Source organism: Leishmania martiniquensis, chromosome 4, assembly GCF_017916325.1.
Source record: "Leishmania martiniquensis isolate LSCM1 chromosome 4, whole genome shotgun sequence".
NCBI classification, from domain to species: Eukaryota; Euglenozoa; class Kinetoplastea; order Trypanosomatida; family Trypanosomatidae; genus Leishmania; species Leishmania martiniquensis.
In genome coordinates, this window is record NC_090139.1 from 1 (window position 1) to 132,898 (window position 132,898).

Sequence of the window (132,898 nt, forward strand, 5' to 3'; positions counted from 1 at the left end):
ACCCAACCCTAACCCTGTCCCAACCCAACCCAAACCCTAACCCAACCCTAACCTCTGTCCCTAACCCTAACCCTAACCCTAACTCTAACCCTCCTAACCCTAACTCCTAACCCTAACTCCTAACCCTAACTTTCTAACTTCTAACCCTAACCCTAACCCTAACCCTAACCCTAACCCTAACCCTAACCCCTAACCCTAACCCTAACCCTAACCCTAACTCACCCAACCCTTAACCTTAACCTTAATCCCTACTAATTCACCTACCCTAATTTAAATTTAATTTTAATTTAATTTAATTCTAACTTAACTCCTAACTCCTAACTCCTAACCCTAACCCTAACTCCTAACTCCTAACTCCTAACCCTAACTCCTAACCCTAACCTTGCAACTAACTCCTGACCCTAACTCCTTAACCCTAACCTAACTTAACCTTAACCTTAACTTTAACTCAAATTTTAATTTGACTTCAATTTTAATTTAATTTCAAATTTAATTCTAATTCTTAATTTCAATTTTAAATTTAATTTGACCTTAATTTCCAATTTCAATTTAACTTTAACTCTAAATTTTAATTCTTAATTTTAATTTTAAATTTAATTTCTAATTTTAGACTTGACTTTTAACTATTAATTTTAATTTAATTACTTGACTTTAATTTTAATTTTTAACTTCTAATTCTAACTTTAATCTTACCTACCTTAACTCCTAACTCCTAACCCTAACCCTAACCCTTAACCCTTAACCCTAACCCTAACCCTTAACCCTAACCCTAACCCTAACCCTAACCCTAACTCCTAACCCTAACCCTAACCCTAACCCTAACTCCTAACCCTAACCCTAACCCTAACCCTAACCCTAACCCTAACCCTAACCCTAACCCTAACCCTAACCCTAACCCTAACCCTAACCCTAACCCTAACCCTAACCCTTAACCCTAACCCTAACCCTAACCCTAACCCTAACCCTTAACCCTTAACCCTTAACCCTTAACCCTTAACCCTTAACCCTTAACCCTTAACCCTTAACCCTTAACCCTTAACCCTTAACCCTTAACCCTTAACCCTTAACCCTTAACCCTTAACCCTTAACCCTTAACCCTTAACCCTTAACCCTTAACCCTTAACCCTTAACCCTTAACCCTTAACCCTTAACCCTTAACCCTTAACCCTTAACCCTTAACCCTTAACCCTTAACCCTTAACCCTTAACCCTTAACCCTTAACCCTTAACCCTTAACCCTTAACCCTTAACCCTTAACCCTTAACCCTTAACCCTTAACCCTTAACCCTTAACCCTTAACCCTTAACCCTTAACCCTTAACCCTTAACCCTTAACCCTTAACCCTTAACCCTTAACCCTTAACCCTTAACCCTTAACCCTTAACCCTAACCCTAACCCTAAATGTCGCGCGACTGTGATGTGTGTGAGACGAGAAAGCGTGAGGGGAGGAGAAGAACGTGATGTAGGTGGCTGACGCTCCTGCTAGTCGCATGCGCTTGAACAGCCTCCCTCCACATTTGGGGAGCAAATCTCGCCGCGGCTTCGCTGCGCTCGCGGGTCTCATTTCTCCTGTAAGCAGACTTCTGGCCAGGACCAGCCCTCGTCCCCCGTAGCCGTGCTTGCCCATCGTGTGGAGTGTACTCCGTTCCGCGTTCTCTCCGCTGAGTGCGGCGTGTGCGTGCTGCGGAGGAGAATGGCCCCGTCACAGCTGCCCGTCACAACCCCCGCAGTCGCTTCTTCCTGGTGGACGCGCCGGTAGCCGCTGTCCTCTCCGCGGTAAGGGAACGCTGGCCGGGGAACAAACTCCCCATCAGGGGTGCTGGGGCCCCGTTGCGGGCGAACGTGAGGGGGAAGGGGGGACCATGCCGCCCCCATCCACCCGCCCCGTTGCGAGAATCGTGGGCGGCGATCCGCGCGCCTGCTCGCATAACGGGGAATACGTGTTTCGCAGAAAAGGCACCGCCAGGTTGTCGGCAGCGCGCCGCGTCACCCCCGTGTCGTACCGCCGTCGTCGGCGAAATTGCGTGATAGCTCATCCGCGGGGTTGACCTGGCCGGCGATGTAAAAGAACACCACCCGCACGCGCTCGGTAAAGTAGAGGGCTGTCGTGTACGCGTACAGGCGGTTCAGGCAGTACCCTCTGCCGATGCCGCCGAAGCCGTTGTGCTTCCGCTGCGCCCGCACAATCGCAAAGTGGTCCGTGACCACCGCCATGCGCATGATCGGGCCCCTTCTCGCGACCAGCCCGTGCGCCATCAGGTACTGCAGGCACAGCATCGCGGCCCGTGGCTCCGCGTGCGCCGAGTGCTTGGCGGTGAAGTATTCATCGTTCGGCAGCGGGTCCGGCACCCGCGTGCGTGGCGGGCCTTCGCCGACGCGACCTTTCGGGTGCAAGTCCGTGACCCACCTCTGCTGCAGGGCGTCGGTGGTGCCGTTCGCGTACCGCACCACCGCTCCCCACCCGTCGGCCGACGCGTCCGTGAAGCAGATGGCGTCGTACGTGCCATCCTCGTAGCTGGCCGCGGTCCTGTCCGCGATCGTCCACCACTCGTTCTCGACCAGGCGTCCGCCGACCGATTGGAGGCACGCGAGGACGTTCGACCCCACATAGGGCACCTCGTCGTCCCAATCCCGGCCGCGGTCCACGAGCCGAAACATGGCTCGGCACGCCTGCTGCAAGGGGAACGCCTCCGCCGGGTTCAGGCGCGTCGTGTGCATGGCGTACATGACCAGCGACGCCAGGGACGCGAAAGACCGGCATGAGAAGCGCGTCGCTCGGAGCGCCAGTTTCAACTTGGCCACCGTCTTGAGCGCGTTGCGTACCACCCGCTCGCTCCCGTTCCAATGGAAGTCCTCTCCCAGGAACGTGTTGTCGGCCCGTGCCAAGGATAGCAGCTCCTCGTCCGACATGGCCGCCACGGTCTCTCGATCCGGGGAGGTGAGGAGGTTCGCCGTCCGGATGCGGGCTAGGATGCGCCGCACCGCGGATAGAAACGCACGCTCCTGCCCCTCGCGCGCCGCGATGAGCATGTTGTCGATCATGGTGAAGACCGTCACTGGTGTGTCGATGTCCACGATCGTCCATGTCACCGCCTGCCCCACCGCTACGCTCCATCGTGCGCCGGTGGGCAGCGTGCAGCACCGGTAGAGGACATGGTCGCGTGCGCGGAACACAAACGTGTTCCGCATCTCCTCCGGCAAGGGGATGGCGTCGTAGAACGCCACAAAGTCGAGCTGGAACATGTACCGCGCGTAGCGGAGCTCCTGGCGCCGCCACTGGCGGGTCGGATGCTCCACCTTCGGCAGCTCCTGCTTCGAGACCAGGGCGTTGAGGTGCGGCTCGGTGATCAGCCGTCGTCGGCCTTTCATCTCTGGGACAGAGAACGTGTTCACCCCGCGCACGCCCTCCGGCAGCGGCCGGCGCGAGGCTGGGTGGCGAGGTTGCCAGTCGCAACGCTCGAACTTCCCCATCTCCACCGCTCTCAGAACGTCCGCGAGCGGCAGGGACGCCGTCTTCACCGTGCGTGAAGTGCGCAGGCCCACGAACCGCCTCGGGTTCATGTATTGGATGGCCTGCTCCAGGAACCGCTTCGTGCGGCTGTGCGCCGTGGGCATTTCCCGCACGGCCGCCAGGTCCAGCGGCGTGGTGCGCTTCAGGTGCAGGGGCCACTGCCGCGCGTCGGGCAGCGTCGCCACCGGTGGCAGCCCCTGCATGCGGCGCGTCTCCGCATACAGCTCCGCGTCCGACACCCCCAGGCTCTTCGCCGTCGGTGCCTCCCATCCTAGCTGGTCAATCCTAGGAGGACTTGCGCGGCGCTTTCCTGCGCGGCAACGGCCTCCTTCGTTGGCTGGAGGCCATAGCCCAGGTACCGCTTGAGCGTGTCCGCTCGCGTGTGGCCGGTGATCCGCATGAGGTCCGCCTCGGATACGCCGTTCGCTGCCAGGTGACGTGCGGCACCCTTCCGGATGGATGGGAGGGCCGCCGCAGGGTTCACGCGGCGCAGCGCTGCTCGCACCTGATCGCGGAGGCTCGTCACGTCCGCAAACAGGCGCTGCGTTGGGCCTCGGCTCCTCACCAGCTTCAGCAGCAGGGCCGCGTCCTCTCGCTGCAATCGCGTCCCTATCGCATAGGGCCCGCGGAACCTCGCACCCTTTCCATAGCGGATCGTGATACTCACTGAGGCCGTCGGCGAGCTCTCCGAGAGTGCGGAGATGTGCACGTCCTTTGTCAGGAGTGTCCCCAGGTCGCCCGCTCGTGCGGCGCAGTGCCACGCCAGCTTCAGGAAGAGCGCGGCGCGCGGGTGGGTGCGGCAGAGCTCCCTGTAGGCCCTCTGCATCTCCTCCACCCGCAGCGGGGCGGGTGGGTGCGTCTCCGACTCCCTCTCGAAGCGCCTCGCCGCGGTGGCCGCCGCCCGGAACTCCGGTGAGGTCGATAAATCGTATCCGTCCGCCTGGTTTGTGTACAGGGGGAGGTTCAGCAGCGCGCCCTTGACGGACGCCAGGGCCTTGGAGATGGTAGACCACTGCCAGTTCCGCGCCCGAGCCGCTCGCACGATCAGGTGGATGACCGCCTTTGCCAGGTCGCAGTCCAGCAGGTCGCTCGGCATCGACCGCAGTTCTCGCAGCCAGCGTATGTGGCCCGCGCGGACCTCCGGCGACACCGCGGCCCATGCCACCGCGCTGACGTGTGGGGGCCTGTCCGGGTAGATGTACCACCCTCGTGGGCAGGCGCGCCCCCCAGCTCGCCTGCCGTCCCCGTTTTTAGGGGAGCGCCGTCTCTCCGTAGAGCGCCGCGTGCTGCTCATGGAGAAGTTCTCCGGGCGCCGTGTCGGGCGGCGTGGCGCTCAGCCCGTCCTCCTCTGCTCGCCCCGCGTCCGCCAGGAAGGGGTCCTTCGCGTGGGTGCCCCTCGGGGCGCCAGCTTCCGCGGCCTGCCGGCCGACCGTTGGCGCTGCCAACGTGCGCGAGTCCTCTGCCTGCTCCGCTGCCTCGGCTGCCCGCGGAGGCGCCACCGTGTACACGCCGACCGTCGCCTCGCGCGGTTTCGCCGTCACCGCATAGTGGCCCTCATATGCTCCCTCGCGCGCCGACGCCGTTCCTGTGAACCGCGCCCCGAGTTGGAACACCCAGCCTCCTCTGAGGCACCGCGGCAGGCCAGCGTGCGCGACTCCCTGCACGATCAGGAAGTGCTTCGATGTGTCGGACAGCGCGGACTCGTCCAGCAGGCGGGCCTTCCCGTTGCGCGTCGGTTTTCCATACGGGTGCACAGAGAAGCCCATGCGCACCAGGGCGTCCGCCACGTCGGCGGGTTTGCCGGCATCGAATCCGTACGCTCTGGCGCGCCTGCACATCGCCTCCACGGCGAAGGACCAGTGTGCGCCGTCCGCGAAGTTCGCGAGCGCCGATGCCGTGAGCATGTAGCGCAGTTTGCGCCGCGCGGCGGCTGTGGCGGCCGCGTCGTGCGCCTCTATCAGCTCCTCGACACTCCACGCGTGGCCGCCCTCCAGCTCTGGCTCCTCCTGTCGGGGCGCCGTGGTGGATGGGGGGGCGGGTGATGGCCGCTGCTCCAGCTCCTTCCGCATGGCCGCCGTAAAGGTCTCGGCGGACATCCTCTCCTGCGTAGCGCGGATGAGGAAGCGGCGCAGTCGGCCCGGCAGGGTGGAGGCATCGCCGATGGGGCAGGCGTAGTGGTGGGAGAAGAACGACGCCACCATGTACAGCCCACAGTCCTCACTGCCGCGAGCCTGTCTCGCGCAGTATCCGTTGTGGATAGCAAGGCGTGGCCACATCGCCTGCAGACCCCGACGCAAGTCGCGTTGTACAGGGTCCGACGGGGCGGAATCAAAGACCGTGAGCGCGTAGGTGCGCTTACCCTCGGCCCGTGTCAGCACCCCCGCAATCCAGTGGTGCCGGATAAAGAGGGGAAAGTAAAGGACCCCGTGCTTCCGCACCGAGTCCTGAATGCGCGCGATGTGCTGCTGAGTTAGGTTAGGCAACGTGTCGCACGGTAGTACTTTCCCTGGTGGGAGGTAGCGCTGAAGAATCGCGTCCAGTTCCCTGTTGGGCGTCTTCCCCGCGCGCAAGTCCCCACCCCACAGTTCCTCTGTGGAGGGCCGGCCCTTCTTCGGGACGCTGTCTTCGTCCCGGAAAGGCCTTCTCAGTTTTTTGTACTTGGGTCGGCCTTGTCCCGTACCGCGCTGGCCGGCTCGTTGGGCTCCGCCCCACCGCCATGCCACATGATCTGCGGTGGCGGCTGGCGCGCCCCTCGGCTGCGGTACCCCCCGCTCTTCCGTGCGGGCTGCTGTGGCGGTTCACGTGGCTGGCTCAGGCTCTGCGAGTGCTTGGCGTACGCCTCCATCTGCTTCTGGAGCTGGTCCATCCGTTGCTCCAGCGCTGTGTAGTCGGCTGCCGCCATCCGCTGTCCGTCCGGACCGTAAATGGGTGCGTAGCCTCCTCCCAGGATGATCAGTGGCTTCGTTGCCCGGAGCAACTTCGCCGCTTCGCTGTCCATGTCCGACGGCTGGTCGCCCCCTCCTTGTAGCCCTGTCGCTGCACGCTCGAGCAGGTAATAGTTCTCCTGGTCCAGTTCCCTTGTCGGGAACAGCGGGTATTCCAGACGCAAGATGCGCTCGGCATACGTGTCGGCGAAGTCCCCGTAGAGGCGCTTTGCCAGGTGCCAGTTGTGGTAGACCGTTTGCTGGAAGGATGGGACATGTACCATCAGGTGGGTGAGTTCCAGTGTGGCCTTATCCCGGTCTCCCGAGAAGATGGTGTATGCTGCCAGCATCGTTTCCACCGGGGTCAGCGAACGGAATCGTGCCCGGACGATAAAGCTCTGTCGAATCCGCTCTTCCGTCTCGTCCTCGTCGATCTCCTTCAGTATCCTAGTCCGTGCGCGTTCCACCTGTCGCATGGGGACCTTCCAGGGATAGATTTTACACTCGGAGTCGAACTCGATGGTGCTCACAATACGTCCCTGGTCGCCCGCGCTCCCCTCGGTGACTGCTCTCTCCATCACCTCCATCAGCACACTCGCCCTGGCACGAAACGTTTCCTCGTCGACGGCCCCCATCTCCCTGAGGCGTCCCAGGTTCTCGATGCATTGCCGCACCTCTTCTGCCTTCGAATGTTTAATGTCCAAGGACATGGTTCACAGTGATGGTTGGATGTAGGGGTCAATACAGATCGTTTTTTTCCCCGAAACTATTGTGTGAAAGGTGATGGTGGCGTGGAGGGCGAGAGGGCTTCGCTGCTTCACCGGGTATCCACCGTTTGCGTGCAGAGCACTCATGCGTGTGCAGGAGAGACGGTGGGAAACGCAGGGGGAGAGGTAGAGTCACCATCCCGCACACAAGGTGGCGTCCACGCGTGTCCGGTGCCGTGCAGCCTGGTCGGCGAGCCGGGCCTCCGGTTCACCTCCGCCCCCATCTGGCGGGGCAAAAAACGCATCGAGCTCTGCTGTCCGATTGGCAAGCGCACCCTACATTACCCGACACGCTCTAACCTTGCACGGTTGAGCTCCTCCCCCGTAAGCAGACGTCTGGCCACGACAGCACACCTCACGTTCACCCGCAACGGCGGAAGTTGAAGCGCCGGGGGGGCACTTCTCGACAGCACAAACTCAATTATCTGTTGGTTGGAAAGAGCACACGCAGGCAGCTTCAGTGATCGCGAAATGGGCTTCGGACATGTTTCTGCGTCAACTTCAGTGCTTCAGGCTGGAGTGGTCGTGGCGCCTCTGTTTGCGCTTACGGGGCAAGTAGACGCATCCTGTTTCTCCGGCTATCATAGCTTATACTGCACTGAGATCAACTGCGACTACCCGGGGCTACTTCTCTTTAGGAAACTGGCTTGGTGAGCTGATTCTCACATCGGATGCGTTGTAGCCCTTGAGCTTACACCTTGTTGTTGCTGTCTGGGTCGTCCTTGAAGCAGAAGATCTTGTCTTTACTTGTGGCCCGGTATCGTTGCTCAGGCTGAAAAGAACGAAGCTTTAAGACTCATGTTGCTACGTTAGTTGCAAGTGCGCTGCTTCATTCGTCGAGAGGAGGTCATGTCTAGGAATCCTAATGAAGCAGCTAAGAATGATTGGTTCTTGTATCGTGGTGATCTATTAACTCTGGCCGGGGACTTCTCTGTAGGTTTTGAAGCCTTTGACAGAGAAGAACGACTATCACAAAGGTATAGTTCTTGGAATCGTTCCCAGAAATATCGTGAAACTCGATCTGTGCAACTTGTATTGTTGTGTTTCAGTTATAGTTAAGGAAGGCCGGTTTTTTTTTTCTCGCTTCTCTCATTGCTTTCACGTACCCTTAGTGGTCATAGCTGTGCATGGGAATCGATTTGTTCGCACCCTACTGCCCATGGGCTGGGTTGCTGCATTGAAAAAGAAAATAGAAGGCATCTGTGCATTTCGCCAGTGATATGATATGAAACTGAATGCTACTAGTAGAATGTTGCGATCCACACTTGCCCTGCCAAAGATTACATGAATTGGCTAGCAGAGATTGGGTAGGCTATGTGTCGAAAGGTGTCCTTACTGTCGTTGGGTTTTTTCTTTTCGCGATGGCTTTTTGAACGTTTTTTTTTGTTGGGCTTTGCTTTGGTGTACCTTATCTTAGCTGTATCGGTTCTTTGTTATACATTTTTCGCCGGCTGCTTCAAGAAGGCCGTTTGATTCAGGCGCTATATTATCTGTAAGCGGGTTCGTGGGCAGAGTGCCAGAAGGTCACTTGCTCTTGTCTAATAGGTTATTGGTGAATAGCATGTGCTGCCTGGAGGTGAGGGCATCTTCGAATAGCGTTGGATTAGCTCTTGAAGCCTGCTTCTATGGCAGAACTCGTGGGGCACCGGCACGCAAGATCGGTGGTGCTCTAACATGAATGATGGTGTAGAGAGCCGCTGACTTTGCTGCTTTTGGGCCACTTAGAGGTGCTTGGCTTAGATGGCTAGCGTAGGCAGCTCATTTGAGAGTAGCAAGAAAGGCATTTTGAACTCCGACAGTGATGGTTATATGCTTACGAATGGCTCTGTATCAGCGGGCTTGTGTGGGAAGGAGGGGGGATTGTTACCCTTTTTGTTATGTTTCTCGTTACCTGGGCGCTGGTGGTGTCCCTTCATGGCAGGGCTGGCAGTCTACTAACTGATCCGTTTTCGGATGGCATCTCGCATTGTGCATGCGAATCCTTGTCGATGAAGGGTTTTCCTATAGGTGAGATCCTAGCGATGCCTTATAATGGCTACGTCGACATTGAAGCAGAGCAGATGCGTATGGGGAAGATTTTCCTGAAACGCAAGAGTTTGAAAGTTCGATGAGGTGACCTTTTTGTTAACTGAGCATGAGATTTTTTCACGCTTACGTAGTGTTCTCTTATACTAGTGGGAGATGCTCTTTTATTGGCTGTGTCTTCCATTCCCATGTTCTCTTCAGCCCAAACGGATTGTTGGTAACTATGGCGCTGCCTTTCGGCATGGTGCATTGTGCCTAACTGAGAGGCAAGGGAGCTTAAACTGTGGCGCGGTGTCACAGCGGCGCATTGACGGTGCTTTAATTTTTTCCAGATTTTTTTTGTTGATTCACTTCTTCTGGTTGGTTCAAAGACCTCGCATGCCATGTATGAGAGGAATGAGGAGAAATCGCAATCTTTATAGGTTAGCTGGCAACTTGATTTTTGTGTGCTTTTCATATCCGATAATGTCGAACGGCCTTCTCGAAACATTTGAAGACTGGTGTGTAAGGGAATTTTCTTTCTAGTTGTGGTTGATGGTGATTTCATATAGTTGGCTCTGAGTGGAGGTCTGTCAGTCAATATTTAGCCCCTATTTCACTGAACCTCTTTTTCTCCTCATGCCCTCCAGCTCGCGTTGAATTTCTCTAGGAAGGCTTCAGCCTGTTGATTTTTACTCAGCGGAAGAGCTGAAAGGGGGAATATTTCTCGTATCGGAGAAGGTCTGGAAGCTAATGTATATTGCCTATAAGTCGCTTTTGTCGAGGAACACGTATCAATCGTTTCTGCTCAACGAGTAAGAAGCTCTGTTTGTTGAGCAATATATACAAATCAAAAAAATTTTGCGCGCATCTGCTCACTTTTCTGAAGGGTTGTTTTTTTTCTCCGTCCACCACTTGCCCTTAGGTAAGCGATTCCATGTGATTGTGTCCTTTTTCGTGCCGATAAAGATACTGCGATGATAAAGGGAAGAAAGAATTTGTCAAAAAAATCAATTGACGAGGAGGTATTCAAAGTCACTACTGCTCTTGCAGGAAGATGCCTAACTCAGGATGCTTTCTAGTGAGCATTTGCTGTGTGTGTACGTCATAGACGGGAGTCATTCTTAGCGTTTGATCATTTTCTCGCTTACCTCCTGATTTTTCGCTACGTACGGCTTGATTGGGTAAGAGAAAAATGGGAAGTTCAACGGCATCTGCGTGGGTCGAGCGACTGAATCTCGACTTTAAAGCGGCGAAATCTTCAGGAGCCGCTTTTTCTGCGCTGCAGGTAGTGGATATACTACGCGGGAATAGCAGGCTAGGGCCCTTTTCCACGCAAATCGTAAGGTTTTGAGTATAGAAGAGTTAGAAAGAGTTCGTGCATTATGGTCCGGTCGTATGCGGATGCTGCCCTTTTCACCTTCGCCTTTTTTATTCTTCGGCTGGATGCTATATTTTCCCCCGGCTTCATCGTTTTGTCGCCGCACCGGTTGTACCTAGTGCTCACAGTGAAAAATTGAAAGAGCTATTTCTAACAGCTTTTTTCGAAGGGGAAGGGAAAAAGAAAAGAAGAGGTGCGAAAATGAGCAAACTACTACTGCCGGATGAGCCGGCTTCGATGAACGGTAGCGAAGTTTGCGCACAACTTGAAGTCAAAGAAGCGTGTGGCCTTTCTCAGGATGAAGCTGAGAGGCGCCTTCACGAATTCGGCAAGAACAAGTTCCCAGAGGAGCCCTCAGTAGCTCTCTGGAAGCTAATTGCTGCCCAATTTGATGATACACTAGTACGCATATTACTTCTTGCCGCGTTTGTAAGCTTCTGTACGGCGGTGCTAGAAAACAACGTAATGGACCTTATTGAGCCGTTTATCATTTTACTGATTCTGACGCTCAATGCACTCGTAGGTGTATGGCAAGAAGACCGAGCGAGTAAGGCAATCGACGCCTTGAAAGATTTTGTTCCTGAGACGGCTGTTGCTGTTCGGAACGGCGTCACGCAGACGGTTCTCGCAGAAAATCTCGTTCCTGGTGATATTGTCGAGGTAGCTGTTGGAGATCGTGTTCCCGCAGACATTCGACTGCTAATGTTCGAAAGCACCACGCTCCGCGTGGATCAGTCAATTTTGAACGGTGAGTCAGTGGAAGCAATGAAGCAAGTCGAGTCAGTTCGTGGCAGGCGAGACCGGTTCCCGTCGAGCATGGTGTACCGCGGTACGGCTGTTGTGTATGGTAAGGCTCGCGGCGTTGTTGTGCGCACCGGCACATCGACTGAAGTGGGCCTAATTGAGCGTGGTGTGCGGGAGCAAGAAGAGAGAAAAACACCGCTGCAGCGGAAGCTGGACGAGTTCGGTGTTTTGTTGTCAACGACCATCGGTTACATATGTCTTCTTGTGTTTGCTGTTAACCTCCTGTACGGGCTCAAACACCGAAAGCCAGATGCAGAGGGTTCGTGGTTTGAGCACTATATTCAACCGACTGTGCATTCACTGAAGGTCGCCGTGGCTTTGGCCGTGGCTGCGATTCCTGAAGGTCTTCCTGCAGTGGTCACAACGTGTCTCGCGCTGGGTGCACGCAAGATGGCGCGGTGTAACGCTCTAGTGCGCGATCTACCGAGCGTCGAAACGCTTGGCCGGTGCACTGTAATCTGCTCTGATAAAACAGGAACACTAACAACAAACATGATGACTGTCTCAGAGATGGTCACGATGGAGCCGTCCGGTAAAGCGTGTGAGTATGGCATCCATGACTCGAAGCTCAACATTGTGACTTCCGCTGTTTCGCAGAATGGTTCTCTAGCCGGCGACGTACTTGGTAAGGACGCTGCATTAGACATGGTGACCACAATTGCGACTTTATGCAATGACGCAGCGCTAATCAGTGGCCCGCACTCGGCAGAGGTGGAAAGGGTTGGCGACGCTACCGAAGCGGCGCTTTTGGTTATGAGTGAAAAGCTGTACCACAGTGCGGCGCGAGATGGAGTTGCAGCTGCGTATTTGCCTGTCGATCAGTGTAAATCAGCGAAAAGGAAGCTGTGGCAGAAGAAGGCGACGCTGGAATTCACGCGCGCTCGCAAGTTGATGAGCGTGTGCTGCACGTCTACCGCCGACTCACGCGTTCACACTCTGTTTCTGAAAGGTGCACCGGAAGAGATTCTTAAGCGTTGCACTCGGATCATGTTTAAGGATGGCCACACTTCACCTCTGACGCCGAAATTGGTGAGCACCCTTACGGCAAAGATCGATCGCATGTCGAGTACGGAGGATGCCCTCCGATGCATCGCCTTTGCGTTTCGGCCTATCCCCGACCCGAAACAACTAGACCTGTCTGACCCCGCGAAGTTCGAAGCGATCGAGAGCGACCTCACCTTTGTGGGCGTCTGCGGAATGTTGGATCCACCTCGGAAGGAGGTGGCAGATGCAATCGCAAACTGTCGGACGGCGGGAATCCGTGTCATTGTCATAACTGGTGACAAAAAAGAGACGGCAGAGGCTGTGTGCCGCCGCATCGGGCTCATGTCAGATGGGCCGGCAAAGGGGTTGAGCTTTACTGGCTACGAACTAGATGAGATGACTCCGGCACAGAAACGGGCGGCGGTGCGGAATGCTGTGCTCTTCAGTCGTACCGACCCCTCCCATAAGATGCAGCTGGTGGATCTTTTGCAAGAAGAGAAGCTCATTTGTGCGATGACAGGGGACGGGGTGAACGACTCTCCGGCGCTGAAGAAGGCTGACATTGGTATTGCAATGGGCTCCGGGACAGAGGTTGCGAAGGCGGCAAGCAAGATGGTGCTGGCAGATGACAATTTCGCCACCGTTGTGGAAGCGGTGCGTGAGGGTCGCACTATTTTCAACAACACAAAGCAATTTATCCGCTATTTGATTAGCAGCAACATTGGCGAGGTAGCCTGCGTGCTGGCTACGGGACTGTTTGGCCTCCCAGAAGCACTCTCGCCAATTCAACTTCTGTGGGTGAATCTCGTCACGGATGGGCTTCCAGCGACCGCTCTGGGGTTCAACGCCGCCGACCCAGACATCATGGAACAGGCGCCACGGCGAGTGGATGAACCCATTGTCGACGGGTGGCTTTTCTTTCGCTACATGGCTGTTGGCGTCTATGTTGGCTTAGCGACCGTTGCCGGGTTTGTCTGGTGGTTTCTGACGAACGGGTTTACCTTGGCCGACCTCGCCTCATCCACCACCTGCAGGGACATGAGCAATGCCAAGTGTGCAGTTCTGGCGAACCCACAGACGGCACGCGCCATCGCGTTATCGATTCTGGTCCTTGTCGAGATGCTGAATGCGTTGAACGCGCTTAGTGAGAATCAATCGCTTGTCGTAAGCCGGCCTTCGACAAACAAATGGCTTATTGCAGCCATTTGCTCTTCCATAGCACTCCACCTCACGATTATGTACATTCCGTTCTTAGCGTCGCTGTTCGGCATCACCCCACTCGGCGTGGACGCTGACGTCGCCGCGAGCGCGAAACCCTGGGACGTATTGTTGCCCACGGACTTCACAGACTGGAAGACGGTATTCGTTCTAAGCATACCGGTTATTTTCATCGACGAACTGCTAAAGCTGTTTTCAAGGTACCGGAGTCATAACTGTGAGAACCGAGCCGCGGAGCCGTTTGTTGATGGGCCAAGACAGCTTTGGACTTAAGTGTCACCCTTTTTTCATCATTTGTATCACGCTGCGCATTCATGATGTCCGAAATAGCCATTAGAAGTACAAGGTATGCATGCATGTGCAAAAACATAGAGACAGCAACAGCATTTTGTAGGGAAGCCAAACAAGTTGCAAGCAAGGTGGTGCCCATCCGAATGCCACGTCACCTGGGCAAGCCCGTCTCAGCTCTGCATCCTGTCGACTCGCTGATGGCGTGCGTCGCCTCAGGGCGGCATCGTGGCCTAACACCCGAGTCTGTGCAGAAGTCAAGCAGCCCCCCCCCATACCAAGCTGCTTCTGACGGCGGCAGGCCCGAGTACCATACGGCGTGGGGGGGAGGAGGGGGTGGGGGCACAGCAATGTATCGCTACGGGTGTCGACGGCCGGGCCCTGGATGGCGTTGCGTCAGTGCAACCGGCGAGGCGGTTGGCGGGTAGCGTTCGAGGCAGGGACTGTGCGCAGGTGACTGGGTCAGCGCATTGCTCTACTGCGCGTCTCTGCCGCTGCTTGGCATCACTCTGTGGGCCCTATGGCACGCCGGGCAGAGCGCCGTCGAACGCACACTGTATAAGAGTAAACTTGGTAAAGAGAGGAAACTCGTGAGTTGAAAAAAACGCAACGGAGAGGAAGCTTCTCCGCTGTTCTTCAATCATCATCTGTTGTTGCCTCACGCGTCATTGCAATGGGCGGCACTGGGGATGTCTGGATCGGTTCTTCTGAAATGTTGGATTAAGGGCGGAGTGTAACACACTACTTACTCGTCATGCTCGCTCTCTTTACTCACCCTCTACTATCGTGTGCATTGTTTGACTAAACTGTATTTTCACCGTTCTGTTTACAGTCTGCGCACCACATGGCCGACTGACGCTACTTGCGCAATTGAATGGGATCATGCACTGAAAATACTGCCAACGGCAACTACGGCGCGCTTTTCGCCCAGGCTCGTTCGCAAGGGCGTGTGGCCAGACACGTCCGATTCGACGCTACCATGCCTTTCTAAGCTACCCTTTTTCGTCGCTTCTTTTCCACTCTTGGCTCAGCGGTGCAGCTGGTTGGGTAGATCTGTTCTCTCTCCGCGGAAAAAACGTTCTCACGAAGAGTCTCGCCAAAGCAGTCCCTTACAGCGCCACAGTAGGTGATGCTCACAAAAGAGTACGGCGTACAGCGGCATACTAGCGCGCGAGAGGGATCAACTCGATAGGCTTCTCGAAGCCGCTGGCGGGCATCAATGATTTCCTCTTTCTTGGCTGCACGAGGGGCTGAGATATGGCTTTTCTCTGGCTCGTTGATGCGGTCAGCGTTAACATCTACTGTGTCTTCGCATTCGAAATGTCGATTTCATCGCCGCAGGCAGGATCCTCAGCTCCCCTTTCGAAAGTGCGAACCTGAACACTTTGCTGAAGGTGTACCACAGTGGGTTCACTGAGCGCCACTCTCTGAGTGGCATATGTTTCATTGCGCTGATTTGGGCGTCGATGCTGGCTAGCCAGGTGGCCACACCCGCAATCTAAAAGCTGCTTTCGGAAGCAGGCTGGCCGGCGATGTGATTGGCATCCCTGTAGGCCTGCAGGCAGTTGTGATTATCCTGCAAATGTACAACTGGGGTGCCGAGAGGTAGGTAGTCAAGCGCTATGTGAAGCTGCCTGTTCCTGCCGAAGCGAGTTGCGGTGGCGAAGGGTGCCATCAGGGGTGACCACCAAAGAGAGCAAAGGTGAGCATGAAAATGTGCGGGAACACAACGGAATGAAGGAGCTTCCCATCCTGGAGGGAGCGGGCTAGCACAGCCTGCCTTCGCACACTTGCCGACGCAAGCGTGCCTCTGGGAATCCTCTGAAGTGCAAAAGGAGGCAATGCTTCACAAATCCATCGTCTACGGCGTCGCCCTGGCCTTTGTTGTGATCAAGCTCGTGGTACCCATCAATCGTAGCACCTTGCAGCTGCTGTTCGGCTTCTTCTACATCCCCATGACAATCATGAAGGCCAACTTCTTCGGATGGTGCCAGCTGGTCTCCTACAGCCTCATCTCCGGCGGGACGGACAACTTCTACATGTCGGATGCTGAGTGCCTACCGAACGGGCCACACTTCACGCAAACCTTCTACAATACCGTGGGCGCCGTCATCGGCAACGTCGCTGGCCTCTTTGGCGTGTACATGTTTGCGCGCGTCTTCTCGAAGCAGAGCTACCGCGTCACGCTCATCTGCACCATCCTTGTCCAAGTTCTCGCAAGCGTCTTCGACATCATCATCGTCGAGCGCTGGAACTTGTACATTGGCATCCCTGATCACGCCATGTACATCATGGGCGATGCTATCGTGTACGAGGTATGCTACATGCTCAACTACATGCCCCTGAACATGCTCATCTCACGCCTTTGCCCCAAGGGGTGCGAGAGCACGCTGTTCGCCCTCTTGGCAAGCTTCAGTAACATGGGTGCGTCGACCTCCTCGACAATCGGCGCGATTCTGATGGAGACGGTGTAGCCTATCTCCTCCAGCCCTCCGTGCGACTTCAGCAGCCTGCGCTGGCTGTTCATCGTCGGCCACCTCATCACGCCGCTCATCTCCATACCGCTTGTGTTTCTGTTCATCGACGGAACCCGCATCTTCGATACGATTGGCCCACAGGATGCCGAGGCGCTGCCCGCTTTTCACAGATGGCTACGTCTGACGAAAGAAAAGGTAACACCTCCAAAGGGTGAGTATTCTGTCGCTATACTGGGCCATACACTTTTAAGTGGAAAGAAGGAACGGGTCGATGAGTAGTACGAGCATACAGCAATGAAAACAGCGCGAGAAACCTCTGCCATCCTTTCTAAGGGGCCCAGACTCGGTCAGACAGCATGGCTAGCGCTATTAAGTAGGTGGGTAAACCCTGCCCGTCAATGACCTTAGCACAGTGACAATGTACTCACTTTCTTCAGCGTTCTCATTCTGTTATACAATGTGCGTTCGACGGCGCTCTGCCCGGCGTGCCATAGGGCCCACAGAGTGATGCCAAGCAGCGGCAGAGACGCGCAGTAGAGCAATGCGCTGACCCAGTCACCTGCGCACAGTCCCTGCCTCGAACGCTACCCGCCAACCGCCTCGCCGGTTGCACTGACGCAACGCCATCCAGGGCCCGGCCGTCGACACCCGTAGCGATACATTGCTGTGCCCCCACCCCCTCCTCCCCCCCACGCCGTATGGTACTCGGGCCTGCCGCCGTCAGAAGCAGCTTGGTATGGGGGGGGGCCGCTTGACTTCTGCACAGACTCGGGTGTTAGGCCACGATGCCGCCCTGAGGCGCCGCACGCCAAGAGAGAGGTGATGCAACTGGAGCAATCCTTTAGCCCGTATTAAGTAGTAAGCGCCCATCATTCGGATTTTCGGTGCCTCACGGTGTATCGTATTTTTCCCTCTTGCAGGCGCATCTTTCTGCCAAAGAAAAATGCAAAGACAGAGGCGCCTGATCGAAAGACTGACTGTATTCTTTTCGTGAGTGCTGTGATGGTGTTCGATGCCTGCATGGCGAGTCCTTTCATACGAGGCGAAGGCGCATGGCTGAAAAGTAGAGAAGCGGGTCGGAACGCAGGTTCTCGATGGTTGTCCAGATTACCGGCGAGTGGTAACTGGTGACACAAGGTTTTTTTCTCCATGTATGCCTATCATCGTCTGCGTGTCTCCTCTTCTAAAGTATCTGTCCACTGCTTTTCACTTCTGTTCTTGTTGCAAAGGGCTTTGTTGATCCTCTTTCTTGCTGCTTGTCGGTTTGGGCAACTGCTATCTCACCCTTCTGAACAGAGTCTTGCCTACAAGCTGCAGAATCACATTGTGAAAGGACTTACTGCACCTTAGTCCAATCTGAGAATGAAGGTGTTCCAGTGGTTGAGAGGTGGCCGTTCCTTTTTGCGGCTTTATTCTTTGAAAAATAAACAAGGTTTGCATAGTCAAGTGTGTGTTTTCGGCTCCATGAGAATTTTTTGTCCCTGTTCTGCTTCACAGTGTCGCCTCGCGATCGAATCGATCGATCGAAGATCAGCTCTGCCTTTCTACTCCGCAAAGCTAAGGCGTGCAGAAACGCTGCACCGAAGACCCTTCCGCACATTTCTCTACATCGACACTCAAATGCTCTCGTCTATCGTGAAGCCGCCATGGCAACGCAGCAGGGCAACCATGCATAGCATTCGGCAGGTTGTTGAGGCTGACGCCTTTTCAAGGAATGGAGGCCTGTGCAAGGACTGGAGCGAAAAGAAACATAAGCGAGATGAGCGGTGTCGGTGTGGAGATCTCTGTGAAAATGAGTCTTGGGCGGGGAATCGGGAAATTCCTGTTCTATTTGGAAGCCTTTGACGTGCTCTCTCGAGTTTTTTAGCTTCTTCTGCAGCCCATCCTTCGGGGGATTCCTATTGTCTTCTGTTTTCTCGGATGGCACAGGCATGCCTTTAGTCGTCAAGAATGTTTTGCATCGTATTCGTGGTTATTCTGCCGCAAATAAAGGCCTCAAATGTTCACCGCCACACACAGCTATGTGTTGATGTGCGTAATGTCGCAGCTGCCTTGAATACTTTCTTGTGAGAGGGAAGTGGCAGCGCACATCGACACAGGTCTTTGCGGTGTTATGCGTCCCGTCCTGTCAATACCTTGAAGCGCGCCCCCACTAACCCAGGCCCACATTTTGGCCTCGGAGTGGTGTAGGTGTACTACGGCGATGTTTTATGTCTCCGTCCTTCCCCACCCCTATGTGCTCTACTGCAGCATCATCATCCTTAACACCGTGCCTTTTCAGTGGTGTACATTCTCATCGTGCTGGGTCAAGCTGCAAGGGCTTCCTCCCTCTCTCTCGGCTCCTGTTTTTACGGACCCTTTCTAACTTTTTTTGGCCCCTATACCTGCTACCAAACTAGCTTCCATGTTGCCGCTACCTTCTGCGCACTCAAAATCGCCGCAGTATCCTGCGTCCTGTAGCCCTGATACGAAGATGCATGCTCTCGATGTTCTGGCGTCGGTGAAGGATGACCCGTCACTGTCGTCGGGGCTGCGGGAGAGGATTGGTGGTGCGCTCATGCGGTTACGTGAAACTAGTGGGATGGCGAACTTGTCGAGCGTGAAGCAGACGCCGCCGAGAAGCTGCGCGCACAACTATTTTGAGGAGATAATCAGCGGGCATGCACCGCTTCGGTTCTCTTGCCGCAGCAGTGAGTCGGCGCGTACGCGTGCCAAGCACTTCGACATCGCCTCCTCGCGACTTCCAGGGCCCACTATGATGTCTACTTGCGGCACCCTCATACAGCGCACCACACCTGCTCTCCAGTCTCCAAAGGAGGCGTTCGAGGAACTCAACGCCATCGCCCTCCAGACACTTCGTTATGTTGAGGAGGTGGAGCAGATGGAATTCGACGTCACAAACGTCCGTGAGCACGACGGTAGCATTATGGAGGACAAGGAGCGCCTGTTTCTCTCCGTCTGTTGCAGTGTGTTTTCTAACTTTTCCTTCTTCACGTCGCTGCGCATCGACGCTGGAAAGTTTTTGCGCTTTCTCGGCAAAATCTTCACTTGTTACCCGCTCGACAATAGCTACCACAATGCCACGCACGCGGCGGATGCACTGCAGATGATGTCGCTCTTTTTCCGAGAGCCCACCGTAAATTTCCTCTTCTCTGACGAAGAAATCGCAATTTGTTTCCTAGCTGTGCTGACCATCGATGTCGCGCATCCTGGCGCGTCCGATGCACTTCTAGTCGCCTTGGACCACCCCTTAGCGTCCGTGTTTGGCGACGTCGCGATCGCCGAACACGCATCTCTCTTGGTCTTTACAAGTGCGCTTCTACGAGAGGACAATTTTTTTTTCTCAGCGCCTGACGAGGCCGTCTCGGTGGACAGTGCTCATCTCGTAAAGGAGGCACTGTACGATGTCGTGTTGAATGCAGCGTCGCGTAGCCGGCCCTCACTGATGTCTGCTTTGCGCGAAATCGAGGCGAGCGGCCGCATAACCGATGAAGATGCCCCTAAATTGATGGCGGCTTTATTGGTGATGGCGTGCAACAGCTTTGCATTTCGTTCGCAGGTGCAATGTTGCCGAATAGGTGCTTGGTTTCTCTCGGAGCTCTACCGGGAAGAGTGCGAGATGGAGCGGCATGGCATTCCTCTCACTGTGCCGCACGTTGCGGGGGCCGACTGCGCCGCAGTGTTGTCAGACTACATACGAGTCGTCGTGAAGCCGATAACGGTGGCTACCCGCGCCCTCGTTCCCACCGATCTGCAGGACCGTTTGGAGAGCAACGCAGACCTTGTCAAAGCAGCAGCTGACGCTGAGGGTCCTGCTTGCACAGTTGTCGTGGAGACCTCCCTCTCGCCATGGACGGCGAGTTCACTGTCTGTGATGGAGATACTCAAGAAAGTAGCCACGCACGCTAACAGCGTGGACCGGAAAGCCTCTAAGTGTGCGATTCTTAACGCCTCTCCATCACGCTCCCAAGGAGCGGCTCCAAGCATCGTGTGGGCGGACTCGCTTAGCAGCAGCAGCTCCACATTGGGCTCTGTGAACGCCACAAAACGAGAAGACGCTGCGAGTCACTGTCCGCTGTCGTCGGGTGCAAGGCAGCTGCATGTCGCGGCTGGGATCGCGGCGGTGCGCCCTAGTAGGTCAGAGCACTACTTTTCCTTTTTGCGCCTCTACGACAAGTGCGAGCGCGCGGGGGAATCGGCAAAGGAATTTCTGGGGCAGCTTATCTTCCTAGCCTTACAGCTCGATCCAAGCTACATTGCTGCGTATGCGCGGAAAGCGTACGGGGATGATTGTTGTGGTGCTGAATGCGCTGAAATGGGGCTCTTGATCAGTGAAACAGAGGAAGCGCCCTCTACCGCCGAGGCGATCGCAAGCCGCCCTCCTGGCGGGTCTCACTCGAACCGTGTTGCGGGCGAGATCGATCATACGGACAGTTTTATTTTGTTCTTGATGGAAATGTACTGCTCCCGTGAGGCGGCGCTGGCGGAGATGGAGCCGGCGGATTGGATAGGCGAGAAGGCGATAACGCCACCGCCGAGCGAAGCCACAGCACTGGAGACCGCGCCACAGTATCAGCAGAACTCTCCAATTAGGATGCCGGTGAACACCGAGAGCAAAAGCACGGGCCTTCGGCCGAGTCTTGTGCCATAGCCACTTCGCACAACGTCTTGCTGCTTCCCTCCGCTCCCTTGCTTGATGTATCCTACTTGTTTTTTTTTCGAACTGATTTCTTTCTGCCCCTTCTTCTTCGGTCGAGATGCACTGCTTTCGCCCACAAGCGCGTGCTAATTGTTGCAGCAAGGCCTTGTCGGTTACAATGTGTGGCAACTGCGTGTGTGAGAGCTTTTTTGATGGGAAAAGTGCCTCTGCCACTCTGAGGAAGCGGAAACGCCAGCTAAGCAGCAAACGTGAGGTGACGCGCGCAACTTCCCTTTCACTCTCTCCTTTTTTTTCATTTCCATACGCCTTTCGCGCACTCTTCCTTTCTGTTGTTTCTCTCTGCCGATATGGTGTCGTGTTTAGTTCTTAGGCCTTCCGGATATACACCGGGTCTGTCAGCTCTCTAGCGTTGCATTTTGCTCCCGTGTTGCTTCATGGTAAGCTTATCACCATTAGCAAGGACACCAAGCTGCGCGTTGCTTTCTTCACGTTTTCTTTTCTATTGGCCTAAGCACTCGGCACCAGACATCGGCAAGGAGTGCTCAAAGCACCTGCACCGTCGCAAGGGCACCCGCCGTCTTGCGATAGTGCAGGTATTGTGAAGCGGCAGAAGTAACGCATCAAAGAGGGAGGTACCTGGCACGTATTGCTCTCACCAGCGGTGGACTCATTTTTTGCGAGGCCTCTCATGGCGGACTCCTATCAACTCGGTGGGTGACCTCCTCTGCAAGAGCCTTGCTGCCCTCATGTTGCTTAGCGGCCCTTCACCGTTTCAACTTCATTTTTGTTTTCCTGTGAATGATGCCGCCATCACTGTCTGGCCCACTGCGACGCCGTATCATCTATTTTGCTTACATGAGCATCCTCAGTGCAGGCGCGCTTGCACCACACTCCGCTGCTATTCCAAGTCGGCTAAATCACATAGCATTCACGAAGCTGCACGACTCTCTGTATCAGAAGGCGTGCGTTGTGCACAGCAGAAGAAAAGTATTCGCTGTCATGGGCCCCCGAGCTGCAGGATTCCTCATTGGCGGCTTTGTAACAGCGACGACATCTGCTATCCTACTCCAATACGATGTTCTCCGGAAGCAGGAGTTGACCAACAAGAAGATCGAGGAGATGGCCGTCCAAGCAGACATGATCGAGCATCGGTTTCGCGTAGTAGAAGCCGGGTGGCGTGCCCTACCGAAGCGTGTTGAGACCCAAAAATATATACCAGATGAGCCGTGAAGCAAGCAAGGCTCTGCTATCAGCACGTGCTGTGTGCCCACTTTCTTCTAACGCGAAGCAAACAACACGCGTTAGTGAGCGCCAGTAAATATGGCAGGAAAGGGCCAATCTGATGTCTTCACTGCTTTGCGCCTTTTGTTTTCTTTCCCATCCACCACTTGATTGCCCTCTGGCACTAGCAGCGAAGTTGCCTCTATGAGCATCCCCTGGTGCGCTTCTGAGAGCCCCGTGAAGGCGCATTCGAGATGCGTCCCAATGCGTTTATGCATGTGTCGTGCCATCACTCTTCCAACAGGCGAAACGTTCTCTCTCTTTCGTCCACGCGACTCTCCTCTTGTCTGATTACCTGCCGCTATGCGACGGCGAGTCTATGTACCCCCTTTTTCCAGCATGCAGCTGTTTGTCGGCACTGCTCATTAAGTATCTCATAACTGCCGCTTGCGGAAGACGAAAAAGTCGACTGGCAGTATTATCACCAGTATTACTTTCACAAATGTTCGCGTCGTACCCTGTGCTGCAGCCGATGGGCGCCGTGCCAATGGCTGTGATCTACTCGCAGTCATACTCGCCGCACGGCGCGGTTTCGTACCCCGCACTAGGATACAGGAGTATGCTCAGTGGCTACAGCGTTGCGCCGCTAATGATGAGCGCTGGAAGCGCACCGTACCCAGTGAGCGCGTACTTGGGTCACTCAGCCACACCAGTGTGCTTTGTTATGGATGCGGCCAACAGCGCGGCACCCATAGCGGTCGCGGCCGATGCAACCTCTGCTTGTGCCACTCCCACAGCGAAGCTTGCGCACTCTGGTAGTGGGAACTCGCTCTCAACGCAGTCATACTGCTCCGGGGGCGAAACAGCGTCTCTTCTGAGCCACAGCGCTGCCTCTAGTACCTTCAAGCAGCGCCCGCAGCACGACGTCAACGTCTGGGGTTTCGCTCTTGTCGATCATCTTCACCCCTTATTGCAGCGGATTCCAGTCCCGCCATCATGTGTGCAAGAGGTGACGTTGGGCATCAGTCTGTACGATAACGACGTCACATCCAGCAGCACTCGCCCGTGCAAAAGCTCCGTATGCATCCTCCATGCTCAAGGCCTTGGGTGCGAAGAGGGTGCTCGGTGTCGCTGCTTTCATGTCTCTCACCCGTACCTGATGCAGTGTCGCGCAACGTCAGAATCGTTGTGCTGTGCACTGCATAACTGCTACTATTCACAGGAGATGCTGAGTGCCAACTGCGCTCCTCATGTATCGGGTCGTTGCTACGCACTAAGCCTCGACGATGCCTCGAAGTTCCAGCAGAACGGGGACAAACCTTACCTCATCGACCTCTCCCTGCTCAACCTCAGTCTCACCGTGGGGCTAGAGACGCTGCCTTGCGTGAATGGCCTGTATGTCGTCTCGTGGAAGAAGCATGTGTGCCACCTCAACATGGACGGGCGTTGCAAGTGGACCAAGGACTGCGGCCACATTCACGTGTGCCGCCAGCTTGCAAAGTTTCTGCAGGACGCGGAAACGCTCTCCATCGTCAAAGCACTGCAGGAGAAGACTACGTCGAAGAGCTCTGCAGAGCTCTACCGCGACATCATCTTAAGCGAGAACACGCTGCGCTACGTGCGTTCTGCGGCTGCTCTTTCCTTGGTTGCCGCCCTGCTGGAGTCGCGAGATGTGGTGGCGCTGAAGGCACTCGCGAGGGCCAAGTGCGCTTTGCTATCGTGCCAGATCGAGGCACTACAGAAACTCGGAATTGCGCTAAGCTGCAGTGACTTGGCCTGCAGCGTCACCGTGAGTCCGAAGATTCGCGCTCTGCTCAGCCCTGCGATCAAGAAGTAGAAGAATACATACTACACGGTTCACACCATCCCCAACAGCAACAGAAAAGGGAAACCTCTGTTCATCTTTTTTTTTCGTTTAGGGGACCCCTCGCAGTCAAGAAGGATACCGCGCTCGTCACTCGAGATGAGCGAGAAAGAGGAAGAGTGTGCTGCACCTGAGCCACCTCATCATCTTTCCCCACTCCCCTTTGTTTCCCACCAATTAAAGACAACGGCCTCTTATATTTTTCAGCACTTTTCTCGGTGATTCTCCCTCAACATCCATGCGTGATGTGGTGCGTGTGTGTATGTGTGCTTTTTTCGTTGTTGCTTTCTCTTCTTAGCGCGATGTTCTCTCTACCCTTCTTGATCCCCCAACTCTATGGTTGCATACCTCCCCTTCACGCGCGAAGTCCGCCTGCTATCGAAGTTCTCTGCCCAGCCAGTGCACGTCCATGGGCGTGTGAGAGATTCGCTGCATGATACGTTTTGCCTCTGCCGCATGGCAGAAAAAAAACTATCCTTTGGCTTGACTTCCTGCTCTGGGCTTCTCTCTTTCTCAGCCTACCGGTGGGTGTGGGTCGCGTGTGCGTGTTCGTGTGTGCCTGTGTGCACCTACGCGCGCGCGCATGTGAGGGTCGGCTGTTTCATAAGCAAAGGAGGCGTCCGGCTATTGATTTTGAGAAAGAGATGAAATCGAGAATAACGCTTACGTTTTTCTTCGCTTCTTCACTCACGACTAGCAAGTCGTTCCGGGGAAACTTGCTGGCAAGCCAGAAATGGCAATGGGATCCACGTTGAACTCCTCGTCTTCCCCTCTCTTCACAGCCTTTTAGGGCATAGAGAAAGAAAGGGAAACAAAAGCACGTGTTTTCTTTTTCGCACGACTCGCCGCCCCGGGTTCATCTTGGTTCGGGCCTCGGTGGAAAGGAAAGCCCTCATCCCACGCGTTTCTTTACTGTATCCTCCCTTTTATATATCTATTTCTTTTTTGTTCCTCATGCAGCAAGGTGGCGCTTTCTTCCCTCCCCCTACCTCTTCTTCCCGCCTTTTCTCTCTTGTTTATTCGCACATCTCCACGGCAGTGCTGCCATCTTTCTCACTCAGGAATGCGGGCTAGCTAAGACCTCTATTCAAGTTAGAAAATCAAAGCGCAATAGAAGTTTTGTGCGCATGTGCCAAGCCCCTTCTCCGCCTTCCCATCTCCCTTTGGTACCGTTGCTTCCCCTTTCGTGCATCTTCCGTTTACCAACTCGCCGACGAGTGTCTCGTTCATTTTTTTTGCAGTTTTCCTTTTCTCCGCTCGCTGCGCCATTGTGCTCTTCATACAGCCCCCTTTCTTCAGAGGCTCTCTCTCCTCCCTCTCTCTCTGCGGCTTTTTCTATGTTTCTTTGTGTGCCTTTACCACGATTTTGTTTTCCTTCGCTCTCCTCTGCTTCTATTGCCCCTTGCGCTCTGCTGCTGTCATTATTTTTCTTCAGCGTTCTCATTCTGTTATACAATGTGCGTTCGACGGCGCTCTGCCCGGCGTGCCATAGGGCCCACAGAGTGATGCCAAGCAGCGGCAGAGACGCGCAGTAGAGCAATGCGCTGACCCAGTCACCTGCGCACAGTCCCTGCCTCGAACGCTACCCGCCAACCGCCTCGCCGGTTGCACTGACGCAACGCCATCCAGGGCCCGGCCGTCGACACCCGTAGCGATACATTGCTGTGCCCCCACCCCCTCCTCCCCCCCACGCCGTATGGTACTCGGGCCTGCCGCCGTCAGAAGCAGCTTGGTATGGGGGGGGGCCGCTTGACTTCTGCACAGACTCGGGTGTTAGGCCACGATGCCGCCCTGAGGCGCCGCACGCCAAGAGAGAGGTGATCATGTTGCCCAAGAAAAGGCGTTCACTGCCCTCTCCGACTTCTCTAGCTCACAAGGGAAATGGTGGTTGGCAGAAGTCAATTGTGATGAGCGAACGGCGCATTTACCGTTGTGTTTGCAGCAGCTGTACCTCCCTTTCCCTTCTCCCCTCGCACTTCCTTCCGCGCATGGTAAACGAGGGAAGGCAGAAATGAGCAGCACGACGAAAAGAGTGAGCGTTTCTCTTTTGCTGGCAAATCACCAAATAAGACAAACCGAAAAGAATGTTTTGTTGTTTTGCTTCTCTTTTTATTTCTCTCTTAGCTCTCCACCTCCCCCCTCTTTCGCACCCCCCACACACACACACACTCTTTTTCCTTCCACTCGCCCACACACAATTTGTTACGCTCTTTTTTTCTCAGCGTCATGCGTTTGGCGCCCGCACTTGCCCCTTGTTCGTTTTGCTTCTTTGTTTTCCTCTCATACAAGTAGCGCGTTGCTTTCCCTTTCCTCAGAGATGAATGCGATGACCAAGGCACCGGGCGACGGGAAAGGTCTGAGATGAGACAAGCTCAACGTCGTACCTCACCCCTACCATATGTCAGTCCCACGAACTTGTCCTCCTTAGTCTTTTCCCTTGTTTTTCTTTTTTCCTTGCTCGCTACTGTTACCAAAGATCCGTGCCGGCACGAAGTAGTGTCAGAGAAGTACTGGAGCCGTTGATATTCAAGCAGTAGCGTAAGAGAGAAGCTCACAAATAAGGAGGAACATTCTTCTTCTTTGTTAGTTTTTTTTTAGTCTACACTGTGACTTAATTCGTCTCGTTCCGTGATGGCGCAGGTCGGAGAGAGGGCATCGAGCGTAAATGTGTAGGAGTAGCCGTGAAAAGGGGGAATACGTAAGCCCTTCGAACTTCGGTCTGAGAGAAAGCATAGATGGAAGAGGACACCAGAAGAGGTCCCTCTTTTGCGATGAAGCTATGCGTGCTGCGAAGCCCCTGACATCAAATCAGTAAAAGGGAAGCCTTCTCTGCCCCCTGCCAGATAGAGCTTCATCATTTTCTAGTAGGGCGCCTACCTGGGATTTGGTGCTTTCTGTTCTGTTTACCTCGCACCCTGCGTCCGTTTGTCGTGTGTTGCGCTCCCCTCTCTTTCGCCAGCTCTTTTGAAGGGGTTGCCACCCCCTCCTCCCTCACAGGCTTTCTCTGACTCCCTACCGCAAGCTGCACTTGAGCGCTTAACTCCTCCCCCTGTCAGGGGATGCGTCTTGCTCCTCGTCATTTCTATCTCTCGCTTTACTTTTCACTCTCCCTCCATCCCCCCCCCCACACACACACACGCGCGCGTATTTATATTATCCTTCTCTCAAATTCCAGCCCTTGTTTGCATGGCTTCCACTAATCTACTGGAGGATGGGAAGCAGACGCCTCAGAGACTCGTGCAGTGCACCGTAACCCGACCACTGCATAATGTCGCTGAGCATAGCGTAACTGCTGAGCAAGAGGCATAGCGAAAAAAAACAGGGATATATTGGGCTGCTTTGCTATGCTTTTGGTGAACTGCCTTGTAAGACCTGGCACACGTCTAAAGCCACTAGCATGAGCGACGGCAACAGCGGAAAAAGGATGAGAGAAGACAACCGTAGGAAGGACCCTATAAGGTGACGACGATGGAGAAGACTCTTCATACGGCCCTGGTGCTTCTACCTCTGCCCCGTGGTTCGCGCACTAAATGAGTTTCTGTTCCGGCGTGTGAGCAGCACCCTCTCCAGCCCTTAACGCGCTTCGCTGTGCGAAGGCCACACTTGCGTCACGTGTATCATTGCGCAGTAAAGAAAGGCCTACGTACTGGCTCCCTCACTCACTTCTCTGTTGCTTCGTCGCTTTCTCGGTTGGATGCGTTTGACTGCACAAAGGTGTGCAGTGTAGAGGGCAACAAACGAAAGCGCTCGCCGCCACCACCACCATCACCCGATGTTGGCGGTTTCTTGTGGTCACGTTCATCTTTTATTTCCTCCCCTCATCTCTCTCTTTCCTCGTTTTGCTTCTTTTCCGCCTCCTGTCTCAGGTTGAAGTACTGTTGCTTCCGCCAGTCTCCCTTTCCCTCCCCACGCACACACGCGCATAGGCATTTCACTGCTGGCAGCTATGGCGCAGTGGATTCCAAAAACCGCATGGAAGGTGTCGAACCTTAACAAGCGGTATGGCGCGCCGTACGTAGCCAAAGGCTACACATCACTAGACCCGGAGTGCAGTTTGGATGCCTACTCGTCCTTGCAAAAAACGATAACATCAGCTGATGTGAGAAAAGTACTACTATCTACGAGCTGCGCCTCCTCAGGGGCTCTCGTGATCGACGTGCGCAGCGAGCCAGAGAGGCGGCTGCAGCCATTGCTGTCTCCTGCGATAGTCGCACTGCATCCACACGACATCTTGTCGGGTGCAGCGTGTCCCATCCTCCCGTCGAACAAGAAAACGGCAGAAATGTTTGTAATGGCCTCGGAAGCGCAGCGTGCGGTAAATACCTGCACTGCGCTGCGACGGTGGGGTTTCTCTAGGGTATTCGTAGTCAGCGTCGGCGCTGTGTTACGGGCGATTGAGGAGACGCGAAATCCTGGGTACACAGCTACGATCGGCGCCACAAAAAAATGAGCGACATCCTGCTCGTGTGGGGCCGTCCGATGGAGGGGTTTCGTGTGCTGCAACCGTGGCAGCTGTCGTTGATCGGCGGTGAACGGTTGCATCGATAATGGCCTCGCAAAGAAGTGTGATACCCCGACACATGCGCAAAAGGTGCTGATGCGAGTCCACCGTACGACAAAGCCGAGGAAGAAGAGCGAAAGTGTGGCAGAAGATTGCGAAGGCTCTGTGGCGTTCGCGGTATCGCCTTCTCTCGAGTATGGCACGGAAAGTTGTCAGGCGAGGGGAGAGGCTTGAGAAAGCGCCAACGCAGTGACAATTTCTTTTTTTTCGCAAGAAAAAAGCTCTGCGAAAGGCAGCACATTTCGGGCGATATCTGCTCTCTTTAGGGCACTTTGAAGATACAGCAGGTATCTCACTCAGCTGTGATCTGTCCCACCTCGGCCAATTCAGTCTTGCCCTCTCTCCTTCTATCCCTCACTTGCTCTCGGCATACCCTCATAATCAGCTCCCCTCCTCCCTCCGACCTCTCAAAAAGTACCACACGCGTACAGCTCACTCATACTCTGACTATTTCTGCCTACTCTTGCATGGGAAAAAAAAGTGGGGCGCCGGCGCAAGAGCGAATAGCACACACGCACAAAAAAGCCTCCAAGACAGGCGTCACGCTTAGCGAATTGCCTTATCTCAGTTTTTTCTTTGCTGCTTCACTTCTGTACCTCACCATTTTTTCACTTTCCCATTTCGTATGATTTTTTCTCTCTTCGTTTTATCATACAGCGAACCGCAAGCGTTTCACTTTCCTTTCTGCTTCTCTCCCCTTCCTCCCTCACACCTGCAGCTTTTCAAATTTGTGGAACGCGTAGCTGATCCGGTTGCAGTGCACAGCAAAGGGCAGCGCCTGTAGTACGCTCAGGACTGTACGAACGGTTTTTCTCTTCCTTTCTTCGTTGCTTATTGCATTTTCCTTGCCCTTTCCCATCATTTACATCTTACCCACAACAAGCAGTGAAAAGTCAACGCCACTGCCACCCATATATATATATATACGAGCACGATGAGCTTCTCAGGAATGAATGAGGCGCTGAGGCCCTCAAGCCCTGAGGCGCAGCTAATGGCCACGGAGACGCTGGAGCACCAAGAGTACCAAAATTCGCCTCATGAGGATGAGGAGGAACAGTACGAAGCGGCGCCTCGTACTACGTGCAAACCGTCTGCTGTGCCCGCTCAAATGCACGCCGAGGGGTCGGACGAGGAGGCCGCGGCTACTTCTCCGGTTAGCGCAGAGCTCGAAAGAGAGAAGCACTGCGAGGCTGCAGCAGAAACGCTGATCGGCGGGGCGGCCCCTGCTGAGATCGTGTGGACCGCGCGCCCTCGCGACGTCAAAAAGGCAAAGAAGACAAAAAAGCCTTCTCGTCGCGCGAAGGAGGCGAAGCCGACAGCACCGCCAAGGGCAAAGCCCATGTTAAAGGTCAGCATAAGCAATGTGGAGCGTCAGCCTCCTATCCCGGAGGGTGTGAACACACCACGCAGCGTGGCGCTGTGCAAGGAGCAAGGCGTCAACCCGTGCGAACTGGCTCCGTACGGTAGGGAGCATTTCCAGGGTTTCGGCGTGTCGGACGAGGTAACAGAGCTGCGCTACCAAAGTTACGAGAAGCGCCGCCGTGCTCGCATGGCACAGCTGGCGCCAGCCTACAAGGAAATGGCTAAAGCTAGCGCAAATCATTCTGTGTCCTTCTCCGCCAAGAAGCGCAAGGCACATGTTGACGAGGAGGCCCCTACACAAACTGCTGCCGTGGAGCAAGAGGCCGGCCAACTTTCGAACCCGATGGACGAAGAAGCAGAGATGCAGCGCCAGTTCGAAGTGCAGCACCAGCGTCTGCTCGAGCAGGAGCGCCGCAAGACCGTTGCGTCGGGGTACGATAGCAACGGACACCGCCGCAGCCCCCCGCGCGCTGGTCACAGCTATGGCCCATCGGTGCGCTCTGCCGGGTCTTTCAAGTCACCCGGGCGTTACTCGAGGGGCACGTCTGTGGGCACGAGGCCCACTGTTGGCCAGCCGTATAGTGCCGCGAAAATCTATAGCGCGAGCATTGTGGAGAACCGACCGCTGACACAAGGTGAGTTGATGATGATCTATGAAATCAACGAGCGCGAAGCTCGCCGCACTGATACGCAGGAGCGTGCCTTCGTCATTCAGGAGAACAAGCAACTTATGCACGTCGAGCGCGAGCTGATACGGGAGCGTCACGCATCTGTGCGTGTTCAGAAGAATGCCGAGGACCGGCGGAAGATGCAGGTAGAGATGTACAAGCGCACCCAGTCGCGCCAGAAGGAGGTGGCGGAGCGCCGAAGGCAGCTAGAAGCGGAGCGCCAAGTACGCCTCAGGAACAGCATTGCTGAGAAAGACGTTCGTGTTCATACAGTGAACCCCTACGCCTCACTCTTGGCACGTCAGATGAGCGGCTTCTCTTCGCGGCGCACCTCTAGGAGCGTCCAGTCCCAGGGGGCGAACCCGAGCGCTTCACTGGAGCAAACTGAAGCAGCGGAGTAGGAGGTAGCCACAAGGCTGCCGTACGTTATCATGGGCCCCTGCTTATGGCGTATTGATAAGACGAAAGGAACTGCGCCCCAAAGACACAAATCGTTTCTGTTGTCATACCCAAGCCTTGGGGCGTGTAAAGGGATGGGCCTCCATTGGGCCGCAGAGGTGTGTTCCGTGTATGTGTTGTAGTGTGGGTGCGTATGGGGGGAGGAGAGGGCGGGGGGGCAGAGCGCACTTGTGTGCGCACACCGCGAGGTCGTGCCCTTGAGCCAGTATACGTTCTATCCCCCATGCGTATCGACCACAGCTGCCATATTGATGGATGATGTGTGCACTACACACGTTTCATTCCTTTCGCCTGCTCACCTCCTCCTGTCGCTGCTGGGCCGCTGCTTCCGCCTCCTTCGTGCTCACTCGCGCTCTGCCACCGCCGAACTATCCGCCCATTTGCACGATCCCTTACAAAAAAAAAACGAAGCGAAAGAAATGCCCCTGTACCCTCTCTGCGTCTCTCATGTCATTTTATATATTTATGTGTGTGTGTATGCGTCGTCTCCACCACAACTGTTTCCCTTGTGTTCCTTTTTTCCGGTTTCATGTTCAAAGCGGTTCTGGGCCTTGTGTATGTGTGTGGGTGTGTGCTTCTGTGCGCCTTCCAATTCCGTGCGCCATCTCGTGCTCAGCTCACGCCTAATGGTGTGGGGAATAGTTGAGCAATGCAATGGAAAGAGCGTGTGTCGAGCGATAAGACGGGGTCCTCGATGTCGAGGCACCTCCCCTCCCGTGAGGGTGCTGTGTTTTACAGCACCAAATTTCTTGCAGCTTTGTTGTACTTTCACTTACCCTCTTCGTAGCATTCGCATCCCACACTGGCTTACGTTGAGGACACTGTCACTTTCTTCGTTGCAGCCTAGTACTGCAGGAATGTGAAGGTGTGGCTTACTGCAGTCCATGGGGCTGTGGGTGCGAGAGAAAGAGCTTACACACCCGACGGCACATTGAGTGTGAGTATGTGTACGTATGGCGCCTCTATCCTTTCCTGCCGTATACATCTCTCAAAGAAAGGAGGTGGCGTAGTGCACACCGCACTCACACACATATGTCCCTTATGGCACCGCCTGTTCTCGCTGTAGACTTCCTCTCTTCTACCAGCATTTGTTTTGCCCTGCGCTCGAGAAGAACGTCTGTTCAAAGCTCAATCGTGAGGGTAAGCTTTTTCAGCAGCGAAGGCACGTCATCGATGTCATGAAGCGCGATATGGTGGAAACGGTTTCCTGTGGAAGCTGTTCTGCATGCACCCGTGCTGCTGGAGGCCAGAGGATGAGAAGTTGGAGTGGTAAGGCGGCGCGATCAGCGGTTTTACTTTTTTTTGCTTTCCCGACCTCTGTACTGCCCTTTTCCCCCTTTCGTTTTTTTTTTGGGTTTTGCAGCTCGTACCCTCAGCGTACGCACGACCTCTTGACGCAGCTGCATTTTCGCTTTTATCTTTGTGTGAAGAGGTAAACGAACGCGAGAGACACGTCTCGAAGTAAAACAGCAAGGCAATATGTATGTGTGTGCTTGCCCTGACGCCGGTGACATGGGGTGTTCACTCGTGGCGTTTTTTGGGGGAGCATATGGCATGTAAAAAAAAAATGGACTGCCTCATGCACAATACTCTGCTTTGCCATGCTGTGGCACCCCCCTTCCTCCTTCCCCTCCCTTCGGATCATGTGAAAAAATTTGCGCCGGAGGTGCTCGCGGAACACTTTTGCTGTTATCGCATCCTCCTCTGTTCTCTACCCCGCATCTTTTCGATGCGTGCTGGTGTGTCTATACCTGCGTATCCGCACGCGCATGCGGCCGCCCCTGCTTACTGTCGCTATTCCGCCGCCTTTACGCCTTGACTGCTTTACAGTGGCCTGATCATCATCACAAAGGTAGAATTTCCCTGCGCAAACTCCGCTCTTCACCATCGCTCAACGAGAACAACCAACAAGGTCGTCTGCGTGCCCCTCCGCCACTCCCTGGTGCTTCACTGGTGATTTTGCGGGATACGGTGCTGGTGCGGCATGCAGCCTACTCAAATTCCTTCAGTGGCACCGCCCTCGGTGCCAACTGCAGTGGCTAAGAAAACTCCGATTGTTATGCCTGCGCTAAAGCTCAAGATGTCGCCCAGCGTTCGAGCAACCCTGGCTGCCGCTGGTGTACTTGCTCAGCGCCCTCAGCCGATCGAGGCAGCTGAAGAGGACGCGCTGCTTAAGGTGAAGCCGATGAAGGCAATGGTGCCGCCCGTCCACATGGCTGTTACGCCGCCGCCGAAGGTGCGCCGCGTCGAGCGCAGCCCCAGCTCGTCGTCCTCGTCTTCCGGCACCTCGACCTCGTCGCCCGACAGTGACTCTAGCAGTGACGACAGCTCGAATTCGGACTCATGCTCCAGCTCCTCTGAAGATCGCTCCCCGTTGTCGGCAGAGTCGGAGGTGTCTCAGAGGGAGGCAACGCTCTTCGACATTGCTCAGTCTCAAGGCCTCGTGAACAAGGAGGCTCTGATGCAGGAGGAGGAAGAAGTTCCCACTTCGGCACCGCCGCGCCCTCCGGTGGTGCGATCCTTCCCCAGCGACATCGACAAGGCTCTGGCTCGTTACCGCGAGCGACTCAATCACGAGGAGAACATGATCCGCATCAAGGACGACAACAAGGCTGTGTCACTGGGCACCAGTAAGATCAACTACATCGACCCCCGCATCGTCTGCTCGTGGGCGAAGGCGCAGGACGTGCCAATAAACAAAATCTTCTCCGCCACCATACTGAAGAAGTTTCCTTGGGCCCTGAATGCCGAGAACTTTGATTTTTGAGTGGGGTGAGCGCGACCGGATGCCCTTGAAGCAATGCTCTCTCGGCGGCAGTGGCGTACGCGTGCCTTTAAACTACATGCTGCCTTCCCGCTTTTTTTTTCTTGTGTTCCCCCCGCTTCGCACTTTACCCCCTCCCTCCGCTGTAAGACCGGGTATGTGGCATGCAGCAAGCAGGGGATCGGAAACGTGAAGCGTGAAGAAGAGCCGTGTAGAGGAACGTGGAGTGGAGTTGTTGTCGTCCTTCGCGGAGCTGCGCCAGAAAGCTTGTGCGTAGAAGGGCGACGGTGCGGCGAGCGGAGAAGGGCCTCCTGTCCCCCTTGCTGGAGGTGAAGGCAGAGGATGGGAGGAGGGGCATGAGACAGCGCACGATGCGTCGTGCTGCGGGGGGGTATGATTTTGCCGGAGCGTGCTCAATACGCCTCCGCTGAACATCACTTTCCCTCTGACAAAGGCAGTGGCAGTGGAGTCCACGTCTCGGAGAGGGGGAGACGGAAAGGCGCGGATGACAATCGCGAGTGTGCCGCAGCACTGTGAAAATGGTGTGGGAGTCGCACATTCGCGAAACTCGCAAAAGGCAGCCGGTGGCCTTACAAAGAAAAACGGGCGCCAATGAGCAGTAAAAAAGTGCGCTGCTGCCCTTTCATCGGAACTCGTTCGGCGGTCCACCGACTGTTGGCAACTCCTCTGTGTGATTGTCGCGTGTCAGTGTGAGTGTGTATGTGTGTGTAAGGAAGGGGGACAAGGGAAGGAAGTGCCCTCTTCAAAACGTCTGACAGGCCATGCGTTGCGCGCGCCTCTCTCCTCGGCTCGTGCCGCCTCTCTAAGGCTCTTCCGTCATTTCACCATCTTCTCCACTCGACAAGCCCACTATAAGGGAAAAAAAAACGAAGCCAACCCAGAAACCCTCGAGGTGTAAGACGTGGAGGTGATCGGGGTCTCGATGGAGCCAGCTACAAACGCGGAGTACAGCTCCCAGGGGTACTGGGACCGACGCTACACGGAGGAGGAGCACTATGATTGGTTTCCCTCTGTGTACCCCGCTTGTGTCGCGGCATCCTTTGATGCCGTCGAGGGTGCCTATCGTGCGCGGCTCAATACCAAGATATTCGACGGCACGCTCAAGGTTTTACATCTTGGCACTGGTAGCTCTGCCCTTTGCGCCGACATTCGCGCAGCTTACGAGGCGAAATATCCGGCTGAAGACTTGAGACCCTACCAGCTCGTGCAGGTGGCGACTGACTACTCTGCTGTGGCTATCGATCGCATGAAAACAAAGTACGGCCCGCCTCATCCTCTGGCCGACGTACACTGGGTGGTTGCCGACGTCCGCGATCTCAGCCGCGTGCGTGAGCAGTTCGGCCCTTTCTTCGACGTGGTGATAGACAAGGGCACCATGGACGCCCTGCAGGCAGACAAAGCGAAGAATAATATGGAAGACGACATTGAGCGGATGCTTTGCGAAGTGAGTAAATGTGTCGAGGGTGGTGTTGGTGCGCGAGTATATCGCGTGTTTGTGCAGTTCACGTGGGAAATTCCTTACCTGCGCCTCAGCTACACCGCAAAGAGTTCCACGCACACCTTCGCCTGGGGAGCCAATGCAACCAATCGCCTTCTCGGGGACAGTGACATGTACAGGGTGTACACATATGAGGTGTCACCGCCCTCATCCGTATAGGCTCACATGAGGACGAAGAGAAGCGCTGTATACCCTCCCCCACCCTTACCCTGTTGATTACATGCTACTGGTAAGCTCATGTTGCTGTCCTCGATGCACCCCTCGAATCAGAGGTATTATAAAGGGGCAGAGACACCGCACGCCTGCAAGTCGGTCCCTAACGGGGGTGGGCGGGTTCGAAGTGGGAGAAGGCTGAAGGCGCTCTCAGTGTTGCTCGCTCTGCACATCATGAGTCGTAACTGCAAAGGCACACTTGTCCTTGAGAAGAGCACAGCGATAAAGGGGGAAATGGGTATGCAATGAGGAAGCATCACTCTTCTTGTCTTCGAGTCTTCTTCTTGAGCGCAAGAGCGCTCTGCGCGCTTGGCATTGTCAAAGTTTCGAGGGAAAAGTTCACGAAAGCTTTCTCCTTTCCCTATTTTTCGCGCTCTGCCCTGCTGTCACAATTACCATCGCGGTGCCTTACTCACCCCCTCCCCCGGCCATCTGCGTCTGTGCGTCTGTGTGTGTGTCTTCGCCAACATCCCCCCTCCATTTGTCATCTCACATGGCCGCCCCCCTCCCCAAACACTCTTATCACAGGTGATGCGGCGCTGTCTGACCCCAGTGGGTGGGTGGCTGATGGCGCGGAGGAGTGCGACGACGGTGTCGGGTGCCGCTGGCTACCTCGGCCATCGCCCACCTTTGACGATGACCGGCAAGGCAGCGTCAGCGATGTCGACCACCGCAGCCGCTGCACCGACTTCTGAGGACTATCGCGCCCTGCTGCTGGACCTTTTGTTGTACCGCCGCGAAACTTTGTCCCCAGTCGTGGAAGCTCTTCGCCGCGAGAGAGACGAAGTGGAAAAGAAGATGCAGCAGCTCGACACGCATGTGCGCGAGCTCGCCTCCATTCGCGATGAACTCCGACAAGTAGCGGAAGAGATGCGGGGCGCAGAGCACTCGCGTTTACACAACTTGGTCACGGAACGCAGCAAATATTCGGTGGTGAATAGCACCAAGGCGGCACAAGTCGCGGCAGCGAGTGGAGAGGACGAGGAGATTGTGCTTTAGTGGCAGTGGATCAGCCGCGTATATAAATATACATACCTTCAAAGAGAACACCTCAGCCACACTGTGCCGGCACTTGTGCACTTGTGGGACGCGAGGGGCAGTCCCGACAGGGACATTCGCCCTTTTTTCCCCTCTGAAGGTCCTCTTCTCGCTTTGCTGCAAAGAAAAGATTCCGTGCGCGTGCGAGTGAGAGGAGGAGAGGTGGAAACACGGCTGCAGGTCTCGCTTGCACGAGCTGCGGTATGCGATCACAAAGGCCAATTCGTTCCCCACGCTCGTGTCAGACTCGCGGCGGACTCTTTCGATCCTCCTCCTCCCCTCCCCTGCTCTCTTCGCATTACCTTATGATCAACTCCGAAACTTCCCCGAAACATTCTCGGAAGCCTCCTCCATCACACCTCCGTCCACATCCCCACCGCCACTCAGAGAAGAAGTCTGGCTGTGTGGGCGTAAGTGTGTGTGTGTATGTGTGTGCTTATATGGTAGTGAGAGGGAGGAGGGCTTGGACTTAAGCCGACGCCCGCCTTCTCACGCTTCTCTATGCCAATGCGTGTGTGCGTGCCTCTCTTCCAGCGCATCCATTATAGCTGACAGCAGCCGGGTGCTGCGGTAGGCGGACGACTGCGTGGCAGATACAACGCGTCTCTCGCTGCTCTCTCAGCTAAGTCCATAATACCCATAAATACATTCATACCCGTCGAGGGAGCACATCGAAGCTGCGCAGTACCACAGCCGTCTGGCAGAAGGAACGCGTCTGGTGTTCGGGTCGATGCAGCTGTACGCGCCAAGAAAAAAACAAGCAGACTGAAACGCACACATAAAGGCGACATTGAGAACCATCGCTGGCACACGCGCACAGAGTGCCATCCACTCCGACGCGAAAGCGGTCCCTCCCCCTCTTCCCCCCCTCCCCTACTTTGATGGCTCCCACAGTGCAGATGACGAGCCCTAAGCATGCCATTACGTGCTCAATAAAGCGACGCGTGGCTCCGCTGTACTGTTTCCGGCGAGCTGGTCCCATTGGCGCAACGGTGCTTAGCGACTTTCCTCTGCAGATCCACAGGTACGCCACCAGCTCGCCTCTAGCAGCTTCCGCCGGTGGTGCGTCTCTGCACTTTTCTTCCGCCAGAATATTCACTGGCGCCGCTGCCTCGACGTCATCGCCAGTGTTTGGCGCGTCGCCCGCAGCGCCATCTCCAGCTGAGGTGCATCAAGTCATCTCTCGCGCTGCGCAGCGAGGCCAATGGGAGCACGCCGTGCGTCTTCTCCATGGCGCCCTGCACTGTAACTGTGTGCCTCTCGCACAAACGTACCAGCTGGTGCTACTGGCTGCGCTGCGCAGCGGGGGGTGGGAAGCCAGCGTGCAGCTTACGAAGCAAGTGGCTACCAGCACTCTCTCGGCAACTGCTCTCTACCACACTGCAGCGGACCTGCTGCTCGCCAAGTCTGAATTCGACGCGAAGCGCTCGAGCGAATCCCTCAATCGGCTCGTTCTCGAGGAGCTCGTGCCACTCATGCTGGCCGACGCTACACAGCACGTGGTGTGGCATCCACGGCACCGCGAGGCAGCACTGCAGGCCCTTGAGAGGGCCGAGGAACCAAAGATAATGTCCGCCTTATTTCATCGATGGGCAGCGTCTACTGCGCTTTGTGGAGGTCTTGCACGACTGCGGTGCAGTGAGAGGGAGGCCACTCTGCTCATGGCGGCGTTCGGCGTCACTGGCGACTGGCACTCTGCAGAGAGACTGCGCACAAGCCTTTCCCACGTCTCTGCTCCGCTTCTCGTCAGCTACGTGCACGTATTCACCATGGCAATTCAGCATGCTGGAACGCCAAGCCTAGCGGAGCCACAGCAGCTTATTCCGTGGGAGATGGCGTTAGACGCTGCTGCTGCGGGTAAGCAAGATGCGCCACTGAGTGCAGCCGTGGCAGATCTGTTGCGTATAGCACGCCAGGCAGCAGCCCCCACCGACGCAGTTCGGTGGTGGTGGGCGGCTAACACCTCCATGCACGCGAAGCTGACAGAGCTGCGCAGGCGTGTTGCGACCTCCGCACGTGAGGCGGTGCAGTTTTTAGCGGAGTGTCATGTGACGTCAGCGGAGGCGAAGAACTTGCTAGATGCCGTGCGCGTGTCGGGAGTGCTGAGCTCAGAGGCGGCAGAGGCATCCCCTTCCTATGTGGGATGGGTGAACGTCGTGTTGGTTCTGTGCCGATACTGCCCCCACGCGTTGGTGTCGGCCGGCGGATGCGCCGACGGGCTGGGGCAGCTACTGCCTCATCCTCACCTGAAAGCCCGACAAGAGTGGGACAGCGGAGCACCGCATAGCCTCGCTTTGTGGCAACACGTAACGCAGAGTGTCACGGGCGGAGATGTGGTAGACTCGACCAGTGTAGCGCGGCACGTCGTCTATACGTCACTGGTGCTGCATTATGTACGCCATGCTGCCCTGCAGCCAGCGCAGCTGTCAAGGGCCGAGAGCTCACTGTGCTCCACATTGGCGCGACAGTTGTATGAAAGCGGCTGTCATCTGGTACGCGGAGCTCTTCTCACTAGTTCTGTAGACACGCCCAGTGCACTCTCCATCTTGCTCCGCACTGTTAGCGCCCACATCAACGTACCGGCGGCAGAGCAATGCATCAGGCTGATGCTGCGTGACGAGACCACCAGCCTTGGTGAGCTTGTGGACCTGCTGTTGCTCAGCTTTCTGGAGCCTCTGAGCACAATGGGGACACAAGAGGACGTGTTCGAAGCAGTGTGCGCTGCTGGCGAGGCTGCTCTCCTCCGCTTTCCACTTTCCTACTCCTCCGCCCAGCTTGTGTGCCTCATTGTGTGGTACACCTGTCACCAGCTGCAACGTGGCGTTCCTCTGGCTGAACTGCGGCCTGCGCTCCACCGTATGGCTTCGCTTATTCAGCGCCTTCCGCGCTATGCGGACGCGTTGACGCTTTTGAGTGCTCAGCTGCAGTGGTGCTGGGGTGCTTCAGTGGAGGCGCTGCGGGCGCAGGTCGTGCCCATCTTGCTGCGGCGTGAGGAGTGGAATGCCCTTGCTCGGGTGCTCGGGCGTTGCCCCCTACCATTGTCGACGCAGGAGCAGCACATCTTGGCGCGCTCCAAGAGCGGTGCCAAAGTGACATCACTGCAGAACCTTGTTACGGCACAACGCACGGAAGCCGCGTGGGTGTACTGGCGGGATGAGCTATGCGGTGTTATTCAGGAATGGCCACTCCCCACGTCCCTGCACGACAGCCTCGTCTCTCTCCTCTTGGCACAGGGACTCGTGAAGGAGGCGCACGCGGTGTTGGCTGGCAGTGGTGTGTCAAAGGTCTGTTTGGCTCGCACATGGCCTCACATCGGACTGCGCGTCTACGACTATGCGCGACGGTGGCAGCGGCACGAGCAGGGGATACAGCTGGCGGAGCTATGGGGCGTGGCCGCACTAGAGGAGGGGGAAGCAGGCTGCGATGGCATTGAACTCCGGAGACGCGAAGCAACGGTGGCTCTTGCTCTCTACGCCGGCTTGGCTCTGATGCACACCCAGCGAGCACCGGACGCAGCTCAAGTGGTCTTGGCGGCAGTCGATTGTGTGCTTCGATACGACAAAGCGCATCACCACTGCACCACACCACTCCCACTTGATTCCGCAACGCTGCAGCGGACAGATGCCCAGCTCGCGGCATGCCTTCCCGACTACGTGCAGTGCGCCGCACCGCGCCTCATCTGTGCTGCACTCGACTGCGGCAGCGAGTCATCGCGTCTGCCTGCAACGGGCACAAGTCACTCAGGCGTTGGCAACAATGCTGCGTCAGAGTTGCTGCGCGCTGTCGGGTATCTGCTCCCCCTCACCTCGAATAGCGAAGCGGCGGTGATGGCGTGGTCAGAGGTGTTGTCGCAGCTCCATACGGCCGCAGCAGCAGCAGCCTGTGCGGCAGATGTTATGCCGGCAGTGGCGGCGTTGGGGCAACGGCTATTGTGTAAAGCGGCGGAGGAGTGCGTCGCAGTGGCGCCGCCGTTTCTACGCCTCATGCTGGCAGCAGGGCCACTCTCGGCGACGCTGCTTGCGGCAGTCCGGCAGTGCCTCCTCCTGAGGCGTAGCAAGTCCCTCACGGGCCCACCTAGCGCAGATGTTGCCGCCACGGCTGTGCACGTCGCTCTTTCGCTTGCCGACTCGGGCAACCACTCTGAGGCACTGGAGTGGGTGGAGGAGTTCGATCTATGGCCGAGGGGCGAGACAGTGTGGAAGGAGAGCACAGCGCCGGGCCTGCAGACGATGGTGGACTGGGCAACACAGCTGGCGTGGTTGCAGGCAGCTCACGGAGCCGCGCAGCGGCTTGCCGATCAGCGCGCTGCCCTCTGCCAACATCGCCGCGAGGCGCAGGCTGTAGCTGGGAGAGGTAGCGTTACGCTTCAACTCTACTCACGCGCTGCTCTTGATCGCCTCATCGACTGTGAAGCGTGGGAGGAGGCGCTGGACTCTTTCCTACACGTCGTGGTCCCCCGGTCTGACTTGGAGAGGCCCTTCTCTGAGCAGTCGATGGAGCTGATGGAGCTGCGCGATACGTACCTATCCGCGGATGTGCTGAACAGCATCATGCTATGCGTAGCTCGCTGTGCCCCATGGCGAACAACGGTGCAGGCTTGGATGCTGCTGGTTAGTCAAGTCCCTCTTTTCCCTTGGCGCGCCTGCTCTGCTACTATGGCCCCAAGCATATGCGGGTTGCTGAGAGCGATGCGGCTCCAAGGTGCGCTGCCTCACGAGGTTGGCACCGTCGCGGTGTGGATGGTGGCACAGCTTGATTTGCCTACGTCTGCAGCGTCTCCTCTTTGTTCCCTTTTTGCCGACTGCATCGGCAGCTCATCCTCTACTGGTGTGGAGGGCGCGTGGACAGCGGCAGAGGCACAATTGTGCGCAGAGATTGTTGCACAGCTGCAGCGACTGTGTGGCGAGCAGCGCGTACAGGAGGCTGAATACGCTATTGCAGAGGCTCAGGCAGCATTTTTCCCATCGTACTGCCGCACACTGGCGCCCCGGAGCGAAGGGGGCATGGCGCTGTCGGCAAATCCTTTACCAGGATCGTGGCTGCCGCCTGGCCGACCTCTGTTGTCAGCGGAGGAGCTCGATACGCTGGCTGTTGTGGCCCCGCTGTTGCTCCTCGCCTCAGCACCGCAGCTAGAGTCTCTCGCACGGCGGCACCTGGGAGGCAGGTTTGAGGCGTATGAACTCAAGGCTCTTCTTCACCTCTACCGGGAAGAGCTGCACGAGCGCATCGCCGCGGCGCGGGAGCCCGACGGGTCGCTTGTGCAGTACCTTGCACAAAACGAAGCCCTACGCGTGCTTCTCTCTCCACGCGCAGAAGTGAGGCAAGCACAGAACCCCGAGCTGCGCAACCGTGACAGGGCTGCAGCGGAGTGGATGGTGCAGCAGGTCTTCGATGGCTTCCTGCCGTTGAGCACGGCAGAAGAGCTCTGGAGAGCGTGCGAAGAGCCCGCAGCAAAGCTGGCAGAGTCTCGGTGGTCGGCTGTGGCAGAGGCAGAGCTCTGCGAAGAGCTGCTGAGGCGCCACGGCAAGCCACCGGCGAAACTGAGCACGGCACCGCATTTAACACGGCAAGTCATCGCACATTACTGGAGCTGTTTTCATCGCATTCTCATGCCGGAGATGCACTTCGCTCCGCTAGAGCTATGCTGCCTTGCTGCCTACACCCCAGCCCTTGTCAGTGCACGGGCGATGTGCCCGGACACAACGAAGTCAGACTACACCGACGCCGTTTCCGCGCTTGCCAGCCACGCGTACGTGTCGCACTTCTGCCCCAGCCGTGTGCCTGTCGAGGACACTCTCAGTTACGTGCGCCGCCCTCATTGTGCAGCCGCCATCGCAGCGGTTATGACAAGAGCCTTCAAGAAGCTTAAGATGCTGCACACGCAGCTCTCCGACGTCGGCAGTGCAGCCCCGCCCCACTTTCGGCTACCCTTTCAGTGGGAAGGAGTATGCACCGCTGCTGTGCAGCCGTCGCGGGTGCTGGACCGGCAGCACCTCGCTGCTACTGCCCGGCGCATTGCTCGCGATGCGGCTCCTGTAGCTGAAGCGGCTTCCACTTCCGCGTCTCATGCATCCATTACGTCGCCGCTCCTACGGCGATGGGCGCAATGGGTGACGAGGTTCGCATGCGCCAGTCCATCCAAGTCATTACCGCAGGCGGCTTCACTACTCTTTGTGGAATGGACGAAAGAGGCGCTTCAGTCGGACTACGATCTCCCACACGTAGATCCACTTCGCAGCGCCGCATGTACTGCTGTCGGCAGTGGCAGCGGTGATGCACGTGCGTTGTGGCGGGAGGTGGCGCGGGCAGGGAAGTGTGAACTGCAGCAACGCCGGTGCCGCGACGTCAGTGTTATGTGGCGGCTTCTAAGCACTGCAAAGGTGTGGCGCATCATGGGCTCTGGGCATGTGGCGGTGCTGCGCAACCTCGTGAGTTTCTGCAACGTCAAGGGCGCGGCGCTGCCTCCCAAGCGCGAGGCGGCCAGGCACCGCCACAAGACGTCGCGACAAACGGACGAAAAGGGCAGTGCGTAAGTCTGCCTTGACCGCGCATTCGTGTCAATGCGAAAGAAAGCGGGGGCCGAGAGAAAAGAGCACCAAGGCGCCCTCTCGTGCGTCGCCTCAGGGCGGCATCGTGGCCTAACACCCGAGTCTGTGCAGAAGTCAAGCGGCCCCCCCCCATACCAAGCTGCTTCTGACGGCGGCAGGCCCGAGTACCATACGGCGTGGGGGGGAGGAGGGGGTGGGGGCACAGCAATGTATCGCTACGGGTGTCGACGGCCGGGCCCTGGATGGCGTTGCGTCAGTGCAACCGGCGAGGCGGTTGGCGGGTAGCGTTCGAGGCAGGGACTGTGCGCAGGTGACTGGGTCAGCGCATTGCTCTACTGCGCGTCTCTGCCGCTGCTTGGCATCACTCTGTGGGCCCTATGGCACGCCGGGCAGAGCGCCGTCGAACGCACATTGTATAACAGAATGGACGCATGAAAAGGATGCCGCGCTGCGCAGGCTCTTTCATGGCGTAGCGCCTTTACCCCAGATGCATACGTGCATGCACGAGCACGCGTGCAGATTTAACCTCCTTAATTGCGTAGGTTCTTTCGCACACGCAGCACAGTGTAAATTTCTGTGAGCCCTCAGACTGAGTATATATATGTGTGTGTGTGTTTGTGTGTATGTGTGCCGCAGCGCCTTTCACGTGCCACTCGAGACAAAAATACGGTAAGCCTAAGTGCGGCGCGCCGTCGAGAAAGCCCACGTGGGTAACTTGGAGGAAGACTATAGCCAAGCCCTTCGTGTGTCTTCCCCTTCCTCATCCTCACCTCACCCTTCTCATGTGCTGCAGTGTTTTGTGGATGGGGGGGGCTCAACAGCCGTCTCCATTGCCTACCCTCTCTACCCTAACCCTCCTCCTCCATTTCTACACTTGAGCAGCAGAGAGAGACAACTTCACTGCATCGCGTTCTGCCTTTCCTCACTGGTTGATGTGACGTACCCACGCCCTCCACCCACGCCAGTCGCTGCCTTTAGTACCGTTTGGCTCAGCATCCGCTCCCTGTGCCTCCTTACACTTTCACTGGTCTGAAGCACACTTGCTGATAGCGGAAAGGTGAGTCATGAGCCGCATTCGTCCCGCATGCCGCTCACGTCGCCCCGCATGCGTGCGAGGGCGATTGTGGATAGTGGTCGCGTGGACCTCCGCAGTAACTGCGGTACTGCTAAGCAGCTGTGCGCTTGCATGGCCACAATTTCTTCATTTGGGGAGCCGTGAAGAGCTACCTGCCGCAGCGCCGGCAGCTGCAGGTGATGAGCACGCGAGCATTCCCCCTCGGCTGTTCCCCGGTGCGGACGAGCGTGTAGGCCGGGCCCGCATGCTCTGGGAAGAAGTCGAGGCGAAAGGGCGCCTCAGCCCCTGCTGGAAGCGCTCCCTGCAGCTCCTGCATGCCAAGTGCTCCGAGGTGCGGAACGAGGACACAACGCGCAGCCGATTGGCACTCTTTATGGCCACATGTGACGCAAAAAGTGACGGACGCGCCCACCCAAGCTTTCATTGTGTCTTTGCTTCCGCGCAGTCATCAGAGCAGTCAGCTCGTGCGGTGCGACGATGCGTGCAAGGGTTGTCTGACAGCGCCTACGCAGCCTTCCTGCAGTACCGCCTTCACGCGGACGTGCTGTGCGCCTACTTGGAGGAGGAGCTGTACCAGCAGCGCACCGAAGCCGCGGTGGCCGCAGTGCACCTTCAGATGCAGCGCAGCTCCGACATGCTGGCTGCACTGCAGCTCTCTGGCGCGGAGGTGATGGCCCTAATGAAGGACTCGCAAACACTCCAGCAAGAATCGCGCGAGGCTGCGTTGTCCTTGCGTCATCAGCTCGATCTTCTCCACAACGGCCAAGCAGCGGCGCTGCAGGCTCTGCAGCATGCCGCCAGTCACATACTACGCACCAGCAATCACACGGATGCAGTACTTGGCGAGCTGCACGCGCGCGTGCAGAAGGCCGCTGCCGAAGCGCTTGCCTCTGTACAGGCGCTCAGTCAGGAGTCTCTGAAGAGGTTTGAAGAGGTGGAGGCACAGACGCGCGGAGTAGTGCAGCTTATGCAGCAGATGGACGCTCTGCATCACTTGCTGACTCGTCAACGGCTACCACGGCATCGCGTGGTTTGGGTGTTGGGATGCGTTTTCGCCGTGCTGCTGCTCACGTGCCTCCCACAGACAGCAACGGCGCGGCTGCCGGCGACCTTGCTCACCGTCACCGGGTGTGTTGGCGCACCGGTACTACGGTGGTGTAGCGGACAGGCGGGGTGGCCCTTTCTGTATGAGGCAGCGTGGGAGCCCTTCTTCTTGTCGTTGGCAGTAGGGCTTATTGCCTGCTGCGCCTACCGCTACGCACCACCCAGCATGTGGAATCATCGAAGCCTGGCGCGGGAGGAAGCGATCCGCGTGTGGGGTGAGCTACAGCTACAGCAGCAGGCGGAGGCGCACCATCTTGGTAATGCAATATTGCAACAGCCGGTGTCTGGAATCCTCATCCCGGGCCTTCGGCCTCATCCACGCATGGTGCGGAACGCTGCACCTGAGTCACCCCTAATTATCGCCCGCGCACGGTCGCCGCTGTCCATCTCGGTGTCCCCGCGTGACGACGAGGTGGAGGCGACGCCGACCACAGCCAACGGCTCTCACTGCACCGAGTCCAGCGAAGGCTCTGCTAGTGTACTGGACGAGGTGCCTAGTGCCGCTAGCACACCAAATCGTAAGCGAGGCCGTCCTGTCGCCGCAGACAACGCTGCCGCCCGCCATTCTGTCAAGGCACAGCGGGCCGACGTGGTAGACGAGCATCCGTTTCTCTCGGCCACCACCAGGCGCTCAGCGGCGCGCCGCACCTGCCTGACGAAGCGCAAAAAAGGCTAGGCGCCCGCCTTCCTCCTCGGGTGCGCGAATGTGTCTGTCTGTGTGTGGTGAGTGTTGAGTGGTGGTATCGGCGCCTGTGCTCCATTTTTGTTTTTCGTTTGGGCTGTGTGCCTGTGTCTCTCTCCTCCACCTTCTTTAGCTGCGGCGGTCTGTGCCATGACTCCCGACATTCCCCTCTCTCTCGCTCCACCTCCACACACACATACACACATATATATTCATATACACCGACGCTGCCCCATTTCCTTTTCTCCACCTTGTCTTTGCGTGTCACTCTCGCCTTCGGTGCTGGTTTTTTTTTTTCTCTGCTTCCGGTGCAGCTGAGAGCGAGGTGGCAGGGGGTGAAGGAGACTGTACTTGGTCCGTTCGATACTGCGCACCGTAGGCCTAGTGAGCTGCATCCTTCTGCGCCTCACTCCATCCCCCGTCCCCTGCTGCCGAACTTCAGGCGCACACATGCACCCGCATAGGCCATTCCGCTGCTCTCTTCTCTCTATTCGTTATCCCCTTCATTTATCTTTGACGTACTTTCACCCGTCACGCGCCGCATTCTCTCTCTTTCTCTCTTTTTGTGTGTGTTCTCACTTGTCACCGATATTTGTACGGACTCGCGTCCATCTGAAACAGATCGACACGCAAGCACGGAGGGATTGCGATTTAGGCAAGCCTTCTCTCTCCCTCTCCCTCGCTGCTCCTCTTCTCACACCGCTGCCGTGTCGTGCCCAACCGTCACCTCCATGTAAGCTCCTCGCCCTCCCTCACTGCGTCTGCTCTGATGCCTCTCTCCATGCCGTGCCAGTTCTGCCCATGTGCGGCGCAGTTGCTGTGGTAAGGAGCAGCGAAGTCACCGGCCCGAACGCTGACGTTACGGAAGCACACAACTCCATCTACGTCGGGGGGGGGGCAGTCGCACAGGTGCGAAATGTCCGAGCCGACTCCGTTCGCCGCGTGTCCCTTTACACCTGCGCTGTCCTCTCTCTCTCTGTCTGTCTGTCCCCTGGCCGTTGCGGAACTCTGCCGGTTTTTTTTTCCTGTCATTTGGGGCGAAAAAAAAGAAAGCGCAGCGCAAACTCACCGCGCATGGCGAAATTGACGCGCTTGGGCTGCACCGCCTTTTCTTGATCAACCACAAAGCCCCCCTCCCCCAATGCGGACAGGGAATCCAGAGCAGGCGAATCGCTCCTGCAGTGATGCCTCGCTAGTGGCCACAGGGGAGTTGAGCGGGTGGGCCTCTGTTGCAGAAGCGCTCCTCGTAGAGTGCGCGCGCGCCGCCCTCGTTGACGTTGCAGAGCCCTCCGCGCGAGCCCGGCTAGTTGCCAAGTACGTCGACTCTCTGGCGGTGATTGTGCAAGCACAAGTGACTGATGTCGTCACGCTTCAGCGTCGCACTAGCACCGCGGAGGAGAAGCGGAGCACCGCCCTCGTACACCAATTGCATGCCGCTGTTAGTGAATGCGAGAGGGTGAATACCAGCCTTCTCTCTGAGCGCGCATGTCGCGCTACCTCGGAGGAGGAATCGCGTCGCCTGATGAATGAGCTTCTGATCACACAGGAAGAACGGGATGCGCTGCGAGCGGAGCGAACAGCTGTGTGGCGTGCCGTGCAGGAAGCACACGCAGTGACAGGCATCACGTGCGCCTCCAATGCGACGATAGAGGAGCATATCCGTGCATTATGCGGGTGGGTGAGGAAGGCAGAGGTGGAATTAGCCAACGCCGCTATGCTGATAGGGCCGACGAACCTGCTGCCAGTGGAAGTCGCACCTTATCAGTCAGCACGCCCATTGTACCGCCGCATTCTGCCCACCACCTCCATGAGTCCGGCTACCGCCTCGCTTTTGCGAGTCAAGGAGCAGGTACAGCTAATGCGCGAGCCCTCCGTGGAGCAGCTTCAGCTGGCGATGGGCATGCATCGATCTCGGAGCGACGAAGCGGCCGCACCACTGACCCCGTCAACGCGAAAACGAGTGACAACGGCCATGCCGGCTCGCACATCTCTCTTGGTGAACCCGCTGCTCAGTCGGCCTAGTTTCTGCACGCCTCATCGCAGTACAAACGATTCTGCAGCTCAGCAGGAAGACGTGGTCGCTTCGCCGCCCTGGCGCACTCACATGGAGAAGCTGCAAGAGGAGCTCAAGGGCTTGCGGCGGGACTTGGGCACTGCGAATTCCTCCCCTTGACCTTTCAGACGGGCACCTGCAGGCTTATCTCCTGTGCCTCTTCGAACTGAGCTTCAAAGCTTTGCTTCCGCCCCGTTCTGCGCCCGCCCCCCCCCACCTCCCTCGCGCTCTCTTATAGTTCGCTGCGCTGCTCCACTGTTGTCGGAAAAAAAAGCGAAGTGGAGAAAACTGTGCGTGGGCGAGCCGCGAGTCGGCTCATGTGCGTGCAGAACTTCGCAAGCAGCCGATGCGCATAATCCCACGCCTGAGAGGTGAGGTGCCTCCCTCCCGATATGTTAGCTCATCTCACAAAACCATGGCCGTGTCGCCGATGTCGTGCGGTAAAGGCAGAGTGAAGGAAAAGAGAGGAGGGAAAAGCTCACCTGCGAGACTCACGTCTGCACCCGTGCTCTTCAGGCGCCTATCGCCTTCCCCCTTCCCGCACATATGAGCACCTCCTCCCTCTTCCACCCCCCCTCTCAGCTTTGTGGGGTGCCAACTCCGTGCATGTCCGACAGCTTCCTCGTCTCATCTGTTCTCACGCGCCCCTTCCATCTGCAGCCTCTCACCTCACGATCGGGATTTTTGATCCGCACCTGCTTCCGTGCACGAGAACAGACGCATAGCTTCAAGGACAGTACAGTCATGTCTACCCCGCCCGTCAGCTGCAGCTCTAGTATAGGAATCACAGAGCTTGCTCCTTTGAGGGAGCATGTGTGCCTGCCGGGAGAACCGGTGCTGATGGCGCCACCCAGCGCAGTGGTGGCGATCGGCGGTGGTCTTCGGCTTCTTCCCCCGCCCCCCTCCGCCATCGCTGCTGATGACGCGCCGCAGGTAACTATGGACGTCTTCCTTTCTGAGTACTGCGCACCCCTTCAGCGCAGCAGCCATCTTCTGCACACACATATTCCCCGCTACACGGTGCCAACGCCAGCGTGCAGGCGTTACGTCCCTCGCGCCGCCGATCCGGTGGTTGCCATTATTGCCCGAAAGGCGAGCCAGAACTACTACTACTGCTATATTGGCGGCTCCTCTTTGGCTTACATGGATGCCTTAGCTTTCGACGGCGCCACGAAGGTGAGCCGGCCTCGCCTGATCGAGGGCGATGTCGTGTACTGCTACGTGAAGCCTCGCGCGGTGCCCAGCTATGTCGATGGCGCACTAGGGTCGGTAGCCAGCGGTGCATGTGACGCGGCTGGCGAAGTGGAGTTGAGCTGCACCGCGGCGGAGGTCGGGCTGCCACCAAAGGACTGGACCTCCGGCGAGGCCGTCTTCGGGCCGCTGCACAGCGGCCGCGTTCTGCATCTACCGCTGACGTATGCGCGTCGTCTGCTTACACCTATGGGCCTCTACTCACGCCCAGGATCAGCACAGGAGGGAGTGCACGCTGGCACGGAAGGCAAAGACGACGACAGTGAAGTGCCCGCCTCTTACCTCCTTCAGTTGCTGGGACGCCGAGTCCCCTTCGAGGTGGCTATCGGCCTTAACGGACTTGTGTGGGTGCGGGGGCTCTCTAGCGAAGCTGATGTCACGGCTGCTGTGCGGCGCACTGTCGCTGTAAGCTCGTGTATCGCCGAAGCGCAGTGCGACGCCACTCGCGCCGAGATGAAGGCCCGTGTCGAGGCTTACTTTCCCTGTTGACACAGAGAGAGCGCAAGCATAGACACAGGTACCCACCCCCTTTTACGCACGGTGTGCACATGTGTGTGTGTGGCTTCTGAACAGGAAACGAATAATGTCCATCTCGCCTCCCCCTCCATTCCACCATCACTTCGCTCTCGCGCGCGTAGCGGTTGCCCGAGGAATCCGTGCTCGATGCAGCGCATGGCCTATACCGATAGGCTTCTTGGGAAGGAAGAGAGACAGGGACCGCGCGCGCGGGGGGAGGAGAGCGGACTAAACGACACATGCAAAGAGAAAGGACGCATTGTGTTAACAGCGCACACAAGCAGCCGCTGCCTTTTACTTCATGAAGCGGTCACCCCTCCCCGCCTGCGCAGGTAGCCCTACAGGCGGTGTGTGCGCATGTTTGTGCGAGAGGGCAGGAACAAACGACATGAGGGCACAACAGAGGGGGGGCTCGCACCGCACCCCTAAAGCATCATCGCCTCCTCCACGGAGACCCTCACTCATCCACACCTCATGCCCGCGTCCACCTCTCATCCACAGGCCTTTGCCCTCCACTTCTCTCACCTCCACTGCGCCCTCTGTCTTTCTTTGTTCGCTTGCCGTTGGAGGGGGGTGAGCCTCACGACGGCCGATCTGCTGTCACCTTACAGCTCTCAGCGTCCGCACTGCCAAACGCGCATACGCGAGCACACGCACCTGCGAAAGAAATAAAAAAGGGGCCGCCACCGCAGCAAAGAACTCACGAGAGAGCCAAGCCGTCACTCCAAGTCACCGGCCTGAACGAGAGCATATCACGTGTGGCCTCTCTCCCTCCTCTCCCCCCTCCCCCTACTTCGAAAGCAGCTGAGCGCCTCCGGCCTCCTCGACACTCCTCTGCGCATCCTCTGTCAAGGCTATACCGAAAACGCAACGTGCACTCAGACACCATTACGAACACGATGCCCGACTTCAGCCAATTCATCAAATACTTCAACGCCCACCTCTATGCGCCAACCGGCCACAACGGCGCGCAGGGTGGCGTCGGCGGAAAGGGCCCTGGTGGAGCAATCGGTGCAACCGAAACCGCAATCTCTGTCTCCCACACTGACACCTCCGCCTTCACCCGATCCTGCGACACAACGTGGCGAGTGTTGCTGCCGAGCGACGCAGCCGCAAAGGAAAGCGGGACGCGCTCCAGTGGCCCATCCTCAGCGGCGGCTGCCCACACATCTCCATCGCATCCCTCGGTGACTATTGGCCGAATGATGGTGTCCACAGAGGATCGCTGGCGTATTCAGGCACAGATGCGCCGTGAGGAAGCACGCACTGGGCAGGCGCGGAAGGAGTACAACAAGAAGGTGACACGTGCCATCAAGGTGACGAAGGGGCCCTCCGAAAACGCCTTTCCGCCAGGCCGTGGCCGTCCGCTGTAGTGCTCACGGCGAGACTGCGGCAGGGGCGGTGGCGTCGGTCAGATCAAGACGGGCAGACAGCTGTGGCTCTCGGACTTTCACGCGCAGATGCGAGCACACCCGCACATCGCTGCGGTAGTGCGGGCCCCCAGACACACTCCATCGCTAGCGCCTCAGGTGTGAAATTCCCTCTTTCCCTCCCTATGCCTCTTTGTTTTGATGATGACAGCAGCGTCCTATCCTGCTTACCACCGTCGGCGTGAGGATGCCGCCTCCCCCTTCCCCTTCCCTCCCTTTCTTCTTCAGCAAGTAAGAACGAGGGGAAAGGGAGAAGCGGGGGCCTCGAAACTAAATACGTGAACCCGCTGCAGTGATGAAGGGGCGGGAGAGTCATCGCCAGCCGCGCCGTGGGAGCGCGGAGAGCAACTGAGCGCCGCAGTTGGCGTCGCGCAAAGCTATCCACTACAAAAAAAAACGGCGAATATTGGGTGTCGTGGGGTCACGCCTTTTTTGTGTGGCTGCCCCGAACCCTCTCAGGAAAACGCCCGCGCGCCAACTCGCTGGTGGAAGAAGACAGCTTTGTGCGCCTCTCTGGCTCTCCTCGCTCTTTGCGGTCTCTTCCCTCCCTCCTTCCTCATGCACCTACGTGGGTCTCGCATGGGAAGCCCCCCCCACACGCACACACACCTCCCCTTCTCGTTCTCCCCCGATCCGGTGGTACGGCCCGTCTGTCTGTTGCGCTGCCCGTACGCCAAGCGTGCGGGTGCTGTGTGTGTGTGGGTGTGTGCTCCTCCAGCACAGTCACCGAAAGTGGCCATCTCCTTTCAGCTGGCTAAGTCGGCATGGAGATCCCTTTTCACGCGCGCTTCGTCTGTTTCGCACAACCGCTCAGCTTTGTACCGGCACCTGCTTTTAGTACTTGACGTGTGTGCTTGCCTACATATTGCCTCCTCCCCCACCACAACCCCTTCCCTATTCCTTCCCAAGGCGGCGTCCTTAGTGGTGGATGAGGCGGGTGCATCGATGTGTGCTCCTGCTGCTATCATCTCCTTCAAGGACACAACTGTACGCTTCTGTGCGAAGGTTGCACATTATCTAGACCCATCCTCGAGTAGGCGCAGTGACTTCTCGGGTTTAAGTCGTGTGCGTCAACGGTGATGCTCGACAGCAACGGCGCGCAGCCGCCACATTGCGGCGTGGCGCCAACATCGGCAGATGCACCTTCTAGCGTGAAAACAGAAAAGACGACGGACCACCTCAGTGTCGACGGTACAGGTGCGTTGCCAATGGTCGATATCTTGATGCGCGCCTCTGACACCATTCGCACGGAGCGAGGGAGGGCGCATGCACTAGAGGAAGAAAACGCTATGCTCCGAGCACACCTCGACGGTGTTCGGCTAGCGTACCATCTGGCAGCAACCCAACGGGAGCGACGCGCTTCGCAGACACCGCGGGGCATGGCGACACTTAGCCAGGCTGACAACGACCAGCTGTTCGCCTATGTGAGAGATCGACTGATCGGGCCAGGTAAGCACCCTGCCTCAGAGCACGAGGTCGCCGGTTGCAGTAGTAAGGGAACCCCTAGGGCATTTTCCCTACAACGACAGCACCCGCGCAGCTCGAGCGCTGCTCTCCTGGCCACGGACGGGGCAACAGCACGCTCGCAGTTGCGCGACCCCTTCATAGCCTCGAAGCAGCGCGGCAGGAAAGGGCGGGCAGCCAACATCCCTCCTCCCCCATTCCCATCGCAAAAGACACGAGAGCAACACGCCTCGGCAACAACGAAAGCGCGTGCAGATCAGAGGTACTCATCTCGCACGTTGCGACACGGCCACCTGAACTCTTACCCGACGGGTGTTGACGGTCGAAAAGGCCGAGGCGATGCCGTCTCTGACGATGGCGACAACGACGCTGAGGCGCCCCCCGTGCACTGGATGGCCGTACGACTTTACCGAGCACTCGCCCCTCGTCCTACGGACCGCGATGTGGGCGACATTGTGCACACCATGGTTGTTGCCTTGCAACGCGATGTGCAAGCCGAACTCAAAAGGCTCCGAGCCGGTGCGGGCTCTGCTTCCCGTCGCGTGCGCGACTTCGCGCTGGTACGACTCCGGTCGTGTGTCTATCGCCTCTTGGTAGGTTCTCCTGCGGCAGTCAAGGCAATGGAGGGTGCAGCACAGCGTACAAGTATCGATACCCCTCAAACAACCCCGCGGTTTCCCTCTGCCGCACTCTACCGCGGCCACTTCCTTCTCTACAACACCAGTAACGGCACCAGCAGTGAGGCGCACGCTTGTCATCCCCACGTTGCCACTAGCATCATACACCTCACCATTGACGCTGGAGCCCTTCGCATTGTTCGAGGCGGTGGGCACGTCGACTTCATCGACTATTTAGAACGCCGCTTGCGAGTGAAACTCTTCAGCACCCAAGCCCGCTTATATTAACAAACGGTTTCGCTAAGCTCATCGCCGACTCTACCACCCTCACACGCACTTTCCATCCCGCGCCTTCACCCGACAAACAGCGCCACGGCAGGTTTCCACCCACACTTCCTCAGCTCCCACTGAGTCCTCCCTCTCAAGCTATGCTCATGTCCACAGCTGCACCAGCACGTCTATAGAGCCGCGACAGGCATCCCCCCTGCACCTTTCGCTACCATATCAGATGCGCTTCGCTTGCACCTCACTGAGCTCAGGCACCCTCCAGCAATACCTTCCGCTCGCTACGGACGTGCCGCCGCCGCTCCCTCTCCCCCGCCTCCCTCCACGCGCCTACCGTGCTGCTTATGCACCCCCACCTCAACCTTCCAGCTCATCCCCTTTTTTCTTGACTCTCCCATCCACGCCACCGCCAACCCATCTGTGCCGCCGCGTGCGCGTAGAATACCACTGGCATCTCCGTCCCCTCACCACCCCCGCCACCACCTCGCCGTCTCCGTCAGCTCCCCCTGTCTTCGTGTGTTTTACCACTCCCCGCCTCCTCACCGAGCCACCCACCTCGATGGCCGCCTTCGCTCCCCGCTTCTACGCGCTGCCACTCCTGTGCGCCGTGCTGGTGCTCGCCGCCGTGCTGGCGCGCGGCGATGGGTCGATAGTGACGGGCGACCTCACCATGACGCAACCATCGTTCGACGGCTACACCATGAATCTCGACCTATCCGAATCGACGGCGAGCGTGGTGACAGTGCAGCTGATGAATTCGCAGGTGTCCGGCGGAGGCCTCGCTGTCTGTGGACCCAGTACCTCCTCTTACACCTCGCAGGCGCGGCTGAGCATGAGCGTGGTGTCCGCCACAGTGACGGAGGCCACTATCTTCTTCTCCGGTGTAATGCCCACTAACGCCGACATCCGCATCGTCTCTACCACCGGCACCCTCGCCTCCGACCAGTCGCTCTTCGACTTCAGCGGTCTCACGCTCGACGGCAACGTCACCCTCACCGTCGAGGACACCGCCGTCACGTGGCCGAAGGGCGCTGAGGAACCTGGAAGCGTTGTGTTCATCGGCGCTGGCAGCAACAAGATGGTCATCCAGAACAAAGCCGCCCTCTTCGTGCTCAATGCCAACGCCATCAACGGTGCGTCCGTCCTCCGCATCAACACGCATTCCCCCTTCATCCTCAGCAGCGGTGCGGTGCTCGCCATCGACTACAGCCGCTGCGATAAGTGCACCAACGCGCTCGTCGACATTCAAGACTCGCTCACCCTCCGGGGCTCCAGCCTGTTCCGCGTGGCCAACTGCAACGTCGTCGAGTCCACCGCCTGCCTGCTCGCCATGAGCAGCGTCGAAGTCGACTCGGCGTCCGCCTACCTCATCCACAGCAGCACTGTCATCTCCGGCTCCCTCTTTGCGGCCTCAGAGGATATGCCCTTCACTGTGTCCGACAACTCGATTGTTTCCTTCCTCGACCTGAAGGGGACCGCCACCGGCGTTCTGTCATCCGCGAAGGTTCCCGGCACCGTGACGGACTCGAAGGTCATGGGCGGCGGCTGCAATATCGGCAACGTGGACCTCACTGTCGAGGACGACTACCAAAATAATGGCCTCAATGTGGATACCATCGTGGACAGACAGGGTCTCAATGGCAATCAGTGCGCCAACGCCAAGTGCGTCCCCGGCAACATCGAATCATCTGAACACAGCACCACCCCCTGCACCTGCAAGTGCGCTGCGGGGTACAAGCTGCCCTACTGCACGTTCGTCGTCGATCCCACGCAGAACTACGAAGGCCAGGTTGACTGCATACTGCCCAACTGTGAAACCTGCGACCGCACCAACCCCTCCACACGCTGCACGACGTGCAAGGAGGGCTACATAATCACCAACGAATACACATGTGAGTCCACCGCCGCCGCCACCACCACCTTCACCACCAAAGCTCCCAGCAGCGCCACTGGCACTCACACCGCTGTCCTCGCCGCGGCCGTCTGCATCGCTGCCACCCTCAACGCCCTGTAGCAAGTGCGTGACGGCGGCTGCCGCACTGTCCCCTCTCCCCTCCCTCCCCCCTCTCCTTTCTCTTTCCTTCTGTGTCTCGTGTATGGATCGGGGCTCGTGCCTGGGCCGTATTTTTTCCTCATGTGCCTCTTCGTCTTTTCTCTCCCTCCCCCACCTCTCTGCCCTTCGGCGCACTCCCCTCCCCCTTTCCATGGCCCACTTCCTCTTTCCATTGCGACAAGCGCCACCAACGGTGTATTCCTTCGCTTGCTCGCACATTCTGCACAGACATTTTCCTCCCTCCCTCCCTTCACTGAACGTAAATATAAATATGTGCATATGTACGCATGTAGCGCTCGCTTTCGGCGTGTCCCTGTTGCTCTCGGGCACGCACGAAGCCCGCCGCGGGGATGCGGCGCCTCGTCTCCCTTTCTCTCTCCCTCTTTTCTCTTCCCCTCCGCCACCCCTCCCGCCAGGCGCGTACGCGTGCGTGCGTCTGCAGGCACCACCACCACACGCAAGCACACGCCGCACCCGTCATCGCCTGGTCTCTCTTCTCCCACGCGGCGTTCGCAGAAGACGGCCGTCATGTGCACGACAGAGGAAAATACGCGTGTCCCTCAAAGCGCATCGGGGCCGCCGCCGCCGCTCCCTCTCCCTTTCCATCGTCGAGTCCCCCATTTTTTTTGATGCGTGTATGGGGTCAGGAGGTACTCTCGCTCACCTGCTGCCTTTTGGTTGGAACACCGTCAGTGGGGAATGTACCCCTCCCCCTCCCCGACGCATCACCCTCGCGCTCGTGAATCGGTGCTTTCAGTGGCAACTCCTGTTTAGCCTCCTGTGCCGTGCCATTCGCGTGCGGATGGGGTGGGGGGTTGGAAAGGGGCGCAGTCATCCGCTATGTGGCCTTGCAGGCCGCGCGTACGTGAGAGCTGCGTTAATCCTCGGGTGTTACAGATCTCACCGGTACTCCTCCAGTAGGGCGCCTCCTTGTCTGCGAGCACTCCTCAGTACGTGACTTTGCACGGGGCTGGAGGGGACGACAGCTCTTTCTGTAGCATGTGTGTGTGTGTTTCGGGGCGACGTTTGCATTGTCTCCGCATCACCTCTCTGGAGGCAGTTGGCTGGGCACCCTTTCAGTGCCCTGATGTATTTACCTTCCCTCCCTTCCCGCGCACATCGCCGCTCTTCCGCCGTACCGCCTGAACGTTTTTCAACGGCTAGTCGTCCTCGTGCATCACCTTCCGTTACGCTGGCACGCGCCGACGACCGCGATATCTCCTGTTCTTTCCACCCATGCTATCCCATCAAGGCTGAGATGTGCCAACAGCGGGCCATGCGTAAGCGCTCGTGCTCTTCCAAATGACCGGCCTCCAGCGCGCTTCATACATCTTCGCTCCTCGCCTCGTGCCTCCCCCCACCAACACCACACATGCACACACACCTCACCACCTTCTTACTAATAGTACCGGTGTATGCCGGGGTGGGTGGGGGAATAATGAAGGTGCCCTGTGTGTTGCGGTACCCCGGGAAAATTGCAGGCAAACTGTTAGGCTCTGCGCGCCTGTGTGTTCCGCTCGCCTCCCCCGTCTCGGTCTGGCCTCTGTTTGTCCATCTCTCCTGCTGCTTCATGTGCTTTCCTGCAGCGAAAAAAGCAGTTGACAAACCTGAGGCGTGTTGTCGACAGTGAAGGCGAGCGACGAACACTCACTGAATCGCGATTGCGCTCTCTTCTTCTTTCCCCTCCCCCTCCCCCTCTCTCCCCCCATCCCTCTCTCCAGCGCGTACTTGGGAGTGTCCGTGCCGTCAGAGGGGGTCCCGCCCACCCCGACCTCCTTCGTCTCCTCATCTGCGATGGCGCAAGGAGCGGCGCCCGCAACCCTCGCCAACGCGCTGGCGTACCGGACCTGCGCATGCGTCTACAGGCACATCGATGTGCTCTTGTATACGCGTCGCACACGACGCCTGCCAGTGTATGTTGCCTCGGGGGCATTCACTCGCGCACTCCCTCTCGCCTCTCGCCCTTCTGGGGTGTGTGTAGAAAGAAGCATCTGGCGTGTCGGCGTGCATTCATACTCGGCACACACACACACACGCAATTATTCACCCCCTCTTGCCCTCCCTGCTTTCCTCCGCCCGTCTGTATGTGTGTGCTTCAGCTCTTGTTCATTGCTCACACACACAGCAACGCACGCCTCCCTCTCCCATTTTTCGCTCTGCCCTTTCCCCTCGCCCAGCTCACATTGACCGGAGCGGACGCCAGGCGCATGCGAAAGCGTCGTAGCTTACACTCGCTCACTCACGAAGATGCGGTGCCAAGGGACGCTGGCTGCGGCGATGGTGATGACGCTAGTGGTGACCTCCATAGGAGTGTCGGAGGTTGCCGCCTATAGCACTGCCCAGTGCCAAGAGCTTTCAAGCTGCGGCGTTGGCGGAACCTCCGTGTACGCTTTCTCTGGGGTGTGCGTGTGCTGTCCGGAGCCGCCGACTGGCAGCATCCTTCCCGTGCAATGCGTTCCGTCGACCCCGCACTGCCCGGGCTTGTCCAACTGCAAAGCTTGCGACTTGACCGCTGAGAAGTGTGACGCCTGTGTGAGTGGCTATGTGCTCGAGCCCGTCACCCGCACCTGCACCGAGTGCTTGGTCTCGGCGTGCGACATCTGTCAGCTGGACTCTGAAGGCAGACGTTGTCAGCTGTGCTCGGAGGGTTCTTACTGGTCGACTGGTGGCGAGTGCCATTCCGTGTCCAGCAGTGACGGCTCAGGGAACGAAATGCAATGCCGCGTCGCCTTCTGCCGCACGTGCTCCAGCTCCACTGCCAGCATCTGCACCAAGTGCGACGACGGTTATATCACCGACAGCGATGGATTATGTGTTAGCGACTGCCGCGTACAGAACTGCGATATGTGCTACACCGGTGATAGCGCCGAGTGCCAGCTGTGCGCTGCAGACAACCAATGGAGCTCGAAGGGCTGCTCGGCTGCCACAGGCGGTTGCCGTGTCGGTCATTGTACCACGTGCGCGGTCGGTGACAGCAGCACATGCGCGGCATGCGAATCCGACTACACCCTTACCGCTGGCTACTGCATGCCATCGAGGTCCTGCACCGATGTCAACTGTGCCAGCTGCCCCAGCGACACCAGCACGTGCACTGAGTGCAAGGACGGCTACGGTCTCGTGGACGGCGCCTGTGTGGAGTGTCAGGAGGAGCACTGTGTCCACTGCGACGACGACGCCAAGAAGTGCACAAAATGCGCGCCGTCCTACTACCTCACCCCACTGCTCACCTGCTCCCCGGTGCCGTGCAATATCGAGCACTGCGCCAAGTGCGACCCGCAGAAGCCGTCGCGCTGCCAGGAGTGTGCGGCCCCCTATGTGGTCGACAGCTACGACGGCCTCTGCAGGCTCTCCGACGTCTGCGCGGTGCCCAACTGCAAGACGTGCAAGCCCGATACCTCCAGGCTGTGCGCCGAGTGTGACGCCGGCTACACTCTCTCCGCCGACGCAACGAGCTGCAACGACCCGACCACGCAGCCGTGCAATGTGGAGCACTGCAGCACATGCGTGGAGGGCGACAGCACCCGCTGCGCCTACTGCGACAGCGGCTACTACGTTTCCAACGGCAAGTGCGAGGCCGTGCAGGCGTGCTACGTGTCCAACTGTGCGCAGTGCATGCTGAGTGACAGCACCAGGTGCTCCACATGCATAAACGGGTACCTGCTCACATCATCCTACCGCTGCGTCTCGCAGACCATTGTCAACGACGTGGCCGCGCCATATCCTCTGTGGATGGCCGTCACCGTGCTGCTCACCTCCGTCCTCGCGTACCTAGCGTAGTGCGCAGCGGCATGTAAGCAGTCCTCACTCCCATCCTCCCACATGTGCACAAGCATAAGCAACGGACAGGCACGGGTGGCGGGGGAGGCAGCGCTGCCCCCGTCCACACACACGCACACACACACCTCTGTCTGCCTGCCGTACTTTTCTTCAGTTGTTTCGACTCTTTTCTTTTTTTCTCCGCTGCCGCGCTCGCGCACTGCGGCCCCCTCCCCACCCCCTCTCGCCCTCCTCGCTATTCCTTCGTTACGTTCAGCACCTTTCTCGGGCAGCAGCACCCTCTCCTCTCCGCGCATCGCCGCCCTTCCAGGCACAGCTGTGTACGTGTCTATGCGTCTGGTGAGGGAGGGTGATTGTGTATGCATGTGTGTGTGTGTGCTCGGCCCCGGCCCCGACGTCTCACCAGCATGTGCACAGCTACGCCAACAACTATAAACTCTCCTGCGCACCTTGCCCACCTCCTCACCCCACCCCGCCCCCGCAGCGGTTGGCGGGGTCGGTGAGCACGAGGGCAGCGCCACTACGACAACCCCGAGCAGGGGAGGGCAGAGCTCATGCTCGAGCGCGACGGCGTCGCCTTCGAGTCCTCCTTCGGGGTCACGGCCGCACGCGTCCCTCTTTCCTCTCGAAGGGCCCCTGCTTCTCCGCCGCACACCTTTACCCCGCCACGCACACGTGCAGTGGCACGAAGCCTCCCCCTGTCCTCCCGTTCGTCAACCTCAGCCTCAGCTCCTCTTGCCCTCCCCGCTTTCCTCCGCCCGCCTGTATGTGTGTGCTTCAGCTCTTGTTCATTGCTCACACAAAGCAACGCACGCCTCCCTCGCCCCTTCTTCGGACCATGCGCAGCTCCAGCCGGGACTCCCTCGCAGTGGCAGCCGTGGCGGCTTGCCTTGCCTTGCTCGTCAGTGTAGGCACGTGTGTCTTCGACTCCGAGGAACTCAGTGGTGCGTCTTTCAGCTTTGTCGGCTGGTCTCCCGCCAGTAAGGAGGAGTCTTACCAGAGCTGTACCCTTACCAATGGGGTATTCACAATCCAAGGCGCCGCAGGATCTCTTTCGGACGACTTCACGCTGCCCCCCGGAATCCTACGGTTCTCCAGCTTGAGCCTGTCGAACGGCTACATTGTCATTGATAAGCACTTCCCCCGGAAGACCGAAATTACTATTAAAGGCGCCAGCGGTACGGTCGCGGCGGGGAAGCCTTTCATCGACGCCGACACGGCCATCTACTCGGACCAGCTCAGCATCGTAGTAATGGACTCAACCTTCAGCTGGGCCGCCGCGCAGTCGGGTCAGAGCGTGGTACGCGCGCCGTCCACCATCCAGCTCTCCAGCTCCCTCTTCGTGCTCGGCAGCACTCTGAAGCACGCCTCGTCTGCCGTCGAAGTGACAGGCCCAAGTAGCATCTCGCAGAAGTCGGCACTGGCGGTGGACTACGCTAAGTGCACCGGCTGTGCAGAGGGCCTCGTGCACTTCACCGACTTCGCGAGGGTGTGGGACCGCAGCATACTTCGCATCTCCCACTCCAGCGTCCGGGGCGCCGCTGGCAAGCCGCTGCTCGGCATGGCCCGGAGTGGCCGTATGGTGGTGGACAACAGTCTGTACGTCGTCGAAAATGTGTCATCGGCCACCAGTCACCTCATCGACGCTGCCGTCAGCATGGGCGCCGGTGCGCGGGTGACCCTTCGGGCCGTGACGGTGAAGAGCATTGGTGCCACGATGTCCGGCAGTGTCACAGCGCAGCTCGTATTCGCCGACGACATCCCCCAAAACATTCCCTCCATCGCCGAGGTGCCGAGCACCGGCTGCGCCGCGGCCTGCGTCCCGACGGCCACCGCCGACTCCGCTTGCACATGCAACTGTGGTACGGACATGCCATACAAAAACTTTTGCACGGCAATGGCTGACCCCTACGCGACGTACGCCTACCTCGAATGCTCGCCGGGATGCACGAAGTGCTTCAATGAGACTGCCTGCCTCGAGTGCGGACCGAGCTATGAGAAGTTGCCCGACATGACGTGTTCGCTGAGAACGATACCGTGTAAGGACCCGAACTGCAACACCTGCACCGCTTATGGCCAGTGTACCGCATGCAAGGATGGCTACGGCCTCACCTCCGCCAACGCTTGCGTTCGCTGCAGCGTAGCAGATTGCAAGAGCTGCCCTGTTGACGCTAACGTGTGCATCATGTGCCTTGATGGCAGCGAGCCGGTCAACAATATGTGCCCTTGCACCGATGTCAACTGTGCCAGCTGCCCCAGCGACACCAGCACGTGCACTGAGTGCAAGGACGGCTACGGTCTCGTGGACGGCGCCTGTGTGGAGTGTCAGGAGGAGCACTGTGTCCACTGCGACGACGACGCCAAGAAGTGCACAAAATGCGCGCCGTCCTACTACCTCACCCCACTGCTCACCTGCTCCCCGGTGCCGTGCAATATCGAGCACTGCGCCAAGTGCGACCCGCAGAAGCCGTCGCGCTGCCAGGAGTGTGCGGCCCCCTATGTGGTCGACAGCTACGACGGCCTCTGCAGGCTCTCCGACGTCTGCGCGGTGCCCAACTGCAAGACGTGCAAGCCCGATACCTCCAGGCTGTGCGCCGAGTGTGACGCCGGCTACACTCTCTCCGCCGACGCAACGAGCTGCAACGACCCGACCACGCAGCCGTGCAATGTGGAGCACTGCAGCACATGCGTGGAGGGCGACAGCACCCGCTGCGCCTACTGCGACAGCGGCTACTACGTTTCCAACGGCAAGTGCGAGGCCGTGCAGGCGTGCTACGTGTCCAACTGTGCGCAGTGCATGCTGAGTGACAGCACCAGGTGCTCCACATGCATAAACGGGTACCTGCTCACATCATCCTACCGCTGCGTCTCGCAGACCATTGTCAACGACGTGGCCGCGCCATATCCTCTGTGGATGGCCGTCACCGTGCTGCTCACCTCCGTCCTCGCGTACCTAGCGTAGTGCGCAGCGGCATGTAAGCAGTCCTCACTCCCATCCTCCCACATGTGCACAAGCATAAGCAACGGACAGGCACGGGTGGCGGGGGAGGCAGCGCTGCCCCCGTCCACACACACGCACACACACACCTCTGTCTGCCTGCCGTACTTTTCTTCAGTTGTTTCGACTCTTTTCTTTTTTTCTCCGCTGCCGCGCTCGCGCACTGCGGCCCCCTCCCCACCCCCTCTCGCCCTCCTCGCTATTCCTTCGTTACGTTCAGCACCTTTCTCGGGCAGCAGCACCCTCTCCTCTCCGCGCATCGCCGCCCTTCCAGGCACAGCTGTGTACGTGTCTATGCGTCTGGTGAGGGAGGGTGATTGTGTATGCATGTGTGTGTGTGTGCTCGGCCCCGGCCCCGACGTCTCACCAGCATGTGCACAGCTACGCCAACAACTATAAACTCTCCTGCGCACCTTGCCCACCTCCTCACCCCACCCCGCCCCCGCAGCGGTTGGCGGGGTCGGTGAGCACGAGGGCAGCGCCACTACGACAACCCCGAGCAGGGGAGGGCAGAGCTCATGCTCGAGCGCGACGGCGTCGCCTTCGAGTCCTCCTTCGGGGTCACGGCCGCACCCCTCCCGCAACGGAGAAGTTTTGCGTGATGCCCAGACGTGTTACACGATCGCGGCCTTCTGTGGTGAGTGTAGTGGACCAAGAGTGGGTCGTTTCGTGCTACTGGAGAGAAGGAGTTGTCTCGGCCGACTGTGTGGGCGGTGTACTCTGCCCATCCCCTCTCTGTTCCTCCTTACTTTGATGCGCGAACGCTCCCGCCAATCTACTCGGCTTCCTTCTCAAACCCATCGAATGTACGGCGGTGGGCGGCCGCGTGGGCAGAGACGCTTAGGCAATAAATCTGCGCGTTTCTGCCCTGAATAATACTGCTCGCACGTCATATAAGTTTTGCGTTCGTGTGCACCCGAAAGTCGTCGAGTCGCAGTGCTTCACCGCTGGCGGTGTCGTCCCTCTCTTCGCTCTCCGAAGTCGCACAGGTCGGCCCTTTCATCGACGCACTTTTGGCCGCTGCTCTACGCCCTCTCCTCCTCTCAGAGAGCGATCGAAACGATGCACAGGAGGCACCTACCGATGGCCGTTGTGCTAGTGGTCGTGGCGTGGTCGGTGGTCGGGGCCTCTGATGCAGGCAGCCTCTCGTACCCGAGTACGCCGTCGAGCAGGAGGGGCAACAGCAGCCGACTTTTGCAGAGTGTTGGTGGAGCCGAAGAATTGTCGCCCGCTTCAACCACGACGACGTCGACCACGGGGAGCACGAAGACTTCTGTGTGTGCTGTTCAAAACTGCGTCACCTGCGAGAGCACAAACCCCAGCGTGTGCGTGAAATGCAGCGGGGACTACAAGGTCGACCGCCTCGGCCAGTGCATGGTCGCTGGCTCCTGCAACGTCAACCACTGCGCCGTGTGCTACCCAGACGACAGCAGGCGGTGTTCGACTTGTGCCTCGAGATATATGAAGACCGCCTCGTTCATGTGCGTTCCAGAGAGGCCCAAGAATGCAGCCTCCCACACCTCCTCCTTTATCGTCTCTGTCGCCACGGCAGCAGTGATCACTGTGCTGGCCATGACTGGAAGGCCCGACAAATTCTGATCGCCCCGCAGCACACGAGAGACGGACCTGCCCAAGGGCTCATATGTGGTGGCATCCGCTCCCACGCGCCCCCGCGCCCTCCTCCTCTGACTGCCCCTGTCCATTTCGCCTCACCTCGCAGAATAACGTTTTCCTTCGGGCCGTGTGTTTCTCAGCAGAGGAGGAGAGAGAGGAGAAGCAGTGGGAGCAGGGTAGCGGGGGAGAGAGCGTCCTTGTATGTATTCCTTCCAGCGGACGCGGCAGTCGCCTGGCGGTTGCAGGAGAAGAGCCTATCTGATAGCGCGGGAAAGGTGAGGGTGCAGAGCCGGCGACACCCTCCGGCGCTCACGTGCATGCACGCTTGTGTGTGTGTGTGTGTGCGTCGGCTGCGTAGTACTTCGCCTTCCCGTAGAGGAGGGCTTTCATCGATTTTTCGTCCTCGCGAGTCGCTCGGCGGAGACAGCGCGCCATCCCTCCCTTTGCCCCCCTCGTCGAGGCGCCAGCAGAGACTGCCCCATTCCATTTGTGCGAGTGGTGTGCTGTCGGGTACAACTGTCGGCGTGGTTGGAAGGGGGAGGAGAGAGTCCCATTCATCATCCAAGCGAACGTGTGCGATCCTCACACGCGCGCATCTGCACCGCGTTGGTGTCCGCGTCTTTCGCTTCTCTCCTTTACCAATGACCTCTCTTTCGCTCTTCTCCCCCTCCGGCGGTGGCCGAGATGGGCGGGAAGGGGGGAGGGGGAAGAGGGCCCGCGGTAAAGTGTGTGCCTTTCATGTGTATAGAATTATTGCGCACATAGCCCACGCATACATTGCTCATACCGCCATCACGTAGCGGAGGCGAATGCGCGTGTGTGTGTGTGGGGGGAATGGGAGAACTGCTTCCGTGCATCTCCTCGCGGCTGTGGGTCGGATCCTCCTCTCTCCCCCTCTGTGTGTGTGTGTATTCATCAAAAGTGACCTTTGCTTATCTTTGCGTTAACTGTAAGTGCCGCCCTCTCCCCCCTCTCCGCCCCTCCGTCCACCGTCTCATCTTCCTCTCACCTTCCTCTTTTTCGTGTCTTCTTTGCTGTCACGCCATCCTCCTCCTCCTCCACCGCGTGCGCTGTGCGCACACCTTCCACCCAGTGCACCTGTGCGTCTTGTCAAGTGTGCGCACGGTGTTGTCTTGTACTTCTCTCTCGTCTTTATTTTCCCCCTTTCCTTCGCCCTCCGGTGCATCTGTCGTGTAAGTTCGCGTATGCATTTCGGCATGTGTGTCTCTCCCTGTGGGTGTGCGTGCGAGCGCCGGCACAGAGAGTAGAGCGAAAAAAAGAACGCTCTTCTGCGCCAGCCGAGGAGAGAGGGGGGCAGAGGTGAGAATAGCGGCGGAGCACCGGCATCTGCGAACGGCCTCTTGAAAGCGGTTGACACACATACACACACACACGCACGCGCGCGCGCGCGTACAGTCAGTGAAGAGTGCCTTCTGATTGGCACACGAGGGATCGAATGTGAACATCATTTCCTTCGGTTTTTTTTGCTGGCGCATTATAAGAGACATCTGTCACGCGAGCACACGCGCCGACACACACCTACACATACACATGTGACCACCCAAAGTGAATGGTGTGTTGTCGCTCCAGTAAGCGGGATAGAGAAGAGGTGAAGTTCGGGCTGAGTGCACTCACATGATGCACCTTTGCCCTCGTATCTAGTGAGGCTCCGACGCTCGCGCTTGTGTGTATACGCTAAGTGTGCTCTCCCGCCGGCTTCATGCATCAGCCCTCCCTCCTCCTCCAACCACCACCACCATTGCGGCCTCACCGCCACCGGACGCTCTTCGGTAGCAGCATCAACACGAGAGGCTGTGATGATTGAGTAATCGGACACCTTTACCCCTCCACTCCCTCAATCTCTCTCTCGGTAGGAGGGGGGTGTTCTCCCATGAACACACACACACAGCAGAAGAAGAGAGAGAGATGATGCGCATCAACGTGTCGCCCTCTCTCTTCCCCTCCCCCTCCCCACCCCACCCCGCGAGCCTACGCGTCACTGTGTCCGTGTGAGAGCGGCAGAGGTGAGAAAAAGGAAGCGCGCCCATGGTAGCCGAGGGTCTTGGAAGGTGCGAGGAAGGGGGCGGTGTGGTGCCCTCAAGGTGCTCGATCATTGGGCGCGGAGGTGAGGTGTGCAGGGGGATAATGTCAGGAGTCAGACCAGCCGTCGTGAATGCCCACACGCGGGTTTCCGAGCCGACGCAGCTCGCCGCTGTCCCACGCATATCAGATGCGCCTCTCTATCGTCACCCTATGTTACTCCTCCCGCCATGGCCGACGCCCTCAGGCCGTCCGCTGCGTGCATGTGTAGGCACATGTGCCGTCGCCTGTGAATGTGGCGCCCTCCTCCTCCCTCGCCTCTTCGCTCCTATCCCAAACGAGAGAACGTCGCAGTGCGAGCGGCGTCATGCGCTGTGGCGCAGACGTGAGGTATCAGCACTGGTGAAAGGGGAAACAGGTGGAAATGATTTGTCTGTATCTCTCTGTGCCGCCCCCCCACCAGCAGCACCACCACCCCCAACCCTCTCTCGCCTTCCGTACGCTCAACGGCCGAGTTCCTGCTCGCGGGCATGTGTCGATGCATGGGCACACAAGCGCGTCATCGACCCTTCCGATTCCTTCGCCCCATCACCTCCCTCCCCCAGGCCCTATCATTAGCCCTCTTCCCGCAAGATTCATTCACGCCTGCAGCGCCGGCACACAAGCACCTCGCTCCTCTTTCCTCCAGCATTACCGCTCTCGTCTGCCCCCCTCCCTCTCCTCTGCAAGAACGATGCCTGCCTTCGTCCAACGCAGCAGCCTCCACAGGCGGAGCGCCGCGGCTCTCCTGCTGGTGCTCGCCGTCACCGTAGCAGCCGCCGTGACGGTGTCTGCGCAGATGATTGACGACTTCCCTCCTGCGCCCTGTGATAGCACAGTGGAACACTGCCTGGAGTGCCGGAAAGCGGGGCTGCTGACGGTGTGCTCCGATTGCGAGGAAGGATACTCAACCGTTGTCACACCCACAAGCCCGAATGAGTTCGGCAAGTGCCAGCCCTACGATCCAAGCACGTGCACCCTTTCCAACTGCGTGCGCTGCGCCGCTGACGACAAGACCAAATGCGTGCAGTGCCCTATCGGCTACCCAAGCATGAACACATACCTGTGCGAAGAAACTACTACGGCAGCACCGGCCACCACCACTACATCCACGGCGGCGCCAGCCACCACGACAACAACTGCGGCCCCCATCAACTGCCAGGTCCCATCGTGTGTCACCTGTGTCGCCGGCAGCATGTACACCTGCTCCGTGTGCGAAGTTGGCATGGTGCTGATGGTGTCTGGCCAGTGCATGGCCCCCGGCTCCTGCAGTGTGGCCAACTGCGCGCAGTGCTACCCGACTGACAACAACCGCTGCTCCTCGTGCAACTTCGGCTACTCCCTCACCGCCTCCTACGCCTGCATCGCACGCCGAGTAAACAGTGCGACGGCAGCACCTACGTCAGTGATGGCGCTGGCCATAGTAGCGGTGACAATGGCGGCTGCGTACACCGCGTAGGTGTGAGGCATAGGTGTGATGAGCCTCAATGGCTGATGAAGGCACAACAGGAAGGAGCACTCGCCCCCGCATCTGCGGCGGTGTCTCCCTTTCCACTCCCTTGTGCCTAGCAAGGGTCTCAGCTCGTTTCCTCTCTCTCTGCACGCTACCCTTCTCCTCTTCCCTTCGTACATGTCCGTTGTTCACGACGCCCCCTCCCACTCCCCATCCCCTCTGCACCGTCACTCATCCATCTCTGTTTCCTTCCCTGTCTCTTATGTGCTCAGCATCCCCTCCCCCTTTTTTTGCCGTGATGGATGCGTTCTCGTCCTCCCTTCCCTTATTACCTTCTCTGAACCCACCCCACACCCACTTTCCTCCCTCCCCATTTACCCATCGCCAGCCAGCCGCGCACAAGACGTGCGTATCCACACACACACACACTGGCGCACAGATAGAGACGGCCTGTGCGCGTGTGTGTGTGTGTGTAGCCTCTCCCATTTCTCAAATGCATTTAAGCGAAAAAAGGGGAGGAAAGAGACGCGCCGTGAAGGGAGGCGGGCGGTGGGCCGCTCGCGTACCGCGGCGCATCTCACCCCCCTCTCCATCTTCATCGTCTGCTCCCCCTACCCCCTCTCCCTCTCTCCGACACCTCCGCCGATGAACAACGCGAAATGTGCACAGTTAATTGCTTCGCTGGTCACCTCCTCACCCTGCGCTTGGTTTGCCTTTCCATTGCCTTCACCCCCATTCGCCCCATTTTGTGTGTGTGTGTGTGTTTCTGTAGGTGTCGATATGTGCTCCCGCGCACAAACGTCCCAGGCGCTCCTTAGCCAGGGCAGGTGGGACGGAAGCACGCCCATCCACGTGAGAGAGGAAGAAAGAGAGAGACATCGATGGAGGCGCTGGCTGGTTATCCTGTGCCGCGTCATGAGCCCTGTCCTTTCCTCCTCTGCCCCACTCCCTTCGCGAGCGTCATTTTCTGCTGCTGTCATATGGGCCCCAGTCGCACCCACCGCTGGCAATCGGCGGCAGCGGGCAAAAAAAAAACGCTCAGTGTATTCTTTTTCTCCCTATTGTGTCCGCTCTCTGTCACTGCGCATGCGTCCGCCTTAAACGTCACCCATCCACCATAAGCCACTCGCAGCGCGGGGCATTCCCCTCAGGGGTGTGGTCCCGACCTCCCACGCCACTGGGCAGTGTGAGGACCGGGTGGAATACGCTCAAGTGATACTGCCGCAGGTCATGCGGGCTTCCTTATGGAAAATGGGCTGGGCCCGGTGGCCACTAGAGGTGGTGCAACAGCGGCGGTAATAGGGGAGCTGCTGAGCTTCCCCACGCAGAGTGGGAAGGGAGGGGGGGCAGTGAGCCCCTGATGCGGTACCACCTGCTGACGCCCAATCCTCCGGAACGAGGCGAAGAGATGTGACGATAGCCGAGGTCGGATGGTGGTGGCCCCTAAGCGCCTTCTCCATCGATGGGGCCATCGGCGCCCCGTTGCCAACCTTCAACGCGCTCCCTCGACATAAATATATATTCGCATCTCTTTTATCCCCCTCTTGGCGGCCGCAAGGCTTTTTTTTTGCTAACCACGCGAAGCTCTTGTAGGCCTCACCCACACCTTGCCGGCCGACGTGCCCTGGCCACGCGCGTGCTCCACATATACGGCACCATGGCCACAGCTCTCGCTCCCCGTGAAGGGCAGGCGTAGCAGCACACAGCCGATGAGCGGTGGCTGCAGCGTCGCTGCCTCACTACGTATCTCCAGACGCCACAGGCAGCACCCCGCCTTGAGGCCGCCACCTCGCACCACGACGCTTTCGGCCTGCGTAGGCGGGTGCACCGGCAGGCGATCAGGCTCGAGGCTCGAGGTGCGAGCCGAATGGACAGCAAGAGCTGCTACGCGCTGGGATGGCTGATGTGCAGCCACACGCGCACAGCGGCCCGGCGCCACGTGAGCCTCCGAAAGGCTTCGGCTGGCAGGCGGTGGCGCGCCTGGTGCTGTCTACGACTGCGCAACGAGCAAGAGCGATGACGCGGATCGTGCGCCTTGCGGCGACAGCGGCGCCACTGCTCCACAGTGCGCGGCTGGGGCACGAGCAAGCGACGCTGCCCCGCACGCCGCTCTCCCATGCGGGTACTTGGGACGGTCCACACCTGAGAGGCCTGAGTCATCCGCTACAGCGGATACCGGCGGGCCACAAGCCCTTGTCGCGGCCGAGAGACACGATCACCCAGGATGGGGCACGCTTCAGGGCACGGCGGCTGCCGAAGAGTACCAGCCGGCGTCCCGGTACGGCCGAGCGGCGTTCGTGCTCGGGGAACTCAGGCTCGACTCGAAGCGCTGCGAATCGGCTGTGCGAAAACCCACACGCTCAGCGTCGGCCCTCCTCCCCCTCCCCCGAGAAAAGAAGTTGCACCGCCGGCTCAGCGGTTTGCCGCGCACCCTCCGCTCCCTCGCAGAGAACATGACGCCGCACACTTTTCGCTTGAGTCGGTGCTAAGCGCGAGTGGAGGCCCGCGGCCCCCGCTCAACCGCTCGCGCCCCCTCTCCCTTCAGGCCGGGTCGACCAGAGCACCCAGTCATGCTGGCGGAGCGGACGGACGCGACGGCTCATCGGATGTGGGAGCCGTCGACGCTGGGGCAGCGCGACTCCGTCATGCGCCGCTTCCACGAGTCGGCGGAGACGTGGAACCTTCCGCTGGCCGAGGCGTCACCCGCGCTGCGCGTCACGGGCCTCGACCCGGAGCCGCCGAGGGCGCTGCAGAGTGTACGGCGGCGATGCGCCGCTTCAGGCACAGGCGGGGTGATATGGCGATGGGGGGCTGGACTGGTTAAGAAACGTGTTTAAGGCGGCGCCTCCGACAACGGCCGCGTGCGCGGCAACTGCCGATGCAGCAGCCGAAAGCGAATTTCCAAGCGACCCGTAGTGCTCCCCCGGGCAGTCATGTGAGTCTGTGTCCGACTGCTCTCCTCGGGTGGCCGGGCGGAGACTGCCCAACACTTTTTTCCTCCTCTGACAGACACACACGCAGAGACAGACACTGACAGGCTCACCCTTTCCTGCTTGGAATCTGTTCGCATCTGTGTGTGTGTGTGTGGCCGCCCTCTCTCTTTCCCCTCCCTTTCCCTTCCTTTCCTTCCCCCGATCTCTCCGCTGAAATCGGGGGAAGGATATGCAACAGGAGTGTGCCTTATGTGAATAGGTGTCAGCGCAGCGCATTCCTGCTCACCCTCGTTCGCTCCTCCCATTTATTCAGAGGTGCCCAAACAAAGTGTGACGGCGCTAAATAAACAGGTGTGTGGGGGGAGAAGAGAGTGGAGGCGCGTGCTCCCCCTCCTGTGCGAAGACAACGCATTAGCACTAAGGGCTTGTACCCAGGGCCACTAGCATGTGCCGATACTCTCTCCACCACCACCCGGAGAGTCGAATCCGGCACGGGGCCTTCCCGCTGTTAGAGTGTGTGGCTCATTGTGCTGATATGCTCCTTTGGGACGCAGAATTCATCGACTTGTTCTCTTGTCTGCATTGCGTAACCATTCACCGCATGCCCCCACCGCCACTGCGTGCGGACGCACTCGAGGTGGCGCAGACACGTGTCCGGCGCCCTTTTTTTTTCGATCACTGCAGCTGTCTGCGTGTGCGCTTTCCAACAAAGATATAGTTGGGTGTGCGGTCGTGGCCAGCGGTCTGCTGGACGGACGAAGGAGATCCGCAGAGCGCAGCGGAGACGCCGTGCCATCCGCTTCTCTGCACGTGAGGGCGTGCTGTGAAGCGCATGCGACCGGTAGGAGCGCCAGCAACATGTGTTGACTTCATATCCTCACGCTGTCGCTCCCTAGTCGCACGTCACCCCCTCCTGTTTTTCTTGTTTCCCTCTGAGTGTGCATGTGTAAGCAGTGGCGCCAGTGCCCGCTCCCCCGCCTTGGCCTCTGTACTCTCGCTGCCACGCTCTTGACCAGCGTTAGCGCACTGATACGCCGTGCCGTGCAGAGGAAATGGGGGAAGAGTAATGGCGGCGGTGCGAAGCGAGTGTCGGTGTTGGCGGCATGGCAGCGCAGCAACAGGAAGGTGGAAAAGTGACCGGAGGATGCGCCCACGACCAGGCGGAGAAGGCAGCAGCCTACCCTGCTCGCCTGTGTTCCACGGCCACGGTCGGGCGTCCCTCACCCCACCCTCTGTCGTGTTCACTCGCCCTCCCCTCCTCTCTTCAGTGCTCTCCACTCCACTTCCTCCATCCCTTTTCTCCTTCGCCCACTCGCACACGAGCGTATCACTGTGCAACGCGCGTGTCGCATGACCCCACGAAATGCGCCGAAAACGAAAGAGAGCGCACGAAGAAGAGGCGAGACACGCATAAACACACACGCGCGAATACGCCCCCTCTTCCTCTCCTTCCCCTGACCCTCTCTTCCCCCCTCCGCGTCCGCCGCCGCCCTTCCAACTCACTCGAATACACGTCAGGCGCACCACCATAGGCTGCAGGGAGGTGGAGTACACATGTGAGCGTGTCGGTGGGCAAAGTTGTGAAAGACGAAAAACTTCGGAGGGTGCGGGCCTCGCGAGATCAAAGGTACGCAGCGCGTTCAGCTGACTCGCTGCGGTCTCGTCCACGTATTTCTCATTCGGTACGTGACGCACATTTCATTCGCCGTCATCGTTCGTCATCCTTCCGCCCCACCACCACCACCAAATATATATATATATATATTTTGTTCCACCTCCCTGGCCCTCAGCATCACCACGGCCCGTCGCTTCAGGATGGCAGCGCACGCTGCCGCAGCAGCGACGGTCACTCTCGTTACGGTGCTTTTGTGTTACAGCGCCACGGGGGCGCGTGGCTATAACTTTGTGACCATCACCTCCCTCTTCTACGTGCCCGGTGCGACAGGCACGCGGTATGAAGACGAGGGCATGTGTCTGGAGCGCGGCGGATACCTCGCGACGGAGGCGACCGCGGTGCTGCACGAGGCCGATGTGCAGGCGCTCGAGTCGGAGGGGTTCGCCACATACTACGCCTTCCTCGGCGGCGGTATTGTGCAGCCGTGGCACATGGAGAGCTTTGAGAGGGGATTTTGCCCATTCTCAAGTAAGGACCCGGACATCTGGACGGACACGCCGTACAGCCAGACGAACGGCGACAACAACAACTGCTACTGGCGGTGGTCCGCAGGCCGCTGGATCGCGATGCCGTCCTCGTCGGGCCTGCCCTACGACGAGGACAAGACCGGCATCGTCTTCTACCGAGGCCAGAATGCGTTAGGCTACGACCGGCGGGTCAACGGCTTTCCTCTCTTCTTTCCGTTTGGCCTGCCCATGTACCACCCGAACGTGCAGCTGGGCCACAACCTCGTTCTTTACCGCGGCGGCCAGCACACGGCCGAAGCGGTGTGGGGAGACACCTACGCTCGCGGCGGCTTCACATACGGGGACAACTTCGCGGGCGATCCCGAGTTGGTGGCGGCGACGCTGAAGGACTGGAAACTGTTATGCCAGACCCAAGGCCCCCTCCGCCTCAACTACGAAGTGCCCAACACATCTAGCCAGCTGCAGGAACGATGGTGGGCCATCTACTTTGCGATCCTCGTTGTCCTGTGCCTCATCACGTTCCTCGTCGTGGCGCTCTGCCAGGAGCGCGAGGACATGGACGAGCCTCCGGAGGATGTGCCGGAGTGGGCGGAGAAGGAGACGGCGCAGCGGACCGTGTCGCACCGCTACGTGAGTCAGCGCTCCTTCCGCGGCGACTTTAGCCGAAGCAGCCTCAGCGGCAGCTCCATCATGAGCCAAGAAGACGACTACGAAGATGGCGAGAGGAGGGGCCGCTGAAAAGACGGGACAAACATCAACACAGCGGAAAAAAAAAGCGGCCGTTGCGCACCCCCTCCCCCTCTTTCCCTCACTCTTTCTCTCACTCTCTCTTTTACATGTGCGTGTTCGCACACAAGCGAGCCGGAGCGGTGTACGATTTCTTTGTACGTTTTTTTGGCAGAGGAGGGGGAGGAAGCGACGCGGAGTAGATGAGGATCAATAGTGACGGCCACTGCCTATGTTTGCCGCTTGCTGCTCACAGTGCTCTGTGGTGCAGGTGTGTCGCGGCGGCGGCTTGTTGCGACTGTCGCTCCTCTCTCTCCCCTTCCGTTACTCTCAGCCCCCTCCCCCTCCCCCTCCCACCACCACCACCCGTTGTGGTATCGACAGAAAGGGGGGAGGAGGGAAGATGACGGGGGGGAACAGCGAGAGGGAGAGAGGGAAGCGGCGGCGGGCGGGGGGGCTGAGAGTAACGCCCAGTATGAACGAGGGTGTATTTTTTTCTTCTCATAGGAGTCGCCGCGTCCGCTCGCCTGTCCTTCTCTCTCTCTTCGTCTTGGCATGCGGCAAGCTCGTAGGCTTGTCGGCATGTGTCATCGCATTCCCACCTGCCCACCCCTCCTCCCGTCCCTCTCCTGGCAGGCACACACACACACATGCACAGACTTTCCTTCCGATTTTCTCTACGCTTTTGTGTGCACAGATTATTTTGGACGGGGTTCGCCCCCACCCCCTCCCCGCGTCTCTTCCGCACTGTGTATTTCGTTTAGTACGTGTGTGTGTGCCTGTGTGTGTGTTTTATAGTCCAAGCACGCGCTCGATTTGTCCTTGTCCCTCCCTCTCCCTCGACCTGTTGTCCTCCGCTTCATGATCCCATCCACCACCGCCACCACCCTTTGTCAGTCCTTTGTTTTACCGCCTACCCCATCCCCATCCCCATCTCTCTCCCTCTTTCTCTCTCTGCCTGCCTGCCCCCCCCCCTTTTCCGCTGCGAAGGTGCCGCTGGCGTGATACGTGATGCAGAGACGCCCTCTTTGGAGGAAGGGGGGAGGTGGCTGCGTTTTCGCACGGCGGCTGTGGCCTTCTCTTTTTTGTTGTTGATGTGCATGACGGCCCAGTTGTCGCTTGTGTTTCGATGGGCAGCGCTGTGGTGTGCCTCTCCTCCTCATGTTTTCCGTGTCGGGTTAGGGGAGGGGGGCATGATCGTGTGTGTGTGTGTGCGTGTGTGTCGCTGCAAGGCAGGCCTAAAACATGCGCAACACGTGTAAATGCATGAAGCGCCTTTGCGGCTCCTGCCGGATGGTGGAGAGAGGGAACTGAATTCTGCGTCATGGGCCCCCTCTCCTCTGTGTTCCCTCACACCCCTCTTCCCTACGTCTTCGCCTCAATCACCCTCGGAGAGCGATGCCATACTTGCTTGTGCTAACAACGCCAAGGTGTCCACTCCATCACGAGCACGTCGGCAGGCATCCCCCCACGACAACAGCCCCACCTGCCTCTTGGCTGCACAATCGCAAAGCCCTGCTCGCCTTGGGTGAACCCCTCCGCCCATCGAACGGAGCCACGCGCCCAACGGGCCCCCCTATCCTGACTCATCCCATCGAGAGAAGGTTCTTTAAAGGCGCTCGTGCAGGAACTGACGTGAACCCCACTGACGCCTGTGCCTGATGCCGTCGCGGACACTTACACGGGCACACGTGCACCCCACACACACACACACAAATTCCCCTTAAAAGCTCCGTCGGCCCCCTCTGTAGGGGCATCGCGCGTGCATATATGCGCTGAAGTGGGTCATGACAGCCGTCATAATAAGCGCAGGGACTCCTTCACGTACGTGTCCGCTGCGGCGCGCACCAACGGGAGGAGAAAACGGCGTACGATGGAAACGGAAAAGGCGGTGGGCTCTTTGGTGTGGTACGCTCATTCGGAGGTGCAGCGTGACAAGATCCCTCGTTGATACTTGAGGCTGTCAGAGGGGCCGGTCGACTCCTCTCCCACGATGTGTGGATGCGTCTCTGTGCCTATGCCCAAGAGGGGGAGTGAAGCGGGAGCCAGATGCGCATGCGCACCTCGTCCGCTCACCGTGCTCCAGCACCTCCGAGCCTCTTCCTCATCCCATCTCTCCCTCCCTTCCCCCCTCTTCCTCTGACACACACACACACACGTGCACGTGGGCCCCTTGGCGGCAACGCGTGCACGCACAGGCGCAGCTTTCTCCGCCTTCTCATATTTCGCTCGCTTCAAGAAAATTTTTTTCTCTTCCTCATTCTCATCACAGACGTTGTCCACAGCGCCGTGTGTCTTCGTCTCCATTCGGGCCTTTGAAGTCCGGCTGGGAGAGAGAGGCGACGCGACGCGACGCGCTGCGCTGCGTGAGCCCCGTTAGCGATGGCGTCGCTAACAAATGTGGCCTTCGCCGGCTACGCGTACTACAGCACGGGCGGCGAGGGCTTCGCCTATGCCCTTAGCTCGAAAGACACAGCGTCGGTTGGATTACCGGTCGTTTACGTCAACTCCAACGCCAAGGCGGCGCACTTTTTCTCGCTTCTACTCCTCTCGGTGGGTGGTGTTCTTATGGTCGGTCTCATGTGCTTTGTTGCTGTGACGTTCTGTTGCCGGCGCAAGGTGGCGGTGCTGGAGGAGATGTACTGGAAGCTCCAATACGCCTTTGCCAACGTGAACGACACACTGATGCGTGAGGCCAGCCGCCGAGCCCCGTCTACAGCCGCCACGTCATCGGCCTCGCTCAACCAGAAGCGAGCATCTCAGCCGAATATTCGGTTAGCGGCGGGCACCCAGTCGCCGTCACAGATGATGCAACATCACGGCAGCACCGCCAGCATGACCTCGATACGTCAACCGCAGCAGATGATGGAGCCACCGCCGGCAGCACCAGTGTTCCCGGCCACGCCGCTGCCGTATGGCATGAGCGTCAATCCTTTCCACCTCCAGCCGGTGAACGCCAGCTCAGCAAGCGCGTACAACTACTCGTATAACGACAGCTGCGCACGCTCCTCCCTCTTCGCGCCACAAGCGTCCCCGGCCCCGTCCACGCCACAGCAGACGCGCGTTTCAGGTAACCTCATGGCATCGCAGTCACCACGCGCGACACCTGACCAGCCGCTGCGTCGCCGGGCGTCAAAGGTAAGCTTCATCGGTGCGTAGTCGCGTAGGAAAGCAGACACGCGTGCGTTCCCCATGTGTACGCGCCGATGCCCCTCCCCCTTCACCTTTCTCCCTCTGCGCCCTTGTCTCCACCGGCACCGCGTTGGCTGGGCTGACGTTTCGGTTGCTCGTCTCACCTACGCCCACGCGCACAGCCGTCACCTTGACGGAGATAGGGGGAAAGGGGGTACGTCGCCACTCAGATCCTCCCCAGACGTAGCGAATGGAAAAGAATTAGCGGTGCACACGAAGGAGACGCAGACATCGACCTGTGGGTGGGGGGGCCTTCTGCTCCCTTCATGCACACACACACACACGCGCACTCGCACACACAGTCCCCTGATGTCCGGTGCCCTCTCTCTCCCTCTCTCTGTCTCCCCCCTTCTCTCTACGCATCATCCACTCCCTTCGTGCACAGTGTTGTCCTTTTTTCTTCTTTGTGTCTCAAGCCTTTCCCCCACACGCATGTGCCGGTGCGTGCGTGTCGGTATGTGTATTCCCTCCCCCTCCCCCTCCCTGGGCCACACGCACGCGAGCATATTATGCACCGAGTCGCCTCGCTTAGTTGTGTGCTCGTATAAGGCATAGGTGCGTTCGCCCTGCGCTCTCGTCTGTCTTCCTCTCGCGTTTGGAAGTTGTCCTCAGTGCCCTCCCTCCCTCCCTCTATCTCTCCCCATCTCGCAGCCACGCATCAGCGTCGTCCTCCGCCCCTGCACACATTGGAGAAGAGGGGGGAAGAGGTGGTGAACAGGAAGCCGAAGGGCCGCAGCAGAAGTTATGAAGGCGTGTGTGTGTGTGGGCCTCTTCTTCCTTCGGACCGCTCCCCACCCCACCCACCCACCCACAAGCGCACACGCGCATGCAACTCTGCATGATGGCGTACTCGTCGGTCTTAGGGTGCAACCTTCAGAAGGCGGCTACACGAGCGCCCTTGCGCCCGCCCCACGCTCCCTACTTCTGCCCTGCACTGCCGCTCGCTCACACACACATACACTCTGCCTTCGCCGTCCAAACCACTCCCCGTCTCTCCGCCCTCTACGAAGCTCCTCCTCAGCATCTCTCCAACAGCCATCACAACAACTATTTCTCTTTCGGGGCTCTGACGCGGTATATCCGGCACTCCCCGCTCACACACGCACACACACACATACACGTTTAGTCGTGCGCGTGTGATTTGCTGTTCGTGTACGTGCGTGTGTGTTCAGTGAGAACGAGCTGCACCTGTCAGCAAATTCTTTCTTGACAGTATCGGATAAGAGACGCATCAACAGCAGAGGCAGCCAGCGATGCAGAACCAGTATGTTGAGCTTATCCCGCTGACCTACAGCGGGGCCGTTCCAGCGCCTGCGCCGGCGTGCACAGACCCAACGCCTGACGAGCAGCACCGCCAGGCTGTTGCCCAGAAGAAGGAGAAGCTGAGCAGGAAGGAGGAGCGACAGCAGCATGTCTCCGGCGGCTCTGGCGAAATGTTCGCCAGCTTTAAAAAGGCCGTCTCGCAGGCAGTCATATCCATCGAGAAAGGCGCCACAGACGTGTCGACCCGAACGGAGGCGCAGATGCGGCAGCTCGAGTACCAGCACGACTGTGACCGCTTTCGTCTACACTTCTATGAGCTCGCGGAGCAGGGAGAAGTGCTGCTGGCTGACTACCGCTGCTGCGCGATGCACGGCGGCAACTCGGTCAGCGGTCACCTCCAAATCACACGTCATTACCTGTGCTTCTTCGCGGAGACCTCCTCGAGCATCGCCAAGACGACGGAAGCCGTCATGGGCGCCTTCGCGGCAGCCCGACAAGCGGCCAGCGCCAATGCAAGCGCCCCTGCCAACGTTGAGCGGCGGCAGCGTCTTCTTGGGATTAGGCAGATTATCTCTCTCGCCGAAATCGCTTCTATTCAACCTTCTGTGGTGCTCGAGACTGTGGATGGCTACGCGCCCTTCTTCCTGCAGCTTCCCGCATCGACGGTGCGCGCTACAGCGCTGCAGGTGTACACAACGAAGGACAACAAGCTCTACCAGTTCATGAAATTCGAGTCGCTCATCTCCCGCGCGTCCGGAGCGCTCTCTGAGTGCAAGGGCACCGCGCTCGAGTGCGCGTACAACTACCTCGATCACGCATGGCGTGAGGCGGTGAGGGTGCCGCTGAGTGGTGTTGAGTACGCTTAGTGTTCCGTCTCATCGCGTACAACCTTGGCTTCCTTTACCGTGAGACAGAGCCTGAAAGAGCGGTCGACTGCCTCGAGGCCGCAGCAGAGGTCGCGGTAGAGGAAGTGCGAAAGAAGCGGCACCGCACGGCTGCTACCGGAGACAGGCGTGGGGACCGCGAAAGCAGCCTGGACAGGGTGAGGGAGGCAGGGCGCGGGGGGGTGAGAAGAAGTCTGCGGGGCTCCGCTCGAGTCCCGATGCTGACGAACGGTTTTCCCTTCCCGCGCACATCTTCTCGCAATCCACCGCCGCCGCCACCCCTCTCCTTTCGTTCTTCGTGGGGCGTGTGGAGTGTCACACTGGGTGTGCGCACGGGTCTCTCTCTCTGTGTGTGTGTAACGGGGGAGAGGAGGAGGGGGAGGAGGAGGCAGTGCAGCCGGCCGCTCCCTCACCCCTCTTTCCGTCACGTCACGGCCGGCCGAGTCTTTTGTCTCGTTGGAAAGGCCGTCGCTTTTGGCGCCTGCTGCTGTGGCGGATCGGACTCACCCGCACTCGCACGCATGCTGCGCCGCGCCGCCTATTACCCAGGCAGACAGGTGCGCATCTCTGTACACTATTACCTGAGGCGTGTTGTCGACAGTGAAGGCGAGCGACGAACACTCACTGAATCGCGATTGCGCTCTCTTCTTCTTTCCCCTCCCCCTCCCCCTCTCTCCCCCCATCCCTCTCTCCAGCGCGTACTTGGGAGTGTCCGTGCCGTCAGAGGGGGTCCCGCCCACCCCGACCTCCTTCGTCTCCTCATCTGCGATGGCGCAAGGAGCGGCGCCCGCAACCCTCGCCAACGCGCTGGCGTACCGGACCTGCGCATGCGTCTACAGGCACATCGATGTGCTCTTGTATACGCGTCGCACACGACGCCTGCCAGTGTATGTTGCCTCGGGGGCATTCACTCGCGCACTCCCTCTCGCCTCTCGCCCTTCTGGGGTGTGTGTAGAAAGAAGCATCTGGCGTGTCGGCGTGCATTCATACTCGGCACACACACACACACACGCACACGCACAGCACACTCAGAGGGCGAGAAGGCGGAAGGGGTATTCAGACTCACGCGCACGCTGCAATCATCTCGAAAGAAAAAAGGCTGCCTTGTGGTCTACCTGCGCACGCATGCATCTCCTGCCCTCCACTCCTCTTGGCCACCTCATTTCCGCCGCGCGCTCGATTGGACGTGGAGGTGTGCATCGTCCCCACGCCCACTTCCTTTCTCGCGCGCCGAGCGGCTGGCCCGAAGAGGCCTTTGCGGGATGTGGAGAAGCGACAGTCAGACCGGAAGTGAGGGGGCCGCCACGCCCTCATACCCATCGTGGTGTATCCGCTTAACATGACTCGCCGCTCCCCCTCTCCTTCCCCCTCCCCAGGCACTCAAGGCTGGCATCGTACACCTCTCTCCTCATGCGCCAACATCTCAGCTCTCACGTCTTGGTGGGCGCAACAGAGTGGAGAACATACAGTCAGGCACGCGCGCGCATAGGCGTACGTGTCTCTGCACGAGCGCCTCCGTACCCCTCTCTCCGTTCTCCTCTTGCCCTCATCTAGTGACACACGTACCCACGCCACACTGGCTGCTCCCACGCGCGCAGCTCACTTAGCAGCTGCGGTCGTCGCTCCGTCATCGCTTGATGCAATGACAGTGTCCCGGTGCCTGAAATACGCTGGGTGCAGAGCAGCAGCATCGCCGTTGTGGGCACTGCAGCCGCGGCGTATCTCTTCTGTGCATGGTGACCGGCATTCTCAAGCGGCGTCCTACGGTGCATCACAGCGCCTCGCCGGCCACGCATCGAATAGCGATGGTCGTAGACCCGCTACAGGTCGGTCGAATGCGCTGCAGCGTGCTTCGACTGAGGAAACCCGCTTATCTGCCAGCCCACATCGTATTGGCTACGGCCACGCCACCGATCGTGCGAGGAGGCGCAGTCAGCTCGAAGATGCGATCCGTGCGGCGCAGGCATTTCGCAGATGGTGTGCACTGCATGCGCCATCCGCGCAGGCGGTAGCGCAGACACCGGTGTCGGCCACCGCAGCACTGCGGCCTGGTGTGTTCTCTCCCTCCCATGCTGGGGCGCTGCATCGTCTCGGTAGTGGTAGTGGTAGTGTCGCGACGCTTGCGGACATCGGATATGAAGAGCGTGCTGACAGCTGCAGCAAAGGGCACCATCTCGACTCGAGCCCACGGACGGCACCAACCACAAGCTCTCCCCTCACGGTGGGTGGTGCGATCCCGCTGACGGAGCGCCGCATGCTGGAGCACTACGCGACCCTCCTGCATGGCGTACGCGCAGCAGCCGCGCGGGTCGCCACGTGGGATTACCACCGCTTGTACGCCACGGTGGTGGAGGAACTGCTGACAGCGTCCGCGCCTCTTGGTGGAAGTGGTGCTATTTCAGTGCCGCGTTCGGTGATGTGGCAAGATGCTGCAGCATCCTCACACCGTGGAGAAAGCGAAGACGCTACGGCGCAGGCTGAGCGTCACCTCGCTGAGTGGGCCTCGTCATGGTACAAGGAGCTTCAGCAGTGGCACTCGCGGCACAGCGCGCATACCGCAGCCGTGAGTGACGCCATGGACGCTGAGCAGCCACTGCTCCACGGCGAGCTCTGGCAGGACGAGCTTGACGGTCGAGAGGGTGTGGTAGAGGCACGGGCGGAGGACAAGTCGATGGGAGCGCTGTTGCTGCAGGGTGAGTGGCGGACTGCCATCGACCACCTTCCAGCATCTGACGTGGCGCAGCCCTCGCCTGTCTTCGGGACACCGGCGGAGCTGCACGGCACATCCTCCGTCGCCCCCAAGCGGCCGTCCGTGGCGGAACTCTTCTCCTCGGCGTCGGTGCTACGCCGACACCGCGTGCGGTGGCGACCGCCACCGCACCGACGATCTGTGACGCCGTCCGGCGGGGCGCTTCGGTCGCTGCCGCGGCGGCTTGCCCTTGCCCCCGTTACGCCAGCAGAGATGCGCTTGCTTCTACATCCGCCGTCGCCTGGCCTCCGCGTGCTGCAGCGCTCCTTAGCTGCGGAAGAGCAGCAAAGCAGCTGCCGGGAGAGGTCTCCAGGGGATGGGGTGACGGCGTCACCGTCGCTGCGTTTGGAGGCGGCTGCGGCTGCAGAGGTAGCGGCCGGCCGTGCCACAGGCGCCCCGCCGACGTGCGTGGTCCGCCTGCGGCGTCGCCTGTGGGTGCTGCAGCACCTCCCGCGCCACCTCCCAGCTTCTCTCGTCCGCTTCCAGGAACCGAGACGACCATCACAGCGCGCCAGCGGCGGCAAGGACCGAGAGGTCCCGAGTGGGGCAATGCCCCAAGCTTACCTCCTTCGCAGCAACGCGCTCGAGAAGCTGCCGTGGTACATGCTCTGTGTGCTCGGCGAGGTGCTGGAGGTGGCTGGGAAAGACAGCTTGAGAATACCGACGGTGCTGCGCAACGCGCGCACGCACATGTGCGCGGCGTTCTTCTTCAGCGTGGCTGCCGACTACGCAGCCCTGCACGATTACGTGCACACCCTTTTCCTTACCCTCGGCAGCAACATGGTCGCACGCACGGTTGCCGCTGAACAACGTGAGCGAGGACAACGTGCGAGTGACAGGGACGGTGACTCGATCGTCGCTGAAGTCGAAGGTGCCTTTGCGCAGACGGCTATCGCTCTGCTTCAGCCGCCCCCGCCGGAGGCATACGCAGCGGCCGGACTATCAACAAGCTCCTTTGCTGCATCCGCTATGGCCGTCAGCTTTCTCTCAGGCTCGTCGTCGTCGCTGACGCCGAGTGCCAGTACAGACATTACTGGCCGTCACGTGGTGCCGCCTCGCGTATTCAGCCGTCTCTGTGCCGCCGCGCAGGACTGGCGCAACTACCACCTCTCTCTCTACTGCGAAACTTTAAGCCAAATTGCGGACAGCGACGGTGTCGCGCTACGCGAGCTGATACGCGTGCTGGCAGACGAGCTGCACTCCTCGGACACACAGCGCAGTGAGGGTGGCCTGGAGGAGGATAGGTTTGTCGTGCTGGCTCCAGAAAGCGCCGCCGCCATCGTCACAGCTCTTCTGCTGCAGTGCCTCAGCCAGCTGCCCCGAGGGCCATCGCCGCCCTTGCAGACTGCAGCGCGTGCCCCTCACTCCTTCCCCAGTGCACCTCGCACCAAAGGCCCACACACAAGCGTAGGACCCAACCCGCGGGGCGCTTCCCCTTCCCACCCCCCACAGCCGCAGGTGCTCTATTTCACGGCACCACATGACAAGGCGCACGCGGTGGCTGCCTACTTCAGAGGCTTATTTCACCCCTCTTTCTTCAAGCGCGTAGTGGCGGCCACGGAGGCGGCGGCAGCAGCAGGCCTAAACGGGAAGGAGCAGCCGTTGCGTGGCGGTGACGGCGCCGTCGTGTCTGCCTTTCCCGCGACGAGTTCCCGGGCAGCAGACGAAGGGTGCGGTAGCGCATCGGTGTTGCCGTCCTTCGTTTTGCCACCGGCCGAGTGGGAACACAACGCCGCCGCGCGCCTTGTGGGCCGCACGCTGCGGCGCCTTGACCGCTACCCGACGCGCACGACGGAGGCCTTCTTCGCCCGCTACATCCGTGGTGACGATGTGGAGTGGAAGAGAGGAGGTGAGGCGGATGGCGCCGTCAAGGTCGCAGCCGCAGCCGCGTCTTCGTCGACCTCGGTCGCGCCTCCTCTCGCCGTAGACCTCTTTGTGGTGGACCTGCAAGCCGCTACGGACTACTGGTATAACCGCTACCGCCGCCCTGACCTCCACGTTCCGCCCACAGCATCGAACCCCCCACAGCCAGAGGAGCATGCATCCCCACAGACTCAGCCGTGCGCGGCCGCAGTGGCCACGCCCACAGGCGCGGCGGCCCCGTTGGCCGCGGACGTTTTGCCGGACGCCATCGTTGTGATCGCGTCCCCGCCGATGCTCCCGCACGGGCTGTACGTGGTCGACAAGCCCGCCGGCGTGAACTGCACCCTGCACGCCCACTACCCCTCCCTCGTCTACCCGTTTCTGACGTGTGCGCTGCCGTGGAGGGGGCGGGGGGCAGTCGTCTCGGATGACAGCCATGGGCATCGGGACGCTGGCGCGTCGCCGCCGCCACTGCCACTGCCACCGTCTGCTCCACCCGCCTGTGTGCCGGTTCTTCGTCAACAGGGCCTTGTAAATCGCATCGATGTCGGCACGAGTGGCGTCGTGCTCGCTGCCCGCACCGCCGCGGCGCTGCACGGCGCCGTCGACGCGATGATTCACAAGCACCATATGCGCAAGACGTACCGGGCGCTCGTCCAGCGGTGGCCTCCCTTTTCTTCGTTCAGCGCCAACACAGCGACGTGCAGCGACGACAGAGCAGCGGCGCCGCTCTTTAGCGTGTCGCCCTTCTTATCCCCGATGGCAAGCGCCGCTGTGTGCGCACCGGTCTACGCAGCTGGCGCCACAGTGGCCTCCATTCGCCGGCGTCCAGCGCCCTCATCCTTTGAGGCCGCCTCGACGCTGTCGCTGTCATTGAGCGTCCCCATCGCTCGCTCCTCCCACCCACACCTGCATCAGCAGTACGCCTCCCTGCATGCCGCTCTACAGGACCAGCGGCATGCCATCACGCGCTACCGCGTCCTCGAGTACTTTGCGTCTGCCGGGGTGGCCTACGTGCAGGTGGAGCTGCACAGCGGGCGGCGGCATCAGATACGGCAACACTTTGCGCAGCTTGGATTTCCTCTTCTTGGAGACGCGCGCTACCACGCCGGGGTGGCCGCGGGTCACTCAGGGACGACGTTCGGCATGCACCGAGCCGCGCTCCACGCCTACGCGATCGACATGCTCGTGACGGCAGAAGGTGCGGCCCAGGGGGGCGATGAGGAGGTGTCTGGCCGCGTGGTGGTGCAGGCGGCGCTGCCAGCCGACATGAATCGTGCTCTGCTTGCGCTTCGACAAGCGGAACAGAGTAAGGCGCAGCGGCGCGGCGGACGGTGCGCCCCCTCCCCTCCCAAACGATCCAAGGACGAGTCAGGCGCAGAGGGCAAAGGAGGCCGGGACGATGTGTGTGCGTGCGTCTGTGGAGGGGTGGGGAAGGGGGGGAGGGGCCAATGAGCCTCTCCGTGTGTGCGTGTGTGTGTCTCTCTCTGTGGTTTATGCCGGCCCCCGACGTCGCTCCGCCTATTGCTAATCGAGCACGTACAAGTTGAGATGGGTGCGTGCACACGCGTGCAGGCGGCCAAATTCCCTTCTTCGTCTCACTGCTCTTGAGCCTCGTCGAAGGGGTCGTGGCGCCCACGACGGCCGCCATCTGGCGCACTCTCTTCCACAGGCAACGGCATCGGCATGGCCCTCCTCTCGCTTGCGCCCTGCCACAGCCTCTTTTCCTCCATCGCGCCCACCTCTCCGCCTCGTGCACTCGTCACTCGCTGCCCCATACGCTGACGCGCACCAACAGTAACGACGCTCGTCGTAGCGAAGCAGCTCACCTACTGCCGCCGTGAGGAGTTGGCCAGCGCACCAACTCAGTCGGATACATGAATACACACCCGCACACAGACGCCGAGGCTTTTCCCTCAGTACGCATACACCGCACTCATGCACATATCATTGTCCTCCTCCCTTTCCTCCGCGTCCGCGCCGCCCCACTCGTACGCCAGGGCCAGTTATTGCCTGCAGCAAGCCCAGGCATCGAAGGCGGCGGGTAACGCTGCGCTGCAAGCCGGCAATCCACGCAGAGCCTCTTTCGAGTACAAGAAGGTGTACCTCTACCTGGCCGAATACCTGCCAGCCGATGTGGCCCAGTCCGCCTCTCCCGCTGCGCTGGGATCCGCGACTGTCGGCGGCAGCGATGCTGGCGGTAACAGCGGGCTCGTGCATATTCTGCAGCAACAGCAACGCCGAAAGCAGCCAAGGAGCGCGGCGACGGGCAGCGAGTCGCTCGCATCTCCGCCAGCTGAGGCAGCGCTGCTGAAGCTCCGGGTGGAGATGACCCAGCTGTACGCCGCCACGGTCAACAACCTCGCGCTGGCCCACATGAAACTGGGGCGTTACGAAGAGGGGGTCAAATGTGCGACTGCTGTGCTGGAGCAGCCTGCGCTACGAGCCGCTCTCGATGCAGGCGCGCAAGATTGTACCTCAGCTCGCTTCAGCGACACCCCTGCTGGCAAGGCGCTACTGCGCCGCGCCTCCTGCCACGTAAAGCTCTCCAACTGGGCACTGGCCGAGGCGGACATTCGTACGCTTACCGTGGCATCAGGTGGAGGTGCCCCGAACGATGGTAGTGACGCCCTGGATGCGGCGGTGGTGCCGTTGGCCCGAGCCGTCGCGCATGGTCGTCAGGCAGAAGCTGCGAAGGAGAAAGAAATGATGCAGCGCATGTTCGCGTAGCCGGCGGCTGGTGTCCAGAGGAAGAGGCGGCGCTCTGTCATGGCAGAAGAGGCATGAAAGCAGGAGCTACGGCAGCGATGCGCGTCAGCGCTCTACTCGCAGCTCACGTCGCTGGCCTGTCTTCTGCACACTCCAAAGAAAACAAAAATGCATCTCTCTCTCCGCCGCTTACGTTGCCGCGAGTGGCCCCCACACGCTCACGTGCGGGGGAGAGAGGAGAGGAGAGGAGGGGGGGTCACGAACGTGTGAGCGGCATCCGTACCGAACAAGCGAACGGCAGGTCCGCACTCCCGACGCAGGCACGCAGGCGTCACACGCGATGGAACAATCTGTGCTTCTATGTTCGCACATGTGTGGGGGGTGGGGGGATTCATATATCCTCTGCTACCTACGATGCTGTCCTTATCCCTACCACTGCCACCCTCCCCTCCCTCTCCCGTCCACGCATACATGCGATTCCTCGGCGTTGCCACACACACGCACACACACACACTCCTTCGCCCGTGTCCTGCACATCACATGCAGAAGAGGGCCTTTGGCGTGTCTCGCGCGCGCGTGCGTGTCTGTCTGTCTGTTTCTCCCCAGTCGGCAGCGGGCGTGGTCGGGTGGAGAGTGGCACAGCCGCACAAGCACGCACACCTTCATGGGTACAGAGGCAAGTTTGAGGTCGATACGAAGAGGAAATGCGGCGCTCTGCGCGGCGTGCAAATGTGGCGGCCCTCTACGAGTTTGTCGACGGCAACTTCCTTAACAACAAGCGGCCGGCCATCCCGGGCGGGGCGTGGCCGGTGGAGAGCTTGCGCCGCAAGAGCCTGGCCGACTTGCAGCAGATATGGCTGTCCCTGCTGAAGGAGCGCAACATGCTGAGCACCATCAAGGAGCACTACCAGCGGCACCAGGAAGAACTTGGGGCGATGCCGGCACCGTCGCGGCTGAAGATGGTGGAGAACTCAATGGAGAACCTCAAGAAAGTGGTGAAGGAGCGCGACGCGGAGGCGACAGCCGAGGCGGTGCGCATCTTCACGGAGCGCCTCGCCAAAGGCATCTACCGCTATCCACCAGGGCCACCACCACCACCTGGTGCCCACAATCCGACAAGCACGGTGAAGTTGGCACTGAGCCGCCGTGTCGACGAGGAGCGGCTGCGAGAGCTGCTGGGGCGCTTTGACGTGTTCGAGGCGCATAAGGGCATCGTGACGCTCACGATGCAGTTGCCCGAGGAGGTGCTGGCGCAGAAGCGCGACGCGGAGCAGCTGTGGCAGCAGTACGTCACGGAGCGGCGCGATGTGGAGGAGTACTACAAGTGGCCTGGCAGCGGCACCGAAAATACGGAGCCAGCAAGCGTGTACGACTACGCGGTAGTGGAGTTGGCCCCAGGGGTGTACAGTGGGCGGCCCGGCACATCGGATGCGGAGTCGAAGGGCAAGGATGGCAACGGCGCGGATGCCCACGGCGTCGTCAAGGCAGCACAGCTGCCGGTGCCGCCACCGAAAACGCAGCCCCCGCCCCCGCGCAATCCGCTCGAGCACATAAGGTACCAGCAGCGCTCTGCTCTCAGCAAGGCAATCATTCAGCTTGGCTACTTCCCCAACATCACCACTACGGCGCCGCGGTTTACTAAGGCGGCTGACGTACCGCGCCCCACACACCCGGACGAAATCGAGGGTCCGTGGGAGGTGCGCGTCACCTACGACGCAAAAGACGGGCTGGCCTACGTGCAGTCTCTCGGCCTGACGTCCATCGACGGAGCGACTGTGCTGTCGGTGGAAGAGGAGGTGCCCTCCACGCCGCAGCCGTATGCCGCCGTGGACCCGATCTATCAGGAGGCGCTCCGCCGCGAGATGGCGCAGGAGGAGACGCTCATGAAGTGGCCGAACGTGCCGGAGTGGAAGTACCAGTACGACCTCTACACCAAGAAGCACCTTGCGCAGGTGGTGCAGTACAACTACTCGAACGTGGTGGATTACGTCGATCGAGAGGTGCTGCTGACCGGCCGCTCCGTCTGGGAGTCGCCAATCGACATTGACCCCACGTGTGGCGGCATGAAGTCGGTTCCGGCACACGCCAAGAAGCCAAAGCGGTACATGACACACGGCTTAGGTGCGGTGGGGGTGACGGACATTTAAGGAAGTGTGACCCCGATAGCGCTTTGCCGCGTTTGGGTTAGGGCGATGGTTCACGGACGAGCACGTGCGTGTGCGGGTACGCGCGCACGGCTCATGAATGTGCAGAGGGCGTGGAAAGAGAGGCGGTGATGGCGAGGGGGGAGGGGAGGGGGAGGCAAAGGCATCGCCAGAAGCAACCGCGGCCCTCTCTCTCTTCCCCCCCTCTCCTCCCTCGCGCCGCTCATCCCGCGGTACTTTCAGGTGTTCTGTTGTGCAGGCAGCCTAACGTCTCAGTGACTGAAGAGACACACGAGAGGTACAACTATCAGCCCAAAGTTCAGGAACGCACAGCACATCTTACACAGGTACGCGCCCTTGTGGGGGGGGGCGCAAGACGCCTCTCCTGAGACGCTGCGAAGGTACACGCGTGCCTACAGCGGTGGTCTCCTCACTGAATAGTGAATAGGGCGCCCGGCATTGTGGCTCGGCTGCATGTCTGCACCGAGTGCCCCAGAGAATCGGGAAAACAGCCATGTGCGTGGCGCGTAACAGTTTGGGTATCTTTTTTTTCGCCTCCGTGGCGCGCCGCCAATGGGGCCGGCACGTCGACAGCGCGAGTGGCGGGTGGAAGGGGAGGTGAGGGGATGGGCCGCCGTTTGCCATACGCACTTCCGCAGCCGCTATCACCGAACTTCCCGGTCACCTGGCCCCGAACGCTCTCTCCCCAACCTTCCACTGCTCCTTCCCCGGAATCTCTGCTTGTCTGCCTCCTGACCTGTCGTTGGCGTAAACGCGCTCGCGCATACAAACGTGTATATATATATATATATTCACCAACAGAGGCACTCAGAAAGAAAGAAAAGGAGGCAAGACGTCACGGCCGCACGCACACAAGCGCAGCTCGTCCAATCGGGGTGGGTTGCCCATCATTCGTCTCCGTTGTTTCGGGCGTGATGAGTGGTCGTCTCAGCACTGAAGAGGCCATCAGCCTCGCTTCCTCCAGCAGCTGCGCTGGGCGGCAGCACCGCACCTCCACCGCATGCGCAGAGGACCACACGGACAACAGCAACAGCGGCGGCAGCCCTGCTGCAGCCTTTCGCAGTAGCAGTCGCATACTCGTCGCCCCTAGCGTGACGGGCGGCACGGAAGAGGCCTCGTCAACCGCCAGCCACCATCGAGGTGGCGCGGGCGCCTCCGCTAGCGCTGGTGGTGCTGCAGCCGGCGCGCCGTTCTTCCTGGTGACGGCCGGTGGGCCTCTCACGCCGTGGCGCCGGTCCTTCTCTCCCTCACTCTCCAATACCCCGAGCGGTGGCGGCGCGCCCATCACCTCCGTCTCCAGAAGTCGCGTTGGAAGCGTCGTGACAGCGCAGTCGCGCTTGCGATCGTCCAGTCTTTTGTACCGTCGTGCGTCCAATGTAATGTGGGGCGGTCAGGCGGCAGCCCGCGTTGGTACGGCGACAGCGAACAGCATTGGGGGCAACACCAGCAACACGCCCGCGGTTACCAATGTATATACACTGCAGCTGCCGGACGACGACGGTGGCGTTGAGATGGCTGCGGCAAAGCCGCTGCTTCTCGGCGCCCTGCGCATGCGTGAAACGTACAAGGGCGTTGACAAGGGCCTCTGCGAAACGGGCGGTGGCAGCAGTGGAAACGGGGCAGCGAACAGCCTCACCAGCGCTGCGACGTTGGCAACCGAGGCGTGCCGTACGACGCAGTCACTGCAAGGTGCCCCGCACATGTCCCAGCCCTCTTCCCTGTCGCAGCTGCCACCGCAGCAGCAGCAGCAGCCACAGACGATCCCCTCGCCACTGCCCATGACGGGCCCCACCGCCCTTCAGCAGGTGGACGGCGTCTTTTACTGGTCCGACGAAAAGACGCCGATCGCCTCGTGGGCGCAGTTCCACGCCGACGTGCTCGCGCTGGCGGCTTGCGTTCAGCACCCCTCCTGCGTTGCTGCCAGCAAGTACCGCCTGGAAGTGCTGGAGGAGAAGTATCAGCTCCACCGGCTCTACAACGCCGACGTGGAAGAGAACAGCGACCGCTACCGCCGCGGCGGGGGTCTCTTCGCGAGCGCCTGCCGCGTCGATACGTGCGTCGGTGCCTCGACCGCAATGAACGCTCAGTGGCTGGTAGAGTATATCCAACGCACCGTCGACGAGCACGGTGATGACATCGTTGGAGTGTCCGACAACACGCTGCGGGGGAGTGGGCTGGCCACGACAGGTGCCGGTGGTGGTGTGGTAGCACCGGGTGAGGAGCAGCTGACGCTGGGCCGCGTCTGCGAACTGCTCGACTTTCCCGACCCGTATCTGCTGACCGTGGAGGGGCTGGGCCTGCAGCCCTCGGTGAACCGCGCCTTGCCCTACTACGACGCGCTGGACCCGTCGCTGAACAGCAGTGGCCGCCACAGCACGGCGCTTCTGCGCCTCTTTCTCTCCACCGATCGGCCTCCGCATAAAGGGGGGTACCTGGCAGGTGCGGTACAGCCGTGCCTGATGCGCAACGAGCTGCGCACGGGCGGCGTGCAAGCGACCGAGATGGTGCTCGAGATCACGGGCGCGGTCGCCCACGAGTGGGAGAGCATAGCCGCGTGGGTGCGGACGCACGAGCTCGACAACTTCTGCAGCAACCAGTTCCAGATTACCTTCCCAGTCACTAAGTGGTGCAGCCGTGGCGGCAATACTGGAGTCCGCGACGGCGGCAGTGTCGCGAGTGGGGCGTCCTATTCCTTCGGGATGCGTGTCAGTTGCACAGACGGCGGTGAGGCGCGCGGCGGTCGCTCGATCAGCAGCCGCGGCCCCGCCGGCTCGGTGACGAGCGGGAGCGCCCCCTCTGCTGCTGCCCTCCCGCCTGGGGCAAGTCCCGATGAGGTGCTGAACTTCGACAACTACCAGCAGCTGCTCGACCACATATTTCTTCCTCTGTTCATGGCCACCCTGGCGCCTGAGGACCCGAAATACGTGGACCTCGCAACGCTGCTGCAGCACACCGGCGCTATCCTCCTGACTGGTAACGAGAGCGCGGATGTTGTGGGCAGCACCGCGGCAGCTGGTGGCGGGCGTGGGCGCGCGAGCGGTGGTGGCGCCGACGGTGGCGTCGCGCCCGCCGATGCCGGGGCGCTGCACGGGAAGGCGACGAGCACAGACACGCGGCGGCGTCCGGCTGACACGCCGTTCACGGAGCCCGTCTCTCTTGCGTACCTGTGCTATTACATCTGGGCAAACCTGTGCTCTCTAAACGCCCTGCGCCGCCGTCGTGGGCAGAACGTGCTGCAACTGCGTGTTGTGGCATCAAGCGCCACCATGCCAAACACGTCCTCAGTGCACGACGCGAGTCTGCTGCTGTTGTCGTACCTTATCGCTGACGTCGTCGTTGACGCTGTGGCGCTGGACCGGCAGCCGGTGTTGCAGTACCTGTACGGTCTTCACCAGATTGGTGTGGCCATGTGTCCTATGGCACGTAGCAGCCTCGGCACCACGAGCCTGAACGAGCACCCTGTGGCACGACTGCTGTGGCGCGGCCTGTGTGTTTCGCTCTGCACCCTCAGCCCTCTGTACTACCACTCTTCACACGAGCCCCTTTTGGAGGAGTACACGACGGCGGCAAAGGTTCACCGCCTCTCACCGACCGACATCAGCGAGATGGCATTGCACTCCGTGTGCATGTCGTCGTTCGAAGATGAGGTGAAGGCGTCGTGGGTTGGCACAGGGTTCATGCGCGACGGCTGGCGGGCAAACGCGGCCGAGCTGACCAGCGTGCCCACAGCACGACTGCAGCTACGCCACGAGTCGTGGACGGCGGAGCGGAAGCTGCTGCTCCCTCCTCCTGACTCCCCGGCAGGGTCCGTCGCTGAGGCCGGGTCGTCGTTGGAGGGTGCTCAGGGCGGGGCCCGCCGTGATGTGGCCGCAGCGCCGCGTCGCTGTGCCACGGCGTCGCCACTGGGTCGGCGCTCCAGCAACGTCCTAACAGCCTCCGGTGCACAAGCGAGCACGCTTTCGGCCGGTGGGGCAGCTGGTACGGCTCCATTGCAGGCACCGTACGCCGTGCTGGACACCGCCGTTGACTTCCCGCGCGCCACCCTTATGGGGCCCTTCGATCACGACATCCAAAATGCCCAACTCGTGCAGGCACTGCACCGAGCCCTGGATCTGCGCCACCAATACTGCTCGCTGCCGTTGCTGCCCCAGCCTTCCTCGGACGCTGTCGCCGCCGCTGGCGATGGTGCGAGCGTCAGCGATGTGAAAGCCGCCTGGCTGGCAGCTCTGATACGCGACCCGCAAGCGGTGCTGCCGCACCCGACGCAGTCGATGATGTGGGCCTTTAAGAAGATCGTGCCGTCGTCGTCGCATCACGATGAAATGGGCGGGAGGCACATATCTGCCGCCACGAGCGCCTCCCCGACCGCGCTCGGCGCCGACTCGTGCCTGCAGTTCGACGAGGACGAGTGGAAGTATAAGACAGTGGAGGGCATCATTGTGCCGCATGAGGTGCACCAGATTCCGCGCCTGCCGCAGGACATGTATCACTACACGGACTTCTGCAACCATGTCGAGGAGATACGCCACCTCATCGATCACATCCGTGTCCGCGACTTCGCGCTTCGACGTCTGCAGCTGTTGGAGCACCGCTTCAAACTGCACGCAGCGGTGAATCACAGCCGCGAGCTCGGGAGCACGGCGGCGCGCGCGTCGCATAACCGCGACTTTTATCAGTCAACCAAGGTGGACAACAACATTCGCATGGAGACGGGCATGACGGCGCGTCAGCTGCTCGCCTTCATCGTGGAAAAGACGACGCACAACGGCGACGACATTGTGTCGCACCCCAAAGGCAAGGAACCGCAGACTCTGCGCCAGCTGCTTTCGGAGCTGCACATCTCGGCGAACTCGCTGACGGTGGACGACTTGAACGTGCAGGCAGGCGCAACGTCAAGCGACGGCGGTGCACCGCACAACCCGTTCGCGCCAGAGGCGCAGCGGCAGGACGAGCTGCTCACGTTGCTGCTGAAGACCGACAACCAGATGAATGGTCGCTACTTTGCGGAGCTGACGAAGCGCACCTTCGAGGAGCTGTCGCGTGATCAGCACACGTTCACGGAGAGTCGCCTGCCCATCTACGGCGCCAGTGCCGAGGAGTGGGCGCTGCTGTCGCACTGGTTCGACACGCACGGCATGTCCTCCTCGCACAATCAGTGGGTGGTGCAGGTGCCGCGCATCTACAGCTCCCTCCGCAAAGCAGACCGCGTCGCAAGCTTCGCCGAGTACCTCGAGCACGTCTTCGAGCCCCTCTGGCGCATCTCACTGCACCCAAACAGTGACCCCCGACTTTTCCACTTCGTCAATCACATTGCCGCCTTTGACTGTGTCGATGATGAGCGACGGCCGGACGTGCCGCTGCACCTGGCGATGCGCACCCCACACGAGTGGACCACGGAGGAGGAGCCGCCGTACAACTACTACCTCTATCACCTATACGCGAACCTGCGCTCTCTGAACCGCTTCCGCCAGCGACGCCGCTTCTCCGTCTTCTCTTTCCGCCCCAGCTGCGGCGAGGCCGGCAGCCTCGACCATCTCATTGGCGGCTTCCTCCTGGCGCAGAGCATCAACTATGGCGTGCGTCTCGCCGACAGCGCGCCGCTGCAATACCTCTTCTACTTGGCCCAGATTGGGGTAACACTGAGCCCGCTCAGCAACAACACAAAGCTGCACCTGAACTACCTGCAAAACCCCTTCCCCGAGCTCTTCAGGCGTGGGCTGCGCGTCTCGCTCGGCACGGATAGCCCGCTGCTCTACCACCACACGCAGGAGCCGCTGCTGGAGGAGTACTCCATTGCGTCCAAGATATGGAAGCTGAGCCCGAACGACCTCTCCGAGGTGGCGCGCAACAGCGTGCTGCTGTCGAACTTTAGTGTAAAGTTTAAGGAGGAAAGGCTGGGCGCCATGTACTTCCTGTCCAGCAGCGCCGGCAACGACGTCGCGAAGACGCACCTGTCCGACGTGCGCGTCGCGTACCGCTTCGAGGCATATCACACGGAGGTGGGCTTCCTCGAGTACATCTCCGGCCAGCACTTTCACCGCGCACTGCTGACGCTGGAGATGGAGGCGCAGTGCAAGCAGCTTTGCGGCGTCGGCACGGCTGACGGCAGCGGTGTGTCTCCGGGAGAGCACGACCGCGACGCGAAAGTCGCGCCGGCGACGTGTGGTGCCATCGCGCCACACAGCGGCAGCGACATGGCCAGCAGCGACGTTGTTGACCTCATCGACACGGCCCCGAAGGAGGCGGACCTTATGCAGCTGGAGGCGCAGCGCGCGCGCATGCAGCGGCAGCTCAAGGAGCTGACGGACGCCGTCGGCGAACTGCATCGTCAAAATCGCCTCCTAACCACGAAGCTTGCCGAGGAGAAGGAGCGCGACCAATTGGTGTCGCAGCTGCGCCGCCAGCGGGGGGTGGGTGACAAAGTTCGTGAGCTGCAAGGCATCGTGACGCAGAAAGAGGTACGCCCGCACTCAGGCGCAGCGCCAGCAGCGCATCAGCGGGCACCAGAGGACAACAAGGGCGCTGCGCACGCCAACGAGAGCAGCATTTTCTCCATGAATCATCAGCCGCCGGCACCCCCCCTCCCCTTAGGGTCGCTGCGAGCAGGCGTGGCGGCTGCAAGCGCATCATCGGCCGCGGCAGGCGCTGCAGCAGCGCCGCAGCAGCCAGCTCTTCACGCATCGGCCGACGGCGTCTTCAGTACACTCCGCAACCGCAAGAAGCTGGAGCAGGACGACGCAATGGCGCAGACGCGTCGAACGCTGGCGGACACGGAAACTATGTGGAACACCTTCTCGGTCCCAGCCAACGGGGTGCTCGAGGCGAATGGCGGCAGGGACAAGCGGCAGCCCCCGCAGCTGCCCCCGTTGGAAGCCCCCACCCCCCTCCCTGCACAGCCGTCGCCGTCACCCGTGTGACTGCGCAGGTGAGGTTCAGCATCGCTCTCTCGGTCAATGAGGAACGGACAAGAGAAACAGAGGCGGCGGCGGAATCGAGAGGGGCTACACCGGGGGAATGATAGTGGAGCGGCCCTTGGCCGTCGTCCTTTCACGCGCAGCAGTGCTGATATTACTTGTGTGCGAAGGGCGTATTGTGTGGGTGGGGGTTGGGGGGAGGGAGGGGGGCCGCAGCCGCACCTTCCCCCCTTCTTCCTGCTGTCGCTGCTGCCCCCAACCCCCCACCCCTACACACACGCACACACAAACGCACCTTCTCAGGCAAGGTCGTGTGGAGCTCACCTGAGCGGCTGCAGCGCCGTTCTCATCTCCCCTTTTCGTTGTGTTCAAAGGAATGTCCCTATCTCTGCTTCCCTTTGCCCCATCCGCTTTCCTGCCCTCTGCGGCACACATGCACGAGCCCAACCAGCACAGTCGTCACCATGTCCCCCGCTCCGTCCCTGGTGCGGATTTGTTAGGTGCGCGCGGTCATTGGTGCCCGTATACATTGATGCTCGTAGGTGTGTGTGTGTGTATGTGTATGTGTATGTATATATCCCGTCCTTGTGGACGCAAGACTAGTACATCCCTCTCTTCCCTTCCCCACACAGGCACAGACAGACAGACACCGCTCGTGCAAAACTGAGCCCGTGGAGTCACACGATGGCTGTAGTACAGTTCCGTTTCGATGCAGACCGGCAGGCGAGGAGGGGGAGGGGGGAGGAGGAGGAAGGCCAGAAGAAGATGTAGGAGGGTGGTGGTGAGAACCACATGGAGTCACGTTCGTCCTCCCTCCCCCTCGCACGCAGGCTCCAATGCTTCAAGCCGTCACCAGCACCACTACATCCAGTCTGCACTCGTATCCCCAATAAAGTCAATGACGCTCCCACTCGCGCCTACTCGCTCGCACGCACCTTCTCTGCCGTCACGCCTTCTCCTATTTTTTTTTCGTTGTCGTCACCAAATACGTCTACACGCACACCCGCACATTCACCCGCATGCATGCACTTCTGCAATGTGGTGTGCACACAAGATCACGAGGCCATTGATTTATACCTCAGTCCTCCCTGTGCACACAGACACACACACACATCATTCGTATCGACTCCCTTGAGCTGGCGTGCTTGCCTCGGGGCGTGGATTGCCATTCAGGCGTACCTGGAGTCCATCTCCGTCAGAAGCTGCGCCGTTGTCGTCTCTCGCCCCTCCCCTCCTCTGTTGCTGTGTATAGCTGAAGCGTATCGCGTACACCTAGGTATAGTAGCGCCTTCCCTTCCCCTCCCCTCCTCCGTCGCACAAGGGCCATGCACCCTTCACGGAAGCTGTGCGGCCTGCCCAACGTCCGGACAGTCGCGGCAACGGGCTGGCGTTATCATCGTCACGGGGCGCCGCATCGGGTGCTGCAGTATGAGCGGTATCGCATCCCCTTTGACCGCACGAGTGGGCAGGTGGTAGTGAAGATGTTAGCGGCACCGGTCCACCGGCATGACAAGAGCCTTATCGAGGGACATGGGGGTCCCATTGCGGTGCTCAAGGCGTGTCTGCCTCACGTCGCCGGCGTTGAGGGCGTCGGCGTGGTCGAGGAGGTCGGCTCCAACGCGAAGCTAGCGCTGAAGGAGGGGGACATGGTGTGGATCAACAACCCCGCCGTCGGCAGCTGGTCAACGCACATCGTCACAGATGCCGAGAACCTCGATGTAGTGCCGTGTCGCGCGGATGTCGACATCGAGTACCTCTCCTCGCTGTCCCTCTTCCACACGGCGTACCATCTCACCCATGACTTCGTGAGCATTCAGCCGAACGATGTGGTGCTGCAGACCGGCGCCTCCTCGTCTGTTGCACAGATCTGCCAAGGCTATCTGCGTGCCAAGGGCGCGAAGCTCTTCCAGACGATGCAGCTGGGTCGCACAGAGCACGCCCACCTACTCGCCTTCTTCAAGCTGCGTGGCGCCTTCGCGGTTGTGCCATACAGCTACGCACGGACCAACTACATGCGTCGCCTGCTCTCCGACGTGCCGCCGCCGAAGCTGCTGCTGAACCACACCTGTGGCGGGTACGCCTCGAACCTTGTCAACCTGCTTGGCGACAATGGCGTGTGCGTCACGTACGGCAACACGAGCCATCAGCCCATGCAAATAGCCAACACAGACGCGATCGCGCGCGGCATCCAAATAAAGGGCTTTTTTCTGCCAAGATGGATGCAGCGGCACACGCGCGAGGCTCGCATGCGCGTGCACCAGAACGTGGTCGAGAGTATGACCGTCACGCAGGGGCACGGCATCTTCCGCGCACAGCGATTCAAGATGGACGGCGACTCTGAGTTCGCCTTCAGCAACGCCTGGGACGCTCCGCTCGCCTCGCGGAAAGCAGTGCTGCGTATGGTTGGCGAGTACGGTGAGTGGCGCCGCCCACGCTCTGACCAAGCGGGGTGGAACATCGGGCGTGCCGTCTGGGAGGACATGCTGCAACAAATGTGGGAGTCCGCCGGCACGGCCGAGAACCCGCAGTCGATGAAATACTACACGCCGTTCGACGACATCAACTCATCCTTTTACGATGCAAAGCAGTCGAAGGAGATGGGGCACCGCGAAGTTTTCTTCCGTCGGCCCAACGCCCCGCGCCACAACGCCGCGGAGCAGCAGCAGTCGTAGCAGCCGGCAATGCGTCATACGTGTGCGCCTCTACTTGTGAAGGAGGGGAACGTAGCACACGGCTGCTGCACCTACAGCTCCCCCTCATGAAGCAGGACGAGTGGGCTGCCCCTAGTGTGTTCGTCTCGCCTCTTATGGATAAACTGCTCGAGAAGCTGACTCTGGTATCGGTGTTGGTGATGCTGCACGCTGTGTGTGTGGGGGGTGGGTGGGAGGGGGGGCCTTCGTGTTGAGTGCTTTTGTCGCCCTCGGGGGGGCCTCTCATCTTCGCCTTCGCTTTTACGCCCCCCCTCCCTCCCTGCCCGACCGTCTTTCTGTGCGACGAGTACGCATGTACAACGCGAAGAAGCAGCATGACTGTCCCCGCACGTGGGACTCCCGTGGATAGAAGGGGGAGACCCTCTGCGGGTGCGTGCGCCTCCTCTCCCTCGGGGGCCGTTTGGAGGAAGTGGTGAATAGTATGCGCACCCTTCCCACCCTTTCCTGCGTCGAAGGGCGGCCGGGTGTGGGGGTGTGGTCGCGTAGAGTGCTGCCTCTCCCCTCCTTTCTCACACACACACACACACGCACACCTGACCTCTCCCGCCTCCCTCGCCCTTCCTGTATAAGCGTTCATGGCACACATGCACATAAATGTATGCGCGGTGTGTAGCTCTCTGCGTGAGGCCCGACTCCCCGTGCCGCTCTCCGCACACAACTCCGCATCACTCTTGCGGCGCTGCATTGTCAGTGAAAAAAAAAACTGAGCTGAAAAAACGTATTGCTCTGCTGCTCGCTGCCTCTTGTCACCCCTGCTGCAACGCGTAGCGGCCCCTGCACCGAACGAGGGTGAGGTGTGTATACGCGGCCCACCCCATCCACCGCCCGCGCCGGTGACGCAATTCTTTTCTGTCTGTCTGTGTGTCTGTGTGAAGAAAGCCGACGACCCCCTCCACTTTTGCGAGGGAGGGGAAAGAGGAAGAGAGAGGGTCGCTCACTCATGTCGACCGGTGCGGTAAGGGTCCTTGGCGGGGTACAGTGCCGGACGCCTTCTGCGAAAAGTGTGTGGCACTCGCAGAACAGATGTCATCCCTGGCTCGGCATCTTTTTTCAGCGCGGCGCCTGTCTCAGGCTCGCGCTCGGCGGCTCCTCCATGGCCTCTGCCGTCGCCGCTGGCCGCATGAGAGCGGGCGGCGCACTCTGCACGGCGCACCGTCATCAAGCAACGGACCAGTTTCACCGATTCTTGCACAACCCGCATGTGGTTCAGCCCGACGGAGTCGATGGACTGCCACGTGTAAAAGGCGATCAGCAGCAGTGGCTCAACACGGAGCAGTGGTACGGCTACAGCGCGACATACTTGAAGCGCCACATGCAGTACCCGGCCACCTTCGAGCTGAACAACCCCGCTATCAATGCTCGGCACGACCTCCTCTACGAATGTCTGGGACTCGTGTACGAGCTGTACGGAGGCCTCGCCGAGGATCTGCAAGAGCTTCATGATAACCCCCTGCACCCGCAGTTTCACCGCCGCATCGCCCGCATCAAGCGCGACCGCGAGAACATCGCCACCGAGATCGATAAGCGTTACGCCCATCTACATCCAACAGTGAAGACGGTGTACGACGCATTCCTCGTTCGTCGCTACTACCACCTTGCCGATTGGATTACGTACGTGGAGCGGAAACGAGAGCGTCTCATTGAAGACCTCAGCCCTGATTTCATGAGAGCGGCCGTGAAAATGCGTGGGCTCGCAGAGCAGTACCTGCGACACCTGCGTGCCCTCGAGAGGGCCCTTTACGAAGACCCTATCGCGGGCCTCCTCGAGGGTGATGGAAACACGAACGCCACCGCTCAGTATACGTCCGGCGAGCTCGCGATTCTGCGGCAGAAGGCGGCGTACTTCCGCAAGATCCGTCGGTTCGGCGCCAATCAACTGGACGCAGATACGCACACGCACTGACGAAAGAGCGCTATCCGTGCCCCTTCCCCTGCGACCATCGCCACACGGAGAGCCCACGCATCGTACGCCCTCACGCCTCTCTCCCTCTCGAGCCCTGCACACAGCAGCCCACCTCTCCCCTCGCAGCCAGACGCTCGGTACGCCCTACACGCACCTTCGTCCTTCTCTGGCGCCCGCTGCCCCCCCTCCCCTTCGTCTCCGCCCTGCACCGCAACCCTTCCCATCGCCGACACGATGAATGTCTATCTTCCGCGGTGCCACTCAACCTTATGCTTCCAATTTCTTCCCCACCCGCCCCCCTCCTACTCTCACCCGCGCAGACACACCCAGACCAACGCAAGGCTCGACGCGTTCGAGCACATTCGCACATCACCGTTCCCACCGCCTCTTCCCCCTCTCCATCGGCACGCACCCCACGCGTCGCCATGATCGCTGCCTCCCTCCCTAGCCACAGGGTCATCCTGCTGCTGGTGGCCGGGGTCATGATGGTGGCCGCCGCCGCTGTCGCCATGGACGGCGTGCCGTACGAGCCCATCTATCACATCCGCCCGCCGAAGAACTGGATCAACGACCCCAACGGTCCCTACCGCGACCCCGTCACCGGCAAGATTCACCTGTACATGCAGTACAACCCCAATGGCCCGTTGTGGGGTGACATTGCGTGGTACCACGTCACGTCGGAGGACTACGTCAAGTGGACGCGCCCCGAGTCGCCGGTTGCCGTCTGGGCGGACAAGTGGTATGACAGGTGGGGCGCCTACTCCGGCACCATCATGAACAACAACTACAGCGAGCCGGTCATGGTGTATACCTGCGCCGAGCCGGAGAACATTCAGCGCCAGTGCATTGCCAACCCACCCAAGTCCGACGTGCATGGCAAGCGCACCCTCGACACCCTCGCCAAGAGCGCGCTCAACGTGATCATGTCGGCGGACATGATCCCCGGCGTTGTCGCGATGGAGAACTTCCGCGACCCCACGGAGTGGTGGCAGGACCCTCAGAACCCGAACCGTTGGCTCATCGCCTTTGCCGCCCGCGTCACTGACACCGAGGGCGACAACGCGCACGTCGTCGTCTTCTCCACCGAGGACCCGAGCTTCCAGAGCGGCTACAGCTTCTCCCACAGTCTCTACGTCTACAAGTACGATCTGGACCACATGTTCGAGTGCCCCGACTTCTTCACGCTGGGCCAGGGCGGCGAGCACTACCTCAAGGTCTCCACCATGCCCTCGCACCGCGACTATTTCATCTACGGCTTCTACCGGCTCAGCAACGCCAGCAACAAGTACGTCTTCGTCGAGGACCCCGATCGCACCTTCACCTTCATTGACTATGGCCCGTTCTACGCCTCCAAGACCTTCTACGACCCCATCCTCAACCGCCGCACCATCTGGGGCTGGACCAACGACGAGCTGAGCGACGAGCAGATCATCGCCAACGGCTGGTCCGGTGTGCAGAACATGCTGCGCACCATGGTGTACGACACCGTCGAGCGGAAGATCAAGACACAGCCGGTGCCGGAGACCAAGGGCCTGCGCCTCAGCAAGCTCATCGGCATGAGGGGCGTCGCCGTCAACAGCACCCCGACGCAGATCGTCACGAGCAACACCAACAACACGCTCTACCACGAGATCGTCGCCCGCTTCACACTCGCCAACCCCGCTATCTTCTCTGCCAGCGCCACCTACGCCAACGTCGACGAAGTGCCAGAGGTGGGTGTGATGATTCGCGCCAATGCAAATCTCAGCCAGCATACCACCGTCTCCCTCTGCATGCCTGTAGGCGGCCCCAGTGCCTCGGAGAAGACGCGCCAGATTGAGGCCTATCCCCCCATCAAGGTGTTCCCAGCTTCCTCCGCCGCCGAATGCAGCGCCGAGTGCAACAGGTTGCGCCTCTGTGAGTCCTACACCTTCTGGGCGGGAGAAAAGAATTGCACCATGTACTGGAAGACCAATACGATGGTCGCCAGCGACCACGCCACCAGCGGCACCGTGCGCGAGCCGCTGCTGTACCTCGGCCGCACCATGTCCGGCACCATCGGCAGCACCGCGCCCCTCCACGGTCGCGCGCCCTTCGCCACCTCCACGCCCAAAAGCTTCGAGCTCCACATCTTCGTCGATGACAGCGTGCTGGAGATTTTCAAGGACGAAGGCTTGGAGACCCTCACCGGCCGCCTCTACATCGACAACGGCGCCAACACCACCGGCATTGCCGTCTATGCGCGCAACGCCGGCGCTGTCACTGTAGACATTGAGGTCTATACAATGGACACTATCTGGAAAGCGCCCACGCCCAGCCCCGCCAAGGCCTTCACCGACTCTCTCTACAAGCTGCTCGACACTCTCATCGATGTCTAGGCGGTCGCACGCGGCTGCACCCTCGACGACACCGCCGCCATCTCCGTTGGTAGCAATGTCGCCCCGCCCTCTCGCGGACTTCTTTGTAAGCTGTTTTTTTTGTTCGCCTTCTCGGCTGCCTATTTGTTCGTCGCTGTGGGTGTAACCCATGAGCAGCAGCAGCAGCGTCACTCGCCGCATGCCTCAGGCAAATTTACCGGTTGCCTATGCGCGTGCGGTAGAACACCGAGGAGCGTGCGCGTCGGCGTCGGGCCTTCATATATTGCCTAGCTCCCTCTCCGTGCACACATGCCACCAACGACACGGAAAAGAGGGAGGGTAACGGGCCCCCTTCCCCACCCCCTAAAACGTTCATGAATGCGTAGTCGAAGCCGTCTGCGCTCCGTATTTTTTTCTCTGTCTCACACATTTTCACTGTACCTGCCCGCAGGCGCCGGAGGAGTCGGCAGCGGCAGCAGCAAGCGCCGCCGAGGAGCTCTCCATTCACTCCCTCCCTCCTCCCTCCTCACCCTCACCCCTGCGTGTGGGCCTCTCCCGCTGCCGGGCAGCCCGCACTCCATTGCTGCCCATGCCACCACGTCGCTGTAGACGCGTGGTGCGCGCGCTGCGGGGAAGAGGAGGGGCAGCTCCGAACTCGCCTCCGCCGCTCTGCCTCCTCCCTCTCCCTCCTTGCCCTGCCCAGCGCTTCCTCCTGAGCGCTACTCTTTCACCCAACCACGTCGCGAGGCGAGGACGGCGCTGGGAAGAAGGAGGAATGGGGGGGAGGGGGAGGTGTGGCGGGCGCTGGGCTTAATGCTTCGGGCTGCGGCGCCGGGATGGAGGCGGGGCGGAGATTGGGACGCGCTAACGCTCCCCTTCCCCTCCCCCGCCTTCCAAAATGTATTCCCTCTTCCCCCCCCCCCCACCTTTCTCGAAATTCGTTTATCTGCACGCCCCTGACGTGACTTTTCGACCTCCAGGCGGGCCGCACACCGATGCAGAGGTGCTCTAATCGTAAGTCTGCAGCTGAGGTCGCCGAAGCAAACAAAGCCCACGCCAGTCCACCGCCCGCCGCCAGTGGCGACTGCGGCGCTGGCATGCAACGCACGGCACGCTGGCCGCGTGTGAAGAGAGCGCGTCCTTGCCACTGTACCCTAAAAAAAATGCACCGGTGGGGCGCTAGAGTCTCGCGCGCCGCTAGGCAACCCCGCCCCTCCTCCCAACGCACACGCACCCTCTCCCTCTTCTCCACCGGCCCCCCCCCACGCCCTCCATCTTTCCCCTACCCCCTCCTACTCTCACCCGCGCAGACACACCCAGACCAACGCAAGGCTCGACGCGTTCGAGCACATTCGCACATCACCGTTCCCACCGCCTCTTCCCCCTCTCCATCGGCACGCACCCCACGCGTCGCCATGATCGCTGCCTCCCTCCCTAGCCACAGGGTCATCCTGCTGCTGGTGGCCGGGGTCATGATGGTGGCCGCCGCCGCTGTCGCCATGGACGGCGTGCCGTACGAGCCCATCTATCACATCCGCCCGCCGAAGAACTGGATCAACGACCCCAACGGTCCCTACCGCGACCCCGTCACCGGCAAGATTCACCTGTACATGCAGTACAACCCCAATGGCCCGTTGTGGGGTGACATTGCGTGGTACCACGTCACGTCGGAGGACTACGTCAAGTGGACGCGCCCCGAGTCGCCGGTTGCCGTCTGGGCGGACAAGTGGTATGACAGGTGGGGCGCCTACTCCGGCACCATCATGAACAACAACTACAGCGAGCCGGTCATGGTGTATACCTGCGCCGAGCCGGAGAACATTCAGCGCCAGTGCATTGCCAACCCACCCAAGTCCGACGTGCATGGCAAGCGCACCCTCGACACCCTCGCCAAGAGCGCGCTCAACGTGATCATGTCGGCGGACATGATCCCCGGCGTTGTCGCGATGGAGAACTTCCGCGACCCCACGGAGTGGTGGCAGGACCCTCAGAACCCGAACCGTTGGCTCATCGCCTTTGCCGCCCGCGTCACTGACACCGAGGGCGACAACGCGCACGTCGTCGTCTTCTCCACCGAGGACCCGAGCTTCCAGAGCGGCTACAGCTTCTCCCACAGTCTCTACGTCTACAAGTACGATCTGGACCACATGTTCGAGTGCCCCGACTTCTTCACGCTGGGCCAGGGCGGCGAGCACTACCTCAAGGTCTCCACCATGCCCTCGCACCGCGACTATTTCATCTACGGCTTCTACCGGCTCAGCAACGCCAGCAACAAGTACGTCTTCGTCGAGGACCCCGATCGCACCTTCACCTTCATTGACTATGGCCCGTTCTACGCCTCCAAGACCTTCTACGACCCCATCCTCAACCGCCGCACCATCTGGGGCTGGACCAACGACGAGCTGAGCGACGAGCAGATCATCGCCAACGGCTGGTCCGGTGTGCAGAACATGCTGCGCACCATGGTGTACGACACCGTCGAGCGGAAGATCAAGACACAGCCGGTGCCGGAGACCAAGGGCCTGCGCCTCAGCAAGCTCATCGGCATGAGGGGCGTCGCCGTCAACAGCACCCCGACGCAGATCGTCACGAGCAACACCAACAACACGCTCTACCACGAGATCGTCGCCCGCTTCACACTCGCCAATGATGCCGACACAAGTGGGCAGCTCCCTGTCTCATTGGCATGGATGCATCCACTAGACTCTGCTACACATATGCTCTTTCAGTTTCAGCCCTTCCCACAGCTCTCCTGTCGCGCTGCCTGTCTGCTCGCCAGCTTTGCTCCATTTTGAGGGACCCGTCTTATCGCTTCGGAAAGAGAACCTGTGACGACGGGGAGCGCATTGAAGTCCGCTCTGCGCCCTCTGGAAAGGTCCAGGAGCTCTCCCCTCTTCCCCACCACCACCCCCACTTGTGCTCCCTCCCCTGCCAATGGCAAGGCTAGGGTAATGCACCGCTGCGATTGGCGGCGTTGCGATGGGAACGCCGTGTGGCAGTGCGCGCTCTGGTCCCACCCGGCTGCCGACCAAAGCGTCGGCGTGGCTCAGGCGCGTTCCGCCTGGCCGCCGCACCACGCGAGGGGAGTGTGGCAGAGCGGAGCTGAACTCCTCTTTGTGTGTGTGTGAGAGGAGACGCATGAATGGGCAGAAGGGAGGGGAAGAGTTGGTGAAGGCGCGGCCATCAAAGAGGCGGTGAGTGGAGCTGCCTTTGTCTGCTCGGGTTTCTGGAGGGGGGGGTGGTGGCGCGCGCCGTGTGTCTGCGTGCGTGCGGGCGGATGTGCTGAAGGCGGTTGGAGGGCGAAGTTGCGTCGCCGGAGCGACCTCCATAAATCTCCCCCCCCCGCCTCCCCTGTGGTGCTCCTCATGAGCGTGCGAAATCCTTCCGCGAGAGGCACTGAACAGCGATCCCACCCCACCGCGTCCTCGCGCCGCTCCCCACCCCCTCTTCCTTTTCCGTGTACAGAAGCGCACGACTACCACACGTGCGACTCGCCCAAGAATCGACTACTCCAGGCCACGATCGGTAGCGGTACTGCTGCCCTCTTTGCGGAGCGGAATCGAGTCGGCACTGGATGCGGTGCCGTAGTACACCGCAGGAGGGAGTAGGGCCTGGAGGAATAAGGGAGACGGCGATCCGCTGAAGGTGGTGCGTATGTGCAATCCGTCGGTGCGCCGCTCTCCTCCTCCTCCTCCTCTGCCGCGTGCTCGAGGCCCCCCCTCTCCCCCTTATCTTATAATGCCTCCATCCGCCCTGTCTGTCTCTGTCACCTCTTTTACTTCTGCGCAGGTGCACACTTCCCTCTCTCTCCATCTCTGCACGGAGGGGTGGGGGGGCCATGCGGCGACGACTCTTAGCCACGGCTGCGCGCGCCGGCAATGCCGCAGCGGCCGCAATGCCAACCGTGTGCGCACGTGCCGCCCTGCAACGCTGCGGCGCCTCGTCAACTTCGGCGTCAGCATCCCCTTCATCGACAGCGCCGCGCACGATCGTGGCGAACGCCGCGGTGCAGTTCAGCGGTACCTACCTCGATGTCACCTGGATGCGGCAGTTCATCCTCGGTTCTTTGTTACAGCGCTACGACCCGCTTCGGTACGCGCCATCGTCGTCACCCTCCCCCTCCTCGGCCACCGTGCGGCAGGTGGAGTCGGCCCTGCTCGAGTCGCAGCGACTCCTCAGCTCCGCCTGGAGGCTACCGGTGCGACCCCTGGATGCCGTGAGTGAGGCGCGCATCCTTCGACTATTGGCCCGCTACGCCGCTGGCGAGGGTGTCCTCTCCGATACAGCCCTGGAGATGCTCCACCGCGTCTTGGCGCGCCTTCCTGATGCCCCAACATGCATCTCTGACCCTGTACGAATGCGCACCCTGCTGGAGCTCATCGGGTACGTGGAGCCCGGCGACAACCTCAACCGAGTCGCGTACGCAGGGGATCTGCACTACCCTCCACAAGCACACGCCTTCATGACGGAGCTGCTGGCCGAGGACCGGCAGCGCGATGGCGGCGACGCTTTCGACGCCATACGCGAGCGCCGCACGGGGCCGGGGTACGCCATCGACTCCGCCACGACAAGCGAGGTGGACGATGCGATTGGTGTCTGCGTGGATGCGGCGACGGGGGCGAAGTACTTTGTCGTGTACGTGTCGGACGCCACTGTCTACTGCCCCTTCGACAGCCCGTTGGAGCAGGTGACGGCGCGGCGGCTGACCACCACCACATACCTGCCGGAGGGCGTCTTCTTCATGCTTCCAAAGCCCATCGTCGAGGCAGCCACGCTGCGCGAGGGCCGGCCGTGTCGCACGTTTAACGTCATCTTCCAGATCGACGAAGCCACCGGCGAGGTAAAGAACTATTCGGTCGCTGTCGGGTGGCTGGACCAGCTGCGGCGCCTCACGTACGATCAGGTGCAAGAGATGATCAACGAGGCGGAGGGCAGGGAGAGGGGTGGCGGTGATGGTGGCGACGCCGCCGCCGTCGCCGTCGCGGCTAGTCGCGGCGAGACCGCGTCGTCCTTGCCGCCTCTCGTGGCTGAGCACGCCGCCAGCACGCATGCGCCGCCAGCGTGGATGACGCCTGAGGACAAGGACAACCTCTTTTACATCCTGCGCTATGCGCGCCTTCGTCTGCGTACTCGACTGAAGCGGCAGGAGCAGCAACGCCAGCGCGGGGCCGGGATCGAGGGCGGCAGAGAGGGGGTGCCGCCGACACCGCCGATGGACTTCAGTCTGCCCGACCCTCTTATTAAAGTCAAGGGCACCAAGGTGCTCTCCGTCGCGGATCAGGTCATCTCCACCCAAGACGCCCGCCTCGCCGTGGCGGAGCTGATGATCGCCGCAAACGAGGTGTGCTCGCGCATTGCGCAGGCCAACCACATCACAATGCCCTTCCGTGGCACCCGTTCCCTCTCCAGTGACCATCTTGTGGCGCATTACTACACAGAGCCGGAAGGCGTGGAGACGCTGACGTCTCTCGACGCCTCGCACATGTTCCTCGCCGAAGCCATGCAGTCCTCTGTGCGCCGCCTCAGCACCGTTACGCGCGCCATCTACCATCACGTCCCTCTGCACCACGCTGGGCTTGACACAACCTTCTACACCCACAGCACGAGTCCGCTACGTCGTTATGCCGACATGCTCGTGCACCATCAACTGAAGACGTGGCTCTGGCAGCAGCGCCGCGGTGGGGGCGGTAGTCGGAAGTGTACGGCGGCCTCCATGGGGGCCGCGCCTCAGCAGCTCATTTCTGAGTACGCCATGGCCTCTCTGTGCGCCATGATCAGCACGAAGCAGGAGCGCGCCAGTCTCCTGCAAGACAGCAGCACGCGCTTTTGGATTCTGCGATACCTCGAGGACTTGGAGCGTGCCTCGGCCGACGTCGCCGCCGTTACTGCCCGTGCAGGCGGCAGTGGTGGCGCGCCTCGCAAGAGGACCTACGTGTGCTTGGTTGGTGAGACGCGCCGTGTGGTGGCGGCGCCGGCGTACGGCCGCTTTGCGTCCTCCTCCTCACCCTCGGCGGCGGCGGTCATGTCACAGCTGCTGTCACTACCGCCGGCCTCGATGCCCACCGCCCCGGGCAGGGTGCGACGTCCAGCATCGTTGCAGATAGATGCCGAGGCCCGCTGGCGGCAAGAGACCCCCGAGTTCACCTACGTCTCCGACGTGTACATTCCTGAAGTGCAGTTGGCGCACACCATCGCACACCACTGCGACGACGTTCGTGTCGGGGCAGTATTAGAATGTCACATCGCTCGGGTGCAGCCTACGCAAGGGCTGTTGGAGCTGGTGATTGCACGCGTCTTGCCAGGCGGCGATGAGCGGCACTACGAGCGCCTTTGGATGGGCGGAGTCGTATCGCAGCTCGATGCGTAGTTGGCTGCCATCAGACCCCATCCCGTTGCCTTTGTCGACCTTTCCCCGCCCTCTTCTCTGGCTCGCAGCTCCCCAGTGTCGAAGTCACTTCTTCGGCTACTCCCTTTCCTGGCACGGTGTGTGTGTGTGTCTGTGTGTGTGCAGTGTGTGTACTCGTGAACGTCAGCGAGCATACGAGGGGAGGGAGGGAGATGGTATACGTGGTGAAGTGAAGCGATGGCGAGGCGAAAGTGTGTGGGTGTACAGTGGCGCCGTTGCCGCTTGGAGGAAGAGGTGCGAAGGAACTGAACGAAAAGGGGGGAGGCGGAGGCCTCTGCGCCGCTTCTCACGAGCCACTCCAATCAGCACAGACGAAAGTTACCACAAACGAGAAGAGACTCTTGCGGTGGGTGCGGTGACTCTCTCACGCACCACAAACTTTAACCAGGCACACACATACACGCGCGCACCTGTGTGTGTGTGTGTCAGCATGACCTTTGCCCGATGCCCATCACCACCGCCATCACCCTGCGTGCGTGCGTCCTCTCTCTCGCTCTCTCTTCTGTTGCTCTCTTCTTAACAACACGCGCAACCCTCTGCTCAAATCAACGCCCTAATGGTTGCCGAGGCAGCAGCAGCAGACGGCTGCCCGATCAAGACGAGTAGAAATTAGACATGGGGCAGCTCTTCGCCAGCCTGTGGAGCATCTTCAAGGGTAGCAAGTCCTACAAGCTCCTCATCCTTGGCCTGAACAACGCCGGTAAAACGTCTATCTTGTACCACCTGCAGTTGGGCCACTCCATCGCCACGCAGCCCACACTCGGCGGCAACACGGAAACGCTCACCATCACGCACCCGCACACGAACAACACCATCACCTTCACCTGCTGGGACTTGGGTGGGCAGGAGCAGCTACGAGCATCGTGGAAGCTGTACTACGACCATACCGATGCGATTCTGTTCGTCGTCGACGCCGCGGACGCCGCACGGTTCCCCATGGCGAAGGAGGTGCTGCACCAGCTTCTGCACAGTGAACCATCGTTGCAGCACTCCACCCTCCTCGTGCTGGCGAATAAGCAGGACAAGGAGTCTGCAGCGGCCCCCGCCGAGCTCATTGAGTACTTGGAACTTGGGAAGCTAAAGGATCGAACGTGGACGCTCATGGGCTGTAGCGCCTCCACCGGCGAGTCGCTGCGCGAGGCCATGAACTGGATCGCCGAGAACGTCTAGGTCTAGCTGACAAAGTTGCGTGGGAGAAGCTCCTCGAGCTTCCCCCCTACCGCCACACGTATACATATATGCGTACGCCCGCGTACATCTGCGTCCACAATCAGAGAGTTAAAGCGCGCAGAGGAGGAGGAGGAGGGGGGAGTCGAGCAGTCCCTCCATGAGGACCCCTACACGCAACACCTCGTCTCTCGTCTCCTCCTCTCGTTACTACTGCTTTCTCCTGCGTAACCGCTCTCTTTCTCTCTCGCTCTCTGTACAGAGCCGATAGTAGGGGGTGTCAGTGTGTCTGTGTCTTTCCTCGAGTGTGTGTACGGATACGGGGTGGAGGGGTGTCGCCGCTCTCTCTCTCCGCCTCCCCTGTCGTACGTTGTGGGGGTGGGGGAGGCGAATGTGAAGCAGCCCCACTGCCCGCTCGTCGCGCTCAAGTCCGCCCCCACCACGCCCCCCCTCTTCACCTGCCAGGCGACGCCCAGCGCGTCCGCGGCATGGCCCACGACGCGTCGCGAGCAAGAGGGCCAGAATGGCCCCATACACACACACACACACCTCCAGCCCGCCATCGCCTCCTCCTCCTCTTCCCCATCTCCCTCTCCCTCTCTCTGAGGGCACACGAGCGCGGGCGAGGGAACAGCCCATCATCGCCACCTTACACACACACACACATTTACCCTTTATGTGTGTGTGTCGGTGCGTCTGTGGCTATCGGTTGCCATTGCGCATGTCGGTCTTCTTCGGGCGCGTGAATACAACACCTCGCCCTCCTTCCCAGTCCAGCTCGCGCCATCCGTTTATACCCTCACACACACACATACACTCGCAGTGAGACAGCACTCTGTCAGTGCAGCTCCCTCACAGCGCCTCCGCTCGCCGTCTTCGGTCTGATCCTCACCCCCACCGCCGACACCATCCGCCATCTTTCTTTGCAGCCCTCTGCGCGTGTGTGCGAGTGTGTGTATTCTTCACTTTTGAACGGTGCTCGGCGAAGTTCGCCGCCGTGTATATACACGCACGCACCCTTTGGTTTCATCTATAACGGAGCGCGTGTCTGCGTGTGAGTGTGTGCTCGAGCCTCCTCGCTCTACCTCTGAGGTCTGCTCGGGCCATCCCCCATCCATCGCGTGGCTGCGGCTGTCGCTCTGGCTCCTTGGTCGGACTTCTCCTGCAGCAGGCCTCTTTACCGTGCCGCCTCCCCCCACCCCACCCGAACCACCCCTGCCATATTCTCGTCAGCTCCTTCGACTTCAAGGCGCCTCCTCTGCTTCGAAGGTCTGTGGTCGCTCACATTTTTCTTCGGAGGGGAAGAGGAAGTCACTGCAACACCGACGCAGTCAACGACTGCGTCAACGTCGCTCGCACGGCCACATATAAGTCCTCCGCTGGAACGTGTAGCGGAGAGACGGAGGGAGGGGAGGGAGGGGACCCACAGATACAGCGGGTGAGCGGTGACGGTGTACCTCACAATGCTCTACCCGCGCCCGACATCTTCGCAGAAGGATGAGGTGAGTGGTGATGCACGAAGAGGCGATGCCCCTTCCCCGCTCACCCTCGACGTTCCCTCACCTGAGCAGGCTTGGAAAGGGGTGGAGCTGGTCCGCGCGTTGGGCGCCACGCCAGCGGAGACACCTGCCGGCGCCGCTATCACTGCCTCTTCAGATGCAATGTGCGACCGCGATGACCAAGCGGGAGGCGAAAGAGGCGTGGTGTTGGGGGCGGCAACGACGTCGTCCATCTTCTCCTTCCCTTTTAAGGCGACGGCAGGTGGCCCACTGCCCTCCTTCGCGACGCTTCTCCCGACCCGGCGAACCCCCCTCTCGGAGGACCCAACGGGCACCAACTGCGGTGCGCGCGGTTCACCGGAGGAAAGGTGTCACAACGCCACGGTCCCAGTAGAGCCTGCGCCCCTTCACTTGGTATCCGGGTCCTCCTTCCCCCGCGTCTCCGCGTCGAGAGCAGCGGCGCGAGGCTGCGGCGAGGATCACGAGGGAGCAGCGGCTTCTGCTGCTGCTCACCCGCAGGCCCGCCTCGGCCAGTTGGCCGTCCCCCCTGCAGCGTCCGTCACCCGTAACCGCAGCGAGTGTGGCTTCGCGGGCTCGGCATTGCTTGCCCAGAAGCCCGAATCGGTGGCCCACCCTTCTTTCACCGACCTCTTTGTTGGTTTGGAGCGACCTCGCTGGCATTGTCACCGACAGCAGGAGCGACGTCAGCGGCACTGCCACCAGCGTCCCTCTCATTCAGTCGACGTCGACGCAGATGCGCAGGCGCCGTCGATCTCCCTCCCCTCCTCAACGTCCCTATCGCTGCATAACGCAGGCTCCGCCGAGCGCCATGGCAGCACCTGCTCCGACGAGGACGACGTCCACGACGACAGCGATGCGAACACAACCGAAGACGAAGACGGCGCCAACACCCCTACCGTCTATCGCAGCCCGCAGCTACCGCACTGGTGGCGCAGCATCTTGACCCCAGTGCCGGGGGCCCGCGTCTCTCTGAGGCCCGATGCGTGCCGCCTCGAGTTTTGGTGGATCGACCGACTCGGCTGCGAAGCGCACGAGATCATCCGCATCATCCTGAAGCACTCCATCGAGGGCGTTGTCCTGCGCCGCAGCGGCGAGGCGGCCGTCGTTGTCGAGTTCCGGATTCTGCGACAGCACCTCAAGTCCAGCAGCTACGCGGTCGCGCGGCGGTCGTGCAGGCAGCGCGACGCGTCACCGATCCCGGCGACCAAGACGAACACAAGCGAGTCGTTCAGCATGGCCTTCATGGATAGCGTTGCCCCCTCGACCCTGGCCGGCTCTCACCCGGTCGACGTTTCGGAGCCCACGGTTGTTCAGCGCAGTCCTTCGTCGACCTCCTCCACCGGCAGCGTCCCGCTCGACAAAAGCACCGCCGGAACACCATCCCCCGACGTGTATCTGCAGCTGCCGGCGCTCGTCCGGACCGACAGCAGCTGCAAAGAAGAGCACAGCCGAAGGCACTCTGCGGAGCCGGCGAACAGTGCGACCAAAGCCATCGCCGCGGCTGTGGCAACAGCGGTCGCAACGATTCCAAGGGCGGCCGGCGACCAACTCGCATCTCCGCGCTTTCCCGTACCCCCGAGGACCCCCGCCGCGAAGGTGTCTGTAGGCGCACCGTATGCACGCGCCTCCCTCTCGCATCTCCGGCAAACACAGAAATTAGAGGCAACGGGGGGCGCCTCCTGCACCCTCTCGCCCAGCCCTCGCCGCCCTGCACCGCCTCCCGTGTTCAACACTACAGCTACCCAAGAGAAGCAGCCGTTGCGCCGGTCTGACGTGCAACCGTCGCCGCGAAACGGCGCGGTGCCGGCAGCGGTGTCAATGGCCGTGCCTTCCGGACGCATCAGCGGGAATGGTGAGGGCAGGGTCGACGCAACCGCGGTAGACAGCAACGGCGGCAGGGACAAGAGCGTTCCCTCCTGGGCGCCTGCAAGCGTGACAACGAGCGCCAACGGAGGCGCCGCCCATGTCCTCCAAGTGGCGGTGCCGCTCATGCGGCGCCTCTTTCAAGGCAATCGCCCCGCGACGAAGCCACATGAGGCGCGTGGCACGAGCATGATTGGCGACGCCGATGACGACGTGGCCAGCGCGGTACCGACGCCGTCCATCGGCACTCGCAGAAGCCCATGTTCCATGTCGCGTCGGCGCTCCTCTCCACTGCAGCAGTCGCCGTGCGACAAGCTCCCTCCCACGAGCAAGGTTGGCGCGATGCCCGTGAACGGTACAGGGCCGAGGAGCTCGCTGAGCCACATCAACAGCAACCACAGCGTCGGTGAAGTGTGTCTGCCCAGCATCCTTGCGGCGGGCCCTTTCCTCGTGCACGTCGAGACGCACCACAATGCGAAGGCCGGCGTCCATCGACGAAGAAGCGGTGGCGCCGTCGCTCGGTCACCCTCGGCCTCCGCATCCAATCCTTTGGTTTCTGCCAGCGATCACTGCGACCCTGCGCTGTCTGGCAGCTCGAACACCGACTGGCAGCCCGGCGGTCGGCGCTCGCAGCAACCGCGCCCGTGGTCTTCAGAGGGGCAGGTGCTACCACAGCAGCCTTACCACCAGCATCCGCAGGGCAGCCCAACCAGCGCCGCGAACTCGTACCCTGACACAACCGCAATGGTCGTGGCCGCTGCTGCAGAGGCTGTGCGTTTGGGAGATGCCACTACTCCGTCTACAAGGGCAGCGGCTTCCTCGCAGCAGCAGGCAGCGCCTCTGGGTACCCCGCAGCATGTGAAGGTGGAAGATGACGACTCCGTTGTCGCGATACTCACGCTGCCAATCTCTATGTGCACGCCAATCGTCGTGGTGCGCCTACATGCGATGCGTGTCCTGCACCCCCTTCTGCGCGCTATCTCCGGCGTGCTCGGCCTCGACTTCTCGGCCAGCACGTCTGGCGAGTTCCACAGCTCTGATAACACCGACACAGATAGCACCGACGAGGCATTGGTGGCCGCAGCGCAGCTGCCGAACGCGACACCACCGTCCTCGTCGGCCACGCATGGGAAGCGCCCCGACTACCCCGGTGCAATTCGAATCTTTAGCGAAGCGATCGCGTCGCTCCGGGAGGAAAAGAGTGCCGAGGAGGCGCCGCTGACGCGTGCCCGCGATCTCTCTATCCTCTACACCGTGCGTAGTCACCTTCTCTTCCACGCCTCGCCGACGTCCCTCTACGACAGTCTGCGTGATGCCGAGGCGGCATTGCGGTGCTGCCCCGCCAGGGAGCACATCAACCCCACCTACGAGGTGCTCCTCGCCAATCTGATCAGCTTCGGCTACACATCTCAGGTGGAGGGCCTGGCGAGGCACTTGCGGCACCGCTGGCGTGCCGCGTCTCCGCTGCTCCTTCGTCTCAGCCGCGTCACGCAGGTGATGGTGTCGTACGCCACTATCTTTCTCCGTCAGCTGCTACCGACGTCGACATTGCGCCTGTGCGTGGGCGGCAGCGCAAGCATGATGCACCGACGCAGCACCGGCGGCACCACCATGGGAAGCGGGTCACTGACAGCCATGTCGCACTCGCCCCACTCGTCCAAGGGAGGTGGGGTGCGGCACTCTCCTCCCAGCGGCCCCTCCACCTCTTCTGGTGTGGTGAATGCCGCGTCGATGGCGCAGCCGATCGCTGTCGTGTGTGACCGTGACGTGCACGAGTCGGTTGACCGACCTCGCCCAGTCTCGCCCCATTCGACCTCGAGACTGAAGGAGCGTATCAGCTCCCGCCTTCGCCACAGTGGCAACCGGCGCTCCCCGCGCGCCGTGTCGGCCGCCTATACCGCAACAGACACAGCGCTGCTCCCAACGCACACGCTGCCGTACGAAGTGTGCCCGCTGCTTCTGAGCCGCTACGGCAGGAAACTGCACGCCCCCGACGAGCGGCCGCCGAAGCCGACACCACCTCTATCCACCCACGCCGCCGGCACCGAGAGCACGAACGCGGGCCCGGTGCAGCCGAAGCCCTCCCCGACAAAGCCAAGTCCTCGCTCACTGCTTCACGGCTCCCATCAGCCCGGCCTCCCCTTCCGCCCCAGCACCGACGTGTGCCACCGCCGCCTGTTCCTCCTCGAGGCGCTCTTCCCCAGCATGAACCCAACGCCGGTGAATCGGCTGCCGCTTCCCCTGCCGCGCGGGTACCGTGGCGCGGAAGGGCAGCGAAGCCTGCAGCCGGCCCGTCAGCCAAGTAGCGCCAAGGTGGCGACGGGTGGCGGCAGCGATAGCGCTGCCCCCTCTAACGTCGTCCTCGTCCCGAAAACCGCGCCAAAGCTGCGGCTGCGGGCGGAAGACTTCATGTTCGATCGGAACTCGATGTTGGCCCTCTTGGCTGCCACGGCCGACACGACGATGCGGTGGGGCACGGCGCCCATGCAGTACTTTTGTCGCCACATCCGCCTCTCCGCCACACGCCACATTCGGAAAGGAGAGACCATCTTGATGGAGCGCCCGGCCCTACTGATCCCCTTCTGGCCACTGCTTCCCCCGCTATCGGCGACGGCGTCTACCGCTGCCGCTGCGCTGCGCAGCAGCCACGACACCGGCGCCGGCGTGAAGGACAAGTATCTTGACACCGCATCCGCGCCATCGTACTGCGCGCAATGTGGGCGGCAACGACTTTCGAATCCTGTAAGCTGCCCTGGCGGTTGTCACTCCGTCTATTGCTCTGAGGAGTGCCGGCAGCTGGCGCTGCGGCTGTATCATGTGATGGAGTGCGGCGGCGTTCCGCCGGGCTCCGACAAGGTGCGCGCCCTGGACTCTGGCGACGATGTGGGGGCGCGAGTGCGACGCACCGTGGCGGTGTTGCAGGAGGTCTACTCTGACTGGAATAGCTACTTGCATCAACTCGCTCTCAGGGATACTCCCAGCATGCGACCCACATCCCCGCACGCTGTGTGCTCGCCGGTGGCGCCGCTCGGTGTCTGGCCTGTGTCACCGTCCGCAGTCGGTGATGCGCCCGGACATGACGCACCTCAGCAGCAGCAATCTGGCGGTGCGAACAGCAAAGCGCCTGGGCAGGTGAAACGGAGCGTCGAGCCGCCACCCATCTTGGCCGTTACGGCCCTTCGGGTGGTGGCGCGACTGGGGGCGATGCTGCTGAGTTTGGCTCTGCCAGTGGAGCTTCTACCCCAGATGCAGGGCCACCCGGCGTGGACAGCAGAACGCCACGCGATGATACGCGCGGTGGCTCGCACGCTGCATCAGCGGGGACTGATGGTGCCCGCGACAACCACGTCCAGCGCAGCCGGCGGCAACGCGTACTGCACGCATGTGGATCCTCACCGGCTCTTACTGCTTGAGGTACTGTTGCAGCAGCTTTCCGTCCCCTTTTTTGCCGACTTCAACTACCGCGCTTCGTCCACCGTGTGGGAGGGGCTGCGGCAAATTCCCCTCGAGGTGACGCGCGGCTCTGAGAACCCGAGCGCCCCGGCCGATGCAAAAAAAGCGGTGGGCGGCAGCTCAGTGGGTAGCTGGAGGTCAGGCATGCTCCCCAGTCCAACCGCCCCCGTCAACGTGCAGCAGCAACCGCAACGCAGCGCGTTCGTAGAGTTTACGCCCGCACAGCTGGAGGAGGTTCTCTGCGACTTGCATGGTATGGTGCATCGCGTCTACGAGGTGCTGGCGAAGGAGCTGGTCGACGTGCCGTCCCTTCCGCTCTGCGGCGCGGAAGCAGAGGAGGAGGACAGCCTCGAGTGCGGCCTTCCCGGCCGGTGGAGCTGCGTAGAGCTTCTCGGCTTCTTGAACAGCACGCGGGCGTTCCAGCAGATCAGTGACTTTTCCTTGACGAGTTGGGCGGTGGTGTACCCGCGCGACATGGAGCCGCCAAACGTCGCTGCCGCGACGGCGTCGGATAGCCGCAGTAGCCCACAGGCCCGATCGGTTTGTGTGGGCGACGATCGCCCGATGAGTATCAGCCACTGTTGTTCCAACAGTAGTACCATCACCAACGAGTTCAGCCATGCAGGCCCGAGCAGCGCCTCCAGCACCGCGGCGGTGCCACTCGCCATCATCAGCCCATGGTCATGCTTGACGGTTGACCTGCATCCGATTCTGGGCAACGCCCTCGGCGGCGTCATATACTCTCGCTTCATGGTGGAGCACGAGCAGCGTCGACGCATGCTCGCCTACTGCGCCGCAGCAGCAGGCCGTCGCGGTGGCGACGGCACCGGCGGGGGTAGCGGGAACGAGGATTCTTTCCTCTCGGTCCACTCGGCGGCCTCTACGTCAGCAGGGCCGCTGCGCGACGACCTCAGCCTTCAGCTGCTCGAGGAGGCTGCGCGGCGCAGCTGCTCCAACCTGCACCTCTCTCTTGTCTACACCCCAGCCAAAGAGCCCGCAGTGGTCGTTGTGGCGAAGAAGAACATCACTCCCGGCGATGTGCTGTGGTGGGAGTCGTTAAACTGCCGCGAGTACGTTTCCGAGGTCCTGTAGCGCAGCACACACACACAGAGAGAGATGCTCGCATTTTATTCTTCATTCCCCCCTCCCCACTCACTGTGCGTCTAGGGCGAACCTGCTTGTGCTGGTGTGTCGCCTTCCCGGTTCCGCCGTGCCCGCTTCCCTATACACACACGCGCTGCCTCGCCTGCTCCGTTCTCTCTCTCTCGCATTGTGTGTGCGTGTGTTGAAGAGGGAAGCGTGCGCGAGAGACTCAGCTATACACAGTCTCTGCTGCCCTCCTCCTCTTCCACATACGCCTCCCCCTTTTTATGTGCACTGATGTTTGTTGGGCGGTGGGGGGAGCGCTTCACACCTGTCCGCCCTTTTCTCCGGTGGCTGATCCTTTTCTGCTCTCCCGGGATGTATCCGCAGCAGGACGGGGAGAGAGCGGGGGGGCAGTCGATAGGGAGGAGTGGAATAGTGGGCGCCCCGACCCCCACTCCATCGACAAGAGCCCACACCCCCGGTGCCTTTGCCTTTCCTCGTCCGTTGAGCATGTCTTGTGCCGTGTGTATGTGTGTGTGTGCAACCAAAACGCGTCAGCACGTTGTCCGCGGCGCTTGCGAAGGTCAGCCATGTCCACATGGCTCGTGACGACGCGCTGAACATCTTCCTCACCTGTTCCTCTTCCGCCTCTGCTCACACACACACACACGCACATCAGCGCATTCGCAAGCCTCTGCTCCCACACACACGCACACCCCCCCCATCACTTTGGGCGGGAGCAATGGCCTACATTGCACCCAAGGCGCTGCACAAGCGCGTCAAGGGCACAAACGTGGAGGTGCGGAAGGAGTTGGCGGACGACAACACGGACACCCCGCAAGTCCTCCTGCACTCCATCCACGCGGATGACGAAATCGAGCTGCGGTGGTTCCACAACACCCTGCGGCCGGAGCGCAACCTGGTCCACCCCTCTGACACCTTTCTGCAGGGCATCAAGGAGCTGCACCCAGCCGCCGTCTTCAACACGTTCGACCTGAAGAAGGCGAAGCTTCGACGGCTCACAAAGTTCGAGAAGGACAAGGCAACCACCATGAAGCGCCGCTTGAAGGAAGTGGCCCCGACGGCTGCTTACAAGGCCGCCGTCAACCCCCACAAGACCCCACGCACCGGTGGAGCTGCACCGGCTGACGAAGTGCGCGTGTTGTCGCGAGGTATGAGCAAGGCACAGAAGGCCCGAAGTCGCGCAAGGGCTGCGTATAAGTCTGGCAGGGCGGTCGACGCCTCTCATGCGCCCAAGGCCTTCTTCACGAAGTGGAAAAGGCTCAAGCGAGAGAAGATCGGCCGGGGTCTGTGAGGCCGTGCGCGTTGATGCCCTTCTGCGTGTGTGTGTGTGTGTGGAAGGGGATGGGGGGAGAGGCCTGTTTCTTTCGCTGGAGCCCCGCGCCACTGTAGTGATGGTATCGAAAATGGGAATCCGCCGGCCCGGCATGCGGCCACGCTCGGTCTCCTCTCCTTCCCTTTGCACGTTGTTAAACGGTTAAGTCATTCTTTCATCTCCCCCCCTCCCCCTGACGTGTGTCCGTCTGTGTCCTGTTTAGGGAGAGAGGGAGAAGGGGGTGGGGGCATCTGATCATGACACGCCTACACATACACACGCACAGAGCCACGCACAAACGTAGCGCGGCACAACGCTCAAGAGGCACACCCCGTGGCACGCATTGGTATGGCTGTGGCTGTGTGACCTGTGCCTATGAGTTTCGCTGCTACTGCACCACCACCACCACCACCCGGCCTTTGGCCGTCAATCCTGCTGAACGCAAGAAACTGCACAACGGTCCTCTGCGTTTGGTGCATCCCTCTCGTCCGTATGGAGTGTCTGTGTGCGCATGTAGGCGACATCCCGCGGTAAGGCTTCTCTTTCCCACCCCATCACTTCGCTCTCAAGTGGTGACGCTGCTGCTGGTGCATGTGCATTCCTCTCCCATGTATCCACACTCCCGCCTCCGCCTCTCTCTCTTTCTGTTGCGGGGTTGGGTGTGTGTGGTGCGAAGTGACTCACACAGAGCGAAAGGGTTTCATTGAAGCGAAACAGCTCGCAGTTATCGCTCCCATAGCGCGCGCCATCGGGCATCTCCCCACCCCCCTCTTCCTCCTGTATCGATAGTGTAGGTGGATGGGGGGGTAGTTTGTTATCCGCCCTGACATCCACCCAGTAGCCTCAAGAGAGGGACAGCGCACCGGGCAACCTTGCCTACTGTCATGCGACTCGTGTTGCCCGCGGCGGCGCTGCCGGGCCGCACACCTCTGACTGCGCCCCGACGGTACAAGTCGTATGTGCTCAAGTACTTGCGCGGCCAGCTGCCTCACGATCTCAAAGACTGCGCTGGCGCGCTCGGGTGCTTGTACGGGACGTTGCCCGACGTTGACGAGTACAGACAGTTTGTGGTGCCGCTGCAGGTGCTTCAGCAATACCATCAGTTGGGGTACGCTAAGCTACCGCGGCCAGTGCTAGACCCGCCACAGGTAGACATTCTCGCGGACGAGGTGAACCAGCTCGCCAACAACGTGGAGCACCACCCCAAGTCGGAGCATCTCTATGCCACATCGCTGGCCGACCTGACCGGCGGCCCACTCTTCTACTGCCAGGGTCAGTGGCGGTGCGCTTGGGGGATGCACGACCTCGTGTACCTGCCAACGCTGACCGTCGCCGCGTCGCAGGCGCTCGGCAACCGCCTCGTGCGACTCTGGTATGACGAGGTCTTCATGAAAGAGGCGCGCACGGGCCCGTGTGTGCCGTGGCAGCAGAACTACGTGCGTTGGCAGCACATTACACCGGTGAACCATGTGAGCATCATAGTCGCGCTCGACACCCTCAACCAGGACCGCGGTGCACCTTGTCTGATTCCTGGCAGCCACCGCTGGCGCGAGGGCGAACTGCTGCCACCGGTGCCGTACGATCCCTCGCAGAGCGAGGCGCAGCAGCTGAACACAATTTGGGACATCACCACCGATGACGAACAGGAGATGCTCGCCGACACGCCACCTGTCACGGTGGATCTGCGCCGGGGCGAGGCGCTGCTGATTCACCCCAAGACGCTCTTCGCGACCCATGGCAACCGCTCCCTTGACGCGGCGCGGTGCTGTTGCGTGCATTACATGGGCGAAGAAACGTATGCAGCGCAGGACGGTCCGCTGCTGCCGCACACCACCCGCTTCCGCGCCGGCGCGCGTGTCAGCGGTCCGTTCTTCCCCGTCGTCTTCGACCCAGCCATGACGGAGGATCTCCTGATGCTGGACAAAGAAGCAGACGGCGCCACCGCTTGAGGGGGTGAGGTGGCGATGGGGGGACGCACATCAGCGCACCGAGGTGCGGCGGCGATTCACGTTTTGGTTGTCACGTTCGTTGGTGCGCCGGGCCGCCCTGTAGGGCCAACAGCCCGGCACGCGGTGCCACTCCCACCCCGGCCAGCGCGCGCCGGAACGCGCCGCACCCCCCAACCCGCTCGTAAAACATAAAAAAAAACGCAAACAACGCCCGGCGCACCGCAACGCCGTCCGGGCCCGCACGCGCATCTTTCACGGCGGCGACCCCTTTCATGGAACGCCACCCGCGCGGCGCGCCGCCGCCACCCCTCCGCCCGGCCCCACCATTCGCCGACGCCACAGCCAACCCCCACCCCCAACCCACCCGGCTCAGACAACCGCCCCAGCGCAAACACCCAAGAACCGGCGAAAAGAACGCCGCGGGCACCCCCCAAACCTCACCGGGAAGCCAAGGCCGCCCACGCCCACGGGAAACGGGGCCCGGAACCGCGCGCCCCCTGGGGGCCCCCAATTGCTCATCACCGGCGGGCGTCCTCGTGGCCCGGGTCTGGCTGGTGCCGCCGGGGGGTCGCCTGCGTTTTGGGGGCCGGTGCGCGGCCCCACCCATCGCCATACGGGGGCGCTTTTGCGTGTTGGTATCGTAAAATGCCTGTGGTGGGGCGCTCGGCGGCTTGCTTTTGCGGTGGTGCCGGGCCGGGCTGCGGGTGGGTGCGTTCGGTTCATCCGCGTGGCGGGGTGCCGAGGCGGGTCGGCCGGCCCGCTCTGGCCGGGGGCCGGGTCGCGGCGCGCGCGTGTTTGGCCCTTCTGGGCGGGAAAAGGGGCGCGGGGTTGTGTGGGGGAATTGGCGCCATTGCTGGGCGGGTTTTTTCTCTACGCGGAGGGGTGTTGCTTGGTGCCTGTCCCCTTGCGGCGTTTTTTGAGGCGCGTAAAGGGGGGGGGGCCGGCGCGCCCGCCCCCCAACAGAGCGGGGAAGCCACACGCCGACTGGGCGCAAGCTGATCAGCCGGAAAAGCCTAAAAAAATGTACTCACCGCAGCAAACGCACACCACAAGCAGAAAGTAGGAAACGGCAAATGCAAACCCTTGGGCCCCAAGCGCCAGGGCGCATTTCGCCTAAGCGTGGCGGCGGCCGCGCCGGTGAAGACCCCCGTTTTTCCCGCTGAGAGCGAAAGAAATCCCACGGGGCAGGCGCCCCCAAAGCCCCTTTAGAGCCGCGGGAAAGGGCGGCTGAGAGGAGAAAAAAGCCCCTGCCCCGCCCCCGGCCGTGGGCAGTTCGAATGGGGAGCATTATTTCGAGCAAAAGTAAGGGCGTTTGGGCATGGAATATCCAGGCCCAATTTTCTGGCGCCGGCGCGGCCCAAAGCCCGGCCCCGGCGCCCCCCCGTGGCAAAAAACAAAGCGGACAGCCACGCCGCCGACGGGGCGCACCCCGAAGAGACCACCCCCCCGCTAACAAAGCGCGAAACCGTAGCCGGCGACCCCACTTGCGCAGTTCTGCCGTACAAAACGCCGCGCGCCAAGATCAGAAGAAGAGGCCCAAGTCTTCCCCCGGCGCATGGGAGCGGGGCCATCGTCTTTTTTACGCATTTAGAAAGACGGAGCCCCCGGCAAAAGAGAAACATGAACATTTTTTAATGATAGGGTCGACCACTTTGTACGGCAGACGCCCCCTGGCCTCGCAGCCAAGAAAAGGATCCCCAGAATTCACCCGCCGCGGTTGAAGCGTATTTTCCGGCTACCAAGGCCTGAAAAATGCTCGTGACACCGGCACAAAACCTGGCCTCCTGAATTTGGAAAACAAAGGTAAGGAGATGGGGGGGGGGTGTTCTTGAACACCTTTAATGTCAAGGCGATTTCCTCATGCGCAAAGCGGCTTTTTCACCCGCCTGGAAATGAAGGGAAATTTAAAGGTCGCGCCCGCCAAAAAGAAAAGAGGGGGATTTCCCTGAAAGCAATTTGGCGCCCCACCCAGCACCCCAAACACGGCGGGAGCCTGGGACCGCACTTTGCCTTCCAAACAGAAAACCCCGCCCCGCCCTCTCCCTCAGAACATGCGGTGGCTTGTTTCGTCGCCGAAGGGCCTCGGGCCAGTGGCTCCGGGGGGTCGCGGCCAAAGGGGGGGGCCCAAACACCGCCGCAAAACGGCCCCCGAAAAACCCCCATAAGAACAACACGCCCCCAAAAAGCACCCCCCACACACCCACAAAGGAGCAGATCGCGGGGAAAAAGTTAAGAAGCTTTTTTGCCAGGTCTTAGGAATCAGAAGCGGGGTTGGCGAAAAGAACCCCCCGGCCCGCCCGGCCCCGGCGGCCCCCGCAGGAGGGACCCCGACGCCCCACGCCGAAAAACCCCCCGCCCCCAGCCAACACCCCACAGAGGGAAGGAGCGCGCCCGAGCCCACACAGGGCCAGGACAAAAACAACCCCCCCCCCCCAGCGCAAAAGTGATCACGAGCACGCCGGCCCTCGTCCTGGGAGCCCCCCTCCCCTGCGCTGGCGGGGCGCACCTCGCCGAGGCCGGCGCGTTTGCCCCGCTCGTGCACCCCGCCCTTCGTTTTCGGGGCGCTCTTGTGCCGTTTCGCTGCCTCGGGGGTGGTGGCGAGGGGTGTCCCCCGCGCCCCCGGGCTTCGGGCCCCCCGGGCGCTGGGAAAACGGCGGCGGCCGCGGGGCGGGCGCGGCTTTTCTTTTTGCCGGCTGGCCGGCCCCGCCGGCCAGGGGGGGCACCCCCCGGCACCCCGCAGCCAGAAAACACCAGTGGCGGGGCCCCCAAAAGCCCAGGGCGCCCCCACACAACGCCAGGAAACACCCGCAAAACCAAGGGGACAGCGGGCGAAGGGCCCGCAAAAGACACGCATATGGAAACGAAAAAAGCGCATGAGGCACTTGGGGGAAGATGCTCGAAAAAATGAAAGCCGGCAAAGTGCCCAGCCGTGGGTCGTGCCTAAGGCTTTTGCTTTGGACAACGCCCAGGCGAATCCCGTGGCCCTGCCTGGCGCGGTGCCTTCAAGCAGCGGGCAGCCAAAGAAAGGCCTAAGAAGGATTTCCGCCGCGCATGCAACGCCAAACCAAAGCGCAAAGGTATGCCCAGCAGCCGCCTTAAAGTTCCCAGACGTGGGGCCCCGCATGACACTTTATAGCGCATGGTCTTCGGCACCCGACCCCTTACCGGCGAAAAGCCCCCCGGGTACTTTTCTTGCTGCTGGGCGGGCGGTTAGGAACACAGAACGGGGGCAGGCCGGTTCGTTCTCGTTCGCCGTGTTGGTTCTACAGCTGGGGGGAAAGCCCTGGTCATGGGCGGCCCTTTTCGCCGCTTCGGGGTGGCCGGGTGGGGTTTTCGTGCCTGCGGCGTGTCGAAGCAAAAAAAAAAAAAATTGCCCCGCGTGGCGGACCGACGGGGAGGGGGCCACGAAGGAGCACCCACCGGAGGCGGCACGCCGGCGGGCGGCGCGTTTTGTTGTGCGCGTCCTGCTTTGGGCGCGCCGCGTGTCTTTTTTTATGGCCCGGGGGTCGGTGGGGGAGGGGGGCGTGGGGCGGCGCGCCTGGCAACGTGTCGTTTGGAAGAACAAGAACCCGCCGGTTTTGATGGTGGAAACCTTGGTTTGGTGGGTGGGTGTTTGGCGGGGCCTAACCCACACAAAGGCGCCCGGCGCGTCCGGGAAACCTTTTGCCTTCGTGGGTTTAGGGTGCTGGGGGGGGCGCGGTCGTTTCTTCCGGGGGGCTTGGGGTGATCGCCCTGGGGAAAGGGGCCGGCGCTGGAAACATATGGTTCTATAAAGAAAGTTTGCCCCTGGCGTTAAACCGCTCGATCTGCCATCATGCGGCTGATGTAAAAGAAAATGGCATACGCAGCCCTCGGCCGTCGCCCAAGGAAAGGTGCTTGTGGGGCTGGGGCGCGTTGGGGGGGCTGCGGGTGGGCCCCCCCAAACGACGGCAAAACCGCATAGCCAAGGGCGCCCCAGGGGGCAGAAAAAAGATCAAGGAGGCGCACCCGCCAAAGGCGCTCACAAACCCATCGGGGTGGGGAGGGGGGTGCAAATAAAAGAGAATGGGGGGGCTGGGGTGGGTAGCGCGAAGGTGGGCCGGTGGCGGCCGGGGGGGGCCACTGCACAGATTGGGTGGTGGTGGTGGGCGTGCCAAAAGGGGGTTCTGTGCGTGTTTAATTGGGGATAAATTGCACCCTGTGGGCAGGCAAACTGCGAAGAAGCCTGGCATTGGCGACCGCCTTTGTGTGTGAACTATCCGCGGCGGCGTGCTGTGCGAGTTGGGGTGGTGGTGGCGGCTGCTTCAGCTCAATGCCCGTTTGACGTGTGACGGCGCATTGCCTCTCCCCCCCAAGCCCGCCATGCCATGGAAGGGGTAATGGGGCTGCGTCTGCGTGGGTTGGGGCTTAACGCGTTGCGCGGCCGCGGGTGGCGGTGGTGGTGCGGTTTGGGGGGTGCTCTGTCGCAGGGCTGCCGTTAGGGGTCTCTTTTGGTGCCAGAATGGGGCGTTCTCTCGCCAGGGGCCATCCTGGCCGCCTTTTCGACAAATAAAAGCGTGGGGGCCCCCAATTGCTCATCACCGGCGGGCGTCCTCGTGGCCCGGGTCTGGCTGGTGCCGCCGGGGGGTCGCCTGCGTTTTGGGGGCCGGTGCGCGGCCCCACCCATCGCCATACGGGGGCGCTTTTGCGTGTTGGTATCGTAAAATGCCTGTGGTGGGGCGCTCGGCGGCTTGCTTTTGCGGTGGTGCCGGGCCGGGCTGCGGGTGGGTGCGTTCGGTTCATCCGCGTGGCGGGGTGCCGAGGCGGGTCGGCCGGCCCGCTCTGGCCGGGGGCCGGGTCGCGGCGCGCGCGTGTTTGGCCCTTCTGGGCGGGAAAAGGGGCGCGGGGTTGTGTGGGGGAATTGGCGCCATTGCTGGGCGGGTTTTTTCTCTACGCGGAGGGGTGTTGCTTGGTGCCTGTCCCCTTGCGGCGTTTTTTTTTAGAGGCGCGTAAAGGGGGGGGGGCCGGCGCGCCCGCCCCCCAACAGAGCGGGGAAGCCACACGCCGACTGGGCGCAAGCTGATCAGCCGGAAAAGCCTAAAAAAATGTACTCACCGCAGCAAACGCACACCACAAGCAGAAAGTAGGAAACGGCAAATGCAAACCCTTGGGCCCCAAGCGCCAGGGCGCATTTCGCCTAAGCGTGGCGGCGGCCGCGCCGGTGAAGACCCCCGTTTTTCCCGCTGAGAGCGAAAGAAATCCCACGGGGCAGGCGCCCCCAAAGCCCCTTTAGAGCCGCGGGAAAGGGCGGCTGAGAGGAGAAAAAAGCCCCTGCCCCGCCCCCGGCCGTGGGCAGTTCGAATGGGGAGCATTATTTCGAGCAAAAGTAAGGGCGTTTGGGCATGGAATATCCAGGCCCAATTTTCTGGCGCCGGCGCGGCCCAAAGCCCGGCCCCGGCGCCCCCCCGTGGCAAAAAACAAAGCGGACAGCCACGCCGCCGACGGGGCGCACCCCGAAGAGACCACCCCCCCGCTAACAAAGCGCGAAACCGTAGCCGGCGACCCCACTTGCGCAGTTCTGCCGTACAAAACGCCGCGCGCCAAGATCAGAAGAAGAGGCCCAAGTCTTCCCTCGGCGCATGGGAGCGGGGCCATCGTCTTTTTTACGCATTTAGAAAGACGGAGCCCCCGGCAAAAGAGAAACATGAACATTTTTTAATGATAGGGTCGACCACTTTGTACGGCAGACGCCCCCTGGCCTCGCAGCCAAGAAAAGGATCCCCAGAATTCACCCGCCGCGGTTGAAGCGTATTTTCCGGCTACCAAGGCCTGAAAAATGCTCGTGACACCGGCACAAAACCTGGCCTCCTGAATTTGGAAAACAAAGGTAAGGAGATGGGGGGGGGGTGTTCTTGAACACCTTTAATGTCAAGGCGATTTCCTCATGCGCAAAGCGGCTTTTTCACCCGCCTGGAAATGAAGGGAAATTTAAAGGTCGCGCCCGCCAAAAAGAAAAGAGGGGGATTTCCCTGAAAGCAATTTGGCGCCCCACCCAGCACCCCAAACACGGCGGGAGCCTGGGACCGCACTTTGCCTTCCAAACAGAAAACCCCGCCCCGCCCTCTCCCTCAGAACATGCGGTGGCTTGTTTCGTCGCCGAAGGGCCTCGGGCCAGTGGCTCCGGGGGGTCGCGGCCAAAGGGGGGGGCCCAAACACCGCCGCAAAACGGCCCCCGAAAAACCCCATAAGAACAACACGCCCCCAAAAAGCACCCCCCACACACCCACAAAGGAGCAGATCGCGGGGAAAAAGTTAAGAAGCTTTTTTGCCAGGTCTTAGGAATCAGAAGCGGGGTTGGCGAAAAGAACCCCCCGGCCCGCCCGGCCCCGGCGGCCCCCGCAGGAGGGACCCCGACGCCCCACGCCGAAAAACCCCCCGCCCCCAGCCAACACCCCACAGAGGGAAGGAGCGCGCCCGAGCCCACACAGGGCCAGGACAAAAACAACCCCCCCCCCCCAGCGCAAAAGTGATCACGAGCACGCCGGCCCTCGTCCTGGGAGCCCCCCTCCCCTGCGCTGGCGGGGCGCACCTCGCCGAGGCCGGCGCGTTTGCCCCGCTCGTGCACCCCGCCCTTCGTTTTCGGGGCGCTCTTGTGCCGTTTCGCTGCCTCGGGGTGGTGGCGAGGGTGTCCCCGCGCCCCGGGCTTCGGGCCCCCCGGGCGCTGGGAAAACGGCGGCGGCCGCGGGGCGGGCGCGGCTTTTCTTTTTGCCGGCTGGCCGGCCCCGCCGGCCAGGGGGGGCACCCCCCGGCACCCCGCAGCCAGAAAACACCAGTGGCGGGGCCCCCAAAAGCCCAGGGCGCCCCCACACAACGCCAGGAAACACCCGCAAAACCAAGGGGACAGCGGGCGAAGGGCCCGCAAAAGACACGCATATGGAAACGAAAAAAGCGCATGAGGCACTTGGGGGAAGATGCTCGAAAAAATGAAAGCCGGCAAAGTGCCCAGCCGTGGGTCGTGCCTAAGGCTTTTGCTTTGGACAACGCCCAGGCGAATCCCGTGGCCCTGCCTGGCGCGGTGCCTTCAAGCAGCGGGCAGCCAAAGAAAGGCCTAAGAAGGATTTCCGCCGCGCATGCAACGCCAAACCAAAGCGCAAAGGTATGCCCAGCAGCCGCCTTAAAGTTCCCAGACGTGGGGCCCCGCATGACACTTTATAGCGCATGGTCTTCGGCACCCGACCCCTTACCGGCGAAAAGCCCCCCGGGTACTTTTCTTGCTGCTGGGCGGGCGGTTAGGAACACAGAACGGGGGCAGGCCGGTTCGTTCTCGTTCGCCGTGTTGGTTCTACAGCTGGGGGGAAAGCCCTGGTCATGGGCGGCCCTTTTCGCCGCTTCGGGGTGGCCGGGTGGGGTTTTCGTGCCTGCGGCGTGTCGAAGCAAAAAAAAAAAAAATTGCCCCGCGTGGCGGACCGACGGGGAGGGGGCCACGAAGGAGCACCCACCGGAGGCGGCACGCCGGCGGGCGGCGCGTTTTGTTGTGCGCGTCCTGCTTTGGGCGCGCCGCGTGTCTTTTTTATGGCCCGGGGTCGGTGGGGAGGGGGCGTGGGGCGGCGCGCCTGGCAACGTGTCGTTTGGAAGAACAAGAACCCGCCGGTTTTGATGGTGGAAACCTTGGTTTGGTGGGTGGGTGTTTGGCGGGGCCTAACCCACACAAAGGCGCCCGGCGCGTCCGGGAAACCTTTTGCCTTCGTGGGTTTAGGGTGCTGGGGGGGGCGCGGTCGTTTCTTCCGGGGGGCTTGGGGTGATCGCCCTGGGGAAAGGGGCCGGCGCTGGAAACATATGGTTCTATAAAGAAAGTTTGCCCCTGGCGTTAAACCGCTCGATCTGCCATCATGCGGCTGATGTAAAAGAAAATGGCATACGCAGCCCTCGGCCGTCGCCCAAGGAAAGGTGCTTGTGGGGCTGGGGCGCGTTGGGGGGGCTGCGGGTGGGCCCCCCCAAACGACGGCAAAACCGCATAGCCAAGGGCGCCCCAGGGGGCAGAAAAAAGATCAAGGAGGCGCACCCGCCAAAGGCGCTCACAAACCCATCGGGGTGGGGAGGGGGGTGCAAATAAAAGAGAATGGGGGGGCTGGGGTGGGTAGCGCGAAGGTGGGCCGGTGGCGGCCGGGGGGCCACTGCACAGATTGGGTGGTGGTGGTGGGCGTGCCAAAAGGGGGTTCTGTGCGTGTTTAATTGGGGATAAATTGCACCCTGTGGGCAGGCAAACTGCGAAGAAGCCTGGCATTGGCGACCGCCTTTGTGTGTGAACTATCCGCGGCGGCGTGCTGTGCGAGTTGGGGTGGTGGTGGCGGCTGCTTCAGCTCAATGCCCGTTTGACGTGTGACGGCGCATTGCCTCTCCCCCCAAGCCCGCCATGCCATGGAAGGGGTAATGGGGCTGCGTCTGCGTGGGTTGGGGCTTAACGCGTTGCGCGGCCGCGGGTGGCGGTGGTGGTGCGGTTTGGGGGTGCTCTGTCGCAGGGCTGCCGTTAGGGGTCTCTTTGGTGCCAGAATGGGGCGTTCTCTCGCCAGGGGCCATCCTGGCCGCCTTTTCGACAAATAAAAGCGTGGGGGCCCCCAATTGCTCATCACCGGCGGGCGTCCTCGTGGCCCGGGTCTGGCTGGTGCCGCCGGGGGGTCGCCTGCGTTTTGGGGGCCGGTGCGCGGCCCCACCCATCGCCATACGGGGGCGCTTTTGCGTGTTGGTATCGTAAAATGCCTGTGGTGGGGCGCTCGGCGGCTTGCTTTTGCGGTGGTGCCGGGCCGGGCTGCGGGTGGGTGCGTTCGGTTCATCCGCGTGGCGGGGTGCCGAGGCGGGTCGGCCGGCCCGCTCTGGCCGGGGGCCGGGTCGCGGCGCGCGCGTGTTTGGCCCTTCTGGGCGGGAAAAGGGGCGCGGGGTTGTGTGGGGGAATTGGCGCCATTGCTGGGCGGGTTTTTTCTCTACGCGGAGGGGTGTTGCTTGGTGCCTGTCCCCTTGCGGCGTTTTTTGAGGCGCGTAAAGGGGGGGGGCCGGCGCCGGGATGTCGGCATGCGGCGCGGCCTCCCCGGCCCAGGGGAGGGGGGTGGCGGTTGTATGGCCGCGCGCCCCCACGCGTAAGAGAGACGGGTGGGCGTTTGGTGGTGGTGAAGGGGATTTTTTTTGCCTTTTCCCAAGTGCCCATTATGTGCAATACGGGTGGGGCGCCAGAGCGCGCACTGCCACACGACTCTTCCGACGCAGCGCCGCCATTCGCAGCGATGCGTCGTCCTGGCCTCGCCATGTCGTGGGTGCTGGATGCTTTCCCGAGCAGGAGGAGTTCGGCATGGGCGGGGGGGAGGGCAGAGAGCGAGTAGAAAACACAAGGGGAGGGGGAATGAGGAGACAGCATCCTGCCATGAGGGTGGGGGCCCGCGGAGCGACAGGGGGTGGTGTGCAAAAATGGGGAAAGCATGGGAGAGGGGGAAAAGAGGGGTGTGCACATTGGGGAAAAGGCGAGGAGGCTCAAGACGGACGCCGTCGGCGCCGCATTTAGCTCCGTCACAGGTCCCTCCCCCATCCCCTCACGACGAAGAGAGAAGCAATGCGCGCTGGCAACGGTGAGAAAAGGAGGAATGGGTGGGGGAGGGGTGGGCGTGTGCGGCGGAGGCGCGCGCCAGACGTTTGTAGAGATGGAGGGCGGGGGAAAGAAACGCAGCGCGCCAAAGACGCCGCCCCCCCTTTCCTCTTCCTATCCGCAAAGCCGCAAAGAAAAGGAGGCGTCGGGCGCGTGTGGGGTAGACGGCGGTCCCCCATGCGAATGCGATGCAGCAGACGCGGGGAGGGCGGAGGGGGGCGTCTGCCGATTCTTCCTCGGCAGCCAGCGGCCGAGGGATATGCATCGAAGAGGGCAAGACGCCAAGCGCTCTTTCTCTTTGCTGCTCACCCGCGCTATCCCTCAGTCCCCTTCCCTCCTCCCCCCTCTTCCATGGACCGCGCCGGCCCACCAGAGCCAGCGAATGGCTACACCATCAAGAAAGCTGTCCAGCCATGCGCGGGAGCAGTGGCAACATCGACAAGGCCGAGGTAGGGGGGGAATCACCGAGGGGTACGGGGGCGCCCGCGAAGGAGCGACACGATCCGCCCTCAGGACACACACACACACACACGCACGCACGCGGAGCCCCCTCCTTTCTTCAGGTGAAAAAAAAGGGGGGGGGGAGGGAGGGAGAGGTGGAGATCAAGACGACGGAGAGGGACCAGATTCGCTATTGAAGAAGCAACTGTGAAACAGCAGTGAAGGGCGAAGGAGGAGAAGGTAACGCACTCGCCACCACCACCGCTGCTTCCCACTTGCGCTATCCGCGCACACGCGTCTGCTGTACATGCACAATCGACACGAGGATTAGTCGCTTAAGGCGATTCAAAAACCAGCAAAGAATATGCGCACACACGCGCACCCAAGAAGGAAAGCGCGAGGCGCCCCCGAGGCAGTGGGTGGGTGTAGGGCGGCACTTCGCGCATGCGACCGCCCCCGCGGCCACACGCACACTCTTACACAAACGAAGTGCGCACGCGCCATGTGCTCGCGTGCGCCGCGCTTGCCTCAGGGCCCCTCTTCTGAGCACGTGGCGTCGCGAGGGGGAAGACGACACACGCCCAGACACACATGTGGCTGCAATAAGTGCATGAATGGAGGTGATCCGACGATGACTGATGAGGCAGTGTGTGGGCGGCTCTGTGTGTGGGGAGGGGCGGCCGCGGGAGTGCGTGGGGGTGCATGAACCGGCACGGGCAACATGCGCGCACGTGTTCGCACGCCTGCGCAGCTTCGCGCGGGCTCCTCAGCAGATCTTCTGTCGGTTTGTGCTGGCGGTGCTGGCGGGCTGCGGGGCTGTTGTGTGGGGCCGGGGGTGGGCGCGGGCGGCGCCCCTCCCCCTCTTCTGGCGGGGCGCCCCTCGCCCAGGCCTTCGCGTTTGCCTCACTCGTGCACGCCACCTTTTGCGTTCGGCGCGCCCTCGGTGACAGAAGTCTTGTGCGACTGCTGAGAAAAGGAGCGGCTGGTGCTAGACACGGCGTCGCTCTCACTGTCGCTGTGACTACTGCCACTTCTGGCAGCGGTGGCGCGGGCACTGCGCTCCTCGTGCGAGCCTGTGGTTCGCACTGACGCCTCCCCCTTAACTGGCGCACGATCGGTCAAGACATCGACGCTGTCCCGCTCCTTTTTGCAGCAGTAGCAGCAGTAGCAAGTGACGCCGATGCCGACGCCAAGGGCAACTCCCAGTACAATGAGGAGGATGGACCACCACGGAAAATCTTTCTTGTCGCCTGTCCCCGAGTCGGGAGGTGGGCTGTTGTCGTAACTGCAGCCGACCGCGAGCGGCCTTGTGCCGTCCACGTTCACCAAGCCGCCGAGGTCGCTGCTGTACACGGCGTACTTCACAGCCTCATCGCCCTTGGGATAGCCGGGCGCCCAGCTTTGTGACAGCACGATGAGGCTGTCGATGGATTGCCACATCCAAAGGCTCCCATACTCGACGGCCGTGTACATCGCCGACACATACACCTCTTTAAAGCCTTTGCTACTCATTGCCGTGTACAGGGCTGATGCATCTCTCGTTGCTGGGAGAGACACCGGCCCAGCGCCGCTCTTCTCTGCCGAGCACGCCGCGGCCAACATGCTCACGCTGGACCCTCCGCTGGGAGTGACGGTGACGCTGTCCGTGACAAAGGTGATGATGTCGGCGTGGACAGAGAGAGCTAAGAGGGATACCATAGGCACAGCACATGCGGCGAGGCGAGGTGCTGTGCTGCGGCCTACGACCAGTGGCGGCGTTGCTCACATCACGCTTCCCTCCCGCGTTGGCGAAAAGAAGTGCGCGCTGTGGTGCGTGTGCCTGTGCGAGCAAGCGGACGGCGTCAAAGACGAAGTGGTGCGGAGTGGAGAGAGAGAGATGGGCTTGTGCGCGAGAAAGCGGAGGGTTAGGGGGG

General features: G+C 60.5%; 37 protein-coding genes across 37 annotated transcripts; 35 read left to right on the forward strand and 2 right to left on the reverse strand.

Annotated features, from left to right (window-relative positions):
- Positions 1 to 1,985: 1,985 nt before the first annotated feature.
- LSCM1_07389 (uncharacterized protein) lies at positions 1,986 to 4,670 on the reverse strand (the record flags this gene model as incomplete). Its single annotated transcript, XM_067324761.1, has 1 exon — positions 1,986 to 4,670. The coding sequence occupies one exon, from the start codon at positions 4,668 to 4,670 to the stop codon at positions 1,986 to 1,988; it is 2,685 nt and encodes an 894-aa protein (XP_067181368.1).
- Positions 4,671 to 10,787: 6,117 nt separating this feature from the next.
- Positions 10,788 to 13,865, forward strand: LSCM1_07390 (uncharacterized protein; the record flags this gene model as incomplete). The annotated part of the gene is made up of 1 exon (XM_067324762.1): positions 10,788 to 13,865. The coding sequence occupies one exon, from the start codon at positions 10,788 to 10,790 to the stop codon at positions 13,863 to 13,865; it is 3,078 nt and encodes a 1,025-aa protein (XP_067181369.1).
- A 1,970-nt stretch (positions 13,866 to 15,835) lies between these two features.
- Positions 15,836 to 16,354, forward strand: LSCM1_07391 (uncharacterized protein; the record flags this gene model as incomplete). Its single annotated transcript, XM_067324763.1, has 1 exon — positions 15,836 to 16,354. One exon carries the CDS (start codon positions 15,836 to 15,838, stop codon positions 16,352 to 16,354), a length of 519 nt encoding a protein of 172 aa, XP_067181370.1.
- Positions 16,355 to 18,761: 2,407 nt separating this feature from the next.
- Positions 18,762 to 21,008, forward strand: LSCM1_07392 (uncharacterized protein; the record flags this gene model as incomplete). Its single annotated transcript, XM_067324764.1, has 1 exon — positions 18,762 to 21,008. One exon carries the CDS (start codon positions 18,762 to 18,764, stop codon positions 21,006 to 21,008), a length of 2,247 nt encoding a protein of 748 aa, XP_067181371.1.
- A 1,008-nt stretch (positions 21,009 to 22,016) lies between these two features.
- On the forward strand, positions 22,017 to 22,247 carry LSCM1_07393 (uncharacterized protein; the record flags this gene model as incomplete). Its single annotated transcript, XM_067324765.1, has 1 exon — positions 22,017 to 22,247. One exon carries the CDS (start codon positions 22,017 to 22,019, stop codon positions 22,245 to 22,247), a length of 231 nt encoding a protein of 76 aa, XP_067181372.1.
- A 370-nt stretch (positions 22,248 to 22,617) lies between these two features.
- Positions 22,618 to 24,075, forward strand: LSCM1_07394 (uncharacterized protein; the record flags this gene model as incomplete). Its single annotated transcript, XM_067324766.1, has 1 exon — positions 22,618 to 24,075. One exon carries the CDS (start codon positions 22,618 to 22,620, stop codon positions 24,073 to 24,075), a length of 1,458 nt encoding a protein of 485 aa, XP_067181373.1.
- Positions 24,076 to 28,048: 3,973 nt separating this feature from the next.
- Positions 28,049 to 28,552, forward strand: LSCM1_07395 (uncharacterized protein; the record flags this gene model as incomplete). The annotated part of the gene is made up of 1 exon (XM_067324767.1): positions 28,049 to 28,552. One exon carries the CDS (start codon positions 28,049 to 28,051, stop codon positions 28,550 to 28,552), a length of 504 nt encoding a protein of 167 aa, XP_067181374.1.
- Positions 28,553 to 29,597: 1,045 nt separating this feature from the next.
- On the forward strand, positions 29,598 to 31,094 carry LSCM1_07396 (uncharacterized protein; the record flags this gene model as incomplete). Its single annotated transcript, XM_067324768.1, has 1 exon — positions 29,598 to 31,094. One exon carries the CDS (start codon positions 29,598 to 29,600, stop codon positions 31,092 to 31,094), a length of 1,497 nt encoding a protein of 498 aa, XP_067181375.1.
- A 2,042-nt stretch (positions 31,095 to 33,136) lies between these two features.
- Positions 33,137 to 33,919, forward strand: LSCM1_07397 (uncharacterized protein; the record flags this gene model as incomplete). The annotated part of the gene is made up of 1 exon (XM_067324769.1): positions 33,137 to 33,919. One exon carries the CDS (start codon positions 33,137 to 33,139, stop codon positions 33,917 to 33,919), a length of 783 nt encoding a protein of 260 aa, XP_067181376.1.
- A 940-nt stretch (positions 33,920 to 34,859) lies between these two features.
- On the forward strand, positions 34,860 to 35,594 carry LSCM1_07398 (uncharacterized protein; the record flags this gene model as incomplete). Its single annotated transcript, XM_067324770.1, has 1 exon — positions 34,860 to 35,594. The coding sequence occupies one exon, from the start codon at positions 34,860 to 34,862 to the stop codon at positions 35,592 to 35,594; it is 735 nt and encodes a 244-aa protein (XP_067181377.1).
- Positions 35,595 to 36,179: 585 nt separating this feature from the next.
- Positions 36,180 to 36,647, forward strand: LSCM1_07399 (uncharacterized protein; the record flags this gene model as incomplete). Its single annotated transcript, XM_067324771.1, has 1 exon — positions 36,180 to 36,647. The coding sequence occupies one exon, from the start codon at positions 36,180 to 36,182 to the stop codon at positions 36,645 to 36,647; it is 468 nt and encodes a 155-aa protein (XP_067181378.1).
- A 920-nt stretch (positions 36,648 to 37,567) lies between these two features.
- On the forward strand, positions 37,568 to 43,219 carry LSCM1_07400 (uncharacterized protein; the record flags this gene model as incomplete). Its single annotated transcript, XM_067324772.1, has 1 exon — positions 37,568 to 43,219. The coding sequence occupies one exon, from the start codon at positions 37,568 to 37,570 to the stop codon at positions 43,217 to 43,219; it is 5,652 nt and encodes a 1,883-aa protein (XP_067181379.1).
- A 1,079-nt stretch (positions 43,220 to 44,298) lies between these two features.
- On the forward strand, positions 44,299 to 46,089 carry LSCM1_07401 (uncharacterized protein; the record flags this gene model as incomplete). The annotated part of the gene is made up of 1 exon (XM_067324773.1): positions 44,299 to 46,089. One exon carries the CDS (start codon positions 44,299 to 44,301, stop codon positions 46,087 to 46,089), a length of 1,791 nt encoding a protein of 596 aa, XP_067181380.1.
- A 1,147-nt stretch (positions 46,090 to 47,236) lies between these two features.
- On the forward strand, positions 47,237 to 48,268 carry LSCM1_07402 (uncharacterized protein; the record flags this gene model as incomplete). Its single annotated transcript, XM_067324774.1, has 1 exon — positions 47,237 to 48,268. One exon carries the CDS (start codon positions 47,237 to 47,239, stop codon positions 48,266 to 48,268), a length of 1,032 nt encoding a protein of 343 aa, XP_067181381.1.
- A 624-nt stretch (positions 48,269 to 48,892) lies between these two features.
- On the forward strand, positions 48,893 to 49,888 carry LSCM1_07403 (uncharacterized protein; the record flags this gene model as incomplete). The annotated part of the gene is made up of 1 exon (XM_067324775.1): positions 48,893 to 49,888. The coding sequence occupies one exon, from the start codon at positions 48,893 to 48,895 to the stop codon at positions 49,886 to 49,888; it is 996 nt and encodes a 331-aa protein (XP_067181382.1).
- Positions 49,889 to 50,814: 926 nt separating this feature from the next.
- LSCM1_07404 (uncharacterized protein) lies at positions 50,815 to 51,288 on the forward strand (the record flags this gene model as incomplete). Its single annotated transcript, XM_067324776.1, has 1 exon — positions 50,815 to 51,288. One exon carries the CDS (start codon positions 50,815 to 50,817, stop codon positions 51,286 to 51,288), a length of 474 nt encoding a protein of 157 aa, XP_067181383.1.
- Positions 51,289 to 54,270: 2,982 nt separating this feature from the next.
- On the forward strand, positions 54,271 to 55,725 carry LSCM1_07406 (uncharacterized protein; the record flags this gene model as incomplete). The annotated part of the gene is made up of 1 exon (XM_067324777.1): positions 54,271 to 55,725. The coding sequence occupies one exon, from the start codon at positions 54,271 to 54,273 to the stop codon at positions 55,723 to 55,725; it is 1,455 nt and encodes a 484-aa protein (XP_067181384.1).
- Positions 55,726 to 58,011: 2,286 nt separating this feature from the next.
- LSCM1_07407 (uncharacterized protein) lies at positions 58,012 to 59,541 on the forward strand (the record flags this gene model as incomplete). The annotated part of the gene is made up of 1 exon (XM_067324778.1): positions 58,012 to 59,541. The coding sequence occupies one exon, from the start codon at positions 58,012 to 58,014 to the stop codon at positions 59,539 to 59,541; it is 1,530 nt and encodes a 509-aa protein (XP_067181385.1).
- An 838-nt stretch (positions 59,542 to 60,379) lies between these two features.
- On the forward strand, positions 60,380 to 62,503 carry LSCM1_07408 (uncharacterized protein; the record flags this gene model as incomplete). Its single annotated transcript, XM_067324779.1, has 1 exon — positions 60,380 to 62,503. One exon carries the CDS (start codon positions 60,380 to 60,382, stop codon positions 62,501 to 62,503), a length of 2,124 nt encoding a protein of 707 aa, XP_067181386.1.
- Positions 62,504 to 66,926: 4,423 nt separating this feature from the next.
- On the forward strand, positions 66,927 to 67,691 carry LSCM1_07409 (uncharacterized protein; the record flags this gene model as incomplete). The annotated part of the gene is made up of 1 exon (XM_067324780.1): positions 66,927 to 67,691. One exon carries the CDS (start codon positions 66,927 to 66,929, stop codon positions 67,689 to 67,691), a length of 765 nt encoding a protein of 254 aa, XP_067181387.1.
- Positions 67,692 to 72,433: 4,742 nt separating this feature from the next.
- On the forward strand, positions 72,434 to 73,498 carry LSCM1_07411 (uncharacterized protein; the record flags this gene model as incomplete). Its single annotated transcript, XM_067324781.1, has 1 exon — positions 72,434 to 73,498. The coding sequence occupies one exon, from the start codon at positions 72,434 to 72,436 to the stop codon at positions 73,496 to 73,498; it is 1,065 nt and encodes a 354-aa protein (XP_067181388.1).
- Positions 73,499 to 75,868: 2,370 nt separating this feature from the next.
- Positions 75,869 to 76,645, forward strand: LSCM1_07412 (uncharacterized protein; the record flags this gene model as incomplete). Its single annotated transcript, XM_067324782.1, has 1 exon — positions 75,869 to 76,645. One exon carries the CDS (start codon positions 75,869 to 75,871, stop codon positions 76,643 to 76,645), a length of 777 nt encoding a protein of 258 aa, XP_067181389.1.
- Positions 76,646 to 77,931: 1,286 nt separating this feature from the next.
- On the forward strand, positions 77,932 to 78,807 carry LSCM1_07413 (uncharacterized protein; the record flags this gene model as incomplete). Its single annotated transcript, XM_067324783.1, has 1 exon — positions 77,932 to 78,807. One exon carries the CDS (start codon positions 77,932 to 77,934, stop codon positions 78,805 to 78,807), a length of 876 nt encoding a protein of 291 aa, XP_067181390.1.
- Positions 78,808 to 80,467: 1,660 nt separating this feature from the next.
- LSCM1_07414 (uncharacterized protein) lies at positions 80,468 to 84,892 on the forward strand (the record flags this gene model as incomplete). Its single annotated transcript, XM_067324784.1, has 1 exon — positions 80,468 to 84,892. One exon carries the CDS (start codon positions 80,468 to 80,470, stop codon positions 84,890 to 84,892), a length of 4,425 nt encoding a protein of 1,474 aa, XP_067181391.1.
- Positions 84,893 to 85,375: 483 nt separating this feature from the next.
- LSCM1_07415 (uncharacterized protein) lies at positions 85,376 to 86,167 on the forward strand (the record flags this gene model as incomplete). Its single annotated transcript, XM_067324785.1, has 1 exon — positions 85,376 to 86,167. The coding sequence occupies one exon, from the start codon at positions 85,376 to 85,378 to the stop codon at positions 86,165 to 86,167; it is 792 nt and encodes a 263-aa protein (XP_067181392.1).
- A 683-nt stretch (positions 86,168 to 86,850) lies between these two features.
- Positions 86,851 to 88,293, forward strand: LSCM1_07416 (uncharacterized protein; the record flags this gene model as incomplete). Its single annotated transcript, XM_067324786.1, has 1 exon — positions 86,851 to 88,293. The coding sequence occupies one exon, from the start codon at positions 86,851 to 86,853 to the stop codon at positions 88,291 to 88,293; it is 1,443 nt and encodes a 480-aa protein (XP_067181393.1).
- Positions 88,294 to 89,225: 932 nt separating this feature from the next.
- LSCM1_07417 (uncharacterized protein) lies at positions 89,226 to 95,228 on the forward strand (the record flags this gene model as incomplete). Its single annotated transcript, XM_067324787.1, has 1 exon — positions 89,226 to 95,228. One exon carries the CDS (start codon positions 89,226 to 89,228, stop codon positions 95,226 to 95,228), a length of 6,003 nt encoding a protein of 2,000 aa, XP_067181394.1.
- Positions 95,229 to 96,550: 1,322 nt separating this feature from the next.
- On the forward strand, positions 96,551 to 97,897 carry LSCM1_07418 (uncharacterized protein; the record flags this gene model as incomplete). The annotated part of the gene is made up of 1 exon (XM_067324788.1): positions 96,551 to 97,897. One exon carries the CDS (start codon positions 96,551 to 96,553, stop codon positions 97,895 to 97,897), a length of 1,347 nt encoding a protein of 448 aa, XP_067181395.1.
- A 979-nt stretch (positions 97,898 to 98,876) lies between these two features.
- LSCM1_07419 (uncharacterized protein) lies at positions 98,877 to 99,839 on the forward strand (the record flags this gene model as incomplete). The annotated part of the gene is made up of 1 exon (XM_067324789.1): positions 98,877 to 99,839. The coding sequence occupies one exon, from the start codon at positions 98,877 to 98,879 to the stop codon at positions 99,837 to 99,839; it is 963 nt and encodes a 320-aa protein (XP_067181396.1).
- Positions 99,840 to 100,264: 425 nt separating this feature from the next.
- LSCM1_07420 (uncharacterized protein) lies at positions 100,265 to 102,196 on the forward strand (the record flags this gene model as incomplete). Its single annotated transcript, XM_067324790.1, has 1 exon — positions 100,265 to 102,196. One exon carries the CDS (start codon positions 100,265 to 100,267, stop codon positions 102,194 to 102,196), a length of 1,932 nt encoding a protein of 643 aa, XP_067181397.1.
- A 1,394-nt stretch (positions 102,197 to 103,590) lies between these two features.
- LSCM1_07421 (uncharacterized protein) lies at positions 103,591 to 104,970 on the forward strand (the record flags this gene model as incomplete). The annotated part of the gene is made up of 1 exon (XM_067324791.1): positions 103,591 to 104,970. One exon carries the CDS (start codon positions 103,591 to 103,593, stop codon positions 104,968 to 104,970), a length of 1,380 nt encoding a protein of 459 aa, XP_067181398.1.
- A 1,043-nt stretch (positions 104,971 to 106,013) lies between these two features.
- LSCM1_07422 (uncharacterized protein) lies at positions 106,014 to 108,542 on the forward strand (the record flags this gene model as incomplete). The annotated part of the gene is made up of 1 exon (XM_067324792.1): positions 106,014 to 108,542. One exon carries the CDS (start codon positions 106,014 to 106,016, stop codon positions 108,540 to 108,542), a length of 2,529 nt encoding a protein of 842 aa, XP_067181399.1.
- A 654-nt stretch (positions 108,543 to 109,196) lies between these two features.
- LSCM1_07423 (uncharacterized protein) lies at positions 109,197 to 109,751 on the forward strand (the record flags this gene model as incomplete). The annotated part of the gene is made up of 1 exon (XM_067324793.1): positions 109,197 to 109,751. The coding sequence occupies one exon, from the start codon at positions 109,197 to 109,199 to the stop codon at positions 109,749 to 109,751; it is 555 nt and encodes a 184-aa protein (XP_067181400.1).
- A 1,460-nt stretch (positions 109,752 to 111,211) lies between these two features.
- On the forward strand, positions 111,212 to 117,676 carry LSCM1_07424 (uncharacterized protein; the record flags this gene model as incomplete). The annotated part of the gene is made up of 1 exon (XM_067324794.1): positions 111,212 to 117,676. One exon carries the CDS (start codon positions 111,212 to 111,214, stop codon positions 117,674 to 117,676), a length of 6,465 nt encoding a protein of 2,154 aa, XP_067181401.1.
- Positions 117,677 to 118,412: 736 nt separating this feature from the next.
- On the forward strand, positions 118,413 to 118,985 carry LSCM1_07425 (uncharacterized protein; the record flags this gene model as incomplete). Its single annotated transcript, XM_067324795.1, has 1 exon — positions 118,413 to 118,985. One exon carries the CDS (start codon positions 118,413 to 118,415, stop codon positions 118,983 to 118,985), a length of 573 nt encoding a protein of 190 aa, XP_067181402.1.
- Positions 118,986 to 119,890: 905 nt separating this feature from the next.
- LSCM1_07426 (uncharacterized protein) lies at positions 119,891 to 120,955 on the forward strand (the record flags this gene model as incomplete). Its single annotated transcript, XM_067324796.1, has 1 exon — positions 119,891 to 120,955. One exon carries the CDS (start codon positions 119,891 to 119,893, stop codon positions 120,953 to 120,955), a length of 1,065 nt encoding a protein of 354 aa, XP_067181403.1.
- A 10,933-nt stretch (positions 120,956 to 131,888) lies between these two features.
- On the reverse strand, positions 131,889 to 132,683 carry LSCM1_07427 (uncharacterized protein; the record flags this gene model as incomplete). The annotated part of the gene is made up of 1 exon (XM_067324797.1): positions 131,889 to 132,683. The coding sequence occupies one exon, from the start codon at positions 132,681 to 132,683 to the stop codon at positions 131,889 to 131,891; it is 795 nt and encodes a 264-aa protein (XP_067181404.1).
- Between the last annotated feature and the right edge of the window lie 215 nt (positions 132,684 to 132,898).